Raw genomic sequence first — 144,179 nt, 5'->3', positions numbered from 1 at the left:
CCTACAACGATATGTACCTATTACTGATTTCCTGTTAGTCAGTGCAGGTGTCCTGCTTCCAGGCAAAGTGGACGACTAAGTTTCCTAAAAAATATAAACTTTGCATTCTGCTGTTAGGAATGGAAAAGGCGCTTTGTCCAGTGATTTTTTTTTTAGAGGTACATTGACTGACTATACTTATTGAGATGCCTCCTCACCTTAGCCAGGTTAGTTCTAGTGTTGTATTGTAGCAAAATATATTCATCAAGCCATCAGTAGCTAGGCCTTGTTTTGATAACCTATTACGCTGATAAACAAATTCACAGGCATGTGTTTTGATAGGTGATTGACCATTAACTCTTTCCAGAGCAAGTTAGCAACTATCACCACAGATTTTCAAATGTTATCCTTTGATGATAAAAACATTTTGAAACTTTACCAATAGTATGTTAATAGCACCTTGTTCTTTAAGAACAGAATCGTTGATCTGGATATTTTAACTGCCTCTTGTACATTATTTCATCATAACAAAATAGTTAGAACCTAATCCCTGTACTGTATTGTGATGACTTGCTATGGTCAGTCTAATACATGTATTGATTTGAACTGAGTAAAATCTTCATTCCGATGTGGGAAGAGATAACTTGGCTTGTTGTTGGATTTTCTTCTAAGTGTAAGGAGTATAAACGTTTGGCTAAGTTTGGATTTTCAAATTGTTTAATGTATAGATGCTGTTGACAGTGAAAAGTGAGGAGCAGAATTTACCTTTTCACCAGTAGATTACTGAACATTGGGAAGTTCAACATCTCCACTGAGTACAATATGGAGGAGGATACGGGATATTTGCATATGGTAGTTGTGTAGAAACCTGTGACTAATGATGCTGCATTTTAATTAACAATGACAATGGATACAGTTTGTTTTGTATCATAATTTAAGTTATATGTGACAAAATTTTAAGATCTTTATATTTTGTCTTGTAGTATACTTATTTATTATGGTGGGTTTTATCATCCTAATTATTTTTTGGTAGTTCTTTATCTTTACATTTTTATAGCCTTGGTTTTATTCAGCATAATATAGCCAGTATTGTGATGATGTACTGTTAAATCTTTTAAATAAAAAAGATGATGTACTGTTAAATCTTTTAAAAAAAATAGTGATTTACACATGTGACTAAAAGATGTACCTGAATTTATATTTTATTGTATATCAATAATCATTTTCTTCAGATGGACCCCAACCTAAGTCCAGTGAAGATTCCCATACATCATCCCCAGAGGCCACTCCAATATGGGTTGTGGCTTTGGTAATAGGAATTGTCCTCCTTTTGATAGTTGTGATTGTTATCACTGCTATCTTCAAGAGACGTCCTTTGCAACGTATGTGTCAGCGTCTACAAGCCAGACTGTCTCTTCAGGATGTAAGAGGTAGTCTTTTTTTAGCACACCTGGCTATAAGGCCAAATGAGCTTATTGGCTCTCCATCCTTCATGCATTGTACATTCAGTAATCAAGAACTGTTTGTTATCGCTATGGAACTTATATTTGTTTACTTTAGGCTTTAAATTATGTAACAGAAAGAAGTGAAACCAACAAGCCTAGTCAAATCAACAACTTGTTTTATTTCTCTGAGTTACAAGGTGAAAATTTATGAAATGCACTATGGTGAACTAAATCCCAAATAATGTCCTGTCACAAGTCCAGTAGTAAAGAATGTTTCAGATGAATTCCAGTAGTCTTAAATGACCTGATGTGCCATTATGATGTAATCCAGAATGTCTTTAATGAGTGCACAATAATTCCAAACATGATATGTTATACCAGAGTCAATGAGCACTTCGTAACTCCAATGAATAATGTAAATAAATAATTCTTTTCAAAAATTATCTCTGAACACAACTACAAACTCTGATCATAGAGTCCCAAAACTGATACAAAATAGAAATGAATGTCTTTACCAAGCCTCCTTTATATGCATCCACACTTGACCTACATCACAATAGAATGTTCTGTAAAACTTAATCATTTCCGTGGAAAATTTGAGTAAAATATTCTGGTCAGCATCTTGTTTACCACTTAAAATTCAGGTATACAGAAACTTGATTGATAACCTTCAGTCACAATCATGACAAAAGTCAGGTACACAGTATAAATTAAATTGAATAATATTTATTTTCTGATTTCACTAGAACTTGGAATATGGTTTTGTATCCTCAAGATCTTGGGTAAGTTTGATAATAAGCTAGATTCATGCATATTAATGAGGTACTCTTACATCTGATTGGCTAACTTCGTTACTATTTTGGAGGATATATTTCTGTTGCTAAATTTGAACAAGCTGTGAATATTTGTTTATGTCATTCATATCCCTTTCAAGTTTGATAATGAATCAGGTCTGTGCGTACCAGCAAGGTGATCTTCCCTCTTATTTGCTGATTTTGTTGCCATTCTGAAGGCTCTATTTTAAACCAAATTTTGATCAAACTTGGAATATATGCATAGAACATTAACATCTCAGATGAGTTTGATAATGAGTAAAATCATTGAGGTGATTTTTGCATCTGATTGGCTGACCTTGTTTTCATTCTGGAGGTTGTACGTTAAATCAAATTTTGATCAAACTTGGAATAAATGCTTACATTATTAATATCTCAGATGAGTTTGATAATTAGTAAAATCCACACATTGAGGTGGTCTTGCATCTGATTGGCTAAGCTACCTCTCTGGAAGCCATATTTCTGACCTGATTTTTGTCAAACTTGCAATATGGGTTAGTGTCATCAAGTTGTTAGATGGATTTGACAATAATGAGATAGATGCATACATTAGTTAACCTAAATTGCATCTGTCTTGCTGAGTTTTTTTTACCTCTACAGATCCTGTATTTCTAATCTGATTTTGATCAAGCTTGAAATATGTGTTTATATTAAAATAGCAGATGAGTTCAGTAATGAGTGAGTTCTTGCATGCTAATGAGGTGTTCTTGCAGATTGGCTGAGCTTGTGTTATTTCTTTTTCCTGTTTGCAATAGTAGGATAGGATAGATCAAGCTCAATATATAAGATGTTTAGTGCAATTTTTATGTTGTAAAGTAACAAGCTAGGTGTCACAAAGCTGTCAGTGTTGTGGGGGAAAAATGCTGAATTTCTTCTCTTTTTTTAAAAAAACCAAAAGGAGATGAAGAAGGTGGGGGTGAGGATATGGACGATGAAGAAAGTATTGAGGGAAATGGCCATTTGCCTGCAACTACTATGTTGATTGAGAGTCCACAGCATGATCCGCAGAACGTGCTTGACTACCAACAGCAGATAAAAGTTGACCTGAAGCTAGCTCGGTCAAGTCAGAAGAATGTGCAGACAAGGAATTTTGATGTACACCAGAGTTGGCAGATCACCTCATTGGTGCATGCAGAGCTACAGGACACCATGAAGATGGGACCTGCTGGTATTGATGTCCAGGAAACATTGCTAAAGACTTAGGAATTAGGACTCTCTGACACTATATATTGATAGCTTCATAATAATAGATCAATATTTTCAAAGCCAATCATTATTTTGACACATAATATTAAAAAGGTGGAACCCTGCATATTTGTTAGCATTTAGAATAAAAATAGAGGATAATTATTTGCAAAATTTATTTTAGAATTGTTAAACTTTTGCAACAAACAAATCTGAATCATTTTTGGTTACATGTATATTGATATGTAGGTCATTTTACTGCAGTTGTATTAAACAATGCACCTTCTGTTTACAAAATATACAAAAGAATTGCATGCAGATCTTTCTTCCATGTAATTTTGTTTAAGACTCTAAAAGTTGATTGTCCAAGATGCAAGGTCATAAGTTTTGGCTTCCAAACTATTTCTCTTGAAATATAGTCAGTTTTGATTTTGGTGTTATTACAGAGATTGTATCACTTTTTCAGACATTTTCCTAATTTAAAATAGTTAAGTCTTTTTGTTTTGATGGTCATTGGAACCTATTTAATCAGATTTTACTTATGTAAAAATATTATCATATTCTGTATATTTTCTCCATGTTGTCAAGTTATAATTCATTGTATCATTATATAGAAGGTATCACATGAGTTTATGATACAGCTGTTGTTGGATGCATTACATTTTTTAGTCATGAAATATCACATGTTTATGATCAATAATTCCATACTTTATGCAATTTATGAGATTTTTACTTTGGTAAATGTGATAAATAATAAGTATAATTAAAAAGAAGTAAAGAGTATAATTAAAAAGAAGTAAAGAAACTATATCAAAAGAATAACATACAGTAATTAGATGTCTTGCACTCTGTTAAAGATACTTTGTGATAGTAATCTTCAAAGTTATCATCATTTTTGTGTGTACCAATCCAGTCTGAGCATTAAAATTTGCTGAATCTGTGCATTTTGAAATTTTCATAGAGAGAAGGGAAAGAGTTTGTCCAGAAGTCATTGTTTAAACTAAAAACTACACACTGCATTCAAAATTGCTTTACCAGTTAATTTATGCAGACTTTATATAATGTAATTACATGTACTATGTTAGTATTGACTGATACAAATTTAACAAGCAGACAGTGCCCAACGGTCATTATTTGTTTTGAATGCAAGTATGTGTTGGTGAAGTTTTTATGACATGATAGTCCTGCTATATAGCATAGTCTGGGACTGGTAGCATATCTGATTTACAGATTACATATAGGATCATATAAAAAATAACACCATGCCACTGCCTCACTATCACATGACCCAATCCGGATATAGCTCAGTCAGTGACTTGTAGTATAATCTTATTTATATGCAATATGATACACATTAGAAATACTTGGCACCACTGCATCACTTTCACGTTATTTCAATGTTGAGAATGTCCTTAAATTGCGCTTTCCAAATTCCTACTTGTGTAAGAATAGCATTATATTAAATGTTCAAGAGATGGGCAACAACCATATAGGCCTTGTAAAAAGGAAGCATGGTCAGCAACATGAATATAATTTTTGTAAGGAAAAAAAAACAGTAGCTGCAAGCAACAATATTAATGACATTTGGGCACTGACTATAGTACTTTACAAACAGCAGCAGGATAGATGGCTAATGATGAATCTTAATTAATGATACACTTTGCCACCACTTATACTTTTGTGTATAGGTCCCAAACTTTTGCTTGACTTGATTTCTCCAACAAGTACATAGCTGCCACAATCTATCCATGGAATAGTCACTCATCTCACATAATTGTTATTTCGACAAAGGGGGTGGATACTATAGCATGATCAGTTGTGTTATGATTGCAATGGAATCGATTGCACAACAATTATGGGCAGTACCAACTTTTTTTCAGACAAACATTTTTGTAGCATTGTGAAAAGTCTGATACTATTTCATGTCACTAACCATTCAATTAATTATCATCTTTACCATTACTATTCTGTAAAATGTATTTCAAGGAAATGCAGTTATATATTGCATATTGGCAATTGCCTATTTAAGCTGACCAAACAATTTTCAAATTAATTTTTATATTCTTATTGCTGAGAGGTCATTTAACAGGATTATGCATCTCAAAACAGTTCGACACAAATTTTGTGAGAGTCTTTCTTTTGCCAAATAATGTAGATAATGACTAATTCAGACTTCTTGCCCTAAAGCATGCCAAAAATTGTGTAGTCATTGGATCAGTTTAATGTTCAAGCTAAATCTTACCTAATCTTGCTTGTGTGGATCAGTAATGTGGTCTGGAAGGAGCCTGGTGGGTAACCTTTGAGTCAGTCAAGTGGTCTGTAAGGAATCATGTGTTACCTATGTGGGTTGGTCAAGTGGTCTGTCAGGAGCCAGATGGGTTGCCTAAGGGTTTTTGTCAAGCAGTCTTGTCATGAGTCATGCGATGTGGGTTGATCAAGCGGTCTCTTAGGAACCAGGTGGATAACTAAAGTGTCAGTCAAGTGGTCTGTAAGGAGCCAAGTGGCAATCTATTTGTAACCTTTATAATTTCAACATGTCCAAACTTTTCATGATACTTAAATGTCCATCAACCCCAATGACTTATTTTAAGGAGATAAAGAAATAGATACTTTAATTAATGAGCAGGTTTCCCAATTAGATTTGTCTATGTTATAGCCAACAGTGTTAGCCCATCTGTTGAAGGGATAGAAAGAAGATTGCAATATAGGATAGAAACCTTGTCCATTCATCATCTCTTCCTGTGTCATGATGTAGAAATAGTATTGTACAAAGTAACCAGCAAGAATATTGATAGCATTTAATCTTGCATACTATTACATGTGATCCAAAACTACCATAGTGTTTTTGCAATATCTCTGATTATATATTTAATAGCTTATTTTGATATTGACATGAATTTATATTTTGTAAGAAAACATGATATCTTATGTTTGCATGGATGTATTTCAAACCTGTTTGATGCATAGTTAATGCATCACATCAGTGCTCAACACTTTCGAAGAGTTCATACATTTATTGTACTGTATCTGTTATACAGAACAAAATACACATACAAATTTGTACTGGTTACAAAGTTTTTTCTTATAGCTTTTAAGCTTGATATATATATTATTTTTATCATATTTATAATGAGTTTGGAATAAAATCTTCAAAGGAACTTCATTTGCCTTGCTAATGTTTGAAAATATTACAGTACATGTATGACTGGCTAGATGTACACAAGTATGCATGGCATAGAGTGCAAAAGTATGCATTATCACACAGAAAGAAAGACATGATACAAAAATAATGATATAGTACATATAAAGATACAGAATCCTACCTTATCTATCTTTTCTATGTCACTGTTTACATTGTAAGCATGTGGCAAAGTTGCTAGAATTAATTGAATATATAATTACCATTTTGCAGATTATGCAGATGTTTTTGTTGATAACCATATTATGCCCTTTATAATTATCAGACTATGAAAACCCCAAAATATTTCCAGATGGGAACGTTAAATGCAGCTGTGGGTTTCCATTTAAGATTTTGTCTGCCATTTTGGTATTTTAGTATAAATTCATTATTGGAGCAATTTTTTTTTGTATTGACATTAAATCTGCAAACTCTCATTTATACAAAATAGAAATGTTCAACATGTGATTCATTTACCATTTTACATTTTGACCTAAACCAAGATATTGTCTGGTCAAGAGAATTTTCTTTTCATTTGAAGCAATAGTCTGATGAATTCACTTTCTTTTCTTAACTTTAATACATATATAATATAAACATCACCTTCAGTGGTGTAAAGCACTCACCTTTACTGATCACTGACGGGTTATTTATCCAGCCATTATACTTTCCACATCATGCACCAAGAAATAGCAATAAACCCAAAACAACATCAGCTTCAAGTGCTACTACATCTATGTAATGTCACGTTCACAATGTAGTATGTAATGGGATATTCCAAAATACAGATATTAATTTAGTATGTAATGGGATATTCCAAAGTACAGATATTAATGCAGTTTGTAATGGGATATTCCAAAGTACAGATATTAATGCAGTATGTAATGGGATATCCAAAGTACAGATATTAATGAAGTATGTAATGGGATATTCCAAAGTACAGATATTAATGTAGTATGTAATGGGATATTCCAAAGTACAGATATTAATGTAGTATGTAATGGGATATTCCAAAGTACAGATATTAATGTAGTATGTAATGGGATATTCCAAAGTACAGATATTAATGCAGTATATAATGGGATATCCAAAGTACAGATATTAATGAAGTATGTAATGGGATATTCCAAAGTACAGATATTAATGCAGTATGTAATGGGATATTCCTAAGTTCAGATATTAATGCAGTATGTAATGGGATATTCCAAAGTACAGATATTAATGCAGTATGTAATGGGATATTCCTAAGTTCAGATATTAATGCAGTATGTAATGGGATATTCCAAAGTACAGATATTAATGTAGTATGTAATGGGATATTCCAAAGTACAGATATTAATGCAGTATGTAATGGGATATTCCAAAGTACAGATATTAATGTAGTATGTAATGGGATATTCCAAAGTACAGATATTAATGCAGTATGTAATGGGATATCCAAAGTACAGATATTAATGAAGTATGTAATGGGATATTCCAAAGTACAGATATTAATGCAGTATGTAATGGGATATTCCAAAGTACAGATATTAATGCAGCATGTAATGGGATATTCCAAAGTACAGATATTAATGCAGTATGTAATGGGATATTCCAAAGTACAGATATTAATGCAGTATATCATAGAAAATTATAGAAATGTTAGGTATTGATGAATTGCTACACCTCTATTACAGCCATTATTGTGCAGACACATACCATTAAACCCTATAAAACAGACATGCACCATTAAACCCTGTAAAATGTAAAGATGTGTACCATTAAACCCTATAAAACACAGACACATACCATTAAACCCTATAAAAAACAGACACATACCATTAAACCCTATAAAACACAGACACATACCATTAAACCCTATAAAACACAGACACATACCATTAAACCCTATAAAACACAGACACATACCATTAAACCCTATAAAACACAGACACGTACCATTAAACCCTATAAAACAGACATGTACCATTAAACCCTGTAAAATGTAAAGATGTGTACCATTAAACCCTATAAAACACAGACACATACCATTAAACCCTATAAAACACAGACACATACCATTAAACCCTATAAAACACAGACACATACCATTAAACCCTATAAAACAGACATGTACCATTAAACCCTGTAAAATGTAAAGATGTGTACCATTAAACCCTATAAAACACAGACACATACCATTAAACCCTATAAAACAGACATGTACCATTAAACCCTGTAAAATGTAAAGATGTGTACCATTAAACCCTATAAAACACAGACACATACCATTAAACCCTATAAAACATACACAGACACATACCATTAAACCCTATAAAACACACAGACACATACCATTAAACCCTATAAAACATACACAGACACGTACCATTAAATCCTTAAAACATGCACACAATAAAAGAGGTTTTATGTAATCAGTCATGTTCGTGAGCCAAATAAATTGAACTTCTTTGTTCATTTGTTATGCAATCACAGAACTGGAATGATGATGGATTCTGGAATTATGGTTCTGTAGCACTAGACTACATGTAGCAACTAGTTTCATTTGTTCTTTGAGTGTTTATAAAAATAGACTTCACTAAAAGTTCACCCAACTCTTTTCAATTTCATTTTGATATTTAAATATAGTAACTATTTCATTGTGAGCTACATTTTAACTGGGTAATCTTGTAATTTTCCAAGATCAAACTAACAAAATGAAAACTTATAATGTGGTATTCAAGAAGTTGTTTTGAAGCTGTGAGGTGCCTTTGCAAAAACTGATCTTGCCAAAATCACCTTAAATCGTGGGAATCAAAGATGTAGATGTGTTGGTCACGTTTATCAAGACCACATCAACACGAATACGGTAAATTAAAAAGTCAGACGATGAAATAAATATGGACCTTTATTATAAATGGAAATCAAATTCATCTGGTTCAAGAACCTGTTGATGATGGTGATGCTGAAAAGAATATGTGGATGTAAAGAGGAGCACGATGCATAGCAAGTTCATGGGGTCTAATTGAAGGAATAACATAGCAATTTCATGGGGTCTAATTCAAGGAATAACATAGCAGCTTCATGAGGTCTAATTCAAGGAATAACTGCAGCTTCATGGGGTCTAATTCAAGGAATAACATAGCAGCTTCATGGGGTCTAATTCAAGGAATAACATAGCAGCTTCATGGGGTCTAATTCAAGGAATAACATAGCAGCTTATGGGATCTAATTCAAGGAATACATAGCAGCTTCATGGGATCTAATTCAAGGAATAACATAGCAGCTTCATGATGTCTAATTCAAGGAATAACATAGCAGCTTCTTGGGGTCTAATTCAAGGAATAACAGCAGCTTCATGGGATCTAATTCAAGGAATGCATAGCAGCTTCATGGGATCTAATTCAAGGAATAACATAGCAGCTTCATGGGGTCTAATTCAAGGAATAACATAGCAGCTTCATGGGGTTTAATTCAAGGAATACTAACCAAGGAAGGAGAGGAGAGGAAAACACTAATGTATTAAACTTCGCAATTGGTCGACTTGAAAACCTCACATGTAAAGGTATGAGAGTCCAGATCATACTTGTTTATCTTAACTGGAATTAAAGGTCAGTGGGGTAGAATGACAATACTGACAAATATTTGGGGGCATCATGGTTGGATGTGACCGATCTCCATATTTACAGACTGGATATTGCTGTTGCGGAACTTTTTACATGTGCAGTACCAGTGTCATTAGTCGCTGGAGATAACATTCAGTTTAAGGCATCAACATTCTCACGGGTGCTTAACAGTCTTTGGCGTTTAAGATTGAATTTACCATTACATGTACTTGATGGGTTCCAATCGCCGTGATGCGTTTGTGGAATTTGCTGATGGAGTGATAGATTGACTGAGCAATGATGCCAATATCGATAGTAATTTTGTTCCAAATATAATTTTGTAAGTGCCAAATAGTAATAAACAATTGGAACTACCAGTAGCAACTCGAAGCAAATTGTTGACTGCACAGCCAGTTATAAAAGCATTTACGGAGTGGAGTGGAGTTCACAGACAAATCCAACCCAGTAGCATTCCATGTCGAGTATGTTGCACTAACACTGACTCAAACAAAAATCTCACCTTTTGTTAAGCAAATACACACTTGCCTGAGTAACATGGGTTTTTTTTTTTTGGCGAAGACAAGTATGATAGCTTAAGAAACTATTCATTGGTGTAATTAGTATGGTTTTAAATGAACTTAATGCAAGGCCACAGGAATGCACAATCACCGGAGATTTAAAAATTCCCACAAAAGATAATTTCTATGATTGTATGATAGCTATACCCATAAATTATCAGTCTGTGCAAGATTAGTTCCATAAATTCATTAGTCAGAATCTTTACCTATGGAATCTTATAGAAATACGTTATTTGTTTTGATTAATTTTAATTTTTTATTAATACTGATACTTATTAAGAAATGCCATTTTAATAAACCTGCATGAGGAAAGGCTGGTGGTTACTAGAAACACCAAAATATACCGAAAAAATGAATATACGCTGAAATACACATGTATTTATATGTAATCTGAGAACATGTAAATACATGTGTATTTCGGTTTTTCAGTTTATTTCGGTGTTTGTAGTAACCTGAAGGCAGGTATACGATTTGAATGCAATGACAGGGAGTGAGACAGACGTTCACAGAGACAGGCAAGAGAGAGCGAATGTGAAAGTGAAAAGATAATGATGACTTTAAAAGAAAGCCATGAACTATGAACATGATTATGATGAAAGTTTATTTTCAGGAATGTTGGGCACTAACCCAGACTTAAGCAATATACAATTTACAGTTGCTTTATATACATATACATATAACAATGTTCAGTCAACCAGAAATTTCCTTTACACATGGCATATAAAATAAATCTACAAGCTTCTTATGATTCTATGGTCATTAAGTAGATCGCTCCGGTGGCGTACGTGGTTAGAGCGTCCCATCAGATGTGGGAGGTCGTGGGTTCAAGCCCTGACTGATTCATAAAAACTGGCACTAGCAGCTGCCTCGTTTGGCACTCAGCATTAAGATGTTAGGGTTAGGACTGCTCGGCCTGGTGTTGGGATAATGTGACTGGGTGACAAATGATGCTACATGTCTCTGGCATGACAATACCCGATGCTAGACATCACCATCGACCGCTACAATGCAAACATTGAAGTGATACTGTTACGAGTCTATGCTCTTTAAATAAGTAACAGAAGAGAGTGAAGACAACAAGCTTTGTTGTTGTTGTTGTTGTGGGGTTTAACGCCATTTTTCAGCACGATGGGCTATACATGGCGGCCAGTATTAATGGTGGAGGAAGAACCCGGAAAACCCCGGAAAGAACCACCGACCCACGAGAAGCTACTGGCAAGCTTTCTCACATGCCCACATTGGCTGAATCTTAGACTCGAACCGCCGCAGACAGAGGTGAGATGGCAGTGATCCGTAACGAAGAGCGCTTTAGACCACTCGGCCACTCGGGGCCCCAACAAGCTTTGTAAAATTTAACAAATAATTTATTTCCCAAGGATATAAGTGAAAAATGAGAAAAAAAAGAACTTACTGTATTGCAAACTAAATCCTAATTGTAATCCAAGAATTAAAAACACAAGTCCTAGTAAATAATTCAAGATGGAAGGCGATGACGTCTGTAATAACCTACAAAGAGCAGATGTGTCAACAGTCTCTTGTTGTTGAATCACAGAAAATATTACTCCAGTTTTTAATTCAGCATAAATTCCAGTAAACGTCTTTGTCCAAGAATTATCAGAGCGCTTTGTATTTAAAGGGAAAACAATCACTTGAATTCAATAATTTGAAGACAAATAAAATTCAGCCCAAACTGGTCACAACATAATACAACTTAACGTGTCAGATATTAAAGCATGACTGATAGAACTCTTATCGGACCATCAGTTACACACCTAAGACGCAAAACAGATTCCTAGATGGGGGTCAAAAGTTCATCCTTCTGGAAAAAATAGACTTTTGTTTACCAAATGACACATCCTTAATGCCACTTAGTCCAGGTATGACCTTGTCTCAACTTACTGATTGTTACTCAGAGAAAGATAATAAAAATAATTTTTAAAAATCTTTTACCGAAACTGTCACTAATTTTGAAGTCAGCAACTAGTTACAATGTTTCAATTCTGGACAATTCAAATCCAGTAAAGAATATTACATTACAATAGCTTGTAATTGAATAAAAAATTATAAATCTAACAAACAAACAATTAAATTAAATACACATAACAATATGACTGATTTTTTTAAAAAGCTAAGTAACATAAAGAAACGAAACCAGCAAGTTTTGTAAAAATATTACAAGTAATTTAATTGTTAAGTTATAAACTGCAAATGTAAGAGGAACTTCCAGTATTAGTAATTAAATCCAAAATAATCCTAAAAAGTTCTACTGAGCTCCAAATGAATCGATTGTTTTGAATGAATTTCATATCATCGATTGTATTGATCTGCCAACATTACTGATATATCCAAGTGACATAGTCCAGAACTCCTTTGAATAAATTCACACTAATCCTAGAATAATTTTTTAGTCCAGTGATCACTCTGTAATTCCAGCAATTAATTTAAACAAATGTTTCCTCTCACATATTATCTAAACACAACGTTAAATATATATGCAGAATGATCAAGAACATAGGAAATAAGAAGGAAAAATTGTCTAACCCTAGTTACTTACGTATTGCATCGAGTCCAAAAACGCAATTTTCTCCTACTCACTCTGTGACATTTTGCAAAGACCCCACATTGGAAAAGAATCCGCCTGAGCGACACATCGAATGGTAAATAATACAATTCTTCTATATAAAACCACCTGACCGACCTATCCAATGGAAAATAACCCCAAACTTGCAAACAGGTTTTATTATTAGAAGCTTGACAACACCTATTTATAGATGTTATCTAGTCTACATGCTTCCTCAATATCTTAAAATAGAATCTATAGCCATGTAAAAAAAATGTATCTATGTAATATCTTCTTCATATAATTACTACAACTTACAGTCATGAACAAAAATTACAACAATAGAGTTATGCACAACAAGCTGTTTCTCGACAGCTACTTAACAAAATAATTTTATAGATATGATATTATATCCCTCCCCGCCCCGAAAAAGAAAACAACAAAAACAATGAACATTGTTGGTGCGGCAATAACCCTTGCTATCAGCGTCAATATGGCTGCTTTTGTATTTTTAAATATTTTCAAACATTTCTATATAATGGTGAAACTACTCTTGTGCTATGGTTCAGAAGTCTGGGGCTACAAATATTAAAGTAATAGAAGAAGCAGAATACAAATTTTGTAAACGGTACCTTAATCACTCGCCGTCCATGAATATTGCTTATACAATTGGAGAATGTGCCTGATACTCACCATGTGTTACCTATTATACACACTGTATTAAATTTTGACTGTTTAACTCACTGTGTTACCTATTATACTGACACTACTGTTTCATTCACATGGATCAAAAGAGGTATTGCCTTAATTGTTATCTGATGTTAAAGCATCTTGATGAAAATAATTTTCGTACATGGGCATACGTCTAGAGCAAAATCTATGTAACATGACAAGGTAAAACTCAACAACCGTTCAAATTTCTAAAATATAAATTTATATACCTAACAAATAAAATAAAATAAAAAAATTAAGAATAACTTATAGTGTATGAATTACTAGAATATCATATATTATACTATCAACTTTTTCACAAATCCGGAAACTATTCAATGACGGTTCTAATGTGTTTATGTGCTAAAGTGCTACCACCACTAAAGAATCACAGTTCTAAATCTAAAAGTTTCTATTTCATGGTAATCTCGCGAAAGTAGAATATCAATGAAGTCCTTGAAAATTTTACATAATCCAACATAATTTATTTAAATTTTCAAGTCCTTGAATAATTGCACATAATCGGATAGGCACTTGCAGTTTAAATTAAATGTTTTCCACTCTGTTATTCCAAAGAACAGTTATAATTAATAAATCACGGATCCCGTCCTCTCTCTCTCTTACAAAGCTGGCATCAACTTTAGAATAATAGCACGTTGCTTATATGAGATTACATAGTCTCCATATGCTCAACAAATCAAGAAACTCTGAATCACTAAAAGATTCTCTAACAATTTAAGTCATTATACTATAACTTAACAGTCATTATCTGACTTTCTCATTTAATTGAGCCAATCAACAATTAGGGCGTGCATGATATCTCTGTAGAACCAATGCACTCATAGTTTCACGTGATATTTTCCTGACCTCCATTCGAATTAAATGCGTGGCTTACCTGACCAAAATGGTTGTTGACTTGATCTAGCCAGTCAGTCTTATTTAATGAATGAAACTTTACACGTACTGTACATGTACTTTTACAATAATAAAAGCCAGCCGCCGAAATAAAAGAATTTTAAAAATAAATGTCAAACATCCAACTGACTTAAATAAAACTAGATTTCAAATTTAATAGATGATACAGGTATCCGTAACAATGGGCAACGCATGTTAAAAAGTTATTATATTCATGTGTTTGTTTTCTTGATGATTGAGCAGAGTTTAATATATTAATTTGTTCACGAAGATATTTAAATGAAGAGTTAAAGACTGCACGATAAAAACTGGCACTGTGAATGCATGGTTTACATATCTTTTATCTTTATTAAATCCTGCAGTTTTATCTATTGGATTTCCATTAGATTCAGAAATGCAATTCTTAGATTTCTAAGTCATAACTTAGCAAAAGAGATATGTCGACTTCAATGTTTGTATATATCTGATAGAATCTATCCATGGTATAAAATAAATGGTTTATGAACGAAACAGAAACGTATTTGCATAAGATATGGCATGATAACAGATCCATCAAAAATTGTATTATGTCCACTCTTAACCATAGTGCCATGACTAGATATTATTATGTACTATGCCTCGACTGTCTAGACACTATTATGTACTATGCCTTGACTGTCTAGACACTATTATGTACTATGCCTCGAATGTCTAGACATTATGTACGATGCCTCGACTGTCTAGACACTATTGTGTATCATGCCTTGACTGTCTAAACACTATTATGTAGTATGCCTTGACCATCTAGACACTATTATGTACTATGCCTTGACTGTCTAGACACTATTATGTACTATGCCTTGACTGTCTAGACACTATTATATAGTATGCCTTGAACGTCTACACACTCATATGTATTATACCTTGACTGTCTACACACTATTATGTACTATGTCTTGCTGTATATTGTTTACTATTATGTAGTATGCCTTGACCATCTAGACACTATTATGTACTATGCCTCAACTGTCTAGACACTATTATGTACGACGCCTCGACTGTCTAGACACTATTGTGTATCATGCCTTGATCGTCTAGACACTATTATGTACTATGCCTTGACTGTCTAGACACTATTATATAGTATGCCTTGAACGTCTAGACACTATTATGTATTATGCCTTGACTGTCTACACACTCATATGTATTATGCCTTGACTGTCTACACACTATTATGTACTATGTCTTGCTGTATATTGTTTACAGTGATGTGTAGCACTTTGACATCATGCAGCAGATATGCAGGATCATGTCACACCCAATCATATTATTCTGGCACCAGACCGACCAGTCCTAACACTAACAACTAACCTCTTAATACTTTGTCTTTGTTATGACTCAGCCCAGGGCTGGAACCTGTGACCTCCCGCATCCAAAGCGGACGCTCTAACCACGCAGGCCACTGGAGCGGTCCCAACAAATTTAGTAACATTGAGCACATAATTTATTTCCGAAGAATATAAAAACAAGTCCAAAATTAGCATGTTCATATGAATTCCAGTATTGTGCTGATGAGCCAATAGCCTTGACTGAGCTGATATGCCAACAGTTTTGATTTATGACAATAATATAATCTAGAACGTCTTCAAATGAATTCACAATAATTCCAAAATAGCGAAAAGTCCAATTTGTCAATGAGAACTTTGTAATTCTAATGAATATTCTTTTAAATAAATGACTCCTCTCAAATTCTATCTGAACAAGACAATGATTTTAGAGTCTAATTAATATTAGGAGTGAAATAATTGTGTTTGCTTCAAACTAATATAGAGATGGTAACCTGACTCATGACATAATACAATGCCTTGAAAATTTCCATCAAATTCGTAATCAAGGTCATGTCTTTTTTCTTAACTTTAGCAACCAAACTGATAAAGGTCAGGCAGACCTCTGTATATCAAAGGTAAAACCCAACATACTTAAGTCAAATATCAGAAAACAACCTACTTATAACTTACAAACTAGACACAAAGCGGGTACGCATCAAAACTCTATCACCAATCATGGACAAAGGTCAAGTACACACATTACATATACTTAACACCTTCCCTCATAATGAAAGAGAAAGACGTAATCAGTAAAACTTTATTTTACATATTACTCAAGTACACAATATGAAACTATTCTAATCAAATTACATAGGAAGATGTTTTCCGAATGTCACAAAATATATATACAAATAATGCATTATATTACTTCTATACCTGTGAAAGTGAACTTTTCCTTGGATGTACACAATGCTGTATTCGTGCAACATCAAACTCAATCACAACAACCTCCGATTTTAATTTTTAAATTTGTTAATGAAAGTAAGTGGGTTGTGATCGCTGAATACTATAATCTGAGTAGGTGCTGAAATAATATACCAAACATAGCATTGCCGAGTCAGTATTAAAGCCAAATATTCATTATCCTTTATGGAATAATTTATTTAGTCCTTGTTTAATTTGATTTGGAAAACTACCACACTGGATGATCCACGCCAGTTTTATCTTCCTAAACCAATACTCCACCAATACTTACCTCAGATGCATCAACATACATTTTAAACGATTGACTGAAATCTGGAGTTGAAAGAACTGATGCACCTCTAAGTTTGGTCTTTAATTTTTCAAAAGGATCCTGGCTTTTGTCAAACCATTGAAACTTGGGTTTCTTACTGAACAAATTGGTCAGAGGTTCAGCAATTATGGAAACATTGGAGTAACATTTCCGATGATATCCGACTATACCCAATATCCACATTTTTACCGGTAGAGCTGCAAACTCTGAGAAAGACTTGAACTTAACTTCTAAGTTCTTAATTTGACCGTGTACCACAATATATCTTAACAATGTAACACAAGTACAGCAAAACTCATTTTTAACTAAAGTAATATTCATATTTGCACCACTGAGTCAATCAAATAATTTCCGAATAGTTTCATGGTCATCTTTCCAGGTTTCGATGTAAGCACCACAGGTATTTAGACCAGATCTTATGTTAATTAAACACTAGAATGTTGATGGTAACTTTTTCATTCCAAACGTCATCATTTTATATTCATAAAGTCCCTCTGAAATTGCAAATGATGAAATTTCCTTGGCTCTTTCCTTGAGAGAAGTTTGCTAGAACCATTTCAAAAGGTCAAACTTGGTGATATAGTTTGAATTTCCAATTTTGTCAATGCAGTCTATTCTTGGCAATGGAAATGAATCATGAAGATTTTATTTGTTCGTGTTGGAACAGCAGGAAACAATTACTCATATTCGCATGTTAGCTGTTTTTGTTCTCATTGTTCTTGTGGCTGTAGAAATATGAACGTTTCTGGTACTGAATTTATGAATTCTGAATACTGGTTAAACCAAAGTGGCTACTTTCTAACTGCGTGCCCTGGTTTAAATACTCGTTGTGTGGAACTGATACAATTAAAATGATTCAATTATTACCAGACATATCTTGATCAACATACTTCTTTCACATATTTATATGCAAAGTTCTTTATGTTTCCTTTTCCCAGGAGTGTAAATGATTTAATTTTAAGTTGCTTACTTTATTTTCTATTCTATAAGGACAAAAATACTTAACCTGAGGAGGATTTTCAGGTTTGGGCTAGAGAGCCAGAACTCTATTACCAGGTTGAAAACTATTTTTTCTTTGTAGTTTTGTAATATCTTATTTGCAGGTATGGGCTAGATAATGATAATTGTGCATGATGATCTGACATACATGTGTAAGTCCGTACGGAATAGCATTGATGATACGAGAGTAGATGATGCTATGTTAGTCCACATCTTGTGACGGAAACGGCTGAAGGAAATGAATGGAGTTATTGATAGTGGAAGAGAGGATCGAAACGGATTGAAATTAATCACTAATCCAAACACGCGCTACAAATCCGAGGAGAGTTGTATGTGACATCATATTCCCTATAATAGATGTACTAGCATATGTGCGCAGTGAATCCATGTGACAGAGCTTTCAAACACTACGGAACATAAGAAGACGCTGAATTCGGGTGCACCCGCCGTGGAGACGAGAAGCTATGGAATATCAGTGGCTACCAAAGTCAGCACAGGTTTATTTCAAAAAGAGGTTGATTTTAATTGAAATTTAGTCGATTTTCTTTCTTCGCAAGAATTTGTTCCGGTACCAGTACCTTCGCCACCTTCTCCTTCTTTACCACACGTCGAGGATTTTAAACAGAGACAGAAAGAAGAATTTTTTACAACAGCAGAAAGAAGTAGAACAAGCTGTTCTCCTTCAACAGCAACAGCGAGAAAAAGAAGAGGCAAGAAGGAAAGGACAGGAAAAAGAAGCAGAGAAGAAACAAGGTCTAGGAGAGAAAGAGAATAGTGAAAGCCAAACGGTAATGGTGCTCTTAGACATTTTAGCAGAGTTAAGGGGTCTAAAACTAATGTATCAGATTTCTTTATTACAACCCAAGAGAAAAAGACCTTCTCGAGCTAAACAACCCCGCCCTGTTACTACGCCTGCTATACCAACCCTAGTGATTTCTACTAGATCATCATTGACAGGAGCCAGTCTAAAAGTAGGCCTTGGCCGTGGCAAAGGCAGTTAAAGATGATTACGTCCCGTTCCTGAATTTGTTTTCTTTAAACAAACAAATATGCAGCAGTCCTTTTCAAGGCCACCCACTCCCCTCAAAAAAGATATTATTTCAATTGCCTAAATCAATTAAAACTCAAAATCCATTTTATACCCATGATGTACGTGTGCAAGTGAGTGAGTGCGTGAGTGTAGGTCCAAATTCTAAAAAATTAAAACCAATCGACACTTAAGTTTTATGCCTGGTCTATTCTGGTACAAATTTTACAATCCAATTCACAACACAAAAGTTCATAGACATCTGTGTCTTTGTTGTTGTTGTTGTTGTAGGGTTTAACGCCATTTTTCAGCACAAGATAGGCTATACATGGCGGCCAGTATTAATGGTGGAGGAAGAACCCGGTAAAAACCCCGGAAAGAACCACCGACCCACGAGAAGCTACTGGCAAGCTTTCTCACATAACCACATTAGCCGAATCCGAGACTCGAACCGACGCAGACAGAGGTGAGATGGCAGTGATCCGTAACGGTGAGCGCTTTAGACCACTCGGCCACTCGGGGCCCCTCTGTGTCTTTGTTCACTCTCTCTGTTTTTGAATTTCTTTACTTTCACAGTTTTTTCCTCCTCTTCTTCCTCACTTTCTCCTCTTCTTCTTTTCTTCTCCTTTTTCTCTTTCTGCACGTGTTTGCGTTCTTCCTTTGGGGAAGGTATCTATTCTTCTTCCTGTTTGGAACCCTGCTCTTCCTATTGTTCTTGTTGTTTCTTAAGTCATTCTGAAGATCAATGTCCTTTTTCTTGACAATGATAACAGGGATCTTGACACCTGTTTTGCTTTTTTAACGGTCTGGACACTCTGAAGACTAATGTCCTTTCGTCATACAGATATAGCAAGTATCGTGACTTTTATCTCGTCTGAAGAAAATTTTCTTATGACACCTCGCAAAACTCTGATCAGAAGTTCGATCTGTGTGGCATCTGACAAAATACTGCTTGGTTTGAGAGTATATATATATATATATATATATATATATATATATATATATATATATATATATATACACACACGCTGGTCAGACATGGATATAAAGTGACCCGTGGCTTTAAAATGTAGTTATTTAACTTTGCACAGTCAAGATGAAACGATCTCATCATTTCGTGGTGAAAGGCGAAGAAAGTAAGAGGCAGAAACGTGATTTATCGCCTCGTAAAGTAGCTGAAGTATTGGCACAAATTCATGCAAGTGATTTTCAAGATGACATGAGTGAGCCAGACTCCAGACCCAGAGTGCCTACACCCAGCCAAAGTTCATCACCATTAGTAAACCCTGAAAAGTACTACCACATTCGAGAGATGGAAAAGCGCTCCATTAGATAATTTAGAATGACGGCTTACACTTACACGGTGAAGTTTAAAGATTTCAAGTCCAACGTACCGCTGGAGAAAGCAGAGGGCTTCATAACCGAGGTGTAAGATTCTTTGTTACACACTAAAATGACAATGCGAAGCCAAAGAAGACAATCGTGTGAGACTTTCCATTCATCATGAAAGTCTAAAGTCCCCCGTTTGGATCGAGTTTAACAGCCTAGCAGAATTTACACCTTGCAAAGTCATCGACAAGATTCAACACATGCAATAATCCAACGATAAGTTTCACATCACTGATGGAAAAGCTACACTGTTCATGACCCACGTGTCTCTCCCCAAGTGAACCGGACAATGCAGAAAAGTGTTTATGGAGGACGACCTTCGTAGCATCAAGCGTGGTCTCGTCCAAATTAACAACCATCAAGACCAGGTGTGTTTAGCCTTTAGTTTTGACTTCTCTCTATCACTAACCCTCAAATCAAACTATCTGAGGTTTCCGACTCTAAACAGTGTATGGATGTTTTCTATCGCGTCCGCGTTTGAACAATATAAAGCAGAGTAGTCTCCGGTCTAACCATCCATTGTTGACTCATCCTCCTACGAAGATGTGCTCAAGACTAGCCAAACTGAACGAAGCTTGCGTAAATTTACATCATGTCAGGCAAAACCTGATACCGAAGCTTGCAGAGATAGAGAATGTCAGAATGTTGAAAGTGACTGAAGACTTGATAAAAAGCTCTTCAGAGAGGAAATCAAGAAAGAAAGGGAAGAATGGATGGAGAGGAACAGACTTCAGAAGGTGAGAGAGCAGCAGCAGCAGGAACACCAGCAGCAGGAGCCAGACAGGTTTTGTCGACTGCTGTGTAGACACTAAAGAGTTCTCCTTCTCTTTCCGAAGAAGCAGACCCTATCCTGTGGGAAAGCCTGCCGCCAGACAATAAAAGATTGCCATGGCTCCTCGTCCACATAAAACAGCCCTTTTCAGAGCTACCTAATACTCTAGAAAAAAGATACTAATTCAATAGCCAATGGTATGTTAGTAAGTTAGAAAAAAATAGAAGTGTGTCTATAAGCACTTCGTTTTCCGTAGCTTGTCAAATAATCGGTGAGTTTGTGATTGTAATTAGTGTTTGTAAGTAAAAAGTGAGTGAGTGTTTCTTTTAAGTCCGCGCGATCCATGTTTCTTGGGGTAATGATATGTGCAAAATACGTTTTGATGACAGGGGATATTTTCTTTCACGTTCGTGCTTGATCCATAAAAAGGGAGCGCTAGTCAGTCTGGCTACCTCCATACCATTCTTGGGCATCTTACTTCCATCCCTACCTCAAGCTTAGTTATTCAGCACCTGTTGGAAGTTATTTCACACATCCCGGGCAACAATCCCTTAACACCCAACACAGGAACCACAATAACGGAAAACAGACCCATGGAATGGGACGGAAAGAGTGTACGGTCCCAAATGCCCTCGCCCATCACATGCACCCCAATATTGACCTATCGGGCAGCACTAACAAAAGTAACATCACCAACAACTCTGCCTGCCCTGACCGGCCTGGAAGTGCTAAATCTCTCTCCAAGCAAGAAAAATCCAATTAAGACTGGATTTGATTACAATATTGTGGCAACCGTGACAGAATCACCAAACAAAATAGGAGAGGATTTGTTGGGGCTGCCGGACTGTCTGATTTGTTGCTGGACTTCCCCATAATACACCTGACCCCAGAATGCCCCTCTCACGCAGTTGAACCTCCAACATTTACTTCTTATTCAACAACCAATCCACAACTGCCAGAATTACCACAGCTATCATCACCTACCATCCCATCTAAAATCAATTATCTACCTAAGTGTTTGTCTCCATTACCACCTTCGCCAACCCAACGCCATTCACCCAACCACAAATGTCAACAGGACAACCTAATGACAGATGCTCCAAAACAAACCACCACCAGAAACAAGATTAAGATCATCAAACCGGGTAAAATGGCTCAAACCCCACTACTACCTCAAGGTAAAAACAAAAAGGGACTGACCAATCCAAAGAGAGCAAAGAACCCAAACCACAAAAAGGCAAAAGAGGTCTTACACTTCAGCTAAACCCAAGGCCCTGCAAAAACATAAAAAGATGCGACACCTGCTGCGGAAATCACAGCAGAAAATGTACATACCAAGGACACAAATGTGCCAACTGCAACAGCCCCCATCATCCTGTCTCCAAAGACTGTCAGTACACCAGAAAAGAGGAAATCATGCAAGTAATGAAAGAACAAAAGCTTGCCTATGCAATTGCCAAATCAACTCACCTATCAAAACGCCACATTCAGGAAAAGGAACAAAAATTACAAATACCTGCTATAACCGTGCCAAATCGCCAACAGAACCCCAAACCTGCCCCTATCCAAGCTCATCCTAATCCGAAAAATCAGCTGACAACAGGAACCACCCTCTTGCCCTCTTGCACCAATAAAAAAACAGGTGGATCCTAAAACCTAACAAATAATTAAGGATATTAATATTATCACCAAACCAACCAAATCAGACATATCGACCTTCGTGCAGGAAGTTCGAAACCAAGAAAGCATCAAAACAAGAAAAAAATGAAATTGCAGACCCAACACCACCAAGCAATGCAAGTAGCAAGGGTGAAAGCAATGCAGGTAACACAAGTGCGCCCCCACATATGGAATTCCCACATGACACAATTATCCACTATTTAAAGACCTCATGGTGGGGATCACTAACACCTCTCAAAATTACCATATACCATGTATCCAATTCTTCAGATTATCTGACATACTGGAAAAACACCTCCAAACCAAACAATGATTTCACTCTATTGATGTACCTGTTGTGGCATGTGTTGTAGTGGTGTGCCAACAGTTTTGTGTTGAATCACAATAATACAATCCAAGAATATATCCTATTTACATCTCACTATAAATCCAAGTCTCTATTTCCAAAATGTTATTTTGAGTACTTTGTATTTCTAGAGAAGTATCCCTTGAATTAAATAATTTGAATACATAAATTTCAGCACAAATTATATACTGGACACAACACTAATACAAATGATTCTGCTCAGATCTTACAGCACGACTAAAAAAAATTCCAGTAAATTTTTTTTATACTACTCTACCTGACCCAGCTCACAATTAGCATTTTCTAAAAATAATTACCTAATGGAAAAGTTCATTCTAGAAGGTTCCAACGTTTGCAAACTAAAATCTTTGTTATAATTAGAAGGTTTGTTACTAAAATTAAAATAAAGAACAACGAAAACAGTGTCCTTGACTCAGAACAACATAAATACGATGTCTACTTCTATTAATAATGATCCTAATATTAAACCCATGCCCACAAAGAAAATATTAGCTCTGTATTAATTGTTAACAGGATTAAGAAAAATCAATGACGTTTGGAGAGATACACAATGAGCTTGATTCTGGACAAGGTCTGCTACACACAAAAAACTATAATTTTTTTTTACATAACCCAAAGCAATAAATGAAATAAAAATAAAATAAAAAGACTTTACAAACAAATAAAAATTAAATTTCCATGTATAAGAAAGAGGAAAGAAAAGCATATTTATCTTTTTTTATGCATAACATTAGTTTTAATATAACATTTTGTTCTTAGCATCATACGGGATGATATGAAAAAAATAATTACATAAAGTTTTTCCTATTTATTTTAAAGTGATAATTTTGTTTTGTAATTTTGCATACGGTTAGATTTTGAAAGAAAAAATTTCCCAGGCTTTCTATACTAGTTACATGGATCTCCATACATACAGGCCGAGGCGGGCGGCACTTGTCCCAATTTCGGTATTTCACCTCTAAACGTGTTCTGACCTACATCGGTAAAACAACAATTTAGTGTTACGTCTTACTATCCAATTAATGGCCTTGTATAGCGTGTTCCGAGTAGATTAACATCGGAACGAGTAGTCAAAGTTTCAGGAATATCTCACACACTTGGCAGTCTGTATCGATATTCTTCCACAAACTGATATGTAATTAATGTACTTACTTTGCTGTTTTATCCTGGTGAAATCAAAATCTGATACTAGCAAATGGACGCATTTTAATGTTCCGTTGACTTACATTTTAATTTATTGAAATGCGACGGTAGTCGAGGTATACCGAAGTATCAGCGTCGAGGTTTTACGTGTAGGACTACATGTACCCCTCCCATTAAATACATTTTGCGTGCGTCCATGTCTGGTTATATTGCCTATTTAAAAAAGAAAGAGCTTATTTATATCGGGCATTGTCATTAAAAAAAACTGTTAATTATTTATCTTTTTTTTCGTATATGCTTCATTTTGTGTTCAAGAGTATAACAACTTGATCTTCCTTCAGATGTGCATCTATCAAACGTGGCTAGCTCCGCTTCGTCATTTTCTCTTCCTGGACTTACAGGTAAATTGTAAATATTTATGATAATAATAAACAGCCTATCCATTCTTTTTGTAATTGATATATTTGGTAGTTCAATGAACTTTTCGAATCTGGAATTATCTAGTTAATGCAAAAGTCATTGTCCATATTTTAATAACTGCTTTAAATAGTGTAATTATAGACTTAGGCTGATTTTCCCAGCATATGAGAGCAGTCATTTTGGTTGACTGGGTGCTGAAAGAAGTGGACAATTTTCTACAAGTACAATATCCAAAGAAATTTCAGCAGAGTTAATGAAAGTAACATACAAATATGCCAACATTTTCTCCATTGTGTGTGTTGCAAATGCAAACAACCACACCTTACACCTGTCACTCGTTCATAATGTCTGATGAGCGCCCCTATCTTTTGGCAGTAGTCAATGATATTCCGATTAGATTCAAACGTGTAGGGTGATTTAGACTGGTTCCGTGACATTATTTATTGAAGATACGTATATCCAATTATTCCTAAATCGCAATACCTATAGATCTTTTATTTTTCTTTTTCCACTAACAAAAATCTGATTGACACGTTCTATTTTGAATGGTCCCATTATCATGAACTCGTTTTGCCATTTTATCAGATCTGCAATTGTGAGACAATTTTCTAAAATTAAGAAATAAATTAAGATCTTCTTCCACTAATGTGTTGAGTTCCTCTGGAACACACTCGCACATGATGTGATCTATATGCATGTGGTGGTGGTGGTTGTTCAAGTGCAGCAAAAAACAGTTTTGAAACATCTCTGGTTATGAGCTAAGCTACTCTCATGCCAAACCCTGACCTAAAAGCATCGATGGATTTGGCGTTGACTATGTTTTGGATGGTAGGGAGTTCCACAGACGGATTCATGATGGGAAGAAGGAATCCTATATGCGTTTACTCTGGTAAAAAGGACGAGAAATCGGCATGAAAGCCTCTAGTGTCATTGGAGGTCTGGTGATAACTGGGATGTTAACTAGCTGGTGTACAATCCGGTACACCATAACATCTTTTGCTTCTTGTCGTCGGACATGAAGCGCGTCCCATCCCAAAAGTAGGAAAATGTTCTTTTCCTAATATCCATTCAAAGCATAAGATGTATACCAACCTATAATGGTATAATCACCGTGTTTAAATTTATAATAATTGCAAATAATGTATATATTATTAAAATCAACAATAAAACATATTCTTTTATAGTTAGCAATTATTATTCCGTATTATTTGCTTGAAGATGTTTGAAATATATAACACTATTATTTAAAAGCTTTAATGTTACTGAATTATGTAAACTTCTTATATTTTATATAATACGCATTTCATTTCTTTATTAACATTCATCTTTGGATGACACTGTTTCCAATATAATAAAATAATAAAACAACACTTGTAATTGGCGGAAACTTGCTCGGTCCACTGTTGGTGAGTGTTTTAGGTACTGAGGGGCCGTCAACCAGACTGCGAGTGACGGTTAACAATCGTAGGTGTAGTACATATTTGTTCACAGGCAAGGAAGTACGAAGACTGAGCTCGAAATATTAGAGGCAAGGGTAAATATTTGAGGTAATCCAGCATGAATTGTTAAAATCAGAAAACATACAGAAATCAGCAGACATAAATCCTGACTCAATGCAGAGATGTTAAATTTGCTACTTTTATTGGCCAATAAATGTTAGATAATACGGCATGCCTTCCGCAATTTTAAGCGTTCATTTTGAGTTTTGGGTCAGTATTTTATTGTAGAGTAGTTCTAAGTGAAATTTGACTCTTGTGGTTTTCAGTTAACATTGGTAGCAAAGTAGGTATATACACCATTAAATATAACATTATTGATGTACTGTAAATCTTTAGTACCACCCACGCCATTTCCACAGAACCAGTACAGACTGGAATATGGATAATGATTAAGCTTTGTCAATATTGGATGATTACCAGAGCAACCAAGGCATGCTGCCACCGTTCTCCATTGTTTATGTATGCATTTGGTTGAATATGCCCAGGCCATCAATTCCGCTTTATACACATTTGGGTTTTATTTTGTATGAAAGGGCTCATAAATTACTGTAGAGGTGTTGTATTTTTTCTTCTTCTGATTTTAAGTGTACACTTAGCAGGTTTCTGATTGAGTTGCACAAAACAAATATACTCAAATGGATTGAAATGTACCTTTCATGTGTCACATACATAAAGTATTTGCATGTCCCCCCTTTTGTTTGTACCCCATACCAGTTTTAGAAACGAAAAGTATGAAAGAGACGAAAAATGCACAAAAACTAGTCATTTCATTCATTGATTTATCATTTCTAACTTGTTGAGCGGTTTCCTAACTGGACCTATTCTTGTTTCAAAGCTCTTGAGTGCAAACAGACAGACTATTTACAGACCTTTTCCAGTTTCTAGAACAGCCCCATCAGTAAAAACTGTCATCAGTGTCCAATATTTTAAGTTTTACTTTTTCTCAGATTGAATAAATAAAAAGGAGAAACTCTTGTATATAAGGAAATAAACAGTATATGATTTACGAAAAAAGACTACAATAAACTGGTACTTCCGAGACATAGCGATGTCCACCATTCCGTCCTCATTACTGGTTCACTTATAGTTCCAAATTAATTTTATCATGAAATAGTGTACAAGAAGCAGTTAAAATATCCAGATCACGAATTATGATCTTAAAACACAAATTCCTGTTTACAGAGTATTGTTCGAGTTTCTTGTTTTTACCATCAAAGAATAACATACAGAAATCGGGCAGTGATAGTTGCTAACTTACTTGGGAAAGGGTTAATAGTCAGTCAACTGTCAAAACATTTAATACTAACACATCTTGTGTGTGGTATTGATTATCATCAGCATAATCAGCAGCAGCAGTAGCAGCATTACTGATGAACCATCTGTTCCCATTGCTACATTCTTTTTCATCCATTCATTTCCAGATAATTCTGACATAAGGTCCACTATAACACGACTGAAGGTTTCACTGTCTGCCTTGGGTACAGTTTCTATACCAATAATAAAGTGAGCTTAAACCTGAGAAGAAATACTAAATTATTGAATTAACAATATTAAATAAACTAGAATGGATCTAAGTTAAATTGGTGGTTTAAAAGTTTATATTATAAATGGAATGGATCTAAATTTAGATTTCTGGTTTAATAGTGTAAATTCTGTAGTATAAAATGAAAGCTAAGAGCATTTACCTTGCACTAAAAAGAACGCATACAATTTCTGCATCTTTGTTGGATGTATCAGTGGAGCCATCACTAATGACTGACAAAAACTGACTGGAGGAAATGATTGTTGATATAGTCCTGTTCTGACCATACACGTATCGACAACAGCCCTGATAAATTTGACAATATTTGTCTGTCTGGTAGGTACTGCCTATTTCCAACTCACATTATTTCACATAGTATATGGGAATCCATGTTTCATACGCATATTTCGAGTTTCTTTTGGGGGGGGGGAGAGGGAGGCGGCGGAGAAATCAAGAAATCTCTACATTTTCAAACACACAAACCCACGTAAGGAAAAGTCAATCGCCTGAGCACTTGATGCTCTTATATGATTAACAAAGTAAGTGCCCAAATGATAAGGATAATTTTAATTAAATGGCAGACACATGATCTTTGTTTTGTTTTAACTTTGTTTCACTTTCAATTTTTGCCATGTTTGACATCTTTATAGTTAAAAGAAAGATTTATACAATCCTTAACATGGGATAAATATATTGTTATTATCCACAATTTAAAATAGCAGGCCCAATGGACCACATAGCTTTAAAAAAGTGGTGGTCCTTCTGAAAATCTGGTGGCCTCTGGCCAGTGGACCTGTGTAAGTGTCAAACCCTGGGAGACATGCTGATTTTTGTACTGTTCATTAAATAATACAGGTGATTTGCAGATGATTTTATTAAGAGTAATCAAACAGCATGGGAGACTGAATATTTCAATGCTGAATTGTTGTCAGGTTTAATACTTGTCACCAAACAAAATAGTGAGACATGCTGATGACTTTAATAATGGTGATTTAAATAACTGGAAGACTTTCTGCTGGTTTTATACAGGCACCTGTACATGTAATCAAACAGAATATTGGAGACTTGCTGATTTTATTGTTGGTAATCAAGCAGAATACACAAGACATGCAGATGATTTTTGTATTTGTTGGTGGGCAGAATATGGCAAGTGAAGTCTCATATTTTTGTTAATATTGGTTAAAATTATACAGTCATTGCAGAAGACATGGCAGGCATTGGTGCAAATAAATTTACCAGAAAGCATATGAAAACAAGGAACGTAATCAGTGATATGGTCTAGTGTGAATGTGGGTGCAATATAAACACAAGAGTCACCGAAATGGTTTTGGGATTATGCTGAGTTCTCCTTGTTGCAGCAAAAAAAACCCTAAAAAATTGTAGCATAATTTTAAAATTAAAGATTCATATATTTCAGTAAAACAAATTATTGAAAAATGCAAAATAATAACGCCTCAAGATCAGATTGGATTATCTCTCAATGGTATAGTATTATGCTTATCTAAATAACTTGTTTCCTTGAAATGTATGACTGCTACATTTTAAAAATGGAAAAATGGGTAATTTAACCTTTTACCTCATGCAAGCACCTTTGGACACCTCTACGCCATTCGCATGGAAGCGTCTTTTGACATCTGCTGTAAACATCAGCCATTTTAAGCCAGTTTTCGTAGCATCACCTTCAGGGAAAACCCCCCTGTTTAATACTGCATTCATTTCTGCGAATGATAATTACGTTAGATCATGTGGTCACTGTTTATGCTCTGGTCGATGTCTGCTATTTAAAGTAACTGGTAACTGGAGGTCGCGGATTTCAATCAGTACTTAAGAGTTTTCACGATTAGAATCACAACTATGAAAGATTCAATAACTTAGGTAAAGGCTTTGATATTGATGTAGGCAGCAATTAGTTTTTATAAATTATCAAATTCAGATGACTTAGTGATGTAGACGAGGACAAAAAACTTGTAAATTTCGAGTATGAGAAATGCAGCTACGGTTGGTCACACAGTCTCACTGACGACAGTAAATGAGTTCTCTCAAGATTTTAAAGCACATGAAAAATTCTTCCATGAAAAATAATTACACAGCTATAACAATTGGGCTTTACTCTTAAATTTTTCCACACATAATAGATGTGTACCTAAAATGTAAAATGGTTAAAATTGCTGTTAAATGTAACATACACTACATTGCTTAAAGGTCACTGGCCATAATCCAACATTTTCCTATTTATATCAGATTTGCATTACATGATTAAAAATAGTTATACTCGCACACAAAAAAAACAAAAAAAAATATCAAAGTGTAAAGAAGAAATAATAATTTCATTACTTGAAATAGAAGTATACAATGCTGTTACTTCCCCTGAGTTAGATTTCCCACCTATAGAGGATGCAACCAGAAATGATGTCCATTTATCCCTACAAGACGAAGTACGTTTCTTGTTGTGAAAAAATAAAACACTATAAACTATGGATAGGGAATATTTTAGATGAAAGTAATGAAAACTAATTTACTGTTCAGCCTTATATCGGTATGCGTGCATGACGCACTAGATTGTGTCGCTTTCAAAACTGTTCAATTGTTTCAATTTATTTTGAAAATTCCCGTTAATACAGGTAAAAAAAATCAATGCTGGCTTCCCTTTGTCGGCAGACTTTATAAAAAAAAAGATGAAAGAAATCGGCAAACTTAAAGAATCCAAGGAAACCAAATTTGACTTCCTTTTGTTGGCCGACTTCAGAAGAAAAAATCGGCACACTAAAAAGATACCAAAGTTAAGTTTCCTGGGATGGCTTGCATTGTAATAAAATAACCTATGTATTTGATATCTTGTCGGTAAGTTTAAACAATGAGTTTATTTTGCTCGATGCCAGTTGTGTTTATCACCCGGGCTTCTATTTGTTTGCCATATGTAATCATAATTGATGTTTGCAGGGCAAATATTATACACAATAATAACCTGCTTTAATAATACTTTTGTAACCCATGCTAGCAAAAGGATTATCATTTGCACTCACATTGAATGTATTTTAAAATAATGATCTTTTATTTATTTGCGAGATATCGACTTATAGTTAACCTAGATACTATACAATCTGGGTCAGTTAGCAATAAGTAACTTATCAAGTATAAATGGCAGGTGCCTTCAAGCAATTGGGTGATACTTTCGTCTCATTGGTGATTTTGTTATTTGACATAAGCGATACACACTACACTAAGGATGCATACGCATGCCAGCATCCACTACATATATGGAGTTCATGGATATGTTTTTTTTTTATTTAAATAATTTTTGCATGATGAAAAAAGAAGGAATATATGATAACAGTGCAAGGTTAATTTCTTTCATTTTATTTTCAAACAAGCGTATGTTTATCAATTTATTTTGTACCGTGAGTGTGTGTGTGTGTGGTGGGGAACAAATTAAGCACAAAATTATTTCCTTTCTAATTTGTTCGGAATAGTGGAGCAAATATGATTGACAATATTGACCACTAATGACAAGCTTTCAATTTATACACGCAAACACTAAGACAACTTGAAATATATAAACAAACAATAAAATTAACTGGTAAGAGCTTCATATTGCAGTAACTAAATACTGACAAAATGCTCAACATTATTCTTTCTGTCTGTCTCGTGTGTAATCTAGTATCTATTGTATGCAGCTGTGTTACAGTGTGAAGCCTAAAATTAAGTATATTTGTTATAATATCTCATGTATACTACCCCCCTTAGCAAAATGTATATGTATTATGTAGAATATTATCTGTTATGTACTTTTTGTTTTATCAATGATTATTTATAATTTGACCGGAAGACTTAAATTGAGAATGTCGTTGTGCAGATGCATATATTTAATTTATTAGCATAAAAAATGTATATAAATATTTTAATTAGAACAAGCAAGATATATCAGTTTGTGTTTTCTGTCATAAATATGTACGTTATGAAGTATGATTATTTTCTTTCAAAGAATATCAAAATAGTTTGTTGTTTTTTTTTCTTCACAAAACCTATCTTACATATCATCTACTTTTTTGTTGAAGAAATGGAACGTACTATTGTTAAGTTTGGCTGAATTGTATTTCGAGTTGGGCCAAATTCACTATAATCCAGCATAAATGATACAACTTTCCCATCCCTCCCCATTTCGATCCCACAGATTAAATCTACTTTTTTCTGGTAAACATGGTTTTTCGGAAAAAGAAAACGCTTTTTCCCATCATCACTCTTTTGGTTACATATGTATGCAACACAGTGTACCATATTTGATGTACAAAAGCACGATCGTACTCTATATCACATAGACATTTACATGGGGAAATTAAACACTTGAATGGCTAGGTTGAATAGAAAGGATAAATGTACATCATATCCGGTTTAGTTTTAAATCTAATTAAACATTTTTATGGGGTGCATACTAACCAATGCGTTTTGTTTATAACGATAATAATATCACATGTTTGTACAATATAGGTGGCCGGTGACCTTTAACAGTTAACAGGCAGGCCTATGCATATGGAGTCGATTAGGTAACAGGTGTTCTATTTATAGTGCGCTGCACTGGGTAACTATGCTCTATGAGGTAAAGGGTTAAAGCTGAAAAAAGAAATATAACTGTTTGAATTCAGAGGCAGAAAGACCCAGAGATGTACGTGTGATCATTTATAAAAGTACATCAAATAAACAACTTTAGCTTTCATTATTGTATTCATTTCCGAATGTAGTGGAATAAGCAGTGCACGTGACCTCAGAATCAAGACATGTTGAGACTTTGACAAAATGCCATTTGTAAGTGGGTGACAAGTCGCCTAAAAATGTAAACTTCGCCCTCTTCTGTTAGGAGAGCAAAAACGACTTTGCCCTCTGTTTAATTAAGAGGTACGTTGACTGACCATACCATATCTTTTATAAATGCCCCTCGCCTTACCCGGTTAGTTCTAGTGTTGTAGCAAAATGTATTCATCAAGGCATGCGTAGCTAGGCCTAGTTTTTATATCAATTACGTTGACAAACAAACTCTTGCCCATTCACAAGCATTATGTTTTGATAGCCAATTGACCCTTAACCCCTTTCTGAGTAAGGTAGCAACTATCACTTTCCTCATGCTATCTTTTGATGATAAAACATACAAACTTGTGTTTTAAGATCAGAATTGGTGATCTGGATATGTATTAACTGCCTCTTATACACTATTTCATCATAAAATTAGTTTGAAACTGTAAGTGAACCAGTAGGCCTAATGGGAAATAATGGCATAAGTATGGGATGTACCAGTTTATTAGATTGTCTGTTTTCTTAAACCATCAGGCAGATATATTCAGAAAAAATATACAAATCATTGAAACCAAAGCCTATGTATTATTTTTTTAAAATTTAACTTTAAAATGCAAATTATATAGGTCAGAAACGTATGGGACAATGCTATGTTGTGGAATTCGTGAGATGCACTTTAAGGTCTAAGCTGTTTTCTGACTTGACACGTATTTGCAAAAATATGGGGGAAAACAGCAAATCAGATACTATTTATTTGCCTAAAATTACTACAAATACGTATAAAAATAAATAAACCATAAATTTGCGATCCTGTCAATGGACCGTTGTAATGAAGCTTTATTATAGTGAGTGATTACATTATGAAAACCTCTCCATCTAAAAATAGATGCACTCAGTCTGTGTTGATTCTGTAGGAAAGAAGGGACTGCAACTTATGATGGTGAGACTCCTATTTTTACCAAAATGGGAGTCCTGGTCTCCTGTGTGAGACCTCTGTAACAGATAACACTAAGATTCATTTTAGTCATGTACAGGATTATGTTAATACAATGTTATGTAGTATTTCAGATTTAAATGTAATGCTTCCATAATTGTGAAGCACCACAAATGAGGTCAGTTATATAACACCCAGTAAATTTTAGCAGACAGTAGAAATTTCAGAGTACATCAAATATGATACACCATTCAATGTTAGAAGATTTATTTCAGATTTCAGTAAAGTGTTATTGTGATGCCGAAGCACCACCCACATGGCTACCACAAGCGGAGTAGCAGCTCCAGCTCTTCCTCCAGCTCTGATGATGAGTTCAAGCACCTGCCCAAACACGAGCGTAAAAGGTTGAAGAAGCTAAAGAAACAGATGAAAAAGGTTAGCAAATAGATTGAAATTGTTCTCTGCATGATTGTGCACAGTTGACATTGACTTTTCACTGTGCATAGTTTACATTTATATTAAATTTTTACTCTGAAAATCATTATGCCTTTGATCTAAATAACTCAAACATCAATCACACAAATTTATATATCAGGAAAAATCCAAACATCAATCATACAAATTAATATATCAGGAAAAACCCAAACATCAATCACACAAATTAATATATCAGGAAAAAGACTTGTTTTGTCTTGGAATAAAGACCTCTCTTGTCTAGTGGTTTCAAAGTCTTGAACAACCATAAATGAGAGAAAAAAATTTCAGCTTCAGCTCTTTGAATCTCTCATGTAATTTGGGGCCCCGAGTGGTCTAAAGTGCTCTCCGTTACGGATCACTGCCATCTCACCTCTGTCTGCGTGGGTTCGAGTCTCTGGCTCGGCCGATGTGGATATGTGAGAAAGCTTGCCGTTTAGCTTCTCGTTGGTCGGTGGTTCTTTCGGGGTTTTTCCTGAGTTCTTCCTCCACCATTAATACTGGCCACCATGTATAGTCTATCTTGTGCTGAAAAATGGAGTTAAACCCTATAACAACAACAATAACACCAAGAATAAGTAATTTGTTACATCGTGTTTTTACCTGTCAGGATTAACACACCGTCCCATTTGGCTTCTTTTGTGCATATTTCAATAGAATAACACTTTGGTTTTAAATATTTACTGTCAAAACAAAGTAAACTTCAGTTTCTCTTTCTTTGAGGATTGTATGGTGATTTATGGGCACACAGACACAAACACGCACATATTCATGTGTTCTTAGTGATGACTTTCATGCATTTTGTGATTCATCATCATATAGTATGTAATGGGGAGGTACATACTTATGGAGCAATCTCAACAGCATCTTGTAGGATGAAATTTAAAATATTTACAATTTGTAAATTAAATTATCCTTTCATTATATTTGATAATTTATGCCATAGTTCTAACTTTGGTCATCCCCCTTCTGGGTTTCATCTGTAGAATAAACCTGGTGTGCCCTCCTGCATGTTACGAGTCTGCTAACAAAGGCAGCCAGTTTGTTGCGGAGATGTGGATCCTGGTTGTTGGGTAGATGGATGTTTGGGTTGTTAAAACTTTCAATGCAACTGCAACCAACAGATTCCTTTGGCTGTAGCTTCGGGCTACATGTGTCACCAACAAGGTACAGTCTGAGCAGTTTTGCTTGTCACAAGTTTCAAGGGCTATTTCCGTAATACTTTTAATTTCCAGATATTTCAGAGAACATGACCTTTATGGGCCTTGACAAAAGTCAGTCAAGTGAGGATTCTACTTTGAAGAATATATCACACTATGTAGCCCTGACACAAGAATGCAGTGACTCTGCATTACTCTGTCCTCATCTTTGGGTCTGAGGCAGGAGGAAGCACAGGGGATGAAATAATTGTCTTCCATTATTGGAAAAGATGGACAAATGGCAACCAGTAGTGGGAGAATGCTGTCAAAAGGGTAGGAAAAAATTAAACATAATTCTGAAGTGGAGCTGTTACAAATGACAGAAATTGGCAAAATTTCTCATTAATGGGGTGACTGCTGAGGGTCAAAAGTAAACGAAGGCATCATCTTTTGTGAAAACAATTCAGGGTCTGACTAAGGTGCTAAAGAGTGTTAAAAGCATTTGGCGTGGACCAGTTGTTTGTAGAAAGCTAACTCGGGTAACATGCTTTACTCAAAAGTGATTAGTGGAGATGTTGACAGCTCATGTATCATGAGATCTGGGATTAAGATGGCTGCAGTGAGTCAGATGCTTGAAAATGTCTGCCAAGTGAAACCAGTCAGCAGCCATTGTAATGGAAAGTTCACTGATTGACTAGTACTTTCTGATATTCATTTGTGCTACTTTGAATGCATCAATTAAAGCTGGATTCCTGAATCCCCATCAGTCCCTAATTATTAATTGATGCGAGCTGGGCATTGTACAAAAGGAAGCAAACACAGTACCCTCAGGTCATGGCGTTTATTTTCCATCAGCGTATGAGATAAAAGAAAACCAAACAAAAAAGACCTATACAAAATGAATAAGATGTTGTTTGTCAAGGGCTGATACAACAAGTGCCTAGGGTTATTATTAGGTGACAGGTGCTCCACGTTATAGTACCCTTCATATGCCTCATGCACTGATCAATCATTCACTTACTCGTGTGCTCACTCATGACACCTGTGTCACATCTGTTCTTTTGCTTTAACTGCTAGAAATATGGTCACCAACAAGATGACTGCAAGAGGAAACCAGTCTGCCCTTGTAGTGAACAAGAGGGCAACTATGGATGACTATTTAAGGAGAAAATCTCCTGTGTGAATTGCCACAGCGGCCATTGGATCACAATTATGGAGAAGATCTCCTGTGTGAAGTGCCACTTTTCCTGCCCCCAGACTTTTCTAGGTGAAAGAATTCGAAGGCAATACAAAAAATGTGCAGCATATGCATGCTCTTCCCTGAAGCCAGCAAATCTATGGAAGTCACAAATACCCTTGACATTGCCAGAAAATCCAACGTCAATGGGGTTAAGTTAGAGAAGAAATCTTCCAGAGATTGTTTATGTATCCAGATAAATATTACCTGTCCAAAGGACAAGACCGGGTTTGCAGCATTCTGGTTGTATTTTCCTTTTACTTTCATACTCCAGAGTTTGTTCTTTCTCATATCAGCTTTTCTCAACTTTGGTGTTGGCAAATCTGAAGAAGATGGAGCTTATTTCCCAATCTACTCATCAGTTCTCCCAATAGATTTCTCTTACATTTAATTAAGGGTTTTGGAATATCCAAAACTATTAAGTCATTGTTCGCCTGACATGGGCATCATAAATGCGTTTTTGGGTTTACTTTTGAATCAATCTAAACACATCAGTATTTGAGGGATTTTCGCTTAGCTAGATGTTTAAATTTATAAAAGATTTGTTTTTGATTGGCTATTTTTTTTTACTCTTGTGAGGTTCTTGTGTTTGCTTTGCTCCTGCAATTTCATGGTCTGGCCCCTTATTGAAATCTCAAACTTATCTTACTGTTTGCAAGGATTCAGCTGCCTACATGCAGTTTTGACTGGTCTGCTTTAGATCAAAGGACCAAAATTACTAAACTCCAGTTCAGATACCAGTAATTTTCAGCCTTAAAAAATCAGATCTCAATAATTATGTTCTTCCCACTGCACATTTAATGCAAGGATTTCCATGAAAGTTTATATATTGAGTCATCCCTTGATCCAGTTGGTTGTAAATGAAAATGGTGCCACACTACATTCAGTATGGTCACAACAGTAGCCATCTTGAAAATCTTTTTATCCCTACTCCTCCAAAATGGATGGTTACATCAACATGCTGTTTTTGCTAAAAGACTTCTCATAATGTCTTGTTGGCCCTAAATGAAAATGGGGCTTATCTGGTGACTAATATGGCCACCATTGTAGCCTTCTTTAAAATCTTACTATAGTTATTCCTAATTGGTATGTCATTGACATTTACTTTTCGCCAGAAGACTTCATAACGACGAACGTATCTAGTTGGTCCTAAAGAATGGTGTTGCCTTGAATTTCACTATGGCCATCATGAAAACCTTGCTATTGCTAATCCTCATGAAAGGATGTTAATATAAACAAGGCTTTTCACTATAAGGGTTCTCCTGCTGTTGAGTTGGTCATAAATGAAAATGGTGCGGTCCTACTTCTAATATTACTGCCACAAACTCTTATATCTACTTCTTCTAGATGGCTCGTCATATCAGTATTGTCCTTTAATCAGAAGACTTCTTATGATGTCTAATTGGTACTAAATAGAAATGGTCCCAGTCTAATATCGGATTTGGCCAACATGGCATCCAGCATGAAAATCTTATTATTGTTGCTCCATAGAAATGGAGAGTTATATCAACTTGGGGTTTCCAACAGAAGATTTTTTTTCATTATGCTTTGTCAGACATAAAAGAAATATGGTGACAAGTTGACATCCAATATGCCCATGAGCTAATTTGAAATCTTATTATCTCTGAAGAACATTGAAGATGGTTTTAACACTCAAAGTCAAAAGGAAGAAGTACTCTTGAATTCCTGGAAACTCTTTTCAACCAGTAGAGCATCAGTCCTTTCAAGGGACTCTTGTTATCATTTCATATTACCTGGTTTTTTAATCCTTGTTTCCAGTATTCAGAATTAAGTAATAACATTAAGGGCCTATCACAAGGGAGAAAATATGCAGACAGAATGAACTGCATCCTCTCCGTGTCAGGAGCAGCAATCTCACCTTTCCGACAGCAGGCTACACCTTCCCTTGAAGGAGTATGAGCACCTTATCCAAGTCCACAGAATGAGAGTGACTTGCTCCCTTTATGGGGTAGCAGTAGCGCCATCTCAGAACCTCTAAACACGGACAGAATAAGCTACAGAATAGTAAGTATTACATTATTAAAATTAGTTTTACTCCCCACCTCCCTCAGGATTTCTATATATTGCTGCTAATGGAAAGCCGTATCAACATGGGATTTCACCAGAAAATTTATTATGATATATGGTTGGTCTTAAATGGAAATGGTGCTGATTAGACCTCATCATTAGGACACGTCATGTTGCCATTGATTACAATATTCTGAATTAAGCAGACCAGTAAGAATTACATTATAATGTATCGTAAATTTTATATACACTGAAGAAGCTAAAACTAACACTCCTGTATTAAAGAATAGATACTCTTTAAAGACCACACATTCTTCAGTTCCTTTGTATATTGAGCCCATATATAAAAGAAACTTATCAACAAAACATTAGAATTCCTTGAATTTCTTTCATATGTATTGTTTTTTAAAAACAGTATTTCCATCTGATTATTTTTGTGGAAATTTAATTTGTATGGCATCAAGGAAATACTGGTAGAATATCTGAATTGGTGTACTTAATTATAAAATTGTGAATGGCTGCAAATAATCAGCATTTTAGCAGCAAGCAAGACAAGGAACAGAGGGGTAAATCAGTGCATGATATGCATCCATTGACTATTTGTTTCATATTACAAGTTATATAACATTGTCTAATTTTTGTTTTACAGGGCCTTATTCCACCAGGTTCTGTACCAGTAAGTATTGTTTTTCATATACAATATAGTGTCAGGGAATTAGCACGATTTTAGATGTATCTGAAAACAGTGAAACTAATCTAAACCTGACACTTTTGAGACCCAAAACATAAGCCCATTTTAGCTCTATTGGTGGCAGACTCAGAGCTTATGACATAGTCTTTTGTCCATAGTCTATCATCTGTTGCTCATCCATCCATTAGTGCAAATTTGTTTTCCTTGTTCCTCTTAAAGACTTCTTATTTTGGTCCTGAATGAAGATGTTGCCAGTCTGGTATCCAGGATGGCCATCAAAGCAGTCATCTTGAAAATATTGCAGTTGTTACTCCTCAAAGTCAAAAGTAATTGCAGCATGGGGTTTTTCACCAGAAGACTTTTAAAAGATGTCTTGTTAGGTCTAAATTAAAATGGTATGAATCTGATGCCCACTACTCTTAAATAGATAATAATTTTGACATAGGTTTTTATCAGAAGAGTTTGAAGTTATCTTGTTTGTCTTAAAATGATGCTAACTTACCATCTTATTTACTTATCTTAAATATGATTATATCTGCATAGCTGCCAGCCCTCACGATTTTTGCGCGAGTTTCATGACTTTTCCAGCAATTCACGAATTCATGCTGCATGCAAAAAATTATGAATTCCCCAATTCTCAATTATTTTAAATCTTTAATAAAATAACCAATTTCCCATCAAGCGCTAGTCATGATAACAGCAGTTGCTGAAATGGTCTGGTACTGCTGGTCGTGATATTAGCGGAACTATGGCTGATTGGTACAGTTGGCCTGTGACAGGCATTTTAGCGTATTTTAATCTATATGTATAGGAGTAGTTTTACAAATGCATCGCAGCTTGAAAATGTCTTCACCAACAAGGAAAAAGAAATGTATTGCACAAAAAGTGAAGCTTAGTTTGGAATATACCAAAAATTGGCAGTGCATTCAGCCATCAAACACCTATATACATAATGCTTTTTGCACGCAATGTGCCACACATTTTAGCATTGGGCATGTTGGTAGAGATGATGTGAGGAAGCACATTGGTAGCAAAAAGCACATAAAGGTTGGGGAAAATTAAGAACTCACAGCAGATTTCTGCTCTGGAATATTGTAAGCCATTGACAGAAGACCTGCAAGCTACCAATGCTGAAGCATTGTTTGTGAGTTTTCTTGTTGAAGACAATTTAACTTTATCAGCTGGAGAACATCGTAAACATTTTTTCAGACAAATATTCCTGGACTCGAAGATCGCTTCATGAATTCATGTCAGAATTCACTAATTTTTTATCCCTATTTTCACTAATTGTGAGCCTGGAGGGTTGGCAGCTATGTATCTGTTCCTCCCAAATGGATGGCCATCAGCATGGGGTTTTCACCAATAGGCTTCTTAATATTAATATGGTGCTGATCATGTGGCCATCAGCATGGGGTTTTCACCAATAGGCTTCTTAATATTAATATGGTGCTGATCATGTGGCCATCAGCATGGGGTTTTCACCAATAGGCTTCTTAATATGGTGCTGTTCATGAAAAGTGTAGTGACACACATCATTCATTTGCACCATCTGAAAAATTCAAATAAAGTGGGACAGTAATGGACTCAAATTCTCCAGCATGTATCTCCATCTCAGATTGAAGTTAAATTCAGAGTACCAGTGAGTCAAAGTAAACATAAGTAGGGTGAAAGAGAGGGACCATTAAGTGAAAGAGAAGGATCATCAAATGATAATATAGGACCATCAAGTGGTAAAAACAGACTGTCACTTTCAGCCAAGGGGCCCTGAGTGGTCCAAAGCGGTCTCCGTTACGGATCACTGCCATCTCATCTCTGTCTGCATGGGTTCAAGTTTCGGATTCAGTCATTGTGGGTACGTGAGAAAGCTTGCCAGTAGCTTCTTGTGGGTAGATGGTTCTTTCCATGGTTTTCTCGGGTTCTTCCTCCACTGGCTGCAATGTATAGCCTATCTTGTGCTGCAAAATGGCGTTAAACCTTATAACAACAACTTTCAACCAACACATTACCAGCAGAAGATGTCTTGCATGTTCAAGTAATGCAGGCAGTAAATGTGTATCATTCAACATTAATTTCAGAGTCAGTGATGGTATGGCATTGACTTTCAAACACGGTTTAAATGCTTGATAGCAGAGGATTACAGTACTATTGGATGGCCTCAGGTCTGCTTTTTGGGCTACTTTGGTGTCTTGTGTCAGAAATTCAGATAACAATTTCTCGTTACAGTATGATAAGACAGCCTAGGGACAGTTGAAAAGGAAATTGATCTAATAATCAGATATTGTTACCCAGCACATTAGAAGGCCTTGCTCTTTATCCATGGAGATAGGAAGTCAGATGCCAGAGCTGTTGTTGAATCTGTTCATGATATTTCCTTCCTGTGTTGCATGTTTAATTGGATTAGGAAGTGATGGACCAAAAGTGAATGAAACAATTTTCAGAGAACTATGGAGGTTTTTGAAATTTTCCAGCATAGAATGGAAGGCTGATATGCACAATAGCATACATCAACACAGACATGAACTAGCTGTAGTTTTGAATGTATTGTTCTTGTTCAAGATTTCATTAGGTTCGAGGAAGGATTACAAGGGTATGTAACTGGACTTTTGGAAGGAGTCTTTGTCAGCCAATCACAAATTCACTAACGAGCATTGGACCAGCACACCAGCATATTGGTAAGCAGTGGACAGACATCCAAGAGCATGTGACTAGGTTGGATAAGGGTTAAAGACAATGCAAAGGAGTATCAGCTAAAGAGGATAAGAGTTGCAGAGAGATGACCTGACATCAGAATCAAACTGTTGTTTCTGCTGTCATTTCTACTGATGTTTGAGAATTTCATCTGTTAATTTCATTGTACTAGTGGTACAATTCTGTACAGAAAATGACAACATTGATGTACACCATCTGAGACAATTCATCCATTCATATATTGCAATTGCATTGCATCCGAAGATCTTAACTGCCTTGAAATCAGCATTAAAGAAAATATGTGTGATGGAGAAAAAAATTTGGTGGCAGGCTTGGAAGCAGGGTTCCATTTGAAAACAAATTGAATAAGGCACTAGCCTGTTTATCTCCACTTAAAAGATTTGAAACATGTTCCATGGCTGATGTAATGGTTTTACATACACCTGGAAGAGAATGTTCTTGACAGTATTATTCATGATTGGAAGATACTTCAGGCAGAGGATGAGAAACAAAAACATACTGAGAAGATTGCAAAAATTGAAGTGGTGATTTTAGATTCAAAGTAAAATTTGAACTAAGATTTACCACTCGTGTATGTACAGATAATCCAAACACCATATGCATTCACTGTGATCATAATAACCTTAGTTACCAGAGATCTCGGAAATGCTTAATTACGCATATTTGGAAGCCAGTTATTGATCTGGGATGCAGAAAATCCCTGAGGCGGGAGTCCTCCTTTACGCATGTTGTAGGTGTGTGGCAAATTTCAAAGACTTGCCAGTCCTGCTTCAGCCACCTGCTTGTGGGAAAATGTGTTGATCAGTTATCTGTGCTGATATTTACAATGACAGAATTCAGTGACTGAAAGACCCCTTAATGTACATACATGTTGCCATTATAAGAGTACATAGAAAAGAACATGATGCAATAGCTAGGCGGCAAGATCAAAGGCTTTGACTGGCGACCGGATGCGAAAATGTACTGATATTTACAGTGATTGAATTCAGAGTCAGAAAGACCCAGAGATATTCATGTGGTCATTTATAAAATTACATCAAATAAACAACTTTAGCTTTCATTACTGTGTTCATTTCCGAATGTATCGGAATAAGTAGTGCATGAAAATCAAGACATGTTGAGGACAGTAGCTAAGTGTAAGAAAGTGTGTGATGCCTAGTGTAGTGTTTGGAATAAGTCTTGACTTGGATTGACAAAATTCAGTATCACTCAGATGGATGAACAAGAGTTATTTAAGAGGTACATTGACTGACCATACTTTTTTAAAAATGCAACTCGCCTTAGCCCGGTTAGTTTTAGTGTTGTAGCAAAATGTATTCATCAATACATCGGTAGCTAGGCCTAGTTTTTATATCAGTTACATTGACAAACAAATTCTTGCCCATTCACAAGCATATGTTTTGATAGCTGACTGACCATTAACCCTTTAACAAGTAAGGTAGCAACTATCAATTCCCTGCATGATACCATTTAATGATAAAACATAAAAACGTGTTTTAAGATCAGAATCGGTGATTATTAACTGCTTCTTGTACGCTGTTTCATCATAAAATTAGTTTGAAACTCTAAGTGAACCAGTAGGTCTAACAGGAAATAATGACGGACTTCGCTAAGTCGGGGATGTACCAGTTTATTAGATTGTCTGTTTTCGTAAACCATCGGGCAGATATTTTCATAAAAATATACAGATCATTGAAAGCAAAGCCAGGGTATTATTTTATTAAAGATTTAACATTAAAATGCAAATTATGTAGGTCAGGAACATATGGGACAGTGCTATGTTGTGGAATTCGCGAGATGCGCTTTAAGGTCTGATCTGTTTTCCAACCTGACATATTTGCGAAATTACGGGAAAAAAGAGCAAATAAGATACTATTTAACAATTGCATAAAATTACTACAAGGACATAGACAAATAAATAAACCATAAATTTGCAATCCTGTCAATGGACTGTTGTAATGAAGCTATATTAAAGTGAGTGATTACATTACGAAAACCTCTCCATCTAAAAATAGATGCACTCACGTCTGTGTTGATTCTATAGGAAATAAGGGACTTCAACTTTTGATGGTGGGACTCCTATTTTTACCAAAATGGGAGTCCTGGACTCCTAGTTTTAAAATCCTAGCAAGACCTCTGGTTACTATTGTAAGTAATTTATAATCAGGTTGGTTTGCTTATTGTCATAAAAGTTTTGCCATTGGAAGCATTTTGTGAAGAAGAGTTTTGAATGTTGAGTTTAAAATACTAAATAAAAGGATAGAGCTGGTGAGTGGTAGAGGAGGATAAATTTACCCTATTTCAGTTCTCATCTGTTGTTCCTGTTGTTCCCATGTTTTGAAAATAAAATTCCATATTTTCAACACCAATTTCATATTTTGTCCTGCAGAGAAGCTTGGTGTGTTTTAGTAGTATACCTGTGCCATTGATTTCAATGTTCCAGCTTCTAGTGTACTTTTTTGATTGTATAAACATAGTTTACCAAATAATATCCATGATACCACTTAAGTAACTTTGTTTTTTTATATCTTGATATTGTCTGAGACAAGTTGACTGATTTTCTGTCTATGACAAAGTCTCTGATGACCAATTTTATACAGGTATTGACATGTTAATTTACACATGTAAGAACGTATTTTTATTTCCAAGTTGGTATGTTGCAGTTTCTCAGTAAATTAAAAATGGTTTCAATACCCTGCAGATAAAAGGCATAAAAGAACTGTATAATTGGTCATGTCTTAGATTCCTGGAAATTATTTCAGTTAGCATAGTATCTGTTCCTGTAGGGATTCTTGTTTAGTAATAAGAACGGAATGTATATGTAATCAGTGTCAAGAGTTGAATGTTTATTGTAAATCCAATTTGGATATAACATTTTCCAGCCTCCAATTATATGATCAAATTTTTCCAAATTTTTTTTTTATTACAAGAATTTCAAAATATAGGTTTAACTTTTGAATCAATACATTTGGCTTTTCTGTTTTGTTTTTTATGGGACATTTATTTGACAGTCTGTTTAATTCCTGTTCAGCACATTTTCAAGATGTAATGGACTAGTGTGTGTAGTGCAAGTATAAAAAACTGCAAAGGAATTTCTTGAGCTGAAATGAAATTTTTTGCTCAGATAATTTTATTGTACATGACATATGCAAAATATAAATATTTAAAATGACTTTCTATACAACATTTTTGTATGGAAAAAAAGAATACAGTTTTGCAGTATGTAAAACATCATGCTATATTATGATCAGTGAAATAGATTTCCTAATATCTAGTCTTATTTCTTTATAGGGTCTCTATCCCAGTGGGCATGGTCAACACTACCCTGGACCACATGGAAATTACCCTACAGGAAGTTACCCAGCAGGAGGATACCCAACAGGTGTTGCACCCCCTCCCCAGCCAGGATACCCAGCTCCTGCAGCAGGCTATCATCCCCCACCACCAGGAGGAATGTACCCTGGACAGCCAATGGGACAGTACCCACAGCCACCCCAGCCATCATACCCTGCTGGAGGATATCCAGGGGGTAAGAAGTGTTTCAATTCATTTTCCTTGAATGAAAATGGATGTTGATGAAAAAATTATAGGAAAGTTGTACATTTGCATGGACAGAAGTTAAAATTGTATGTGTTGAAATTTTTATTTTTTATTTTGAAGATGTATGAATAAATATTAAATATCAAAAGTAATTGTACCAGCATTTGTATCAAAATGTTTGGCAGCAGGTATTTTGGCAGAGCACTATTATTCCTTTTCCATGACAAGTTTAGAATGATACATGTAGTTATAGAAAATACATTTTTACACTTCCAGCTTAACCACTCTTTTGTTCCTATTTTACCTATATAGCTTTATAAAATATCTCATCAAATATTTTGTTTGACCAGGCATGCCTCCACCAGCTGGTGGTTACCCCGGGCAACCAGGCGCTCCACCAGGCTACCCTGGCAGTAAGTAATGATTTTGTTACTTACAGAAATGGTAATCAGTGATTTCTGTTTAGTGCTATTTCGCATGCATTAGATCATTATAAGTACTGATTTGGATGTTGTGTCTTTATTAGCTAATATGTGTTGGTTTGAAATAAGATCTTTTTGAAGGGCATGTTTTTTTTAATGCCAATCATGAACATAGTTGAGGCATATAATGCCACCCTTGTCCAACCATCCAGTTCATTTTGTGTTCAGATTAGTTCTTAACCAGTTTTGGGGCTTTCTTTTTCCATGAACATGTCTTGATTCTAATTTTTCTCATGACAGACTGATATATGAATACCAGCAAGTAAATATTGTATCATATGAGATTGGGATAGTTTTATAATCTTTTCCATAGGGACCGCTCCAGTGGCCTAATGGTTAGAGCGTCTGCCTCAGATGTGGTTGGTCATGGGTTGATCCCCGGCCAAGTCATACCAAAGACTTACAGAAATGGCACTAACAGCTGCCTTGCTTTGGTGCTCAGCATTAAGAGGTTAGTGTTAGGACTGGTCGGCCTACTGTCATGATAATGTGACTGAGTGGGACATGATGCTACATGTCCGGCATGATGTCTCATTGCTAGGCATCACTATAAACTTTCACACTGCAGACATTGTAGTGTAAAGCTACGTTAAAAATCCAGATCACACACACACATATTTTTCCATAGGAGATTGGGACAGTTTTATAATCTTTATTCCAGAGGAGATTGGGACAGTTTTTTAAATCTTTATTCCAATGGGAAATTGGGGCAAATTTATGATCTTTTTTTGACAGGAGATTGAAAGTTTTATAATCTTTATCCATAGTAGATTGGGATAAATTTATAATCTTTATTCCATAGTAGATTGGGATAAATTTATAATCTTTATTCCATAGTAGATTGGGATAAATTTATAATCTTTATTCCATAGGAGATTGGGATAGATTTATAATCTTTATTCCATAGGAGATTTGGTCAGTTTTATAATCCACAATATATGTGCATCGTATAAAATAAGAATATGCAAGGGCATTCTGCATGCATTATTAAATGATGACCACACTGAGTAAGTTTAAGTTTGGAATGGATTGTGATGGGACTTCCTTTGAGTCAGAAATGCACAATTTAATATGGCTTGAATATTGTTATAATCAGCTATTTAAATATGTATGCATTTGGTATGACACTGCAAAGTGATGTTTTTATCAGACATGTTGTTACAAGAAATAGTGTCATAAATACATCTTTCTGTAATCATTTCCATATTCATGGACACATTAATACCATATTGCCTTTAGTATTGATGAATTTTGCCTAGCTCGCCTTGGTGGAAGCTTGACACGCCATATAATACCTTATTGTTTGAATAATCATTTTATAAATTGTTTGCTTGCATGTTTAGCAAATTTATGCATGCTTTATATGCTTACTGCTCATGACTGTTCATTGCTAGTATAAACTTTATTCACGCTTCTTTCATATTCAACTGTGATCAGAGCATGGTCGTATATTCTAAAGCATATTTCATATTCAACTGTGATTAGAGTATGGTCATATATTCTAAAGCATATTTCATATTCAACTGTGATTAGAGTATGGTCATATATTCTAAAGCATGTTTCATATTCACCTGAAATTAAAGCATGGTCTTAAGTTCAGTGTGTGTCAGAAAGTTCTCATTCATTATGTTTATATATGGGAATCCCCTCATTTCATGTCCCCATTTTAATAGCAGAAGAGGGTACATTGCTTGGCTGCAGCCTGTCTGTATTTCCATTACAAATCAGTTTAATGGAGTACATTGCTTGGCTGCAGCCTGTCTGTATTTCCATTACAAATCAGTTTAATGCAGTACATTGCTTGGCTGCAGCCTGTCTGTATTTCCCTTACAAATCAGTTTAATGCAGTACATTGCTTGGCTGCAGCCTGTCTGTATTTCCATCACAAATCAGTTTAATGCAGTATCAGACTTAAAGTCATAACATTGTAGAAACTTTATCCACTTCATGAACAGATGACATGAGTAGTTCAGAATTTTGAATACACATTTTTAGTTTTAAAAGACTTTTGCCAGACATCTTGTTTGTGCAGTTAAGCAAACATCACTAGAGACAGACAATTTGAAAAGCATACAAGTATTCCTATATAGATGACCTGAATAGACTTCCAGTCTGTTAGTCCCTTTATGAACCTGTCATTATTAAGAATTGTGGTTAGAGTGTCTGCCTCAGGATAACGTGACTGGGTGGGACATCATGCTACATACATGTCTGCGGCATGATGCCCAAGTGCTAGACATCGCTATTAACTGACATTTTGATGAAAGCTTTCAATTTTACAAAAATGATAATCATGTGCCATCAAATGTGGATGTTATGACTAAAAATGGAAAATTCTTTAAATGATTTTTCAGAAACTTTTAAGTTCATGCAAATGATGTCAATCTGTTATGGCTACTGGTACTAAGATCTTAACAGACGGTCAGTTTTGACAGAACGTGACCAAGCTCAAATGGCATGCACATCATACAAATGAGACAGAATGACATGTACATTATACAAACGAGACAGAATGCCATGTACATTATACAAATGAGACAGAGTGGCATGCACATTATACAAATGAGCCAGAATGCCATGTACATTATACAAATGATGCTGTATATAGCCCAAATGCCATGCACATTATACAAATGAGACAGAATGCCATGGACATTATGCAAATGATGCTGTATATAGCCAGAATGCCATGTACATTATACAAATGATACTGTATATAGCCAGAATGCCATGTACATTATACAGATGATACTGTATATAGCCAGAATGCCATGGACATTATGCAAATGATGCTGTATATAGCCAGAATGCCATGTACATTATACAAATGATACTGTATATAGCCAGAATGCCATGTACATTATACAAATGAGACATAATGCCATGTACATTATACAGATGAGACAGAATGCCATGGACATTATACAAATGATGCTGTATATAGCCAGAATGCCATGTAAATTATACAGATGATGCTGTATATAGCCAGAATGCCATGTACATTATACAAATGAGACAGAATGCCATGTACATTATACAGATGAGACAGAATGCCATGGACATTATGCAAATGATGCTGTATATAGCCAGAATGCCATGTACATTATACAGGTGATACTGTATATAGCCAGAATGCCATGTACATTATACAGATGATACTGTATATAGCCAGAATGCCATGTACATTATACAAATGAGACAGAATGCCATGTACATTATACAGATGAGACAGAATGCCATGTACATTATACAGATGAGACAGAATGCCATGCACATTATACAAATGATGCTGTATATAGCCAGAATGCCATTCACATTATACAAATGAGTCAGAATGCCATGTACATTATACAGATGATGCTGTATATAGCCAGAATGCCATGTACATTATACAAATGAGACTGAATGCCATGTACATTATACAAATGATTGGATTTGTAGTTCATACTTGGTCTTCATGCCCTTCAAGAAAGGCATTAGGCTTTCATAATGACCAGTGAAACACCATAGATCCACATATCTCATTCAAGTATTTTTATTCATTAACATGGTATATTATATTTTGTATAATTGAATGAACTATGATCTATTTTGCCCATTGCAATTTTTAGGCTTCTCAGTATAAAAATCTAACATCTTGATTATCTAATTTTGCCAATGAATGAAAATGAAAAATGATATTTTGTAGGTTTATTGTATAGCTGCAGAAGCTCAATATATATTTATTGGATTATTTTGTAGTTTCACTAACTGAATATATTTTTATTGGATTATTCAGTAGTTGCATTAACTGAATATATTTTGATTGGATTATTCAGTAGTTGCATTAACTGAATGTATTTTTATTGGATTATTCAATAGGTTGAATATATTTTTATTGGATTATTCAGTAGTTGCATTAAATGAATATATATTTATTGGATTATTCAGTAGTTGCATTTATTGAATGTATTTTTATTGGATTATTTAGTAGTTGCATTAACTGAATATATTTTTATTGGATTATTCAGTAGTTGCGTTAACTGAATGTATTTTTATTGGATTATTCAATAGGTTGAATATATTTTTATTGGATTATTCAGTAGTTGCATTGAATGTATTTTTATTGGATTATTCAATAGGTTGAATAGATTTTGTCAGTTGTATAGTTGCACTAGCTGAAACTTTATCAATTTAAAGACATCAACTGCATTATTTGACCACCTGATTTAAGCTGCATTTTCCTTAAGTTACTGATTGTCAGACTAACTTTGTACATATTTGTGGTAATTTTAGAAGTAAATGATAGCTAGCTCAGTAGGTAAACAGACAGTATGCATATATGTTGATCTTATTTATTGCACAGTCAGCATTCTTGAAGAATAGTTGAATCTCTATTTCCTTGAGATGATCTGTTAAGAATTCAATGACAAGAATATAATTTTCTATAATAGCAAATAATGTATCACATTTTCAGACACATTTTTTTAATTTTGCAAATCTAGAAAGATATTACTAAAATATTGCTTTAATATATTTTGGACTCTGAGGTTTATTTAATTTTCACATTGGAGATAACTTTAGTGCATGTGATGTAACATACATGAGTTATTAGCAGCACATACTATGGCAGTGATCAAAACATAGAACATTTTAGAATGATAGGGCATCCATGGTCATTTAGTTATTGCAACACCTCAAGCATTCAAGAAGGTGATAGTATCCCTCCATATAGTCAAGGTGATAGTACTCCTCCATATCATCAAGGTCATAGTATTCCTCCATATAGACAAGGTGATAGTACTCCTCCATATCATCATGGTGGTGGTACTCCTCCATATAGTCAAGGTGATAGTACTCCTTCATATCATCAAGGTCGTGGTACTCCTCCAATGGTCAAGGTGATAGTACTCCTCCATATGGTCAAGGTGATAGTATTCCTCCATATGGTCAAGGTGATAGTACTCCTCCATATCATCAAGGTGGTGGTACTCCTCCATATGGTCAAGGTGATAGTATTCACCCATATGGTCAAGGTGATAGTATTCCACCATATAGTCAAGATGATAGTATTCCTCCATATAGTCAAGATGATAGTATTCCTCCATATAGTCAAGGTGGTAGTATTCTGCCATGTAGTCAAGGTGTTATATTCCTCCATATAGTCAAGGTGATAGTACTCCTCAATATGGTCAAGATGATAGTACTCTATATAGTCAGGGTGTACTTCTCCATATGGTCAGGGGGATAGTATCAAGGTGATAGTAGTCTTTCTTATGGTCAAGATATGGTCAGGGGGATAGTATCAAGGTGATAGTAGTCTTTCTTATGGTCAAGATATGGTCAGGGGGATAGTATCAAGGTGATAGTAGTCTTTCTTATGGTCAAGATATGGTCAGGGGGATAGTATCAAGGTGATAGTAGTCTTTCTTATGGTCAAGATATGGTCAGGGGGATAGTATCAAGGTGATAGTAGTCTTTCTTATGGTCAAGATGATAACATTCCTCCGTATGGTCAAGGTGATAGTCATGAAGTCAATAATGTTATTTATGTATCATTTCAAGGTTCACAGAACATGTTTATTCTTTTTAGAAAGTTTATTTTTAATGTCATATACAATATTATACAAGAAAAAGTTCTTGATTATTAATGACACAGAACAGCATTTATCTGACAGTAGAACATTTTTAAATGGTGTTGCCTTTTTGATCATTAAGCTTTTAATGTAGTGAATTTTTTAGAAGTATCCAGATGTACCCATAATGACTTATGCAGTATCTCAGACATCTAAGACATTGACGGTACCCCTCCACAGAATGTTATTATGTATCAAAAAGAGACTTGGAAAGTGTTTGTCCTTTTCGTACTTGTATGTTTTCATTGAATGTGGTACCCAGTATATACCTCCATGTTCAATCCTCATTCTGGCTTCCATATTCATATATTGGATATTTTTGAATCTTGGAAACATTTTCTTGGCTGCAGTGTACAAGTGTTAAGAAAACAATTTAGGGGTAGTTCTGATTGTTGATCTCCTTACTTAAAAACAACAAGCACTTGTTTTAAGAATTTAAATTTGTATAAAACTCTACATTCAAAACTGTCCTCGGAATTTGATCTGTAAATACTGATTGGTAAAACTAAAATCAGGCACTATGGTCTGTTGGTTTCCATCTTGCACTCAGGAAGTCCTTGCCCCAATTTTTTCTATACAAGTCTTTCAGTTGAATCCAGACTTAAGAACATAGATTACTCAGCTTTTTGTTAGTCCTAAAAATTTCTGTCAGATCATATGATTTCATACGAATATCTAGGCTTATGGGGTTTTTTTGTGATACCCAGCCAGGGTGGTTTAAAGTGACATGGGCTTCTATATCAGTGTGTGCTAGTATCTGGCTTTGGGAGGCAGGGCAGGCAGTGATAGGCTTACATCTTACATGGAAACCACATGTACCAATGTTTGGCTTAGAACAGGGCAAGCTGTGATAGGCTTATATCTCACATGGAAACCACATGTACCAGTGTTTGGCTTAGAACAGGGCAGGCTGTGATAGGCTGACATCTTAAATGGAAACCACATGTATCAGTGTCTGGTTTAGAGCACAGCATTCTGTGATGAACTGACATCTTAACATGGAATCCAGGATGTCAGTCAAGAATTGAAGACATTTTGAATGTTTGAAAATATGATTGAGGCACATTTTAGAACTACCTTATCGAGATGTTTTTATTCGGCATTTTTTAGTGCACTTCTGCTGTCAGACTAATGTGTAGTTCTGTGCTATCTATTTGCAGACTATCCTCGGCCATATTGAGGGGTGGGTGTGTACTACACTAAACATTTGCAGTATCATGGTCAGCAATGTTGGAGACTCGAGGGCGTCTGCCAATACCTCTATTACTTGTAATATCCATGTCATTGTGTAATATGACTGGTTTATAAGCTTACATTTTAATGTATTTAATAAACACTTTATTAAATAAAAAGGCACCTCAAAAAATATTTTCTAAGACATGTGCAAATTGAATAGATTTGTGATGTTACTAGACTATTTTTCTGTTCGAAGACTTTTCTTACTTCCCAGCAAAGTATAGTAAGAAATAATTTTGATTTATTATTGTTTTTAAATAATCTTGCTTGCTCATTTGTCTTGTACATTTATTATAATTCAGAACTGATATAGCTATGTACATGTAACACAGATGTTTTCATTTCTGACATAGAATGTAAAATTTCTTCAATTTACGTTTATTTCCTGCCTTTAAAATTGTATTATCATTGGTAATTTGGGTGGTGAAAATGCATCTTATGTCATTCTCTTTTTGACCATAAAATGCAAGTGAATTGTCAACATTTTGTATTGTGGTCATGATAATCACAATAATAGTTGGGTTTTTTCCTCACCAACAAGTAACACTGTTTAGTTGTTTGTGAATTAAATATCTCCATTATCTTTACATATGTTATTATGCTATTTTAATGCTTTAACTATGTTTAACACTTGTTGGATTGTCATTATGAGGTGTTGCATTAAGACTGCTTACACAATGATCTCCTACAGCTTTCACAGGAGGACAACATTTTGAGTGCATACTTGAGATATAAAAGGTTTACATAATTTTTATCAAAATTATTGTGAGAAAATTCAGTGCCTTTTAAGAAATTTTACATTGATTGATAGAGAATCTGCTTCTGTACATCTTCAAAGTACTCTTGTTTATCTGGGACATTTTCAACCTCCCAGTACCTTAATATGGTGGAACTAATATGTCATCTTTGCTTAATTGCTTATATTGATACAAGAGAAGTCTAACAGATGTATAAAATTAATGCTTGTTACATGTACTTTTATGTGATGTGAAATGAATGGCTCATCCGGTATTCTTTATATCAGTATTTGCAAGCTTAATTTGTAAAATATACTTGAATCCAACAACAAAACATCAAAAGTCCTTAATATGCAAAACTTCACTCTTTACGAAATTCTTTTTTCAGACATGTAGAAAACATGTTGAATGTCTGTTTTCAGAATACTTAAAATATCTATAAAAAAAATAACTCAGAATTGATGTCAATTAAGCCACACTGTTGTAAATTAAGATATTTGATATGAGTATTTAAATATTTTGAGTGCATATGTCCTTGGTTGTTATTTTTTCTTAATATTTAGCTCACCTGACCAAAACCCAAGTGAGCTTATGCTATAGGCCTGCTTCCATCATCTGTCATTTCTTGTTTTTAATCAAAGGGAAAACCCAAGTGGATTTATGCTATAGGCCTGCTTCCATCATCAGTCATTTCTTGTTTTTAATCAAACCAAGCAACCCAATATGCTTTCCTTGTGAAACACTTCCAAATTGAACATTTCCAAATTGAAAACTTCTGAAATGAACATAATCAAATTTAAAACTTCCAAATTGAACATTACCAAATTGAACACTTCCAAATTGAACATTACCAAGAGCAAAGAAACCCATAACCTTAAAGAACAAAAACAATCCTTTGACATTTGGTAGTTGATTCAGACTGACTAAATGGTGGGAATCAAACTTATGACCTTCTAGACCCGATTCCAGTTCATACACTGCACACACTAACTTCACTTTTAATGATAATTACATGTATTCATTTTATGGGTGGGGTTACGAACAGTTTCAAAGTTACAAATTGTGGCCTAGTCTCCAGGGAACAAGGCACAATCCAAGGGACAATAATGATTGCATCAATTACATTTTTTTATAAAGAGAATGTGATTCTGTCTCTCTCTCTCTCTCTCTCTCTCTCTCTCTATATATATATATATATATATATATATATATATATATATATATATATATATATATATAAAGAATACAAATCATATGGCAAATAACAATCATTTCAAGTGCACAGGGTCCAGCAAGGGATCACGTGTGTCAGGGATTGATTAAGATACATGCAATAAACTGACAACGACCCTTTAACACTTTAAAAAGTCTTTTTCAAAGGCAAATGCAAAACATAGACAAGACAAACAAATAAAACAGAAAATTTGTTATGTTTGTGAAACTTTACCGGCTGTTTCCACAGGAATTCAACCTTTTAACTCTGTTATGTGTCAGCTAGTTTATTTCAGCTTGTTGCTAATACTGGAACATATTTGTATTGACCTAGAAATTGATGAGCCATAACGACATCTATTATTTTATGTCAGTGTATGTAAATCGCAGATTATATCCCGGATATTTCATTGTTATAGCAGTTATAGACTGTTAAGCAAATTAAGAGAATTATTTAAAAGAAAATGCAAAAGATAATTTTTATGTTTTATATTTGCTTTTGAAAAAGACTCTTTAAAGGGTTGAAAGTGCCCAGGCTAGCTAGATACTAGTTTTGCACTGTTCATTGTGAGTTTATTGCATGCATATATATATGGACATATTAGTGTATGTCCTAGAAAAGAAGATAAAAAAACCAACATTAGTTTTAATATATGTGAAGTTTCATTCACAATCTGACAAATAACTAGGTGAGTAATATCAAACCCACTTGGGCCTTATGTTTTTTATATTAATTTTTGTTATTGGCTGTGTGACAGAATTTTATTTCATCATTTGATTATGGGATATCAATATATTCATATCTGTTTTTATACACAACTGATATGCTACTGTCTATTGATAAGCATGTCTGTCTGTCTTGAACTTTAGTAAGTAGAACAATAGCACAAAAAGTATTGGACTTGGGGCCATTAAATGTTATATATGCATGATGTTTATGAGATAAGGCCATAACAGTAAAAAAAATTACATTTTTTGGGGGGTTTTCTCATGCACATTTTTTAACTGTTTGGATTTTTATTATCACAGTTAAGCAGAAACTACCTGAGTTAGACAAATTAAATTTGGTATTCATGTATAGATGATCTGAGAGTTTGAGATAATTAGTTTTTGAAATTTTGGCAAATTTGTGAACTTTTAAAGAACTCTCGTTTGACAAAAAACTTGTCGACACAATTAAGCAAAGATCACTTGAGGTTGATAATTGGAATTTGATAGTCATATTTGTATTCAGGTGAACAGAACTGATTTGCATACAGCAATTGTGTTATTTAAATGAAAGTTGGTAGATACAAGTAGCTGGTCTGATTGGATTTTATGCAAAAATAGCAAGACTAATTTTTTTAATACATTTTTGAAATTTTATGGGACTTTGACCTTTTGGGTTTACAATTGACAATGGTTGGGATATGTTTTACAAAGACAAATATTTTTGTGTGTTTGCTAAGTTTTAAATTTATTTGTGAATGTACTTGGCTGGATATGATAACTTTGAGTTACATTTGTGTGTATATCTAAGGTTTATTCTTGCATCATTGTTGTTCAGCCATATTTACAAAATCATCATGGCTATTTGTGTCCAAGAGAGAGAAAAATTTTTTGTCCATTGAGCTTGGAAATTTTCCTTATCCAGTGAACTATATTTTGAAGTATATATTGTACAAGTTTAGTTCGTGACAAAACTCTGATGCACTTAATATGTAGAAAGTGGGTGCATAATTAATGTCACATATAATTGACAAAGTTGTTTGTCTGGACTATTAAGACTTTACTTCTTAATATTTCAACCCAGAAATAGAAGACACTGTTTTTATTTGTATAAATGAAGCAAATTGAAAATGCAGCTTTTATCAGTGTCTTGTTCATTCTACAGGTGTGTATATTAAACTCTAGCTAATATTGAAATAATGTCTTTGTCTGACATGGTTTTTTAATGCACTATATCTTACACTTTATAGTGAATAAAATTAATTGGTGCAATAATTGTTTTCTGCTGTTTCTGCTGTTCAGTTGATTTATTAATATAACTCATCAACACTTATCAACTCAGACCATCTTTTAAGAAGCTGTGTGATTTAAATGCAGTATAAAGATCATATTCTCTGATTTTTTAAAAATCATTCAAACATGAAAAGAAAAGTGGATACCAATAAACAAATTTAAGGGGAGAACTCAGTCTGACCGTGAGTTAAGGAAACAACAGTGATGTTTTTCATACAGCCATCTGATTCTCTGTGGTCATATTGATATTTTTGTAGATTTTCCTGAAACCATCACTCGCCCTCTTCCTCATGTACACAGTGGAGCATCATTTATATAAACCCCATTAATTCAGATGAGGTTATCCAGAATTTACCTAATGTATGCATCCAAGCTATACAGGTTTGGTATAATCCAAAGTTGTTAATGCAATTTCCCATTTATCCAGATATTTATATATCCCCAGGGATGTTATGATAAAAGTGTCTCTTATCCCATATTTGCCCATCTCTGTCTCTCCATTTTCCTTGAATGTCCAGTAGAACCTCATTTATCCTAACTCCATTAGTTCAGGTCACCAGTTTATCAAAGTCTAGACTCCATTAGTTCATGTCATCAGTTTATCCAAGTCCAGACTCCATTAGTTCAGGCCATCAGTTTGTCCAAGACCAAACTCCATTATTTCAGGTCATCAGTTTATCCAAGTCCAAACTCCATTAGTTCAGGTCATCCGTTTGTCCATGTCCAAACTCCATTAGTTCAGGTCATCGGTTTATACAAGTCCAAACTCCATTAGTTCAGGTCATCAGTTTGTCCAAGACCAAACTCCATTAGTTCAGGTCATCGGTTTATACAAGTCCAAACTCCATTAGTTCATGTCATCAGTTTGTCCAAGTCCAAACTCCATTAGTTCATGTCATCAGTTTATCCAAGTCCAAACTCCATTAGTTCAGGTCATCAGTTTGTCCAAGTCCAAACTCCATTATTTCAGGTCATCAGTTTATCCAAGTTCAAACTCCATTAGTTCAGGTCATCCATTTGTCCAAGTTCAAACTCCATTAGTTGATGTCATCAGTTTGTCCAAGTCCAAACTCCATTAGTTTAGGTCATCAGTTTATCCAAGTCCAAACTCCATTAGTTTAGGTCATCAGTTTGTCCAAGACCAAACTCCATTAGCTCAGGTCATCAGTTTATCCAAGTCCAAACTCCATTAGTTCAGGTCATCAGTTTGTCCAAGTCCAAACTCCATTAGTTTAGGTCATCAGTTTGTCCAAGTCCAAACTCCATTAATTCAGGTCATCAGTTTGTCCAAGTCCAGACACCATTAGCTCAGGTCATCAGTTTGTTCAAGTCCAAACTCCATTAGTCCAGGTCATCAGTTTGTCCAAGTCCAGACTCCATTAGTTAGATCATCAGTTTATCCAAGTTGATGTGTGTCACCCAATTGTACAGCTTTGGTATAATTCATAGTAGTTCATTCAGAAGTCACATTAATATGGAGGTGATGCTTGATTTATGCCATATATGCATTCCTGAGGTTATGGCATAAATAAAAATTGGCTTAAATTGAAAGTGCTCTCTGTGAGTGATGAGATGCATGTATGAGAGTCACAGCATGTGGTGTCAAATCAAGCACAGTGGCACAAATTGAATGTTATTTGTTCATTATAAATGGCTTTAAAATGAAAGCATTTTAATGAAATTGGCATTTATTGAGTGTTAGCTGTAGATATTTTTGTGTCCCGTAAAACATCATGTAAAGAAATTACTGTGTGGGGCCCCAAGTGGCCGAGTGGTCTAAAGCGCTCTCCGTTACGGATCACTGCCATCTCACCTCTGTCTGTGTGGGTTCGAGTCCAAGGCTCGGCTAGCGTGGGTACGTGTGAAAGCCTGCCAGTAGCTTCTTGTGGGTCGGTGGTTCTTCCCTGGGTTTTTCAGGGTTCTTCCTCCACCATTAATACTGGCCGCCATGTATAGCCTATCGTGTGCTGAAAAATGGCGTTAAACACTACAACAACAACAACAACAACAAAATTACTACTGTACTGCTGCTACTGTTTATCTCTGATTTCCCTGCCTTGGTCTCTCAATCTCTGGCCATACATTTGTCCATCTCTCTCTCTCTCTCTCTTGTTCAAACTGTATTTTTGCATGCATACATAAGTGACCAGAGCTTGTATTCACAAAACCTCTCTGCTTGAATGTACACTCATATTTGCCTGTATCATAAGGCTTGAGCTGTGATGTGACATAATAAAGCATACACATTGAACATACACCAGTATAAAAAATATAATGCTACTTGGTCATCTCTTGCATTTAAATTATCAAAACTTGAGTTTTTATATATGGTGTGGTAAGCAATGATACCAAGTTGGTAGGATGCGTACTGGGTAAGTACTTACTCAAAGTGTATGCAAGTTTTATTAGATGAGACATTGGGATAACTTGTCTGATATTATTGTCATTGTTGTTATTATCACTTATCACAGTTTTCTCTGACAACCAGTACATGCAGTCCTGGCAAGCTGTATGTATGGTCATAAAACTTGGTGACTGTTCATCATAATTTTTAGTTCTGTTGGTTTTACTGGCACTTATAACTTGCTGGCTGTGTGAGAGGAAATGGAAGCTCAGACCCTTTCCCAAGGACACACTGAAGCAGCTAGCCTGTATTTACCTTGGCTGGTACTGCACATTGCTGCGATCTTCTTTCCATGCTTTGTGATATTATGTTTTTACATTTAGCTCAGCTTCTTAGACACTGTTGCATATACAGGCATTAAACTTGATGCTTTTGTGTACTATTCACCATTCGCATAAGTGGGTCACAGTGATCCACTTTTCATACTACAGTGCCAACATATCATTTCATGGATTAACACCACTTTGAACCATCAACATCCATATTGTTGTTATTTTATATGATTTGTATGCAGAGGCAAGTTCCCAAAAATAGTAAGCAACTTAATTACAAAGTGGACTTATTTACAACATGACCTCCCACTGACCACATTGTTTCTAGTTTCATTCCTGGTTTCCATTTGACACACTTAATTGTAAATTCATCAAAGGTGTATAATTATTCATGATTTGGATACAGTGTGCTCCAATAAAGGTTCCCAGCTGAGTCATACCAAAGACTTATACAAATGATTTTTACAGCTGCCTTGCTAGGTAGGTGCTCAGCATTAAGAGGTTATTGTTAGGGCTGGTCAGTCTAGTGTCAGGATAATGTGACTGGGTGGGATGTTATGCTTTATGTCTGCGGCATGATGCTCCAGTGCTAGACAATGTTATAAACTGCCACACTGCAGACATTGTAGCGATATGACTGAAAAATTGTTAAAATTACATTAAAAATCCAAATCACACACACCAATGAAAGTTCTCAAACCACAGACTTTATATCACCCTGAGTATAGTTATATTAGTACAGTATTATAGGTATAACAGTTTTAAGTCCTGGTTCATTTTTTTTCCAAAAACATCTTCAGCCAAATAGTATTCCTCCATGGATATGGAAGTTGCGTATAATATGCCAGTCCATCCATACCATTTGTGGTGCATAATTACATTAAAAGGGTAACATCTGCATGCAACTATGAAAATTGTTGCTAAGGCAAACTTCACTTTGCAAGATTCTTATTGTGCAAACAAGTTGGCAAGAACTCGGTAAGTTTACATAAATAATCTCGTGAGATTCAAACAAGCTGGCAAGAACTCGGTAAGTTTACATAGATAATCTCGTTAGATTCAAACAAGCTGGCAAGAACTCAGTAAGTTTACATAAATAATCTCATTAGATTCAAACAAGGTGGCAAGAACTCGGTAAGTTTACATAAATGATCTCATGAGATTCAAACAAGCTGGCAAGAACTCGGTAAGTTTACATAAATAATCTCATTAGATTCAAACAAGCTGGCAAGAACTTGGTAAGTTTACATAAATAATCTCATGAGATTCAAACAAGTTGGCAAGAACTCGGTAAGTTTACATGAATAATCTCATTAGAATCAAACAGGCTGGCAAGAACTCAGTACGTTTACATAAATAATCTCATGAGATTCAAACAAGCTGGCAAGAACTCAGTAAGTTTACATAAATAATCTCATGAGATTCAAACAAGGTGGCAAGAACTCGGTAAGTTTACATAAATGATCTCATGAGATTCAAACAAGCTGGCAAGAACTCAGTAAGTTTACATAAATAATCTCATTAGATTCAAACAAGCTGGCAAGAACTCAGTACGTTTACATAAATAATCTCATGAGATTCAAACAAGGTGGCAAGAACTCGGTAAGTTTACATAAATGATCTCATGAGATTCAAATAAGCTGGCAAGAACTCAGTACGTTTACATAAATAATCTCATGAGATTCAAACAAGCTGGCAAGAACTCGGTAAGTTTACATAAATAATCTCATTAGATTCAAACAAGCTGGCAAGAACTTGGTAAGTTTACATGAATAATCTCATTAGATTCAAACAAACTGGCAAGAACTCAGTAAGTTTACATAATAATCTCATTAGAATCAAACAGGCTGGCAAGAACTCAGTACGTTTACATAAATAATCTCATGAGATTCAAACAAGCTGGCAAGAACTCAGTATGTTTACATAAATGATCTCATTAGATTTAAACAAGCTGGCAAGAACTCGGTAAGTTTACATAAATGATCTCATTAGATTCAAGCAAGCTGGATAAAAGCTCAGTAAGTTTACATAAAAAATTTCATTGAGTTCAAAAAAGCTGGCAAGAACTTGGTAAATTTGAATAAAAAATCTTGTTAGATTCCAACAAGCTGGCAGGAACTCAGTAATGTTACATAAATATCATTAGATTCAAACAAGCTGGCAAGAACTCAGTACGTTTACATAAATAATCTCATGAGAGTCAAACAAACTGGTAAGAACTCAGTATGTTTAAATAAATAATCTCATTAGATTTCAATATCCTGGCAAGAACTCTGTAAATTTACATAAATCTGATTAGGTTCAATTTAGAAGGATCTCTTGCCTCTTTCAGGTAGCAGTACAGTTTCGTATCCAGGACAACAGCCATCAGCACCTGCAGGTTCATTTCCAGGACAACAGCAATCAGCACCAGCAGGTTCATATCCAGGACAACAGCCATCAGCACCAGTAGGGTTGTATCCAGGGCAGCAAGTACCACCACCAGCAGGTTCAAGTCCAGGGCAGCAAGCACCACCAATGGGAAATCTTCAGCCAGGTACAGATGCAAAGACTTGAACAATTGTAACATCCACATATATTGGTTTTTAATTATTGTGTTGTTTTATAGTTTCAGGAACAAGTTTTGAGTCTGTTATTTTGGGATGGATTTATACCAAGCCTAGCCACCTGGACCCAGCCAGGCTTTGCACTGATCAGAAAATTACCCAGACCTGTCAAAATTTCCCTACTTATCCATCACTACTGTTATTATGGAGCTTGGCAAAATCCTTCAGATAATATATTTTCCACATCAAAATAATTGCCCCTTAAAGTGCTAGTTGCATCATAAGTCACTCTACTGGTAGCGGTATCATACTGCTTGTTGTATTTCAGGTATGCAACTGTTTACACATTTCACTACTTCAGCTTGACATGAATGGTTGGCAAACAAAACTTGATTGGTACATTGGGCCCTGTAACAAGCATTTTTCATAGTTTTAACCTTGTATTCAACAAAGAAGTTTTAGAAGTGCATGTGTATGGATTGGCACTGCCTAGTAAATTCAAAATGACTGACTCTGTACATGGTTCTTCTCAAGATGATGATTTGATTCACTGGTTGATGATAGCAATGATACTGGTTGATGATAGCAGTGATAATGGTTGATGATAGCAGAGATAATGGTTGATTATAGCAATGATAATGGTTGATGATAGCAGTGATAATGGTTGATGATAGCAGTGATAATGGTGATTTTGAAAGTTTTGAAGTATGAAATAATTAGAGCTGTAAGAGCTCTACTGGAAGTGCCATTGAGTGATTTTGAGCCCCCGAAATTATGTCCAAATCAAGTCCAGTGTACATGCTGGATGGACAACAACTAATTGCATGTTGGTCAGACCCATGTTGAGTATATACCAGTAAGGCTATTTTTTTGGGGGGGTGGGTGTGGATTAGGATTTCTTGCATCTGATCATAGATCAAATGAACCTTAATGCACAGCAGAGATAAATAGGGCAGACTTGACTGACAACAGCCTGTTAAACATGAATTGTAACATTTCTTCTTTTGTTATTGGCTATGCCCGTGGGTTTGATCCATATATCTGATTTCAGTCTTTACTAAGCTGCTGAGTATGTGGTATCAACCCCATACTTAAGCCACAATGCAAAAAGAGGTGGGAAATATTTCTTAATATTCTAAGCAAGTAACACCTGAACAGGTAATGAAAGGTAAATCTCATTTTAAGTTCACAAGTGAACATGACGTGACAGACATGTACTGGAAGAAATATGAACAAAACTTAAAAGTTTTGTGAACATTTATTACAGACTTTAGGGTGTGCAAACATGTTTGTGGTGTTCCTTCCTTGACTTGATACCTATCAACTGTCTCCTACTTTACACCTGTAATTTTCACAACTTTGATAAGTTCAGCCATGAAAGAAAGGAGCATTGTTTTAAGACATGAACTTTTTCGTTAAAAAATATGCGAAATAAACCCAGATGAAACACAAAATCAACTTGTATATTTACCTGTATTTGCACCTTTAAGTAAAAATATGAGAAGTGACTTGATGTTTATAATAAAGTTCAGACATCAGTAATTATAAGGGGTTTGTGTATCTGTTTTGTACAGTAATTAAAATACTGGTAGTTTAAAAGCAGAGTGCAAGTTTTGTTTGTTTTCTCTAAGAATTCGGCACTGAGGACTCTTGTGCTGCAAAACTATACAGCATTTTAAGGGTTAATCTTTACTTGAGCACCAGATTCAGTACAGCCTCAATCTATTTTCAGATCCCAGTCATTACTGGTTTATAATCCAAGCATAGTCCCTCAGACAATGTCTCTTTGTAACATATTGCCATGTAGATGAACTCACAGTTAACTGATCCATTTTCATTTTTAACATGCAGCATTGTTAATTTATTCATTTTTAATCTTTTTTGTTGTATCTTGTCATTTTAGAGAATCCTGTCAATGAAATGTAATAAATGCAATATGTTAAGGCACTCATGGTTCATGCCTCGTGTGGGCAAAATATACTTGGTCTGTTCCATGCAGTGTGTGCACCATATTGTTCAAAGAGTGTATGGATTACTGTTTTGCAAAAGTCGAAAAGGCTAAGAAAGAGGGTGAAATTTTGTATTCCTACAAGTAATTAGGATTCAGTAGGGGAATGTGTCCCCATTTTTAGGCAGTCCAGGTGGCATAAGTTCCTTCGTTTATCTGAGCATGTCCTTTGGGTCTGTAAGTACGGGTACATGGGTTTTTTAAAGGATTCAATAGATCTATCCTATCCTACTGTATAGCACTAGTTTGAAGCTATCCACGCTCATCCAACCAGTTGAGCCAGCTATCCAGCCATTTTGGTCAAGGGATCTTACTGAATATGATCCATCCATCTTGCCATGCCTCCTTATCTTTCTACAATGGTCTATGGCTTAATCTGTCCTAACATGCCAACAGCTATATACAGTTACAATTAGTGATAGACCTGTCCTGGGTGTAAGGCTACACAAACACATTACAACAGTGTTTTTTGTAATAGATCCATCATGTCTATGGCATAGCCAGTACCAACACCAATCAGACTGCCTATGGCATGGCCAGTACCAACACCAATCTAACTGCCTTCCACACAGCCAACAAACCAGCCATCTGTACCAACAGCTGGCTTGGCTATATTCTTCCACAGTGTATTGGCCATGAATTATAGAGATGCTGGCATTTAATCATTGCCACACTGTATTGGCCATGAGTTATAGAGATGATGGCATTTAATCATTGCCACAGTTTGTTGGCCATGAATTATAGAGATGATGGCATTTAATCATTACCACAGTTTATTGGCCATGAATTATACAGATGATGGCATTTAATCATTGCCACAGTGTATTGGCCATGAATTATGGAGATGATGGCATTTAATCATTGCCACAGTGTATTGGCCATGAATTATAGAGATGCTGGCATTTAATCATTGCCACAGTGTATTGGCCATGAATTATGGAGATGCTGGCATTTAATCATTGCCACAGTGTATTGGCCATGAATTATGGAGATGATGGCATTTAATCATTGTCACAGTGTATTGGCCATGAATTATAGAGATGCTGGCATTTAATCATTGCCACAGGGAATGGTTTATCCTGAAATGGATGCAGGCCATCAACAGGAGACTTAAGATACTCTTGAGCAAAAGACATATATGGATGCAGGCCATCAACAGGAGACTTAAGATACTCTTGAGCAAAAACCCTATATATGGATGCAGGCCATCAACAGGAGACTTAAGATACTCTTGAGCAAAAGCCCTATATATGGATGCAGGCCATCAACAAGAGACTTAAGATACTCTTGAGCAAAAGACTTATATATGGATGCTGGCCATCAACAGGAGACTTAAGAGACTCTTGAGCAAAAGCCCTATATATGGATGCAGGCCATCAACAGGAGACTTAAGAGACTCTTGAGCAAAAGCCCTATATATGGATGCAGGCCATCAACAGGAGACTTAAGATACTCTTGAGCAAAAGCTCTATATATGGATGCAGGCCATCAACAGGAGACTTAAGATACTCTTGAACAAAAGACTTGTATATGGATGCAGGCCATCAACAGGAGACTTAAGATACTCTTGAACTAAAGACTTGTATATGGATGCAGGCCATCAACAGGAGACTTAAGATACTCTTGAGCAAAAGCCCTATATATGGATGCAGGCCATCAACAGGAGACTTAAGATACTCTTGAGCAAAAGCTCTATATGTGGATGCAGGCCATCAACAGGAGACTTAAGAGACTCTTGAGCAAAAGCCCTATATATGGATGCAGGCCATCAACAGGAGATGTAAGAGACTCTTGAGCAAAAGCCCTATATATGGATGCAGGCCATCAACAGGAGACTTAAGATACTCTTGAGCAAAAGCTCTATATATGGATGCAGGCCATCAGTAGGAGACTTAAGAGACTCTTGAGCAAAAGCCCTATATATGGATGCAGGCCATCAACAGGAGACTTAAGAGACTCTTGAGCAAAAGCCCTATATATGGATGCAGGCCATCAACAGGAGACTTAAGAGACTCTTGAGCAAAAGCCCTATATATGGATGCAGGCCATCAACAGGAGACTTAAGAGACTCTTGAGCAAAAGCCCTATATATGGATGCAGGCCATCAACAGGAGACGTAAGAGACTCTTGAGCAAAAGCCCTATATATGGATGCAGGCCATCAACAGGAGACTTAAGATACTCTTGAGCAAAAGACCTATATATGGATGCAGGCCATCAACAAGAGACTTAAGATACTCTTGAGCAAAAGACTTATATATGGATGCAGGCCATCAACAAGAGACTTAAGATACTCTTGAGAAAAGCCCTATATATGGATGCAGGCCATCAACAGGAGACTTAAGATACTCTTGAGAAAAAGCTGTATATATGGATGCAGGCCATCAACAGGAGACTTAAGAGACTCTTGAGCTAAAGCTGTATATATGGATGCATGCCATCAACAGGAGACTTAAGATACTCTTGAGCAAAAGCCCTATATATGGATGCAGGCCATCAACAGGAGACTTAAGAGACTCTTGAGCAAAAGCTGTATATATGGATGCAGGCCATCAACAGGAGACTTAAGAGACTCTTGAGCAAAAGCCCTATATATGGATGCAGGCCATCAACAGGAGATGTAAGAGACTCTTGAGCAAAAGCCCTATATATGGATGCAGGCCATCAACAGGAGACTTAAGATACTCTTGAGCAAAAGCTCTATATATGGATGCAGGCCATCAACAGGAGACTTAAGATACTCTTGAGCAAAAGCTCTATATATGGATGCAGGCCATCAACAGGAGACTTAAGATACTCTTGAGCAAAGACATATATGGATGCAGGCCATCAACAGGAGACTTAAGATACTCTTGAGCACAAAACTCTATATATGGATGCAGGCCATCAACAGGAGACTTAAGAGACTCTTGAGCAAAAGCCCTATATATGGATGCAGGCCATCAATAGGAGACTTAAGATACTCTTAAGCAAAAGCCCTATATATGGATGCAGGCCATCAACAGGAGACTTAAGATACTCTTGAGCAAAAGCCCTATATATGGATGCAGGCCATCAACAGGAGACTTAAGATACTCTTGAGCAAAAGCTCTATATATGGATGCAGGCCATCAACAGGAGACTTAAGAGACTCTTGAGCAAAAGCCCTATATATGGATGGAGGCCATCAACAGGAGACTTAAGAGACTCTTGAGCAAAAGCCCTATATATGGATGCAGGCTGTCAACAGGAGACTTAAGATACTCTTGAGCAAAAGCCCTATATATGGATGCAGGCCATCAACAGGAGACTTAAGATACTCTTGAGCAAAAGCTCTATATATGGATGCAGGCCATCAACAGGAGACTTAAGAGACTCTTGAGCAAAAGCCCTATATATGGATGGAGGCCATCAACAGGAGACTTAAGAGACTCTTGAGCAAAAGCCCTATATATGGATGCAGGCTGTCAACAGGAGACTTAAGATACTCTTGAGCAAAAGCCCTATATATGGATGCAGGCCATCAACAGGAGACTTAAGATACTCTTGAGAAAAGCCCTATATATGGATGCAGGCCATCAGCAGGAGACTTAAGAGACTCTTGAGCAAAAGCTGTATATATGGATGCATGCCATCAACAGGAGACTTAAGATACTCTTGAGCAAAAGCCCTATATATGGATGCAGGCCATCAACAGGAGACTTAAGATACTCTTGAGCAAAAGCCCTATATATGGATGCAGGCCATCAACAGGAGACTTTAGATACTCTTGAGAAAAGCCCTATATATGGATGCAGGCCATCAGCAGGAGACTTAAGAGACTCTTGAGCAAAAGCTGTATATATGGATGCATGCCATCAACAGGAGACTTAAGATACTCTTGAGCAAAAGCCCTATATATGGATGCAGGCCATCAACAGGAGACTTAAGAGACTCTTGAGCAAAAGCCCTATATATGGATGCAGGCCATCAACAGGAGATGTAAGAGACTCTTGAGCAAAAGCACTATATATGGATGCAGGCCATCAACAGGAGACTTAAGATACTCTTGAGCAAAAGCTCTATATATGGATGCAGGCCATCAACAGGAGACTTAAGATACTCTTCTTAAGATACTCTTGAGCAAAAGCTCTATATATGGATGCAGGCCATCAACAGGAGACTTAAGATACTCTTGAGCAAAGACATATATGGATGCAGGCCATCAACAGGAGACTTAAGATACTCTTGAGCAAAAGCTCTATATATGGATGCAGGCCATCAGTAGGAGACTTAAGAGACTCTTGAGCAAAAGCCCTATATATGGATGCAGGCCATCAACAGGAGACTTAAGATACTCTTGAGCAAAAGCCCTATATATGGATGCAGGCCATCAACAGGAGACTTAAGATACTCTTGAGCAAAAGCCCTATATATGGATGCAGGCCATCAACAGGAGACTTAAGATACTCTTGAGCAAAAGCTCTATATATGGATGCAGGCCATCAACAGGAGACTTAAGAGACTCTTGAGCAAAAGCCCTATATATGGATGCAGGCCATCAACAGGAGACTTAAGAGACTCTTGAGCAAAGCCCTATATATGGATGCAGGCCATCAACAGGAGACTTAAGAGACTCTTGAGCAAAAGCCCTATATATGGATGCAGGCTGTGAACAGGAGACTTAAGATACTCTTGAGCAAAAGCCCTATATATGGATGCAGGCCATCAACAAGAGACTTAAGATACTCTTTAGCAAAAGACTTATATATGGATGCAGGCCATCAACAGGAGACTTAAGATACTCTTGAGCAAAAGCTCTATATATGGATGCAGGCCATCAACAGGAGACGTAAGAGACTCTTGAGCAAAATACCTATATATGGATGCAGGCCATCAACAGGAGACTTAAGATATCCTTGAGCAAAAGCTCTATATATGGATGCAGGCCATCAACAGGAGACTTAAGATACTCTTGAGCAAAAGCTCTATATATGGATGCAGGCCATCAGCAGGAGACTTAAGATACTCTTGAGCAAAGACACATATTGATGCAGGCCATCAACAGGAGACTTAAGATACTCTTGAGCAAAGACATATATGGATGCAGGCCATCAACAGGAGACTTAAGATACTCTTGAGCAAAAGACTTATATTGCACCAACGATGTAGAGGAAATAGTTTAATTTTAAGGCTGCTGTCGAAGAGATGCATCAGGTGTTGTTAGCTTTGGAATGCCCTCCACCACCTACCGCCATGCATGATTATGAAGTCAGAACAATGGTCGACATAAATGATGATGAAGTCTTCAGCCTTCTGGCTGTTTCCACGGTCAACAAAAAGGAAGGAGATTAATTATGGATGTATCGGTGACCCAGGGAATATTAAGGCTTTCTTTTCTGAGAGCCAAGTACCATTTGGTAAAATACATATTCCACCATCATCCTGAACTCCAGCATTAGATACAAATTTAGCAGCACTATACATGTTGGATTCAGCCTACTTGGTGTTTTTTCAACGGGCATCCCATTCAATGCATTGACTGCCTCTGCTGGTCTTAACTTGATACATTATGACACATATTTGCACACCACATTGCTAAAGCCTCATCATTCTCTAGCTTTAAGGACTCCATTTGGTTATCCATTGGTGTTTGGGGGCAAAATTTAAGAAGTTTGGAGGCATGCAGCTCCAGAATTACCTCTCCAACTTGCCACATCAACCGTATCCTCATTTTTAAACCAGCCATCCCTGCCACAATGGAGAGATGATAGGCAAGTCGAACAAAAGGGATCATTTACAACTCAATTGCCATTCAGGTATCAACCTTATGCCAACAGAAAGCAGCTGAACCAGACTGAGAGGCAATCCTATAAGGGAGGTGGCAAACCATGTTTATCCACCCCCATGCCTCCCTGCTCCAACTGCTGACTTAACAAACCGCTGCCTGCAGACAGTCTACTGGAGGTACCAGACTCCTTCAGTTTTAATAATTTTGGATCAGCCTATTTCTTTAGAAAGAATGGATGATCCAAGTTATTTTGGAGTTGTTGTTTCGGATTTTGTTTATCCAGCCCTGTCCTCTTTCTTCCTCTCCCCTTGTAACAGATGTACCATCAGATTGGGAGAAGGGCAGTATTCTACATCAGTCACTCATCAACAGATGGACAGTGGAGACTATATGTATACGACAGGGTTCTATTCATACCTGTTCCCTAATGAAAAGGACTGCAGCAAGTTGAGGCCAGTCATAGACTCAAGTTGTCTCAACAAATTTTGTCTTCTGCCAAGGTTAAAGATAGAGATGGTGGGATCAATATGACTCTTCATCTGAAGGGATGAGTATACCATCAGTCTCTCACAAATGCTTACTTTCATGTGGGCCCATTACCAGTGAACTTGTTTACATAATAGCTTTCCATCCTATTATTTATTCTCTTAATGTTGTGATTGTGGAATATTTCAAAGGAGAAAGAAACTTTTTCTAATCAAATGTTTCCATGAGAATATTTACCTGATCACATTACTTAAGGACTCTTCCATCCACCCTCTGTTTGAGCATCCTCGTTGGTAGTTTACTCAAATTAAAAATGGGTGACACCTAATAACGGCAAGGGGAGGTAATGGGCAAGAGTCATTTCCCTTTGTCTATTTGATATACTTTACACAGAAAGGATGAATTTTAATTGAACTGGATTATAGAGGTAGCAGGCTTGCATCCCTAAAGTTAATGTGCTCAGAGAAACATACTTTACTGGAAAAATTTGCTTTCCATATTTAGACCTATTTTATTTTCTTCTACTGCTTCTATTCCTCTTTCCCCCTCAACATAACAATGTACAGATTTTAAATGTGTCAACCGTAGACCCACTAGTGTACATTTGTGCAGTCAGTGAGGAGCAATCAAGAAATGCCACACAAAAAAATCCAAATAGCAAAACTAGACTTCAGTTATTAACTTTCTTATAATTCGTTCTCAGAATGAATTATAGAAACTGTCAGTGATTGAACTACATGACCTGTTGCTGTGTGTTACCTATATGGTATTGTATACCTGTAATACTCAAAAACAGATGGTATATATATATATATATATATATATATATATATATATATATATATATAAGAAAATCCATCTTTTTTAAATAGATATATGAAAGTATTTCACTTGTCAAATTGAAACAATTAGTGCTATTCACTAATGAAATATTTGCATATATCTACTAAAGAAACTTAGGTATCTTCCAATTTTCTATCTTTCCAAAAACCCATCAATTACTGTGTATTGATATAAATTCATATAAGATTGCTGTGTATATGATGTCCATATGAGAGAGGAGAGTTACTTTTCTCTCCTCCCATGTGTCTTTCAGGAGTTCTAGTTACTCAAATCTGGATACAATGATGTTTTCATATTATATTTTGTGCCAGAACTTTATATATATGCCTTTGTTACAGATGGTCACACAAAGTTACCCACAAGTCAAGGTTAGGAGATGGGGTGAAGTAGGTAGTGGGTCGACTGTAGTATTGTTTCAAGATTAGAGCTGTATGTGAAAAGTATGAGGATTTATGATAATGAACTATCAGCATCAGAATTGCCCAATTTTACTTCCTTTCTGAATCCCATTTATTGTCTCTGTATTTGCAGTTTTTCGTATATTTAGTAATTATTTTTTGGTTTGCAAATATTGATTGGTAAACAGTTTGAAATATCATTTTCTCAGCAGATACCTAAAATTTAGTACCATTTTTATAATTCTTTGGTATGGTTTTTGTAGAATGGTGATGTACTAAAAATCAATGGGTGTGAAAAATGACTGATAATTCAGTGTTTCTTTTTATTAGGGCTAGCAGGTGGTTTTGTTGCCCCAACCCCAGGAGGAAATGTCGGTACAGCAGGGGGTTTTGTGGCCCCACCCCCAGGAGGAGTTCCAGGACACAGCCCAGCTCATGGTGGTTACCCAGACCCCAACCTCCAGCCATTACCAATCCCTCACAGTCAGCCATCACCAGTACCTCCTCCACAGGGAGCAGGATATGGTCCCCCACCAGGAATGCATGGTCAACCAGGGGTGAGTATTTCTTTTTTAGGGATCTTAAAAAGGAAGTGAATGATGATAACCTTGGGATTATGGCTACACATTTTGAATGTCCTGCAAACACTAAGAAACATTTGTGATTCAAAGAAATCAATTCTGATAGACTAATCCTTCTGTCAGTGACAAGTGGTTTCTAAAGAAAGGCAATGTTATTTTAAGTCATCGCTTAATGTAACCTACGTGGGTTTGAGTCTCAGGCTTGGCAAACGTTGGCATGTGAGAAAGCTTGCCAGTAGCTTCTTGTGGGTTGGTGGTTCTTCCCAGGGTTTTCCTGAGTTCTTCCTCCACCAGTTATACTGGCACTCATCTTGTGCTGAAAAATGGCTTTAAACCCTCCAACAACAACAACAACTTAATGTAACACAGTTTGTTAGCACATGTTAAATGTGGTCTTTTATGACAGGTGGTCTTATTTTATGACAGGTACTCATAAACAGTGATCTTTTGTGACTGGGCTTCCAAAACAGTGGTCTTTCAAAACAGATGCCTTTCAAAGTAGTGGACATTCATAACAGATGCCAACAGTGGATTTTCATGACATTATTTTCCAAAACAGTGGTCTTTCATGTCAGATGCTCTTCCAAAATAGTAGGCATTAATGACAAATGTTCTTTCAATTCTTCTGTCTTTAATAACAGATGGTCTTCAAAAGCAGTGGTCTTTAGCTGCATCTTTTTTTCATGAACAGTGGTCCTTCATGACTGGTGTTTTTCTAAAACATTTTTCATTTCAGGTGGTCTTTAAAAACTGGTCTTTCCTGACTGATGATCATCAAAACCAGTGGTCAGCTTTCAAGTTTGGTTATATTGTACTGGTATTAAGTGATCATTCGTTTTCTCATGTTTTCTATATTTAAAAAAAATTTGTGAATAAAAATTTCCAAATATGTACCAGTAAATTAATGGTGAACATATTGTAGCAAACTGAAGGATCTCTCTGATGGCTGTCTTACTAAATTAGATCTCTCTCATTTTCAAGTTTATTGTTAAAAAAATTAACCATGTTTTTAGAAAATTAATATGCTGTGTTCCTATCTGTAAATGAACTTTTCCTATTCTGCATCATAACTTCAGTTCTATTTCGCATAAGGCCACTATACTTTGTGGATGACATCCATTTTGGTTGGGGGATAAGGACAATTTATGTAGATGATAGAGTTGAAATACCGAGGTCAGAGTTGCAGCAACTGATAGTTGTTGTTGTTGTTGTAGGGTTTAACGCCATTTTTCAGCACACGATAGGCTATACATGGCGCCAGTATTAATGGTGGAGGAAGAACCCGGGAAAACCCTGGGAAGAACCACCGACCCACGAGAAGCTACTGGCAAGCTTTCTCACATACCCACATTTGCTGAATCCGAGACTCGAACCCACACAGACAGAGGTGAGATGACAGTGAACCATAACGGAGAGCATTTTATACCACTGTTCCACTTGGGGCCCCTAGCAACTGAAAGAGGAAAGCTGGTTTCTGAACAGTCTGTCTTCACCAAGTACAGTTATCAAACTGTATGATGGGCTTATACTTGGGGTAAGAAATAAGGTACATTTTGATCTTAAAAATCAAAGGTCATGGTCACTGTAACCGTGACTGAAAGAAGAAAAATGGTTTCAGCTCAATTCTACACCATTTGCATCCAAACTCTGTGGATGGCTTGCACTTGAGATATAAAAGGAATGCTATCAGTTGTGTGACTGAAGATCAAGGTCTGTGTGACTGAAGATCAAGATCTCTGTGACTGAATAACAAGATCTCAGTGACTGAATAACAAAAACAATTTTGGCACAAAAGCATGAGGACTACATCGCTGACCTGGGATTAATTTTGTGGATGGCTTACACTTGAAGTAAGGAAAAGCCTATTGAATTGGGGTCAAATAATTGAAGGTCATGCTCACTAAGTGAAAGAAAGATGATGAATTTTGCATAATACCCCATTAATTTTAAACAAAGTTGGGTTGGTTAGCACTTATAAAAGAAGTCTTTTTGATTTGGGGATCAGAATGTCTTAGATCAGAGTTATTGTGGCTCGAACATAAATGGGTTTTGCAGATTAACTTATTCTAGATTAAGTTTCTTGATCAAACTTTGTTGTTCGTTTGCGCTTCATAAAGCAACCTATAAATACACAGGGGTCTAGAGGTCAGAAGTCTTGGTATGTCTAACAAGAAAATAATGGTTGATTTTCAAGTTGCATACTTTGACCAGCGGTTGGGATCATTGAGACCATTGGTCGATAATCTCTAAGAGTTTGTTAAGAATTGAAAGCACTGAACAACAGGTTAATGTTATGCATACATAATTTAGTATCTGTCTCTCCATCTCCTTGTCAGGCTCCTGGAATGATGGGTGCTACTGAGCAGCTGAGAAAGATGAACCTTCAGGGTCCTGGTGAAGTCATGCGGCCCACAGTCCGTCCTGCTCAGCCGTTCTCTGCTGAGGAGGATGCCAAGACCCTCCGTACAGCCATGAAGGGAATTGGTAAGGATCATTGAACTGCTATAAGGTTTAGAGAGGTTGGGCTAATTGGAAAGTGGGTATTGAACTGCTGTGAGGTTGGGCTATTGGAAAGGGAGTAGAGGATCATTGAAGTACTATCAGGTTTAGATAAGTTGGGCAAATTGGAAGGTGGGTAGATGATCATTGAACTGCTGTCAGGTTTTAGGGAAGTTGGACAGTGAGTAAAGATTGTAGAAGAGAGGGTGGTGTGGGAACCTTTATGAATTATTTATGAAAATTAGAAGCATAAACTTTCATTGTGTTGTCAGAGGATGTTTTTTGGTATACTGGGCGTTCACTAGGATATTTTTTCCAGAGGTTCACTTTATCTTTCAGTATTTTGTTCAGAGGGTATAAGAGAGGAAGCAGGAAGTCAAATAGAGATAATAGTAGATCAGTTAGTATGGATTAAAAGTCAATAAAAGAAACCAGTTTGATTTTAAATATTTCCTTGTATAATAATGGGGAAAGAAGGGAATGTAGGATTTTGTCTGATATATTAAACTATATTTGGTACATCAGATGAAAAATAATTTGTTTCAGGATCTTGATCTTACATAACTGTATACACTTCATTTACTGTTTTATTTAACAATTTATCCAATCTGTTTTCAAATTCTGTATTATTTGTTCATATTGCCAACTTATACATTGTTGGATGGTGCTTTCGTCTGAATACAATACAATTTTGAAAAACATTATTTTGGCAATGGTGGAATGTTGGAATCTACTGACAACATGAGAAGATGCATAATGTCAAATTTGAATCTGTTGACAACAGGAAAATATGCCGAATTTTCATCTGTCAAATTTGAATCTGTTGACAACAGGAAAATATGCCGAATTTTCATCTGTCAAATTTGAATCTGTTGACAACAGGAAAATATGCCGAATTTTCATCTGTCAAAGTTGAATCTGTTGACAACAGGAAAATATGCCGAATTTTCATCTGTCATATTTGAATGAATATGCCAAATTTTCATCTGTCAAATTTGAATCTGTTGACAACAGGAAAATATGCCGAATTTTCATCTGTCATATTTGAATCAATATGCCAAATTTTCATCTGTCAAATTTGAATCTATTGACAACAGAAAAATATGCCAAATTTTCAGCTGCCAAATTTATTAGTCTAAAACAGATTTGTATTTGTCTTTTAATGAGCATTAGCATAAGGAGGGGCTTAGACTTGTCTCTGAAAATGACTAAAATAATCATCTGTACAATTCAATACAGAGTACTTAACTGTATTTCTCCATCCATAGGTAGGTACATTTTTAATTAGTTTGTCATTAAATACTTTGCAACACCTCATAACACCTTCTTTTCCAGTTGATTTTCATGATTGTTTAGTTGTTTATGTTAACCGAATATTGTCTGGGATTGGAAGTAGTGTCCATTTGGTTCAGTGCTGAACATGTTTATTCCTTGACAAATAACAGTGGGTCTTGGAAGTAGTGTCAGTTTGGTTTAGTGCTGAACATGTTTATTCCTTGACAAATAACAGTGGGTCTTGGAAGTAGTGTCAGTTTGGTTCAGTGCTGAATATGCTTATTCCTAAACAAATAACAGTGGTTCTTGGAAGTAGTGTCAGTTTGGTTCAGTACTGAACATGCTTATTCCTAGACAAATAATAGTGGGTCTTGGAATGTCAGCCTGAGAATCTACTATTTGTTAATTACACTTAATTAGGGTATGATTCATGGGCAGATGTGGCATCTAAGAGAAGATAACTTCATTTGACCCAAGAAAATTATTAAAAATGCAGATTTCAGTAAAGACTCAGAGTAGAATAGCCTGTGATATTGATGCAGATATATTTTATGTGTTTTCATTGGTCTGAAAATTGATATTTATGGCATAAGTATTTCATAAATAGAAGTCCTCTATATACTTTTAAGTATTTATAGACGATTCTTTTTTCACATGACATGAGTGTGACACTATAAACCATCTTATACTTTCCATGTTGGACTACTCCAGTGGTCTAGTGGTTAGAGCATCTGCCTTGATGCAAGCAATCGCAGGTTCAAACCCTGGCTGAGTCATGCCAAAGACTTATAGAAATGCTGGGCGCTCAGGATTAAGAGGTTAATGATAGGACTGATTGTCCTGGTGTCAAGATAATATGACTGGGTGGGACATCATGCTACATGTCTTCTGCATGATGCCTCAGTGCTAGACATCACTATACAACTCTCACACTGCAGACATTGTTGCAGTATGACTGAAAAATTGTTAAAACTGTGTTAAAACTCAAATAACATGTACACAGTTTCTATATTAGACATGTAATATCAGGTAATGATAACACATGACACTTCTTAAACAGTCTTAAATTTTCTATATTAGACATGTAATATCAGGTAATGATAATACATGACACTTCTTAAACGGTCTTAAATTTTCTATATTAGACATGTAATATCAGGTAATGATAACACATGACACTTCTTAAACGGTCTTAAATTTTCTATATTAGACATGTAATATCAGGTAATGATAACACATGACACTTCTTAAACGGTCTTAAATTTTCTATATTAGACATGTAATATCAGGTAATGATAACACATGACACTTCTTAAACGGTCTTAAATTTTCTATATTAGACATGTAATATCAGGTAATGATAACACATGATACTTCTTAAACGGTCTTAAATTTTCTATATTAGACATGTAATATCAGGTAATGATAACACATGACACTTAAACAGTCTTAAATTTTCTATATTCGACATGTAATATCAGGATATTAAAAAACATGTGACACATCATAAACCATTTATATTATTTAGCTCAGAATAACACATATTTAGACATGTAATATTAGTTCATGATAACACATGTGACACATCATAAACCATCTTGTGTTTTCTGTGTTGGACAAAGTAATATAAGGTCATCACAACACATGTGACACATAATAATCCATGTTATATTTTCTATATTAGGCATGTCACATCAGGTCATTACAACACATGTGACACATAATAATCCGTGTTATATTTTCTATATTAGGCATGTAATATCAGGTCATGACAACTTTTGTGACACATCATAAACCATCTGAAATCCTCCAAAGCAGAATGTTGTAATGTTCATGGCAATGGAATGTACATCAAATTTTGTTTTGGCTAACCAAAACTTGCAACAAAAAAAACATAACCAGTCTTCTAATCCTCTACTTTTCTGACTGATTATCCGGATGAAGTCTGTGACTTCTGATGGATCCAGATAATTGATGTTTTACTATATTCTAATTTGGCAAAATAGATTTATTTAACTCATTTTTGCATATTACGTATTAAAGAAAAATTTGCCTCAATGCATCAAGCAGTCAATAACATGGTGATATTTAATAAGCTTTGAAAAATTTCTTTAGTTTGATAATGACAGTATTGGATCTTAGGCTTTACATGTTGTGTCCTTGAGTTCATGTTTTAGCATAAACGTGTCTGATACTACAAGATTATATCATTTTTTACAGGGACAGATGAGTAAGCCATCCAAGCCATCAGAGGCCTAATCAACAAATGCTCCGATATTCATGTCTGATACTACAAGATTATATATTTGTTTACAGGGATGGATGAGCAGACCATCATAAACCTAATCAGCAAATGCTCCAATATACATGTCTGATACTTCAAGATTATATATTTGTTTACAGGGACGGATGAGCAGACCTAATCAGCAAACGCTCCAATATACATGTCTGATACTACAAGATTATATATTTGTTTACAGGACAGATGAGCAAGCCATCATAAACCTAATCAACAAACGCTCCGATATACATGTCTGATACTGCAAGATTATATATTTGTTTACAGGGACGGATGAGCAGACCATCATAAACCTAATCAGCAAACGCTCCGATATACATGTCTGATACTGCAAGATTATATATTTGTTTACAGGGACGGATGAGCAGACCATCATAAACCTAATCAGCAAACGCTCCAACCAGCAGAGGCAGCAGATCAAGACTATGTTCAAGACTTTATATGGGAAGGTAAGATAAAACAGTGGACCTTTACTGATTAACAATTTCATTGTATAGGAAGGTAAGATAAAACAGTGGACCTTTACTGATTAACAATTTCATTGTATAGGAAGGTAAGATAAAACAGTGGACCTTTACTGATTAACAATTTCATTGTATAGGAAGGTAAGATAAAACAGTGGACCTTTACTGATTAACAATTTCATTGTATGGGAAGGTAAGATAAAACAGTGGACCTTTACTGATTAACAATTTCATTGTATGGGAAGGTAAGATAAAACAGTGGACCTTTACTGATTAACAATTTCATTGTATAGGAAGGTAAGATAAAACAGTGGACCTTTACTGATTAACAATTTCATTGTATAGGAAGGTAAGATAAAACAGTGGACCTTTACTGATTAACAATTTCATTGTATAGGAAGGTAAGATAAAACAGTGGACCTTTACTGATTAACAATTTCATTGTATAGGAAGGTAAGATAAAACAGTGGACCTTTACTGATTAACAATTTCATTGTATAGGAAGGTAAGATAAAACAGTGGACCTTTACTGATTAACAATTTCATTGTATAGGAAGGTAAGATAAAACAGTGGACCTTTACTGATTAAAAATTTCATTGTATAGGAAGGTAAGATAAAACAGTGGACCATTACTAATTAACAATTTCATTGTATGGGAAGGTAAGATAAAACAGTGGACCTTTACTAATTAACAATTTCATTGTATAGGAAGTTAAGATAAAACAGTGGACCTTTACTAATTAACCATTTCATTGTATAGGAAGGTAAGATAAAACAGTGGACCTTTACTAATTAACAATTTCATTGTATGGGAAGGTAAGATAAAACAGTGGACCTTTACTAATTAACAATTTCATTGTATAGGAAGGTAAGATAAAACAGTGGACCTTTACTAATTAACAATTTCATTGTATAGGAAGGTAAGATAAAACAGTGGACCTTTACTAATTAACAATTTCATTGTATGGGAAGGTAAGATAAAACAGTGGACCTTTACTAATTAACAATTTCATTGTATAGGAAGGTAAGATAAAACAGTGGACCTTTACTAATTAACAATTTCATTGTATAGGAAGGTAAGATAAAACAGTGGACCTTTACTAATTGACCATTTCATTGTATAGGAAGGTAAGATAAAACAGTGGACTTTTACTGATTAACAATTTCATTGTATGGGAAGGTAAGATAAAACAGTGGACCTTTGCTAATTAATTAACAATTTCATTGTATAGGAAGGTAAGATGTAGCAGTGGACCATTACTAATTAACCATTTCATTGTATGGGAAGGTAAGATAAAAATAAGTGGACCTTTACTAATAAAGCAGTGGACCATTACTAATTAACCATTTCATTGTCTAATTCTGTAATCCTCATGTTCCAAGGGATAATTCCATTGAAAATGACTTACCAAGGTCAGAAGGCAAAGTTTCATTTAGATCAGCCGTGGTCAGATTATGGCCTGTGACCTGGTTTTAACCATTAATTTACATCGTAGGGTGTGGCTTTAAAAATCACTTTTGCTTGGCCTGTACACTAGAGGAAGTTGTCATTGCTTGATTTCGGAAGCACTATCAATCAATGCAGTTTTTCCTTGATGTCAGTCACATAAAGGAATATTTTTTCTGTACAAGTACATCAGCCTAGACATAATTTTGACTTGTCATCTTGTACATCTTTTTAAATGCAATAGTCTTAATTCAGACTGCATAGCACAGTATGACATACACTAGATGCTCTAGGCTCCTTGCCAGTTTCAAAATACAGTGTTGTACTCTGTCAGAAAGTGCTATTTCAACTGTACAATCACACTGATTATCAGGGTAGCCATTCCTGCAGTTTCAGCAACATGATTATGTTGTTTTTAATGTTTCTTTGTAGTTGAAATGCCAATTTGTGGATCTCTGAGAAATCAGGCTACCTTTAATACAAATTATATTCTGCAATTGAAGGTGCAAAAGTTAGCTGGTAGTTAATTTTGTTAATTTGGATAGTTCACACACACACACACACACACACACTGCTGTCTCACCCCGGTCCGCTTGGATTCGAGTCTTGGGCTCTCCCAATGTGGGCATGTGAGAATGATTGTGAGCAGCTTCCTGTGAGTCTGTGGTTCTTACCAGGTTTTTCCCAGGTTCTTCCTCCCTTCAGTAATACTGGCAGTCATATATAGCGTTTCTTGTGTTGAGAAATTGTGTTAAACCTAACACAACACAACACAACATTATTATGTGAATTGAAAAGAAATCTTTTCAGCTGATTCAAAATCCACAAAGGTTATTTGGTTCAGCTTACAATTTACCACATCTGGCATTAACAAATACAACAAAGTTTCCATGATTATATTAACAATAATGATTCAACACATACTGGCATTAACAAATACAAGAAAGTTACTATAATTATGTTAACAATATCTGTTGTTTTGGGACATAATAGAAAATATGGGGGGGGGGCTCCAGCCCCATATATATTGTTATGTATATTTGATATAATTTAATTGTTTGTCTGATGTTTGAATTTTTTTATTTTATTCCATTACATGCAATTTTAATTTAATATTGTTTATTGGACTAATAATAGACCTAATAATAGAAACACTATCTAGTTTCTGACCTTGATTCAGAATCAGTGAGTTTTAGTAGAAGGTTGAACCTCATCTGGGAATCTGTTTTGCATCTTAGACTTATTACTGATGTATTGAGAAAGAAATGTCAGTCGTGCCTTAACAAATCAAGGTGTTTTATGTTGTGTCCAGTTTTGGGCTAATTATTTTATTTTCTTGAAATTGTTTTGAATTCAAGTGATTATTTTCCCTGGAAATACTAGTGCTCTAATTAATTCTTGGACAAGGATATTTATCGAAATTTATACAGAATTCAAAAACTGGAATAATATTTTCTGTGATTCAACAAGAGACTGTTGATACTGCAGCACTTCACAGGTTGCAATAGACATCATTGTCTTCCATTTTGGATTTCATCTCGATTCAAACTCAGTTTCATTCAGGACTTTTTATTACTAGGACTTCTCTTTTTTAATTCTTGGATTATTTTTAGTTTTGATTCTTAAAACCTTAAGTTCTTTTTTCCCCATTTTTCACTTGATATTCTAGGTAAATAAATTATTTGTTAAATTATACGAAGCTTGTTGTCTTCACTCTTTGCTGTTACTTTTTGTAAGAGCCTAGACTCGTAACAATATATATATATATATATATATATATATATATATATATATATATATATATATATAGACAATGATCAGAGGCTGCCACTCAAGATTCATGCATGGCTAGTGTGCAATACAGAGCAGCTTAGCACATGCTTTCCAATTCCATAGCTGCATTTGTCAGTGACCCAGCACACACTGCCTTTCATTTCCAAAATGGGACCAGAGAAATGGGAAAAACTCTCCTCCAAGCCTTACTTTTCAACAAGGTCTTGTTTTCCCAGGGAATGAGAAAACACAGCACAGAAAGAGAAGAACTGAGTTCATCCTTCTACTTACAGAAAATGTCAGTCTGCCTGCTGTTTGATTCCTTCAGTAGCAGCTCATGCAATTCAGTCTTTTGGAAATGAAAGCCATAGTGACAGGAGGCACTATCTGGAAAGGGTGTTGTGATTCTTTTTGTCATCAGTTACAACCAAATGCAGGGAAGAACCAAATTCCCAGATCTCTGCCTTCTTGTTTGGCATTTTCTTAGGTGGTGTCATTATCAACAAATCCACACTGCAATGCCCCACAACCCCTGCATGCTTACTGTTCTAGCACCCACCATTCAGATGGAATCAACCATTTAGGGTCCATTCACCCCATGGTCTTTAGTTGAACCTGGGCCATTTGGGGTTGATTCCTAGTTGACCTCTTTGCGATGAGGTTGGAATGTCAAGCTCCTAATTTTTATATCCACAGATCCAAAAGCCTTTGCAGACTGAATTGTACAAAGTTCATTCAGAAGGGGAGGCAAGTGAAGTGGAGACAAATCCTCATTACTGCCTTCAAGTAGATCTACTGAATCTGATGGTGGAGATACTGAAGAAAATCCTATCATCTCCTTGCCTGATGAAACAACAATACATGCAGATTTTCCAATCCAAAACAGAAATGCTGAACCTGCATGCTTGTTTTATTTAAAACAAACTGTCAGAAAGGAACATTTCTGTGAACAAGTGGTGGAGAGAATCATTTGGACAACAAGGCTCACTCCTTTTAACTATGAGAGTAAATGGAAAGTCTTTTTCCACTGGTACAGTATCATCCTTTGGTGTGAGCAGAGAAGCATGACTCCTTTTAAAGCCTTTGTATTACAGATAACTTACTTCCTCCTTTGGCTTTATTAGGAGTTAGTCCAGACCTCTATCAAAGGATGTTATTTCATGATTTACATGTTTTCTCTTTTGAAACTGAGGAAAAAGGACCTCTCATACCTACAGAATGTTTTTGGACTTGTCTTCCCTGAAAACTTTGGTTCTTTGTCCAAAATGGAACATGTGTTGTTTTTTGATGTTGTTAAAAAAGCCACCCTTCAAACCACCATCCCCAAAACCTTGCTGAATCACCATTTGTGCAAGTCCCGCTTCCTAGTTACCCAAGCCTTTGCAGCAGAATCATTGAAATTCATGTCTTATTGGTTGACCTGAATGTATTTCAGTTCTACCACAATGGTTTGAGTTCTCTCATGATGGTCCCTTCTTTCACAACCAAGAATAGGGTCCCATTCATGGGAAATCAGTCTTTTATTTTAAAACTTTTGCATTCAGTGGAACCTTCTTTACAAGGGCATTTTAGGTCCCTTTCAGGCATTGGAGTGGTACCTAAAATGTACTGAGCCTATTAAAAGAGTGAGATCCTTATTTGTTCGTATCACTCAAACAAGGAATGGATATGCTCTTTTTATCCAAGATTCATTGAGTTACCTGCTTAGCTTACAAAGAAGGAATGGATATGCATTTTTATCCAGGATTCATTGAGTTACCTGCTTAGCATACAAAGAAGGAATGGATATGCTCTTTTTATCCAGGATTCATTGAGTTACCTGCTTAGCATACAAAGAAGGAATGGATATGCTTTTTTATCCAGGATTCATTGAGTTACCTGCTTAGCATACAAAGAATTAACTCAAGATGAATATCTTGTGCTTATTAGCTTAATCTCAAGTTTAAATGAATCTTGGACTGACATTATCCAATCATGAAATTGAGGTCTGTTACAACATTCCCCACCTTCTGAGAGACCTTTCATTTCAAAAGGTTCAGTTGTGCTTGGCAGGACCTATATCAGCATGAGAGACCTTTCATTTCAAAAGGTTCAGTTCTGCTTGGCAGGACCTATATCAACATGAGAGACCTTTCATTTCAAAAGGTTTAGTTCTGCTTGGCAGGACCTGTATCAACATGAGAGACCTTTCATTTCAAAAGGTTCATTTCTGCTTGACAGGACCTATATCAACATGAGAGACCTTTCATTTCAAAAGGTTCAGTTCTGCTTGACAGGACCTATATCAGCATGAGAGACCTTTCATTTCAAAGGTTCAATTCTACTAGACAAGACCTATATCAACATGAGAGGCCTTTCATTTCAAAAGGTTTAGTTCTGCTTGACAGGACCTATATCAACATGAGAGATCTTTCATTTCAAAAGGTTCAGTTCTGCTTGGCAGGACCTATATCAACATGAGAGACCTTTCATTTCAAAAGGTTTAGTTCTGCTTGGCAGGACCTATATCAACATGAGAGACCTTTCATTTCAAAAGGTTTAGTTCTGCTTGGCAGGACCTATATCAACATGAGAGACCTTTCATTTCAAAAGGTTTAGTTCTGCTTGGCAGGACCTATATCAGCATGAGAGACCTTTCATTTCAAAAGGCTTAGTTCTGCTTGGCAGGACCTATATCAACATGAGAGACCTTTCATTTCAAAAGGTTTAGTTCTGCTTGGCAGGACCTGTATCAACATGAGAGATCTTTCATTTCAAAAGGTTTAGTTCTGCTTGGCAGGACCTATATCAACATGAGATACCTTTCATTTCAAAAGGTTTAGTTCTGCTTGGCAGGACCTATATCAGCATGAGAGACCTTTCATTTCAAAAGGTTTAGTTCTGCTTGGCAGGACCTATATCAACATGAGAGACCTTTCATTTCAAAAGGTTTAGTTCTGCTTGGCAGGACCTGTATCAACATGAGAGACCTTTCATTTCAAAAGGTTTAGTTCTGCTTGGCAGGACCTATATCAACATGAGAGACCTTTCATTTCAAAAGGTTTAGTTCTGCTTGGCAGGACCTATATCAACATGAGAGACCTTTCATTTCAAAAGGTTTAGTTCTGCTTGGCAGGACCTTTATCAACAGCTCAGTAGGCCACCTTACCTTTCCAGGCTTCACAGCATCCTTGTAATAAGATGGGTTTCTATACTCTGCTGGATATGAATGAGCACAAATAGTTTCCCTTTGCAACCTCATTTCTTCACTTTATTTGTATAGCATTCAGGGCATGAAGATTCAGTTCATACATTGAGAGACTGAACCCAGGGCAATTCTGAGATTAGGGAATATAACTCCCTCAACCATTTCTATAATGTATTATGAACAGAAAATGTATTTGAAAAAAAATCCAAGTTTTGACTTAGTTGCTTCTTCTATAATTATTGGCATTTCATCCCAAGCCCTTCCTATAATTACATACTTGGAATAGTGTGTGGCTCTATATCCTCCCAAGCCCTTCCTATAATTACTTACTTGGAGTAGTGTGTGGTTCAATATCCTCCCAAGCCCTTCCTATAATTACTTACTTGGAGTAGTGTGTGGTTCAATATCCTCCCTAGCCCTTCCTATAATTACTTACTTGGAGTATTGTGTGGTTCAATATCCTCCCAAGCCCTTCCTATAATTACTTACTTGGAGTAGTGTGTGGTTCAATATCCTCCCAAGCCCTTCCTATAATTACTTACTTGGAGTTGTGTGTGATTCAATATACTCCCAAGCCTTTCCTATAATTACTTACTTGGAGTAGTGAGTGGTTCAATATCTTCCCAAGCCCATCCTATAATTACTTACTTGGAGTAGTGTGTGGTTCAATATACTCCCAAGCCCTTCCTATAATTACAGTTGAACCCGGTTATGTCGCGGGCCTAGGGGTTTGCCAAAAAGCGTCGAGATAACCGATGATCGAGATAAACAAAAACCAATATGGCGGCAATATAGTAACATGTGCTTGAAATTTCTTTATGTACATGATGTGCGTTAATAAATGAGAATGTACATGCACGTGTTTTTGGAGGTTTTTTTACACAACAGCGTTGCCGCGATTTGTTTGATGAAGCGATCGGCATGCTCAAAAGACTGTGTTTTTGCAAAATAGGATCTCCATTCCCACGAAAGAAACTTACACGAGTCAACACCTGGCAATATTGGACCGTATATATTACTGTAGCATAAGTTAACACCCAATATAGGGATTCTTTCACTCCTGTATTTTGAGAAATAAATAATTATTTTTAATTATGCAAAACTTGTTTATTTGTTGTTTGCTATTTCTTCTTGCGGAGTTTAAGTCTCTGTAACCGTAACACGGGATTGATGGCAAAAGGAAAAGATCAATGAGTAAAATGCACAAATATTATTTACGCCGCCTGGATTTATGTTTGGTGACATACTCCTTCTTCACAATATCACAGCCAGTTGTAAATTAATTGACAAACTTTGCCTTGATACATACATCATAGAACATCTGTTTTAACTTTTCATCATATCATGTTGTGGCTTCCTTTCGTTCTCCCTTTTAATTTATCCAGTCCAAATCCATGATTGTTTGTACAAATTAAATAACCAAAAAGTCTGTCGCCAAAAAAATCGCCAGATGGGACATTTTTGTCGCCAATAAGGGAAAAACATCACAATTTGCGACATTGGCGAAGCCCAGGACGATCCCAGGCCATGCATTGGATTGGTACACGTGGTAATTACTGAACACTTACCCAATTGTTTTTACAACTAGGAATGAAAATCGTGAAACGTGAATATCGACCGCAATAATCGTCCTTCAATATCACACACTGTACCGTTCGTTCGTGTTAAAAAATACTTAGATAAGACGCCCACTAATATAAGACATACCCTGGGTGAGGGGTACGTAAAACTTTGTATAAGACACGTCTTATATACACGAAAATACGGTAGTGAGATGGTGAAGTGGCATCGATAACTAACATTTTCAAAAGCCGGCGATTGGTCATGGGGATCGAGATAACCGACGTTAAGTGGCAAATTTGGCCTTCTTTTGTGCTCGAGATATTAGGGTTCGGCGACATAAAAGAATCGACATAACCGATGAGAAAATGCTAAGACAAAGAGAGAATTTGGCGGTTCCACTTCAAAAACGTCGACTTAATAGGGTTGGCGAGTTAACCGAGGACGAGATAAGTGGGTTCGACTGTACTTGCAGTAGTGTGTGGTTCAATATACTTTCAAGCCCTTCCTATAATTACTTACTTGGATTAGTGTGTGGTTCAACTCCTAGTATATGAAGAATAACAAGATCTATCACCAAACCTGCTGTCCAAGCAAAAACCACTCTTATCTGAAAACTGTCAGAGTAATCAGATGACTTTATTACCTTTATTGCTAAAACAAGCCAAAAGATATTTTTGTCTTTTTCACTTTGGATGGCTAGATTTTGTGAGGTAGTAGAATGACTGTTAACAAGGTTTGATTACATCAGTATAAATTTATTGAGGTAACATATTGCTTTATCTCAATTTATCATTTTTATGTGAGGGAATGCAACTTGGAGTAGTCTTAGGAGTGCTGAATTACCTTTTCACTGTTCCAGTCATTTCTAATTACCAAGTTTTAATGGTAGTAGTACTTCATTAAATATTGCTTCTTAGGCATAAAAATGGAATGTTACTGGAAAGGAGACTGTATAACATAAGAATTAATCTATGACTGAGATCTCAAGGCTCTCACTCTTTGGACTTGTAGAATATGTACTTGACTTTGGGGATGAGTCCATGATTTTTTAATTTTCAGGACCTGATAAAGGACATGGAGTCTGAGTTGAGTGGGGACTTCAAGGAAAGTATCATGGCATTGTTCCAGCCCACAACTTACTATGACGCCTGGTCACTGCAAAATGCAATGTCGGTGAGTACCAAAGTTTTACTCAAGTATGTGACTTGTATTTAGTCAGAAAACTCCAGACCAATGTGTCAATGTGACAGTTTTTTCCAAGTGGTATAATTGCTTCATTTGAGATGAAAAACTCCACATGCTATTTTGATGCATGATGCATTACAGCACAGAAATTGTGTATCTTTACAAATTTATAACATTTGATAATTGATCTTAGAATTTAAAGACATGGTTTTACTATTGCACACATCCGTTTAATAATGTTATGATATTTGAATTATTACACACACACATTATAACCATTAAGTTTACAATGGAAGCTATCAGTTACTGGTCCTACACATTGTTCATGGTGTCCTTGACAGTGTTTCAGGGAGGATGCGTCCTTGCAAGATTCACAGAAAATAGGCACCATGTCCTGCAAGATTGAAATTCAATGCACCAGAAATGGTGCAAATAAATGGACAGGCACATTTTTATCTTATAATTTCATTCGGTTGCACCAATCAATGATTATATGGCCAAATTTTCTTTTGAAAACCAAATCCCATTTGTGATTTTCCAATTGCACCTATGCTCATCCTGGCTATTTTCCTGATTCATTTCCCATAATATTTCCAGCTTAGAATTAGACCAGTATCCAGTCTGTTTATTAGGTATACCAGTATATTTTCCTTGAGACAGAGAACCACTCTAGACATAGAACTGTAATAGTTTCAGTGAAACTATTATTAATTTTTTTAAAGTAACATATTGAGGTAAGTTCACCTCTGTTTAATTAGCAATCATTATCAAGGAAACTCTGTAGTCCTGCAGTTTTTGTTAGTCACAAACTAACAGCCACATGATGCAACCTTGAAACAGTGGCCGCATTTGTCTGGGCGACCAAGTTTTACTTAGAGGCAGATTTCTTTTCCCCAGTATTATGCTTAGATCGTGACGGCAATCATAATGACCTTAGAGATGATGACTACACTGAACAAGACAAAGAAACCCACAAATGCCGAGATAAAAAACTAACCAAAAATGAAACTTCCAACAAATGTTTTGATCACAAAATGGCAGAACTGAAGAAGGAAAAACTCATGCAAGTGTTCTAAGAAGGCGGGGAACATGAGTAAAGCTGGCTAGAATATGATTTAGATAAAAATAAAATCTTATTCAGAAGTTCCAAGAAAAATAACTCCATCGTGATTGGATGTCAGAACTTTAGGACCTCGACTTTAATGCACCATATCAAGTGCATTGATAATCATCAAGAGATGATACTTTGCAGTCAGCTGACAGGGAGCGAGGTTTTAGATGCAAAAACAACATTCACATACTTTCAAGAAATCGCTTGAAAGTTAACACATTACAAAGACATGACCATAATGTTGGACACAAGACAAATTTAACTTTTTGGTGCTCTTAGTTATGGTCCAAGGCATAATTGATCAAAGAGAAGAATCTTATATTAAAGAACATAATGTATTTGGCTTTTCATTCAAATTATGGGTAATATAGACCATTTAAATGATCTCACATTATTAGGAGGTTGTCCCATTATGAGCATCTCATTGGCCCCCTTTTTTCAAATGAAGGGAGCCATTTGGCCCTATTTTTCTCAAACATGGCTGAAACACTGCCTTGCTATTATGTACTGGGACAAGTAAAACTGGTCAATTGTGTCGTTCTTATACATGAACATATATTGTGCATACAAATCTTATTGCCACCACATTAACCTTTTTCATCTGTCAACAATTTGATTTCTGCAAGATAACTTGACTGGGTGGTATTGAATTTAAACTAAATTTGGTTTCTGTGAGATAACTTGACTGTGTGTTATTCAATTTAAACCAAATCTGGTCTCCACAAGGTAACTTGATGGGGTGGTATTGAATTAAAACCAAATTTGGTTTTCACATGGCAACTTGACTGGGTGGTATTGAATTTAAACCAAATTTGGTTTCCACAAGGTAACTTGACTGGGTGGTATTGAATTTAAACCAAATTTAGTTTCCACAAGGTAACTTAACTGGGTGGTATTGAATTTAAACCAAATTTTTTGGTTTCTGCAAGGTAACTTGTCTGGGTGGTTTTAAATTGAAACCAGATTTGGTTTCCACAAGGTAACTTGACTGGGCAGTATTGAATTGAAACCAGATTTGGTTTCCACAAGATAACTTGTCTAGGTGGTTTTAAATTGAAACCAGATTTGGTTTCCACAAGATAACTTGACTGGGTGGTATTGAATTTAAACCAGATTTGGTTTCCACAAGATAATTTGACTGGGTGTTATTGAATTTAAACCAGATTTGGTTTCCACAAGATAACTTGACTGGGTGGTATTGAATTTAAACCAGATTTGGTTTCCACAAGATAATTTGACTGGGTGGTATTGAATTTAAACCAGATTTGGTTTCCACAAGATAATTTGACTGGGTGGTATTGAATTTAAACCAGATTTGGTTTCCACAAGATAATTTGACTGGGTGGTATTGAATTTAAACCAGATTTGGTTTCCACAAGATAATTTGACTGGGTGGTATTGAATTTAAACCAGATTTGGTTTCCACAAGATAATTTGACTGGGTGTTATTGAATTTAAACCAGATTTGGTTTCCACAAGATAACTTGACTGGGTGTTATTGAATTTAAACCAGATTTGGTTTCCACAAGATAATTTGACTGGGTGTTATTGAATTTAAACCAGATTTGGTTTCCACAAGATAACTTGACTGGGTGGTATTGAATTTAAACCAGATTTGGTTTCCACAAGATAATTTGACTGGGTGTTATTGAATTTAAACCAATTTTGGTTTGCAGCTTTATATTGAAGAGACCTTGAAAGAGTTAAATTTTCAGCTTTCTTTATTGTTACTTAGAGGAAATATGGCCCCTGATTTCCAGTCCTCAGAATGTTTCCAGAGTTTAACTTGAAAAAGGATTTTTGGATGTCATCTTTATTGATGAGTCCCTGCATAAGGTTGAAGTCCAGAATTCTATGATAATATCATTGACATGAGTTATTGCCACCAGAATTCTATGATAATATCATTGACATGAGTTATTGCCACCAGAATTCTATGATAATATCATTGGCACGAGTTATTTCCACCAGAATTCTATGATAATATCATTGACATGAGTTATTGCCACCAGAATTCTATGATAATATCATTGACACAAGTTATTGCCACCAGAATTCTATGAAAATATCATTGACACGAGTTATTGCCACCAGAATTCTATGATGATATCATTGACATGAGTTATTGCCACCAGAAGTCTATGATAATATCATTGACATGAGTTATTGCCACCAGAATTCTATGATATCATTGACATGAGTTATTGCCACCAGAATTCTATGATAATATCATTGACACGAGTTATTGCCACCAGAATTCTATACATGAGTTATTGCCACCAGAATTCTATGATAATATCATTGACATAAGTTATTGCCACCAGAATTCTATGATAATATCATTGACATGAGTTATTTCCACCAGAATTCTATGATAATATCATTGACACGAGTTATTGCCACCAGAATTCTATGATAATGTCATTGACACGAGTTATTGCCACCAGAATTCTATGATAATGTCATTGACACGAGTTATTGCCACCAGAATTCTTTGATAATATTGACACGAGTTATTTCCACCAGAATTCTATAATATCATTGACATGAGTTATTGCCACCAGAATTCTATGATAATATCATTGACACGAGTTATTGCCACCAGAATTCTGTGAAAATATAATTGACACGAGTTATTGCCACCAGAATTCTATGAAAATATCATTGACATGAGTTATTGCCAATTCTCATGACATTCACTTAAAAAATCTACCTTTACCAGTGATTGTTTGTTTTCAACCAAATTTGGCAAGCAGATTTAGTTGGGTTTATTTTACAATGGACATAAGCAAAATTGATTTTAATTAAAGTGTTACTAAGAACACAACTTGTGACTTAAAATAATTGACTAAATTCTTAGCAGGGTAATAATTCATTTTTTGGACAAAGCTGCTCTTTGAAACCTAGGCAAAAGCAGTTAGTACCAAGGGATATTCCAGTAACACATACATGAGATATATTAAAGGCACTTTTAATGTTGAATAGTCACCCACATTGGCATATATTTTTTTGAAAAAATGGACTTTACAGTCAATCAGTGATAGTTAAATGTTTAGACTAGTTTATGTGAGTGTTGTATATATCTAGTCAGTATGGTTTGTGTTTGCATTCTCCTACTAATCGACATAGATTATGCACATTTTTCATGCAGTTTATTGTATTTATAACATGTAACAGGTAGATTACACTTTTATGCTCACATTATGCTTTTTTTTGCAATTTATATTGGGAATAGTTATGCTCATAATTCTCCAGTGCTTTGCTAATAGTTTACATCAGTAATTTACCTATAATAATTATATTTGATGAGTTTGGTACCTCCTCTACCGTTGAAGCTGACTTCATTGTTTATTCTACATTTCCAGTCATAAATATATTTGGTTCAAACACTTTTACAAATTATACCTGACATGGAAAGTTCTGAAATATTACATATGTCTACCAATTATTTTCATATGCTATCAGACATTAGCATAAACACCTACAGATATTGACAGCTTCTGACAAAGAAAAAAATTATACGCTTATGGTGTCATGACTAGTGTGCATTTACTAGACTCAAGCACTGGGCACAATTTTCAGCAGTCGGAATGAAAACTTTTGATTCAAATGTGAGTTTAATTCATGGTATCAACAGCCTCTTCATTTTAGTGTAATATTTCTCATCATGCAACAGGTCATACTGCAATTAGCAACAAATTCACCTTTTATGTTTTGCTTTAAAAAATTCTTTTCAAATTTGCTGCATATTCCTGTACCCTTTACACAACACTATAGTCTGACTATACATCCTTGTTTGTTTGTACCCCCCTGTCAATTTCAATAACGAAAACATGTAATGTGATAAAAAGTGCAGAGAACTAAGTCAACTGAATCATTGATTTATAATTTCTAACCTGACTGTGACCAGAATGGCACAAATACTGGCATCCCCTGCACCTTTCATGCTTAACGAACTTTCCATAACAACATGGCATCATATTGCATACACTATGGGATCATTTATTTCCATCAGATGACATGATGATGTAGTTCGTCCTGTTCAGCAGCTGCTGGATAATTGCGTAAATTACATAACATTAAGATTTTATAATTATATCCCTTTCCACACATGAACATAGAAATTAAGCTGCTTGTTAAATCCATGTGAAAGGCAAATTTGTTGTTGTCATTCTTTTACTTTGCTTGATTCAACATTGTAAATGTTGGAAGCAGACGACTTATGTATGTACATCTGTAATTGTTCACACACCCCTTTGCTGAAAATGGACATGTCCAGGAACTGGAAATGGATCTCGAGCGTGTCTGTCTGTTATTTTTAAAACTTCTGTTAAGCATGAAACACCCAGAAAATGATGGCGTTAGGGCCACTCTATTCACAGCCACGTTAGAAATTATAAATCAGTGAATTAATTGACTAAGTTCCTTGCACTTTTTATCACATTAAAGGTTTCCATTGTCGAAATCGTTATGGGGGGTACAAACGGGTTTGTTTAGTCAGACTGTAAACAAGCACACACATACCCTGCCTTATGTGACAAAAAAATCTTACTTAAAAGAGCTTAATCATTTTGTTAAAAAAAATGAAATTGAAAGCTTTTTTTGATAATGTTTTGAATCAGTTTGTCTGAAAAAGATGATAATGTGATTGGGATTGAAAATGAAAGCTTTTTTTTGATAATATTTTGAATCAGTTTGTCTGAAAAAGATGGTAATGTGATTGGGAGATGGTAATGTGATTGGGATTGAAAATGAAAGCTTTTTTTGATAATGTTTTGAATCAGTTTGTCTGAAAAAGATGGTAATGTGATTGGGATTGAAAATGAAAGCTTTTTTTGATAATGTTTTGAATCAGTTTGTCTGAAAAAGATGATAATGTGATTGGGATTGAAAATGAAAGCTTGTTTTGATAATATTTTGAATCAGTTTGTCTGAAAAAGATGATAATATGATACATTCTGGGATTGGTCTGTTTATAGTAAAAGTTACTGATTAGTAATCAGTGCTACTTACAATACAACAAAAGGACAAGTTGAGAGCTTAAACCATGCACCATAGATATCTGTAATAACTTTCACAAAATAAAGACAATTATAAGCATGGACCATTGTAAGTTGGAAAGGTAAGCGAAGATAAGCACAAAAACGTGGGTGTTCCACTGAGGCACAAAAACATGTGGGTGTATCCACTGAGGCACAAAAGCATGTGGATGTATCCACTGAGGCACAAAAGCATGTGGGTGTATCCACTGAGGCACAAAAACGTGCGGGTGTATCCACTGAGGCACAAAAACGTGGGTGTATCCACTGAGGTACAAAAGCATGTGGGTGTATCCACTGAGGCACAAAAACATGTGGGTCTATCCACTGAGGCACAAAAACATGTGGGTCTCCCCACTGAGGCACAAAAACATGTAGGTCTATCCACTGAGGCACAAAAAGAGTGTAATTATGATCATTTGAATATGTCAGCTTGTAACCATATTAAAAGTTCAGGTTAAGTGATCAGTTTTCACAAAGCTGAAATGTACCTAAAAATAGAGACATTCTGATGTTTTTTAATTAAATTAATGATATATTACAAGATATATTTTAGTAGCAATGTTGTGAAATGCAATTGTAGTCATTCACATATTGTTTTTTTAGTACATATCTTGGTAGGTCTTGCTATAAGGCCACCTAAAACAGTTTATGTCAAATTTTCAGATAAATAATTATTTACAATTATTCTCATGGTGTTAATTAACATCAAAACCATTAGAAGCTTTAACTAAAAGATTGCTTTACTTACGTTACAAGTGAATGTTGTACAGGCCATATAATCTAGTGTTTTTTTTTAAAAAGGGTAGGATCTGTAGGGACACTTTTTAGCCCAAAATTCACATATTTTGAAAAACATTTATCAGATAATATCATGGCAAGAAATGTATCAACATTTAAGAGACTTAAACTTGCAATTGATTTTAAAAATTATTTGAAATGACATCACTGGAACATGTTCGTGATGTCAAACTTGGCTATAAAATAGCCATTTTGTCCATAAATTGTAGCATTTTTTTTTTTTAATTGAAGTGGTGAACCTACGTATCTATAATCCACAAATTTAGGTTCCACAATGGAGAAGAAAACCATAGTCAATTTAATTGTCATTTTCCTTATTAAAAGCTGTCCTGGATAAAAATCAAATGCATATTTAAGTAAGAGAGAGTGGCATGTTTGGTCTAAATACATTTGCATCTGGATCTGAGTATGGACTGAAAATGACACTTGTAGTGCTTCCACTTTTGTTCTCACAAAAAAAAAACTTTTCCAAACAAAAAATTGGGAGTATCAGCCTTGTATTGCTTGTTAAAGCACAAATAAAATACAAAAGATAGCACAAAGTAAAATGTTTTCCTACATTCCTCTGCAGTTGGTTGCCATAATAGGGTTAAGGTCACAAGGAAATGTTTACATGTTTGAACTGCGGGTGGGGGTATCTCCTTTTATTTCCATTGTCTCACTTGCAAATTAAAATTTTGATACACAAGGGCTTCTGATGATATTGTAGAGCAAAATAATATTGTTGGCATTTCATGATATTTAAGGTTTTAGGTGATATTGTGGCATAATGTTCATAATTAAGGTTTTAGGTGATATTGTTGGCATAATGTTCATGATATTCAGGATTTTAGGTGATATTGTTGGCATAATGTTCATGATATTTAAGGTTTTAGGTGATATTTCTTTCAGGCAGGTGCATAAATTTATAGATTTATAAAGTTATATATGTAACGGTATAGATTCAAAGCCTCTTTTGATTTGCAGGGACTTGGCACAAAGGAAGCTGTTTTGTTTGAAATACTTTGCACCAGAACAAATGCAGAGATCAGAGAAATTGTCTCCTGTTACAAAACACGTGAGTATTTCATTAGATAATAATATTGGTAAATAATAAAATTATCTTAACTTTTAGGTTATTTTATTTTGTTAAAGTGAGGTATATCTAAAGTGCATGAATGACCCGTGTCCATGGATATGATAAAATGTTTGTGGATATGACATCTCTTTTCTTTCTATATCCATTTTTTTCCTCAGTATTATGAATGGCATAGACATTGATTACAATATATATATATATATATATATATATATATATATATATATATATATATATATATATATATATATATATTTCTTTATATTTCTTGGGAAGATGAATCTATCATTACCTTAAATTATGCCCTGCTATCATGTATGAATTTGTGAATATGACCAGGCATTATGTGTATAAGACTAATTATGTCCAGTTGTTAATTACAATGTAAAATTATTAGCTTTTTCTATTAAACATGCTGCATGAATAATTTCAGAGATAGGGAAACAAAATATTAAATTGCACAGCAATTGTAATACATACCAAATTGAGGTTGCAGATATGGATACTGGACAGATATTACTTTTACTGTGGTTGCATTTGTTCTGCATCACACAAAAAAGGTCATTGATTTGATAATGATGCTCATCATTCGATGTGTTTATTCTTTATTTAGTCAAGTTCATTGTTTAGTTTATAATTTAATGTAGATTTTAATGAGATGGGTCCTATTCAAAAAGTAATGTCATATCTGCAGATACACCTCATATTCTTACTATAGCAGTTAAAGAGCACTATAACACTTCACATTTAAATCAGTAAACATAAATAGCATCTGTTGTAATTATTCCACAGTTTTGCAATAATGAATATCCTTAGTTAAAACAGTTTAATAGATGCAGTTCCCTCTACTCTTTAGACAGCTTGATGCTACCAGTGTTTAATACAGTATGTAAAGTAAAATCACAGAAACATTGTTACATGAAGTCCATTAAATTTACTGAAAGAGCTTAGTCATCCAAAATATATTTGCATTCTAATTACACCATCATCGAACCTTGGACAAATGCATTAATTCCAAATTGGAGGTTGAAAAACGAGTTTGTTTGCTAAGCACAAGTTACGATAGCAAATGTATTATATCTTTTTTTTTTAATTTCAGCATAAATTATAATTGCAAATGTATTAAATCATAGTTTTGAAAATTACAATATAAATTATGATTGCGAATGTATTGTTATATAGCTTTGAAATTTCAGTTAAGCAGCTCAAGGCAAACATCATTGGATATCTGTCTTTAGGTATAAGTAATTTTTAAATCTGTTCACTTTTAAATTTTAAATCATTTTGTAAAAGATATTAAATTTCATATCCATATATATATTGGTGAAAGGGGTCAAGGTTCTCATAATATCAGTCTTATATTGCAGACTTTGGGCGTGACTTGGAGAGGGACATAACCAGTGATACTAGCGGTCATTTCAAGCGACTGCTGGTGTCCTGTTGTCAGGTTAGTGGATCAATATCAGTTGAACATTTTGAAGCTTCTTCTATGACTGTTTGCATTCAAGTATTAACTGGCATATACCTTTGTAGCCAATAGTCCACTTTGACACATCATGCTTGGATGATATAGTCCCAAAGATGTACATTATTTTGTCAAAAGTAAATTGATTCATATAATGTTAAATTGGAATCAATCAGTTTGATAGATAACTTAGCATTATAGATTGCAAATAAATATTTAAAACAAAACATTACAAATGTATTTGGATCTCTTATGGAAGTGTTAATTTATGTTTATTTTCTGAGTTTAAAAAATTAAGAATCTTTTCTTTTGTCAGTAATATTTACAAGATTGTTTGAAACAGTACATAGTTGGTTTATCCTTCACTTAAACAAGCATGGCAAATGAAATATAATTCTCTTGTTATAAGAGCTAATTGAATCGCAGGAATACCTTACCCATCACTATTGTAAAGCTTATACTTTTTCATGCCACAGATCATCATCTGTTTGATGTGATAGTGTGGAGAGTTGTTAGTATGAAACAATCCACTCATGCACCTAGCCTGAGACATAGATAGAAAGGTCATGTTTTTCGAAGACACCATGCTGTAAGGACATTATGCCTAGATTGTCAGCAGAGAATCTTTGCTTGTAGCATTAGTGGTCTATCCATTCAATGACATAAATTTTATGCAAGTAACATTTTTTCTTTCTTTTGGAATTCAGTTCTTTAAGGGTTACCTCTTGTATTGCACACTTTTAGAGCAGTGAGAGGCTCGTGTATTCCTCTCTTCATCAAAGAAAAATGATTAACATAAGATTGGTGGAATCTTTTTGTTATTGCCATTGTTTACTTTAACAGGTTACAGTGACAAACAAAAAAAGACAGGTAAAATGAATCCTTGTTTTGTTTACCTCATGCATACACAGTAGTGTACTTAGTATGCATACACAGTAGTGTACTTAGTATGCATACACAGTAGTGTACTTAGTATGGATACACAATAGTGTACTTAGTATGCATACACAGTGGTGTATATACTGCTTCTCATGCTCTAAGTTCACATGAAAAAATTCATGGTGCACTTTGCAAATTATGTACTTCTGAACCCTGGAATCTAACTGATTCCAGCCAGACCTATGAGCAATGGAAGAAACTTCTCTCCCTCTTATAATCAGAATTTTTGGGTTTCTCTTTCACAAAGCCCTCATATGGCTCTGTGAGAGGCTTAGCTCTTCAGCTTTGAATATCACTTCAGGGTCCCAGGAGATTATGGAACCAATGTCTTTGGTGATATGTGAAGCCCCTCCAGAAAAAAGGGTGACTTAATGTTTGTTGAGTCGATTTTCTCCCCTCAAAATGAAGGATGTGTCAGACATTCTTAACTTTTAGGGCAGTGAGGGAGAGGGAGGTGGTACACCATTTTCATTGTGCCCTGAAAGCATGTTGCTACATTAATTCCTCCTTTTAGGGAGGTGGAGCAAGGAGAAAGGAAGTGATGCACCGCACACTTTATGCCCACAACAGCATATTGCTCCCTCCTGTTAGGTAGATAGTGCACCGCACCTCTCATGTCCATGGAAAGGTGTTGCTCCCTCCGGCATGGGAGGTGGTGCACAGCTCCCAAAATTTTAAGGGTTGTGTGTTGTGCCCCTCAGAGGAAAAGGATCAGCACCACATCTTTCTGAGTGATGAATCAGTTGAGGATGAAGTATTCTATGATTATCGCTCAGTGGTCTCGCGGTATGGGGATAGGGTACAGACTGAGTACCTCCATCTACCATCCCATCCTATGCAGGATTGGGAGTCTGCCCATTGCATGCAAACTAGGGAAGAGGATTGGTATCTCCCCTTCCCTATCATCCCAACTAATCCTTACAAGATGTGGAGCCCTCCACCTCAGAGTAGAGGTGGTATGTCCCACCATCATTTCTCCCCAGGAAAGACAAGTAGTTTTGTCTTTGTTCTGAAACCTCTATAACATATAGAGCCCCTACTTACCATGATGAACAAGTACAAGAAATGGCACAGCGTATTGTTAGGTTACTTCCCCAGAAGAACATAGTGATGCTTAACCAATCTTCTTCTCAGAATGTTCTAGATGATGATACATTATCTATCCACTTCAACTTCAACAAGCTAGAGCTAGGAACAGCTCAACTGATGGTTCTTAGCGGGCCCACCAACTCCTCACAGTTGGATGAAGTGGATGAGGTATGGTTTTTTGATGAGGCAGTAGATGAAGTCATCTGATGCCATAAACTATCTAGCACACAGCCCATGAAGATCCTTTCCTTATTGGAAAAGATCTCTGGGACTAATTTCATGGCCAGATCTCATGCTTCATCCACATTCCTCATTGATTGAGGAAATATCAGAGAGGTTCTCCACAGGCCTAGACTTTGCTCAGTGGCATAGAGGGTGATCTGTTCCTCCCTCTACCATGAACCCTATGGTCTCTGCCTCTAGTTACCAGGTAAGACATCCTAACACTCACTTTCTTTTGCAATGGCCTTATAAGCAGAACTTTTACACGTCTGCCATGACATTGCGCTGGACCCCTTGAAGGTTTTATTTAACCATAATAAAGTTGTTTAAAGGGCTGCTACGTTGGAACCTAAGAACATCTTCAGAGGATTCACCCCCACCATGGCTTCACAAGATTTGAAGGATCATCAACATAGGTACTCACACTAGCTCCTGGCCCATTGCAGTTGGCCAGAAAGCATACTATTGTGAATCACCCCCAGAGGCCACCTGCTAAATTCTTCAAACTGAATCAGCCCCAGTCCAATGCACAACCTCAAATAAGAGGAGACCTCTTCCTTGTTAGTCAGGTCTTTAGCATGGAAGTCCCAGAAGACCCTCTTGGAAGAAGTTCTCCAACCTGCCTTCCTTTCCCAAGGAAGGATAAGAAGGGATGGCATTAGGGACTCACGCCCTTTCCTGCCATGCATAAATGCTTATCTTGGCCCATTGGTCAAGCATCACAAATGTGGTATATCTTCAGTGACTGGGAACCCTGATTCTCCAGTATTTTGATGACTTGATGATCCACAATGTTCTGGCTTAGTCCCGCCATCTGGATCTGTTTCAATGTTGGTCCACAGTCACTTGGTTCAGCCTTTTACCCAACCTCAAGAAGTCAGAACTTGTTCAGTCTTGTTTAATTAAGGATGAGTTATTTACTAACCATAATTTTTCCTGGGTTCCACTTGATCATAAAGATCAGATCCTGGCACTTCTAGAGGTACTATGAGCAAAAAAATCTTTTTCTGCTCTTTACCTATCCCTTTACTGATATGGTGGCCAAGTGGTTAGAGTGTTTGCTTTAGATGCAGATGGTCGTGGTTTTGAACCCTGGTTGAGTCATACAAAGGACTTATAAAATGGTTCTTGGCACTGACTCACTAGTTGCTCACCATTAATAAATTAGTGTTATGACTAGTCGGCCTGGTGCCAAGATAATGTGACTTGGTGGGACATAATGCTACATGTCAGCAGCATGATGCCCCAATGCTAGACTTCACTATCAACTGCCACACTGCAGACATTGTAGCGATTGACTGAATATTTTTAAATACTATGTTAAAAATCCAAATCATACACATTACCTATCCCTATTGGGAACCTTGAAAGCCACTGCAGGTCTAGTTCCAATAGGATGTCATCATATGCTCCCTCTAAAGTTTCTCCTTCTTGCATGATGGAAACTTCACAGATTCTCAGTAGGTTCTGAATCCTCTAAGACCATACTTATATCACTATTTGTGCTTTTGGATGAATCAGGATAGATTTTCCTGACTGGGGTCCTCATGCATACACCTGATGCATACATGCCAACCATTACCCTTTTGCGTAATCATTACACTTTTTTTCACTAAATTACACCTTACACATAAATGTACTCGGATATTGGTATATCACCCTCCCCAAAAATGTTTTTTTTTCATTTCATTAACATCCCATTAATCTTTCAGGCTGTATTCTAGAAAAGTTTACTTCTTCACAACTACGACATAAGAATACGCTTGTCCGTAGACATGCATGCACTTTTCTAACAGTATTATATTCTATTTATAGCAGTTGCCCTATTTCCAAGAAACATGCTGGTTTCTACTTAAACTTTGACCTTGGTTTCTGTTTATACACCTGTATGGCTTAGTTAGGAGAGAACAGACTGGGTTTCTAATTTTTAGTCTTTTCTCGCAGATTCTTTGTTCTAATTCATATCTGGTACAGAACCAGTCTGTAGGTATTTGGCGCTAAAAGTCGTCAGATTTATTCTAGTCAATGCGTGTGTTAGAGCAAAAATGTTTTTCAAATAATTTCACCGATGGATTAGAAAAAGATAAAAAATCGATTCAATGATGAATACATGAATTACACAGTACAGTGTTCCATTCTAGGGCAGCTTCACACCCATTGCAGGCAGTATGTAGAGGATTTTAATATCATTCATGGTAAATTTGATGTGGAACAACACTAGCTATGTGCAAGGTATTTTGAAAAATATGGTCATCGTGGTAAAACAATGAAACATTGAGTTAGCTCCAATACTAAGGTAACTTCTTTTGTGCAGCAGAACTAAATTGTGGACAAAATTTTTATAAATTCTGAGGCATTATTTACCAGGTTCTTAATAGAACACGGACTACCCCTAGCAGTAGAAGACTACGTTGGTCCTTTGTTCAGACATGTTTCCTGATTCCAAAATTCTGATTGCAGAAAATATGCATGTACAAGAATAAAATCATCAGATATTGTTAGGTGTTTAGCAGAAGATAATTCACTTAAAATTGCAGAAGCCATGAAAATTGGGTCGTTTAGTATTGCAACAGACAGGAGTAGTGATTATGACAAAAAGTTGTACCCGGTCGGTGTTGAAGACTTTGGCTACGAAAAGGGTAAAGTCATAATGCTCTTCTTTCATTACCAGAATTAACAGTAGATTCCACTGGAGAAAACCTTTTTTTATTTGCTTAATAATGCTTTGAATAAACATAAGTTGGCAGAACTGCATGGGGTTTTCAGCTGATAAAGCATCAGTGATTACTGGAATTCATAAAGGAGTTGCATTCTATATTTTGAAAAATATCTTCATCAGTGTACATATTAGGTTGTCCCAGTCATATGATGCACCATGCTGCAGTAAAGGCTGCCAATAAATTAGAAAAACTCCTGAAGTGTCATGTTGGCATTCTACTTGATGATGTGCAATGGCACCTTATTTCCCAGCTAAAAGACCCAATCACTGGAAGATATAAATTTCCTCTTCTTTGTCAGGTTATGAAAGGAATATTGGTTCCTTACCATTCTAATGCTGACTGTGAGAGATTGTTCAGTATTGTTAACAAAAATAAAACTGAATTCAGATCCAGGTTCTGTAACCCAGCACTAAGTGCTCTGCTGGTGTGCAAAACATCATAGTCTCAGCGGGTACAAAGTGTTTTGTAATGCAGTATGAGAGTCTGTTGCTTTTGAAAGCTCAAAGTGCTATATATAAAAACCTGAAGCAAACAAGTGATATTAAAAGACCAGAGGGGTAAATAAATAATTTTTTACATATGCTCATTGAATTTTATTATGTTGTATGTGGATTACTTTTTTTCTGCTTGGATTACTCCTTTTGTGTACTTGGATTACATTTTTTCCTTGCCAGGGGTTGGCATGTATACTGATGCCCACTCTTATCCATTTGCCAATGCATCAGATTCTGGTTGGGGTGCTAATTTATAGCAGGAGGGCACAGTTCTTCAGGTCTTTGTACTTGGGATGATTCAACACTCCACGTCAGAAATGTAGAAATGAAAGCCATATTTCTAGTATTGCAAGATTGCATTGACAAAGTAAGGGGTCTCATCATATGACACATCTGTCATAGCATCATGGACACCAGGGATGCGCACATGCCCTTTCTCTTTGTTTGGAGGTCTGGAACCTCCTCTGCTGGGTTACCTCAGAGAAAATCACCCTCCAAATTTTCCACATTGCAGAGAAGAAGAACATTTTAACGAACAGTCTGTCCATGTCAGGCAAAATAGTAGTGACAAGATGGACCCTTCATGGCTCCATAACAGAGTCCCTTAACTTGCTGCGGGATAATCCCCTGGTGGATTTGTTGCTACTGACTTCCCTTTATTGGTTGTCCAGTCCAGTGAGGTCATCTGTTTGTGTGCACCTTTCCACCTTCCTACTGCTACCTGAAGTTCTACAACAAGTCAGAACTTCCACTGTTCATATAATTTTCATAGTCCCACTCAGTGATCATGGTTCAGCAATCTAATGGACCTTTTGATAGCTCAACCCACAGGAGAACCTTCCAGCAGAACAACCCACCTTCAATCTTTGCTCATCTTAGGCAATCTATCTGCCAGAAATTTTCAGGTTGGGTTGCCAGCTGTATTGTTCAATCCAAGAAATCCATGGTCTATGATGCCAGGTGGAAAATCTTCTGTGATTCATGCAGTAGGAAACACATTGATCCCAGCTATCCCTCTAACTTCTATTGCTGATTTCCTTTTGTTCCTTTTTAAGAACAAAAGATGTTTAGTATCAGCTATCAATGGTTAGAGCTGCCATTTCCAATGCACTTAAATTCTCTCAGAGCTCAGCAATTGGTATGGAGTCACATGTTGCTAGCCACATTGAGGATTCTGAGCTGCAGAGACCTGTCTCCTACTCTCATACACCCATTGACACAGGCTGTCTCCAGCTTAATGGAGATTATGAGTCTGTTTCTCTCCTTTGTTACTGGTAACCTGAATTTTTAGAGCCCATTCAAACTGACGATGCCTCATGGGCCTACCTTAATCACTCCTCAGAGGACTTTGTGAAGGCAGCATTTTGTTGTTTTATACTACCTTCTCCTCCTTTACCTCCACTCTTACAGGGAGATGTCAGATACTCTTTATGTTCAAGGCAGCATGTTGCTTCCTTCCAAGAGGGAGGTGGTGCACTGCTCACCTCAAGCCCCAATTAGTGTGTTGCTACCTCCATTAGGGAAGTGGTGCACTGCACACAAGTGCAGGAATTTTTTCACAGTGACTTCTTGTGGCAACAACATATGACCCTGAGAGATACCAATATTCTATAACATGGACCTCTCTCTCTCTCAATCGCGAGTGTATTTAATTTTCTCTGTTGTCCATAATTTACAATGAGAGCATCATCCTACCCATCTGAATAATTCAGCTGCACAATAACAATGGGTAAGGTGTTGCTGCTGTTAAAATGTAGTTAAACTAATTTTACTTATGAAATACTTACCCATAGATATTGTCGAATGCCCTCCTCCCACCCCCGCTCTGATGTCTTGGTGGTATCATCTTTGCTGAAAAAGATGACCTTTCTACACATGCCCCAAGCCGGGAGTGGATTGTATCATAGTGATGACAATTCTCCACTCTTTGGGAGAATTATTCACATTGAACAGACTGGTTTTTCAGCACAAAAAGTACAAGCTGCATAATGATGACAGGTAAGTATTACATAATTAAAATGTTTTACCCTCCCCAAAAATACATTTTAATACAGTACTTATACTACAACTACTACTATTAAAAGTACTTTTAATTAAGAATGGTACAATTCATTTACCTATGTAATAGCTTGTTTTTACAGCCTTGGATTCTGCCGACAATTCCAGTCTCTTTATGCTTATGATGCACTGATATACACTGTATTGAGTGTCATTTTTGTGCTTTCTGAATTTTAATTTTCCATCAAGCTATTAGTAACATAGTTATATGTTTGTCCACCAATATTTTGTATAGAAATATTTGTATGCTTATCAGAATTGTCTTAATATGTATACTTAATAAAATAATATTTTATAATTTGTCTTATTATAGCTGCCTTAAAAAAATAAATAGTACTAAAAAGTTACAATTAATATTGTGTATTTTAATAGCATGTCATACACAGATAACGTTAATTGTTGCAGGGAAATCATAAAGAACTGATGCCAGAGCAATTGAATAGCAAGTCAGACTCAGTTGATATGTTTTATTAAAGGGAAATTGTCTTGAACTGATGACATGATGACAGAGCAATCATAGCAATTTGCACACTTATGTTTTGCAGGGAAATCATGCCAGATCTATCTAACAGTAAGTCACACACAACTGATGGTAATTGTTACAGATAAATTGTACAGAACTGATGCCACAGCAGTACTAATTTGTGACATGGAGTGGAGTGTATGATTAACAGTAAACAATATTTACTGTACTAGCAAGTCACACACTGTTGATGTTATTTGTTACAGGGAAATCGTACAGAACTGACGCCAGAACAGCTTCAGCGCATGATGTATGAGGGAGTGGAATGTGTGATTGACAGGAATTTGGCCAGGCAGGAAGCCCAGGCACTTTTTGAGGCTGGAGAGAAAAAACTTGGCACTGATGAGTCTGTCTTTCTTCAGATCATGGCTGTACGACACCACTTTCAGCTACGAGCCACATTTGAGGAGTATGTTAAGGTAAGATGTTTCCTCTGATGCAGACGTCTTTTATTACAGATTATAAGGCCCTCTTAGTTTATACAATGGACTTGTGCCCTCATATGTCCATTCTGAATCAATATTCTTGTCATTACAGTGTACTTATGCCCTCGTATATCCATTCTGAATCAATATTCTTGTCATTACAGTGTACTTATGCCCTCATATGTCCATTCTGAATCAATATTCTTGCCATTGCAGTGTACTTATGCCCTCGTATATCCATTCTGAATCAATATTCTTGCCATTACGGTGTACTTATGCCCTCGTATATCCATTCTGAATCAATATTCTTGCCATTACAGTGTACTTATGCCCTCATATATCCATTATGAATCAACATGCTTGCCATTACATTGGACTTAATGCCCTCATATATCCAGTCAGTAGTCTTGCCATCTAAGTGAACTTTGTTTTATTAGCTCTCATTCTTTTGTTCAAAAATGTGTATCAAATACAAAATATTATATCTCATAATTTCTGTATCCAGATGCTCACAAGGTAAATAAGTTCACTTTTTTCATGGGCTACCAGTTTTCATGGGCTGTCAGTTTTTATAGATTGCATGATTTCTGCAAACTATGAATTTAAAGATTTTTTTATGAAAGATAATCTGCATGTAATCCTTGAATTTAAAGTCTCACTCAACAATAATCTTCATGTGATACATGAATTTAAAGTCTCACTTAACAATAATCTTTTTCATGTGATACATGAATTTAAAGAATCAACAATAATCTTCATGTGATCCATGAATTTTTAAAGACTCAATCAACAATAATCTGCATGTGATCCATGAATTTAAAGTCTCAATCAACAATAATCTTAATGTGATCTGTGAATTTAAAGTCTCAATCAACAATAATCTTTATGCGATATGTGAATTTAAAGTCTTAATCAACAATAATCTTCATGTGATCTATGACTGTAAAGTCTCACTCAACAATAATCTTCATGTGATCCATGAATTTAAAGACTCTATCAACAATAATCTTCATGTGGTCCGTGAATTTAAAGTCTCGATCAACAATAATCTTCATGTGATCCATAAATTTAAAGACTCACTCAACAATAATCTTCATGTGATCCATGAATTTAAAGTCAAAATCAACAATAATCTTCATGTGATCCATGACTTTAACGTCTCAATCAAAAATAATCTGCTTGTGATCCATGAATTTAAACACTCAGTGATTTTAATCTTCACGTGATCCATGAATTTAAAGTCTCAATCAACAATAATCTTCATGTGATCCATGAATTTAACAACAACATCAACAATAATCTTCATGTGATCTATGAATTTAAAGACTCAACAATAATCTTCATGTCATCCATGAATTTAAATACTCACTCATCAATAATGTTCATGTGATCCATGAATTTAAAGTCTCAATCAACAATAATCTTTATGTGATCCATGAATTTAAAGACTCACTCAACAATAATCTTCATATGATCCATGAATTTAAAGACTCTCAACAATAATCTTCATGTGATCCGTGAATTTAAAGTCTCAATCCACAATAATCTTCATGTGATCCATAAATTTGAAGACTCACTCAGCAATAATCTTCATGTGATCCATGACTTTAACGTCTCAATCAACAATAATCTTCATGTGATCCATGAATTTAAAGTCTCAATCAAAAATAATCTGCTTGTGATCCATGAAGTTAAACATTGATTTTAATCTTCACGTGATCCATGAATTTAAAGTCTCAATCAACAATAATTGTCATTTAATCCATGACTTTAATGTCTCAATCAACAATAATCTTCATGTGATCCATGAATTTAAAGACTTAACAATAATCTTCATGTGATCCATGAATTTAAAGACTCACTCATCAATAATGTTCATGTGATCCATGAATTAAAAGTCTCACTCAACAATAATCTTCATGCGATCTGTGAATTTAAAGTCTCAATCAATAATAATCTTCATGTGATCCATGAATTTAAAGACTCACTCAACAATAATCTTCATATAATCCATGAATTTAAAGACTCTATCAACAATAATCTTCATGTGATCCGTGAATTTAAAGTCTCAATCCACAATAATCTTCATGTGATCCATACATTTGAAGACTCACTCAACAATAATCTTCATGTGATTCACGAATTTAAAGTCTCAATCAACAATAATCTTCATGTGATCCGTGACTTTAATGTCTCAATCAACAATAATCTTCATGTGATCCGTGAATTAAAGTCTCAATCAAAAATAGTCTGCATTTGATCCATGAATTTAAACACTCAGTGATTTTAATCTTCATGTGATCCATGAATTTAAAGTCTCAATCAACAATAATCTTCATGTGATCCATAAATTTAAAGACTCACTCAACAATAATCTTCATGTGATCCATGAATTTAAAGTCTCAGTCAACAAAAATCTTCACGTGATCCATGACTTTAACGTCTCAATCAACAATAATCTTCATGTGATCCATGAATTTAAAGTCTCAATCAAAAATAATCTGTTTGTGATCCATGAATTTAAACACTCAGTGATTTTAATCTTCATGTGATCCATGAATTTAAAGTCTCAATCAACAGTAATCTGCTTGTGATCCATGAATTTAAAGTCTCAACAATAATCCTCATGTGATCCATGAATTTAAAGTCTCAACCAACAGTAATCTGCTTGTGATCCATGAATTTAAACACCCAGTGATTTTAATCATGTGATCCATGAATTTAAAGATGCGTTGAATAATAATCTGCATGTTGTCCATGAATTTAGCTATCGATTAAATTATTGTATTTGCAGAACTACAAAAGTTGATACCTATACATAGTATATCCCTGTATTTTTTTCCCACTATGTTCTTGTGTCTTCTTTTATACAATGTGACTCTTAAATATTTGTTCCTACTGTAAGACGAGTTATTCCTGCAGTGAGACAAATGCTCGTTGAAATAATTTTGCTCAAGGTACTTTTCTCAGAACCATTTTCCTTTCTACAAAGTTATGTGTAAGCTAAGTCACTTTTACTATCATGATCAGTACTTTTTTTAACCTTGGTAAATTCACACACATTTAATCAGTTTGGCCAAAGCATGTTCTTTGTTCTGTGCATGCAGATGTCTGTTTTGATTTCCCTACCACTTCCTGACTGCTGGCATCAGATCAAAGCCTTTGATATAACACCCTCACGATTTATTCTCTTACATTCATTAAGAGTGTCAACACAGCCTGCATGGCAGCTTTTGTTTTGATCAAATCCTGACACAAAAATCCACGCTGGAAGTACTTGCATCAAATTAATCATATTTGGGTAATGTCCTTTCATGGAAACTAGTTTTGTCAGTAATTCAGCTCTTGACAGTCCTCTGTAATAATTGTTCTTGAGAATTCCTCACTCCTTCACTTCATCAGCACTAATATCTGACAAATGTCAATCATGGCTGTAAGAACTGTCACTCAGGCTGTAAGTAACTCATTGCAGATGGATGCAAAATTTGGTGTAAGTCAGCAGTGATGCCAAAAATCTGTCAATATGTTGGTTCAAAATAATATGTGGTAGATCTTTCTATGCAGACAGTTGCTAAGGTTGTTTATATAAAGAACATGAATTTGTAAGATGTCATATTATGTTCCAGTGAATTTGCTCTGTTGTCTCTGTTTGTCTGGTCACTCAACAACATGCCAATGATAGACACAACTGATTGTCGAACACTGTGTGAGGCAACCCCAACAGGCAGTTAATGTACTGGGTGAACCTTTTGAGGGAATTAACATAGGGTCCTCACTGATTGTATGCCATAGTCACAGTGCAGAAAAATGAGTTGGGGACCTCTTGTAATAGGCAAGAAGAAAGTTAAGAATTCTCTCCTTGTAGCCAGTCTCTGATACCGTCATATTAGCCAGTACACATGTTAGTATCAGTCTATGGGCCACACAGTACATTTCAGTTAACTAGGGGCAAGTCCCTTTAAGAAAATGTGACATACTTACCTTTTTCCCAAGCATCACATCCACACCATGTTGTAGATCTTTGTTGCATCAAATGCATTAGATTTCAAGCATGCCAGGAGTCTAAATCTGATGGTAAGTGAATTGACGGCTGGTAATTTAACATTTTTTTGTATACACAAATATTCAATTTCCCTTCCATCACATACGAAAGTTATAAATTCATGTACTTCTCTGTTGTGAGATACTTGATATGTCAAAAATTATTTCCAAAGCAGGGCTTCTCACCAAGTTGAGAGTATATTCCTCCAGTGTTGCAAACTTGATGCTCATGAATTTAGAACATGCATAATCTTTCTATTGCATCTTTGAGGTGATAATTGTGCTATTTAACTAGAAAAGCTCATTGACTGATTTGAATTTGTCGATCAGCATGTTTGCCTGAGTAAGATACACATTGTTTTATAAGCTTTCTCTGGCACTTATCTAATTATAGATCTAACCAGCTTGTTGCCCTTAACTGTATTTTGACAGTCACTGATCTTACATGGTCATTGCTTGCTCCACTAGTTGTAGGTAGATCCAGTAAATGAGTTGTTTTTATGTCATTCATTTGGTTTGGTAGTGTTCACAAACATGGCACTGAGGCAGCTTTCATACCATATCCAAAGGAATAGCTCTGTCCACCTTCTTTTAAAAGTTTTAGCTTTCTTAGTCCATTTGCGGTTTTCATCATTATTTATACTTATGTTTCAACATAGTGAGTAGTGGTCTGTCCAACAGCAAAACTAAACTGATACTTAATATTGTCACATCTAGGCAGTTAGAAAATAAAACCTTTAGAATAACAAACATTGTTACTGAGAAGCCAGTCATTGCAATTTACTTTATTGTTGTTCATTAAAGAATTAAGTTGTCTTTCTCTATCCCCATTTAACCAGTTAACTCTGAGTTCTATAGGTCTGATGCAGCTAACTGTAACAAGCTTAGTTGGCAACTATATGTATAAATAACATTTTTCTGCATTAATGCCAGATATATTTCATCTTGAAGAACAAAATAACATATATTTATCCAGAACACTTTAGTGAGAGGATGTTGAGATTGCTACCATCTGCCCATCCATGCCCATCCATATATCCATCTTCCATTCTGTCTGTAACCACAGCTAATAACCTGCTGGGAGTGAATTCACCAAACTTCATACACAATTTTCTCATGTGATGATGATCTCTGAGTGTAATATGTTTTTTTCTTCCTCTTAATGGTATCCCAGGGAGAGGGTTAAAGGTCAGATATTCAAAATTTACTGTTACATGTATAATATTTAAAAAACGATTTTGAACAAACTTGTACATGCATTCATAAGAGGAAGAAGCATTATATATATATTTTAGGTTGCATCACGGTGTGTCACGTTCTAAAGGAGGGAAGCAGCGGTGAGAGTGGGCATGTAGACAAAAGCATTGGCATTTGCCTTGGCGAGCCATAAAAGTAACTCCAGTTTAATTTGTTGCTTTGCAGATGATTAAAAGATTATGTACCACATTACGAGATATATCTGGTATTAATCCAGAATGTCTTGTATAAAATGTGTTTCTGTGATTCCAGATTGCAGGCCGAGATATGCTGAGTACAATAGATAGGGAGATGTCTGGAGACTTGCGGGATGGATTCAGAGCTTTGGGTAAGTAGGGTTTTGACTTTGTCATCTCTACAAGATAATTTGTTTTTTATGATTTATTTTGTTTGTTTTTCTAGCTCTCCTTTACTTATTGCACTACCTCCCCTGGTACTGGCATCTACATATATAAAAGCATCTACATATATAAAAGCATCTACATATATAAAAGTATCTACATATGTACAACCTTGCTACATGTCAAGCATTTTTTCTTCATAGGTTCTAGGCAACAGTTTGGAATGGGTTTCATGGAACTTATCCCCAGGGAATTGGACTAAGGGAGATAACTTTGTACTTGCATGTACACAGGGTTCCCACATGTTTTGAAACAAACATTTCCAGATCTTTGCCGATGTTTTTCCTAATGAAATTATTTTTTTTCAAGGGTCACTTATGACCCTCAGTGACAAGATTCATGAACAAATTGACTTAGAAAATGTGCATGTTTAAAATCAGTCTGGAAACTCTGAACTGTCTGAATTACATATAACCATTTATTAAACTCTAGAATGTACATTTATAACAAGAAAGTATCAGACTTGAAAATTTAAATTTAGAGAATGAAAATATTAGCTTCATTGCATTGTTGTTTTGATAAAGTATGTTAGAAAAGAGTTTAAATTTTGAGAAAAATTCCTAAATAATGATAAACCCTTTTTTTTAATAAAAATTCTTTTATATATAGTTGGTGCCCTAACATCTACTTTTTGTGTAATCTGACTATGGACTATATATTTAAAGCTGTCATTTTCAAAGAAATTCCAGACTGTGATATTCTGAATTGTATATTGCCTTAGGTTTTGATGCATGTAGCAAGGTCTGATAGTCAAATTCCCTGCAAGGCGAGTTCATGGTGGAAGTGGGGAAGGTTACTAATCAAGTGTCTATTGACGATAATACCTAATACTGTGTTCCTAATGTCAGCTACCAAATAATAAGCAAAGATTTATCAACTTTACATATTAAAGGGAAAGTGGGGGAAAATAAACATTATTATCTTTCTCATTAGTGTACTGCAGACAAGATCTAGGCACAATATGATGTTAGACTGGTCTTCATACTGTCTACTTCAGAAAATATATCAATATGGAATTCATTAAAGTGTAACCATTCTGTTTGTGAAATACAGTCAACTGAGAGCTTGGATTGACTGGTTCCTTTCCAAGCAGTTGGAAAACCTATTTTTAACTTCTAGAACATCTGAGCAAGTTTTGTTCAAATCAGATAAGAGTGTTTCTTACAGCACGCTTTATCAAAATTATGCTTATTGTGGCTTCCCTAGTAGTTACTTTCTTACCAGCCATAAGGAAACCTATTTTCAACTTTTTCAGAATGACGGAGCCAATTTAAATCAAAATTGATAGAAATGTTCATTTGGACATGCTTTAAAAAAACTGTCTAGGTTTTCTCCAATAGCACTTGTGTAGCTTAGTAAATATAAGGAAAACCTATTTTCAGCTGCTTCAGAATAGATGAGCCACTTTTGATCAACTTGTTTGTTTGACAAATTTTTAAATAGCGGCTTCACTAGCAAACATTGTGGTATGCACATCAAACATGCAAAAACTTATTTTCATCTTTTTTCCAGAATTGCTGATTTAGTTTTGATCAGGCTTAGTAGCATTGCTTCTTAGGACATTTCTGTCAAAATTGTGTTTGGGGTGGCTCTCCTAGCAACCACAGCAAATATATGGAAAGCCTGTTTTCAGCTTTTCTAGAACAGTTGAGCCAGTTTTGATCAAACCTGGTAGGCATGTTTCTTTGGTTTCTTTGGACATGTTTATCAAAACTGTCCAACATGACTCTCCAAACAATTATATCTATTCCATAGCAAACATATAAAAAAACTATTTTCATCTTCTTCCCCAGAATGGTAAAGCCAAGTTTGGATCAGACTTGGTGTATTTATTAGGACATGTTATTTCAGAGTTGTTTTCAGGGATGGCTTCTTTAGAAATGGTGTGACTTCCATAGAAAATGACTGAAACATCTACAGTTGACACTTGGATCCCATAATTAATGATGGTTACTAATATATGTAAAAAAAATTCACTGAATGACATAGGGGTGTCATTTAATTTAAGGCACCTGTCTTATTACATTTGCTTTTTGTACTGACATGCGACAGGTGAAAGATACAAGGCCTTATTACTACTAATAGTAATAAAAAGGTGTTAAGAGTTAGTCACATACTTTCTGTGTATTTCCAGTGATGAGTGCCCAGAACAGACCTGAGTATTTTGCTGATGTTCTATATGAATCTATGAAGGGGGCAGGAACCAAGGATTCCACACTGATCCGAGTCATTGTCTCCAGATCTGAGGTAAATAGTATGTGGTATAGACTTCACTTAGGGTTGATACCTGATATTATTGACTAGAATCTTTTGCTGATTTTGTTTTATATGATGCCAAGAAGTGGGATGGGGTTGGCAGGCTGCTCTAGTTAGAAGGCAATAGCTTCCAAGTACTGATTGACAAGCTGACTATTTACAGAGTCTGCAGAAGCTCATCAACTAAGCAGTACCATGATCACAGCTCTTATTATTAAATGTCTATGACAACTTGGCAAATGTTAATTTGTTGATTGGAAAATTACCGATACAACATCTTGCAGAAAGACTGAGTCAGACACATCTCTCCAAAAGACAAATTCAATGATATGACACCTTGCATAACCATAGACTTGCTTACTAAACTCACTGAAAGCCAATGAGTCTTGTCAAATAGCAATTTATTGAAACTGCAAACAAAGGGTTTCATGGAATAAGGAGTCTTACCTACAATCCTGTGTTATATATGCCTCTTGTATCTGATTAGCAAATCCTTAAGCAAAGGCTTTAGTTAAGGCCATCCCGCATGTAATATTGGCAATAAAATTGCTAAAACAGTACACAAAATTTCAATATATACTGTTAACAATTTGCTGCCACATCCATCACTGCAGAAAAAGTAAAACCTATGTCTTGTTGATTGGAATGAAGTCACATATGCAAAGTTGGTGAGTTGTTGCATTGGTAACTTGTCCATTAGTTCAGTCCATTCCATGTATAATATTGGCAGTAAATTGTTGAAACAAGACACAAAACATCAATGTATAAATTTAACAATGAGCTGCCACTTCCATCACTGCTGAAAGAGTAATACATGTGTCTTGTTGATCGGCATGAAGTCACGTATGCAAAATTGGTGGGTTGTTGCATTGGTGACTTGTTCATTTGACGTGTTGGTGAGTTGTTGCATTGGTAACTTGTTCATTTGACATGTTTGCATGCATCAGATTGTCAGACAGCCGGGTGTGATTACTCTGGATTAAGCCAGTTTCATCTGATAAAGGTATTTCATGGTTGGTATGGCGGTGTGTTTTATTTTACCACAGCACAGCAACACTTTTGCAAGTTAATACCTGCATAAGCAAGTAGAGTTAAGTGCCTTGCCAAAGAACTTATATAGTATTCAATCCAATCTTATCAAAGCACGATATTTAGTATCTCATGGTAATTAGTACCCGATAAAATTGGAGGAAACTGACCATATCACAATTAATTTATATTTTTTTGCGCTACCACAGCAGTAGCAGTTTTGTGTCTTTGGATTGTACAGTTTACATGTCTATAGCATCTTCCCACAAATATGTGCATGAAAAGCAGGAGAAAGCACAGAAACAAAAATTAGCTATACTCCTACTAAAAATTAGCTATATTCCTGCACAAAAAGCTTTACACAAAAGTAACTTTACTCCTTAAACAAAATTGCTATATTCTTTCATGAAAAAATTGCTATACTCCTACTCAAAAATAGCTATACTCCTACACAAAATAGCTATACTCCTACACAAAAGTAACTTTACTCCTACACAAAATTGCTGTATTCTTTCTTGAAAAAATAGCTATACTCCTACACAAAAATATCTATGCTTCTATACAAAAATGACTAAACTCTTGCAACAGAAGTAACTCCTTCACCAAATAGCTATATTCTTTCATAAAAAATAGCTATATTCCTACACAAAAATAAATATACTCCAACACAAAAGTAACTATACTCCTACTCAAAAATAGCTATATTCTTTCATAAAAAATAGCTATATTCCTACTCAAAAATAAATATACTCCTAACCAAAGTAACTATACTCCTTCACAAAAATAGCAATATTCTTTCATGAAAAAATAGCTATGCTCATACACAAAAATAACTATACTTTTACACAAAAATAACTATACTTTTACACAAAAGTAACTATACTCCAACACAAAAGTAACTATACTCCAACACAAAAGTAACTATACTCCAACACAAAAGTAACTATACTCCAACACAAAAGTAACTATACTCCTACTCAAAGATAGATATACTTCTACACAAAAGTAACTAAACTCCTGCACAAAAATAGCTATATTCTTTTATAAAAAAATTATCTACGCTCGCACACAAAAATAACTATTACACAAAACTACTATATTCCTACACACAAATAATTTTATACGAAAATCACATTTTAATTATGACTGTACAAATCCATCAAGAATGGAAAGAATTATAATCAACTTCATGAATGATAATTTTTTCCATAATATTGTAGCTTCACACATGAGCATCAAATGCTATTGTTGTTGTTGTTGGCTTGACTTCGCTTGTCTATTACACGCGCGCTGGTGGCTGATGAGCCCTATACATGACAGGCACATCCGTCCACAGAGGCTGCAGGGGAATGTCTGGGTTGTGGTGGGTGCTGCTGATGGTTCCTGGTTTTTTCTTTGCCATTGTTTTTTCTCCAAGATGGCCTGTCTGTTTTGTTCAAAAGTGCCAGCGTCCTGGTGAACTGTACGTCGCCAGCTTTCACGGTCAGCAGCTTGTGATGCCCATTTGCGATGATCGATGCCACAAGTGGTGAGGGTGTTTATCAAGGTGTCTTTATATCTCTATCATGGTGGCCAGTTGACAACTCACCACACAGTGTGATCTTTGGCAGGCAATGATCCTACATCCTGGACATGTTCCCTGCCCAGCATAGCTGTATCTTCATGAGCATGGCCTCAATGCTGGTGATCCCTGCTTGTTTGAGGACTTAACTGTTGGTGACAAAGTCACTCCAGTGGATGTTGAGGATGGTGCGGAGGCAGTGCTGATGGAAGCATTCAAGGAGGTGGAGGTGGCAGCTGTAGGTGATTCGGCGCCATATAGGAGGGTGGTCAGTATGACAGCTCTGTAGACACTGATCTTTGTATCTCTCTTGAGACTGGCGTTGTGCCAGACTCATTTATAGAGTCTGCCAAAGGCGCTGTTTGCCTTGGCCAGTCTGTTGTCTATATCTTTGTCAATCTTGGCATCAGAGGATATCACACATCCCAAGTAGGTGAACTGGTGGACTACATTCAGCTCTGTCTGGTCAATGAAGATGCTTGGTGGTTGGTACTCTTCCTTGGGAGCAGGCTGGTGAAGTACCTCAGTTTTCTTTATGTTGACCTCAAGACCAAAGAGCTGGCAAGCTTCTGCAAAGCAGGATGTTACGTGCTGTAAGGCAGCTTCCATGTTAGCAGCAAGGGCGGCGGCATCTGCAAAGAGAAGTTCTCTAATCAGTTTTTCCAAAGTCTTGGTGTGGGCATGAAGTTGCCTTAAGCTGAAGAGGTTGCCATCAGTCCGAAATCCAATATAGATGCCATCTTTGTCATCAAGGTCTTCTGTTGCTTTTTGGAGCATCATGCTGAAGAAGATTGAGAACAGTGTGGGGGCTAAAATGCAGCCCTGTTTCATGCCATTTGCAATGGGGAAGGTCTGTGACAGGTCATTATTGTTTCTGACCTGACCAAGCTGGTCTTCATGTAGTTGGATGACCATGGTAAGGAATTTAGGAGGACAGCTGAGCTTTTCAAGGATTTTCCACAGTCCAGTTCTTTTCACCATATCAAATGCTTTTGTCAGGTCCACAAATGTGATGTACAGTCCTTTGTTTTGTTCTCGGCATTTTTCCTGGATCTGTCTCAGGACGAACACCATGTCAGTTGTGCCCCTATTGGCACTGAAGCCACATTGACTCTCTGGAGCATGTTCTTCTGCAATGGTGGGCACCAGTCTGATTAGCAACACGCTAGCAAGGATTTTGCCTGCATTGGAGAGCAGAGTTATCCCACAGTAGTTTGAGCAGTCAGACTTTTCCCCCTTGTTTTTGTACAAGGAGATGATGACTGCATCTCAGAGGTCTTGTGGAAGTTTCCCTCACTCCCAGCAGCAAACAAAGAACTCGTTGAGTTTGGTGTGCAATGCTAGGCCTCTTCTCTTTCATATCTCTGGCGGGATACCATCTTTTCCTGCAGCCTTTCCTCTCTTCAGCTGTTCTTTGGTTTGTACAGTCTCTTGCAGTGTGGGTGCCTCATCGAGTTTTATCTTTGGTGGCTGTTGTGGGATGTGATCAGTAGCTGCCTCCTGGACTGTACGGCTAGTGCTGAAGAGGGTGTGGAAGTGCTCTTACCAGCAGTTCAGGATAGATTCCCTGTCAGTGAGTAGCTCTTGGCCATCTGCACTCCATAGGGGGCTCTGTATTTGGAAGGAAGGACCATGCACTGATTTCAGCGCTTCATAGAACCCCTTGTAGTCACCAGTGTCAGCATACAGCTGGGTTCATTCTGCAGTCTTTGTCCACCATTCATTTTGTATGTCTCTGAGGCTGCACTGGAGGGAGCTACAGATAAGGCAGAAGCTGCTTTCTTCTGTGGACAGGATGGTTGTGCGAGATGGGCTTGGTATGCTGATCTCTTTTTGGCAAGCAGTTCTTGGATTTCTTGGTTGTTTTCATTAAACCAGTCTTTGTTTTATTTAGTGGTGAATCCAAGGATTTTTTCTGAGATTTGCAGAATGGCAGCCTTGATGTGATTCCACATCTCTTCCGGAGGTAGATCTGGTGGAATATTAAGTTCTTCAAGTCTAGGCTGCAGGCTCTCTTGAAAATCTGTCTTGACATCTTCAGACAACATGTTTTTGATCTGGAGCTTCCTTTTCGAGGTACCTCCTTGTTGACTGGGCCTGGGTTTGAAGTGGAAGTCGAGCTTTCATCGGATAAGATGATGGTCTGTGTGGCACTCTGCACTAGGCATCACTCTGGTATGAAGGACATCTTTTAAGTCCCGCTGGCGTACTATGATGTAATCGATTAGGTGACACTGTTTTGATCTAGGATGTATCCATGTCGTTTTCAGGCTGTCTTTCTGCTGAAATACGGTGTTTGTGATAGTGAGCTTTAATTCTGCACAAAATTCAAGAAGCAGGTGCCCATTGTCATTGCAGCCACCCATGCCATGTTTCCCAAGGATGGCTTTCCAGGTTTCTGAGTCTCTGCCCACTCTGGCATTGAAATCTCCGAGGATGATTATTTTGTCGCTTTCTGGGATGCTCTTGATAAGTCTGTGCAGGTTGTGATAGCATCCCCTCACATTGCTATAACCATATTAGTCTTGTGGGTGATATAAAAAATTCATTTAATATTGCTGTATAATTTCCGCTGAGTAAAGATACATAGAGTTCAGCTTCTATATTATCTTGTCTTTGCATCTAATTCATAATTGTATACATGATGCTTCAATGATTTTGCCTGTATAGAATGTCATTGGACCCTTTCCTCTAGGGAACATTATCCCATAATGGATATTGTAGCATCTACATCGTAAGTATCAATATGATACTCCAGTTCCTGTTTTGTTTGCAGTTTTTTGTGTGTAATATAAAAAACTAATTTTATATTACTGTATAGCTTCCACCAAGGTTGGACAAGTACAAGTAAGTTTTCTATACATGGTTTACTATGTAGCATCCAGCTCATACATGATGTTCCCATAAGCAACACTTCAGTGATTTTACCAGTATAAGCAGTCAAAAATTAACCTTTGTATGGGTAAGTTGTTACTAAAATTGATTATTTGCCTTAATATATGTAGTTACTTGTAAGCAATAATTCAGTGATTTTACCTGGATAAGCAGTACAAAATTGTTCTTTCTCCAAGTAAATTGTCACTAGATTTGATTATTTGCCGTCCACTTCATACGTGCAGTTACTGTAAGTGACACTTAAGTAATTTTATTTGTATAGGCAGTTAAATTGACCTTCCTACAGGTTACTTGTTATTAGAATTGATTATTTAGTGTCCACTTTGTGTAAATATTAATAGTGATGCTCAAATTCTCTACATATTCCAGCCATTTACAGGTACAGTATTTATCCTAGTATCACTCTGCATGGGCACTCTTAAGTTCATAAAGTAGGACATTCACTGCACTTTGTGAATAAATGGTCTGCTCTGCTTTGTTGTGCAGATTTACACATGGACAAGACCAGTCTGACAACCACTCAACACGTGTAGTCTTCTCTTGTTGTCATTCCATGAACACATATGGGACTTGCATATTATGGAAAAAAGTCAATGGGTAATAAGGACAATACACATAATCATAGTTTGAAGGACTGAAGATAAGCTTGCACACAAGGTTACTTGGGAGTGAGGTGGAGAGCAACAAGAGCATCAGTTACAGTCTTCTGTATCAAAATTATGGACTGGCTACATGAATCAATATCCTGTACCCCATCTCAACCTCAAGAACTGGAACGCATCATACCAGTCAAGGTGGCCATGTTCCTTCATGACTGGACTCAGCCATACATCTCTGATCGCAATGGGCCATGACCACAATCAGGCAATCAGTATCAGCCATCAGAAAATGAACTTGTCCAGTTCCATGACTTGCATAGTGCTGCTAGGCACTTCTTGCATATGATGCCCAGTTTAGTGCCTTAATTTTCCAATTCATGAAACCACTTATATAGCAGATTAACCCACATAGTGCTGTTAAGCACTTGCTGCAGACAATGTCCAGTCTTTACAGGCACTCTCATGGATTAGTCAAACCTGCATAGTGCTGCCAGACACTTCCTGCAGATGATATCCAGTTTATACAGGCACCCGGATGGATCAATCTTATTCGCATAGCACCTCAAGACACTTCTGGCATACCATGTCCATCTTAGTGCCTCAGTTAAAAATTAAATGTCTCATTACTTGCCATCAAACCTCTGAAACCCAAAGAGAGCCTCTACTTAGCAACACTTTGGAAGTAACAGGATCAAACTCATAAGGTGCTGCAAATGTAGTGAGTAATGGCGACTCAGCATTCTTCTTCAGCTACTTCAGGTAGCGCAACAGATGTCAGCTTCACTGTCTTATCCCAGAAATGACAAAAACTGTCCCTAAAGTTCCCTCATCGTTATAAGATCTTACTGTGATGAGTGAAACTCCACCTTGCAGGCTTTGACTGAAGAAGTTATCTGCCCACTCCCATCAGAGTTCTGTCCTTCTTATCCCTCTACATCACCTGCCAGGTCTACAGTTCTGACATCAGGTGATCAGTGTCTTGAGAAGAATCTTCTTTCAATTGCTTCCACAATCTGACAGATTAATGGCATTTTGGGACTGCTTAAATTTTCAATTACAAGTTCCAAGCATCTGTGGACGTTTTTTGCAGATGCCTTCTGTTTTCCATTTGGATTTCCATGAGTTGATTTGTAATGTCTTGACTGGGGGATCAGTGTTGCATCTAATGTATATGGCGATCTTCAATGTTCATTCTTCCACCCTGATTCTCACTGGAAATATGTGGAGCATGTTTATAGAATGGTCCACTTCATAACACAGAGACCAAAAACGCTATGGGCATAGCTGTAACAGCAGCTGTGAACTAACAACAGGTGGAATTGGATACAATGCTCTCTACCGCCACCTTTCTTAAAGACCATCATAGGCCAAGCTATGCTCGCAACCATCATCATCTGATCTCTTAAATGATGAGAATGATGGAATTCAGAACAAGCCAGCACATTCCTTCCATCCCTCACCATCTCAGCTACAGCAGAGGGATTTGCAAGGCAACCAACAAACAGTCACAGGGATGTCCCTAAAGCACACGCAACTGGGAAACATTCCTACCAAATTTACAACTGCAAAAACTGCAGTTCTCCCAAACTAGGTGGAAGAGTCAAAGGGAGGTCAATCTCTTTTGCCAGTATTCCATGAGACCTTCCCTATCTCAATGACATACATTCATGCCCCTGACCCCCCGCCCCCTTGTGAATGATCCCAGTAGGGAGAAGGCTCCAATCTTGCATTTCTGAATGGGGAAGAATTGCCATGATGACATGTGGACTCAACAAATGGTATCCTGGGGATTTAGTATCACATTCAGTCCACCTCCTAAGCCTTTGCCTCCAGTGCTTTCAGCTACAGTTATGCAGTTATCACCTGGTAGTAATCCTAAGCGCCCTCAATCAGCTCTTTTATGCTCTTGGATTCATGATGGAATGCAACAGTGGGTTCTAATGCTGTCCATTGTGCAGAAGTCACATCAGTGTGGACTTGCAAAGAGACATGACTTCACATCCTACTCAGATGGTTTCCACAAGTTCTATGATTTGCCCACAGATGGCTACAAAGCAAGAGGCTAATTTTATTTTGGAGCATGACATGATTTCATGTGTTAACTTCTTTTTCATTCTCAATCTCCTTGTCAATAACAACATCTCTGACCTCATACCTTTCAAGATTTCCCTTGACTAGATCTGGAATCAGTATTTTGAAAAAATATGTTCCCCTAGGAATGAGAATTAAATTCATGCCATGGTATATTCCTTGGATGTACAGAACAATGCATCTGCTGGAGAATCTCTTTGCATGTTAAGTTTCGCTCAATGCGGAAGTGGAAAGTTTAGTCTTTGATCACTTTATTGGGCTCCAGCAACAATGGTTCTGTTGTCTAAATGGAGATTGAACCTTTGACCATTGTATCTTGAAGGCAGGGAAACCATTCTGGACTCGCATCGCAATACCTCAACAAGTACAACCTCTGGCAATTATGATTGGTATTAATACAAACAGATGACTGTGGAAGCAAGTTTCCTACCATTTTTGGGGATGCCATAGGAGTGTGACCCCTTCAGGATAATTATTTACATATCAACATCTTCAAGATGGAAACCATTTTGAAAGCTTTTCATTGGCAGCTGGAGAAACTTCAATGGAATGGAGTTCACATTCTGTCTGACAACTTCACTCTGATGACTTATCTGTAACAGCAAAGTCCAACCAAGCACTCATACCTCAGTATTCTTGTTTGTGATTTTCTAAAGTGATCTTCTCAATTACAAATCCATGTTTCAGTTCAACATATCCCAAGCTGGCTAATATATTGGTGGACTCATTGTCCAGCAGGAAGGAACTAATACAAATGGAATGGTCTCTTCATCCCTCTGGTTTCACTCAATAGGTGCTCAATGAGATCAACCTATGGTGGACCCATTGGCAACAAGGTGGAACGCCACAGTCAAAATCTTTGTCTCACCAGTCCTGGATCCAAATGGCCTGGATAATCAATCCTCTTCCTATAGATTGGAATGGTGAAATGTTTACACTTCTCCAACACCTCAGGTGATACAGGAATCAAAAGAATCTGAGTGTCTACTCATCCTGATTACGCCACTCAAATGGAAATGTTGGACCAACCTCAACACAATCGCTGGAATCAAGATATTCCCTCATCTGCACTAAGCAACCACCATGACACATATTTCATCCCAACCCAGACTTAATGAACCTGCACGTCTGGATCTTATTAAATATGCCTTTAGGAACAAACAGTTTTTTTTCATAACAAGTGCTGGAGAATCCCTCTAGTGAAATGACCATCCACCTTAGAAAAGTATGAAGGCAATGGAATATAAGCTCAGAGGAACACAGAAGAGCACTTCATACAAATATAGGCATCCATACCTCACTAGCTAACTTGTTATGACTATTCATTGAGAAACAGCACCAATCACAATTACACCCACCATTCCACAATCAATGGCAAAATGTGTTATGGAAGACAAATCACAGACCTATCCATTCTTCTGTTAAATTTGGATTTCACCTGGCCAGTGACAATGTATCCCTGCCCAAGTAGAATTTGTCATTGGTATTAGCCTGGCTGAACAAGACACCATTTGAAAGGGCTTAATTAGTTCACTTCTCATTTTAGTACTGCTGTCTCCTCACTGTTTTTGGCAATCTGCAGGCAGAATCTGTGAATAAATTTCCTTTTTGTGGACCCAACTACATGCATGTTCTGACAAGATGGATCAGTATCACTCATTAAGCCCCATGCTTCCATTGCCAAGAACAAGCTACTGTTCATGGGTAATCAGATATTGGTAATATTCCTCTTGATTCTGGACACTTCATCTCAAGGTCATCTACTGGACCCAGTACAAGCTCTGAAGTGGTATTCAGGAAGACTGAGTGCTTGCATCAAAGGAGATCATGTTACATTTTGCCTTAAAAAAGAGAAGGACAGTATATCCACACAGACAATTTTTTCCTCCTGAATAAAGTGGGACATCTGTTTCACATATCAGACTAAACCCACAACAAAGAATTTGCTTTGCATATTGGCTCATGAAGTTAAGACAGTTGCTACAAATGATGGGATGGAGATCCAAGTACACTTCTCCAGTTTTATCAAAGATCTTTTATCCTAAAGGGTAACTTTGATGTGGAGGAGTGTTTACCTGTGGTGCAAAAGATAATGACCTTTCTGGGCCATTCATCAGTTTCATAGAGATGTGACGTCACAACTTCTGCTAAATATGTGAGAAGGACAATTTTTCCCTTTTGAAGCCACACCCTGACATATGGAGCCTATTTTCCAGTTGGATTATTTAAAAGTTATCTCACATACTTTAGGAGGCCAAAGATGGTCTCTCACTGTAGTAAGGGGAGGTATCTCCCTCCACCTCTTACCTTGTCTCCCGAGGTATTGTAAAGTATTTGAAGAATAAACCAATTTTATCTAGTAAAATATGTTTCTTCGATAATATTTACCCAATCATAATATGCACACATACTCCCATCCTCCCTACACTTACATCCATATACAGAGTGTGCCTTCCTCTCCAGTAGTAACTAACAATTTTATGTGATTCAGTACCAATCCTGGTATTATGGTGAGATCACTCTAACTGCACCTAGGTGGGCAGATCACTTTTAGTTTTGTAGCTAAAAAGTTTTAATCTGGGAGGGCTGGATTTGTGAGGCAGCATTTGTTCCCCTAAGGTATTTTAACTGAGTAAGTATTATTGAAGAAACACATTTTGCTAGAGAAAAAAAACTGATTTCTAGTTGACAATCAGTATATGCATTTAATTACAAATATGCTGCCCAATAAAATATCAGTATATGCATTTAATTACAAATGTGCTGCCCAATAAAATATCAGTATACGCATTTAATTACAAATATGCTGCCCAATAAAATATCAGTATACACATTTAATTACAAATATGCTGCCCAATAAAATATCAGTATACTCATTTAATTACAAATATAAAATATCAGTATATGCATTTAGTTGCAAATATAAAATATCAGTATATATTACAAATATTCTGCCCAATAAAATATCAGTAAATGCATTATATTACAAATATGCTGCCCAATAAAATATCAGTATATGCATTTAATTGGAAATATAAAATATCAATATATGCATTTAATTGCAAATATAAAATATCAGTATATGCATTTAATTACATATATGCTGCCCAATAAAATATCAGTATATGCATTTAATTACTAATATGCTGCCCAATAAAATATCAGTATACACATTTAATTACAAATATGCTGCCCAATAAAATATCAGTATATGCATTAAATTGCAAATATAAAATATCAGTATATGCATTTAATTACAAATATGCTGCCCCAAACAAATATTAGTAAACACATTTAATTACAAATATGCTGCCCAATAAAATATCAGTATATGCATTTAATTACATATATGCTGCCCAATAAAATATCTGTATACACATTTAATTACAAATATGCTGCCCAATAAAATATCAGTATATGCATTTAATTACAAATATGCTGCCCAATAAAATATCAGTATATGCATTTAATTGCAAATATAAAATATCAGTATATGCATTTAATTGCAAATAAAAAATATCAGTATATGCATTTAATTACAAATATGCTGCCCAATAAAATATCTGTATATGCATTTGATTTCAAATATGCTGCCCAATAAAATATCAGTATTGCATTTAATTGCAAATATAAAATATCAGTATATGCATTTAATTACAAATATGCTGCCCAATAAAATATCAGTATATGCATTTAGTTGCAAATATAAAATATCAGTATATGCATTTAATTACAAATATGCTGACCACTAAAATATCAGTATATGCATTTAATTGTAAATATGCTGCCCAATAAACTATCAGTATATGCATTAAATTACAAATATGCTGCTCAATAAAATATGAAGTCTTGAGCTGTGCGACCAGTTTATTCAGGGCTTGCTTTGCATCTAAAGTAAACTGAACTATTGCCATTTGTCAATCATGCTAATCCATTAACCAATCAGCGAATGTAAATTAGACACACCTCCAGGCATTACTTTCATCCTCCAAGCTGCCTGTGACAATAATGAATTGATTATGATAAGTATTTACACATTTTGCAATGATTTCTCGATCGATAAGGGTGAAAAGAAGTAGTGAGAGCCTTGTAGTTCTTACAGTCAATATCCAGATCATCTAAATGGAGGTATTAGATATATTCCTTTTCCGAAACATAGACAAAACTTCGATGGATAAAGACTTTTTTTTGGTCACATGTACGATCAGCTGAATATGGGAATAATTGATGACAATAACGTGTTTGTTTGCATTAAGGTTTGTAGAAAAGCATGTCCTGTTGATGATTTGAAGAAAAAAAAGAAATTGAAATTGAAAATATATGCATATATAAATGTTTCTAGGATATGAGTGGGAAGCCCCTAAATTTTGGTCTTTGATGTATATTATTTTCTTGTATATGAAATACCAAACCCCAGACTGCATTATTTCAAAGTTTAAAACTTTTGACATTAATGTTGACATGACCTAAAAATAATGATTTATCGTCTCGATCTTTCAGACACAAGATTGACTCTTTACTTTCTCATTGGGCTGAAGGAGGGGTGGGGATACAAAAATGTAATAATAAAGAAATACAAAAACAATGGTTTCAGATATTTATCGTCCGATATATTTAAGCATGCATTCCATGTTTCTATCAAAAGACATCATTGATCAAAATTCCATCTGACGAACAATAGAACTTTAAAATTATTATGTACAACAGTATAATTCTAAACAGTAATTAATTAGGATTTTGTTATTAATTTTTAATTCATTTACTTCCTAGGAAGCATAAACTTAAGCCATATAAGATTCATAAGAAGATTATATAATAAATACATTAGTATCATTTGGAGCAAATTTCCTTTTACATGAATAATTTCTCCAGCAAATTTAAAATTTATTTTTATTACTTACTGAAATAAAACAGTTAGGTTATTAATATATGAACTTGAACTACAAAGATAAATATTGTCTACTGCAGTATAATTTATGCAACTTTTTAATTTTACATTTTTAGGAATAATGCAAATCGTTTTTAATAAATATATTACTTAAACTGAAACATATTTCCATGCAAATACTGCTTGTTTGTCGGAGGTTAACGTGATTTGGTGGGCAGAGCTATCTATCATCTCGCATAAGGTCAGTTGATTAAGTAAGCTTTCCTATTTGCATCTTAAGTCGATTGGACTAAGTTAGCTTTCCCATTTGCATCTAATGTAAATTGGACTAAGTAAGCTTTCCTATATGCATCTAAAGTAAATTGGACTAAGTAAGCTTTCCTATTTGCATCTAAAGTTGATTGGACTAAGTTAGCTTTCCCATTTGCATCTAAAGTCGATTGGACTAAGTAAGCTTTCCTATATGCATCTAATGTAAATTGGACTAAGTAAGCTTTCTTATTTGCATCTAATGTAAATTGGACTAAGTAAGCTTTCTTATTTGCATCTAATGAAAATTGGACTAAGTAAGCTTTCCTATTTGCATCTAATGTAAATTGGACTAAGTTAGCTTTCCCATTTGCATCTAAAGTCGATTGGACTAAGTAAGCTTTCCTATATGCATCTAATGTAAATTGGACTAAGTAAGCTTTCTTATTTGCATCTAATGTAAATTGGACTACGTAAGCTTTCCTATTTGCATCTAAAGTTGATTGGACTGAGTAAGCTTTCCTATATGCATCTAATGTAAATTGGACTAAGTAAGCTTTCTTATTTGCATCTAATGTAAATTGGACTACGTAAGCTTTCCTATTTGCATCTAATGTAAATTGGACTACGTAAGCTTTCCTATATGCATCTAATGTAAATTGGACTAAGTAAGCTTTCTTATTTGCATCTAATGTAAATTGGACTAAGTAAGCTTTGTTATTTGCATCTAATGTAAATTGGACTACGTAAACTTTCCTATTTGCATCTAATGTAAATTGGACTACGTAAGCTTTCCTATATGCATCTAATGTAAATTGGACTAAGTAAGCTTTCCTATTTGCATCTAATGTAAATTGGACTAAGTAAGCTTTCTTATTTGCATCTAATGTAAATTGGACTAAGTAAGCTTTCCTATATGCATCTAATGTAAATTGGACTACGTAAGCTTTCCTATATGCATCTAATGTAAATTGGACTACGTAAGCTTTCCTATATGCATCTAATGTAAATTGGACTAAGTAAGCTTTCCTATATGCATCTAATGTAAATTGGACTAAGTAAGCTTTCCTATTTGCATCTAATGTAAATTGGACTAAGTAAGCTTTCTTATTTGCATCTAATGTAAATTGGACTAAGTAAGCTTTCCTATATGCATCTAATGTAAATTGGACTACGTAAGCTTTCCTATATGCATCTAATGTAAATTGGACTACGTAAGCTTTCCTATATGCATCTAATGTAAATTGGACTAAGTAAGCTTTCCTATATGCATCTAATGTAAATTGGACTAAGTAAGCTTTCCTATTTGCATCTAATGTAAATTGGACTAAGTAAGCTTTCTTATTTGCATCTAATGTAAATTGGACTAAGTAAGCTTTCCTATATGCATCTAATGTAAATTGGACTACGTAAGCTTTCCTATATGCATCTAATGTAAATTGGACTACGTAAGCTTTCCTATATGCATCTAATGTAAATTGGACTAAGTAAGCTTTCCTCTTTGCATCTAATGTAAATTGGACTACGTAAGCTTTCCTATTTGCGTCTAACGTAAATTGGACTACGTAAGCTTTCCTATTTGCATCTAACGTAAATTAGACTAAGTAAGCTTTCCTATTTGCATCTAAAGTCAATTGGACTACATAAGCTTTCCTATTTGCATCTAATGTAAATTGGACTAAGTAAGCTTTCCTATTTGCATTTAAAGTCGATTGGACTAAGTAAGCTTTCCTATTTGCATCAAATGTAAATTGGACTAAGTAAGCTTTCCTGTTTGCATTTAAAGTCGATTGGGCTAAGTAAGCTTTCCTATTTACATCTAAATTGGACTGAATAAGCTTTCCTATTTGCATCTAAAGTAAATTGTCACACACATTTTAATTCAGTATGTCACACATTTTGATTAGCCCCTTCCTCATTTCAGATAGATCTGCAGGACATCAAGGAGGTGTTCTTGTTCAAGTACCACAAGACTCTGGCCACCATGATTTCTTCAGACACTAGCGGGGACTTCTGCAAACTGCTCCTAGCCCTGATTGGACAGTAGGAATGATAATTCTTGGGAAAGATGGGGTGGTGTACCATCTGTCTTTAGTCTCATAGACTCCACCCCAACCCACCCAGGACAGGGACAGGCAGAAAATGACTGTCACTTTATAAAAAGAGTTTTAACCTGTCCTTTTTTAGTACAATGTTTAATTTTTTTTACTAAACTCATGTGCATGTTTATAACTTTGTACCACTTGATTATTTTCTAATTAGAAACAGTTATATAAATGTATTATTAAGGGGAAATGCTTTGTACTTTTCCTTGTGTTATAATCCTAGTAAAAAATAGTTTTTCTTATATAAGGTGAATAGTGTTTACTACTTTTGTAATCTTTATAAAAAAGTTTTTCTTATATAAGGCAAATGATGTTTACATCTATTTAATGGTTGTTTCTCGAAAATTTACCTGATCTTTTTTGTTTTTACTTTGAATGATACATAACTCATATATTGAAAAAACAGTAACTGGTTTAACATATTTAATTAATATTTTGGATAAGACACTTAGGAACAGACTCACTGCTTATGAAAAGAAAATGTCTATACACTGACATAATTATTTGCTCATTACCAACCAGGTCTAACTTAGATCCCATTATGAAAAAAACCTTAAGAACAGAAATCAGTTTCTGCTCTGTCCTTTCGCATTTTTCTTGGATGATTCACTTTATTATTTTTTCATAAATTAAGTGTTAAAACTTTTATAAAATTTTTTACTTTGTTGTTACAAGGCATTATCTTTAGTGGTTGTAAATTGAATCTCATCACCAAAGTAAAAAAAAGAGTTGTAATATTATGTCCAACATCAGTCTCTTCACATATAACAATATATACAAATGTACACCTATGTATACCAACACTGCATCTCAACCAACTAATGTTATGTGCTTATTTTTTGTTGTTGTTGTTTCGGGTTTATTGTTTACTGGTAGTTTTAAACTTTGTTGGCTATATCATGCTGAGGAAGTGGGAGCTAAATGCCTTTCCCAAGGGCAAACAAAGGCAGCTGACCTAGGCTAATGTGGGTGGGTATAAATCCCATGCTCATATTGGATTATGAGTCTGCCACTTAGCTACTGTGGTTCTCCTTGTGCCTTACTTACCATCAGTGTTTTAATGTCATTACATATCTAAACCTCTCATTACAGAATAATTGCCTATGGTTGAAAATAAAACTTTATGATATGTATATATATTTGGGACATGCCTTTACATTATATTGTACTTTTAGATTTTACATTGGTAATTTGTAACCTTATGTTTCAACTACCTTATATAGAAACAATCCAATATTATTCCATACTTCATGTTGGATGTTACTTTACTTTGAAAGCTCATGTATAATTGGCAACACAGTGCTGTCAGATGAAATTCAGCTTAAATGAAATCATTGTTTGCTTTTATATTTCACAGAATAAAGATTTTGTCAAATCTTGTACACCTCTCCCTCGATAACTCGCGCACATCGGGGTCCAAAAACACAGACCACACTATAAGCAAGGGTGCGAGTTGCTGAGGGACCTCAAAAAAATCTGCTAGACATCCAGAGAACCATGGGGTTTGGAGGGGAAACTGGGTTGTTTAATTGAATCCTCGTTTTACAATCACATCGAGATTAATTGTTAATAAAGCACTATTTTTGATGAAGTTGTTTGTTATTCTGTATAAATTACATTTATTTTTAAAATGTCCAACATCTTAAAGATTGATAACATGATTCCAACTGGTGTCAACAACCAACATGGTGCACAAAATCATTCGTGTATTATGTCACGGCTTTTTGTTCTGTTTTATAGTCTGGTTCCAAGAGTGTTATGGATAGTATTTTCCAAAAAAAAGGATTTTCCAAGCAGGAAACCAGACTAACTGTTGATACACTACCAAACAAGATTCCTTTTAAACAAAAAAACGCAACATTTCGTGAGACCCTCGTCTACATCAAAACCCCGGTTTTTTAATTATCAGTAAGATATTGATGCCGTGATTTCATTGCAAGTAAGAGTGAAACTTCTTATCATCCTTGAGGATATCTCGACATGTGAATTCAGGAATTCTCTGAAACTCGTTTTTTCCTCAATTGTCTGTATATGCGAAACAAAGTTCTTTATTTTACGACGTACTCATTTCGCTTGGTTGCCTTGCTATCTTTAATCAGTTATAATTGAGTAGATTAAGGTAGTTGAGTTAGATTACATACACCATAACATTTATAACAGTGTTCGATTGATCAGCTGAAATGAGTTACCTGACATACAATCGGGGCCGCTGGTTCTTAAGCATTATGCCTTTTAACTTTTTTGTTAATTCCTCCTTGTTTGATTCAATATCAAAACACTGTCGGCACTTAATTAGGTTCTCAGAGAAACGCTCGCGGACGTAGCTGTTATAGTAGATTGACATTTTATGTTTAATTACAAGAGGACACATTGCACTTATAATGATTACACTTAAAAAGGAACTAAAAGATAGAATTAGAACACAAATTTCAGATAATAAAAAAATTATTTAATTTGTATTTATTTATTAAAGTACTGCCTCCACTTGGCGTAAGTGACATTTTCATTGATCAAAATTTCCTTAATATCATTAATTATGGTGTACTAAGAATGTCGTTTGAAACGAAAATGTAACAAATTTTATGACTTATTTTTAAAGTTGATATTTCATAATGTTGATTAAAATTTCCAGGTCCTATCTATTGTTTTTGATGATAAAACGAACAATCTGTCAAAGTTTCCGTTACCAATTTTGATCTCGATTTTCTTCAAGGCCAACAAATTGGGATCAGTTTTGGGGTATTTTCTGATTAAAAATGGGATGCATGCCTGACACTGCATTATATGCAGGTTTGCGAGTTATCAGGGCGCGAGTTATCGAGGTAGTGGTGTACATGGTAAACGATCTTTCAGTTCTGTGCCCAAGGAACATATTGAATGGCACATTTTTGTCATCATTTACTATCATGGAAATATCATGCAAACTAAATTGTGGTTATTTTATTTTAAAATATATAATTTGAATTTTTAATGAGACTTGTATGTGCTGACTACAGTTTAATTTTGAAATTTGTGAAATTATTTTGTATGGTCATTCTGGACATATAACCCAGGTATATTAATTGTATGTTGTTGATATTTTGAAATACTTTTTTTAAAAGATTAAGTTGTTGAAATTTTGAAATACTTTTTTTCAAAGATTATTGTTTCCTTGTTCAGGTAAATACCACAAAAGTTTCTCATTAGACTTTTTTATATTGAACATCAGTTTATGCATTTTTTTCACAAAAATCAGTTGCACTTCTGTCTATAAATTGTGCAAGTTTCTATTTGTGTTATTCAAAATATATTTGATAAATAAATATTCATATTGTTGAATCTGGAAAACTATGCAAACATGGTCATTTGTTTATAACTTCCCATTTTTCACTCAGGATAATTTAATCAATAAAGTTTTGTTGCATTTCTACATTGTCTACAAGGTCTAATGTAATAATTCTCTGTTTCTGGTCATGTGTTGTATTTTGGAACATAATATATTTTTAACAATTACTGTGCCTTCATGTTTAAAATACATTGTACAACTTGGATGTTCTTTAAAATCTTTCCAAACAGATGTAGTATTAAGACTTCAATCATATGTTTAATTCTGTGACATATCTACACATGCTAAAGGAGGTTGTCATATCTGGGATAGGAAATAAAATGAATTGATCGGGACAATGCATTTAGTGAATTAAAATATGTGCAATCACTTTTTTTAAATAGACTCTGTAATGCAAGCATACATACTATTGTATTCTGTGAACATTGACATGCAAGCATACAGATTGTTGAATTCTGTGAACATTGTCAGTCAACATCATTCTGATTTTCTTTTATTTTGCCCGACATGGTCATTCCATCAATTTGTGTCAAAGGGAGGTAGCTTTGTTTTTCTTTGACTATTCTTATACACAGATGGTCTCATTGTACCTTTTCTCAAGCTGTTTAAATGAATGAAGGCTTTTTTAAATATTCATACTAGATGTTATAGAAATATAAAAACCTTCATATTTTGTCTTTATACTTTTTATAATTTTATATATAATTATTTCTACACATGTTACAGGCTTGTTTTAGATATTGATTGCAAAACTAGCCTGTTGTGCTTATTTCTTTTTAACATTTTGTATAATCACAAGAAAATTATATTAAACAAATATATCAGAAACATTTCTTTATTGGCTTTATTCCTTTTCTGTTTTAAAAATGTTAAAATTTTGTGTGTGTATGTGAATAATTTGAATAGCAGCAGGGAGGGTGAACAGAGCAATTTTTACGGCCGTCAGTTTGCTAAACTTCGACCTACTGCAAAGCAAAAAAACCCACGAAAAATAACACAAAATTGGTTTCTCTAACTACCTGATAGTCACTCACCAAGTTAATTTTTTATTTGTTTCTTACTTCGGTTTTGCACAGTTGTTTTTTGTTTTTATTATGCACGCGTGTTTACTTTTTGTGACATTTCATTGTGCTCTCACCCTCTCCGCTGCTGTTAATCAAAAATTATATCGAGACCAATTCGATATCTTGACTGTGGATCATTAAATTTATCGTTATAAAACCATGCAGGGTTGACTGTGTCCATGAAAAGAATTTTTTTAAATGATTATAATCCATATCACCTTTACACCAAGTCTGATGAATATTTCTCAGCATATGCTTATCAACTCTGTTAAACACAGCAAGAATATTACAGTTGTCTCTGCTCACTTTAGGTATTTGTGTGTATCATTAAGTAACAAATCACATCTGTGTTTTTATGTCTTCCTCGAGAAAATATTTTAGCTGGATTTGACTGTTTATCCAGCATCACATCGTCGTATAGAACTAAATTATTAATAGCCCCATCAAGGTCATCCACAGATAGCGCCTCATCAATATCAGTAATAAATTCAATAACGTTTTCATTTAACAATCTTGCATTTTCATTAAAATCCTGAAGTACCTCATTACACCGCTGATCATCTACAGATGGTGCAACTAAATGCAACTTATCCCATTTTAACCACCTCATTATTAGATTAAGTAACAGTTGTGTTTTACCACTTCCAGATGGACCTATAATAATCATTCGGACAGAATTTATTAGTGCTGCATGATGCTTAACCAGTTCTTGCTTTTTCATTGCCGAAAAATCAATTACATACATGTTGTAGAAATATAATAAATAATATGGATTTATATTGTGTAAAATATAGAGCACATACTTCTACAAGTGGACTAACTATAACAACAAAAAACAAATAACAAGCACTTATGGGCAAATGTGAACGATGTGGTACAAAAAATTTAAATTTGTTTCTGACCCAAACAGTATTTTTTTTAAAAAAAGGAGATGATATTACCACTTAATTAACAAAGTTACCAGGAGCTCCACAGGGAAAATACCCAGGGGAAAACATATCCCAGGTTACAATTATTGTGGTACTGGCACTAGACTTGATATCCGACTCGATAAACAAGATTGGCCAAAACCCGGAGAGTATCCAGTAAATGAAATTGATAAATTGTGTTACTTTCACGACTTAGCTTATAAAAATCCAGATCTTCAACAGAGACATATTGCAGATGTGAAAGTAATTCATGCGCTAAATTCCATAAAATATAAATCTTTCAAAGAATCATTAGCTAATTGGTTAATAAGATCTGCAATGAAAGGTAAACTGGTATTAGGGGCTTGTAATTAATCAATAATTATAATGGAATTAATTTATTGAAGCCTAAGGGGATATTGGAAAGGTGGAGCAGCAATCAGTAAACTTGCCAGTGCGGCAAATGTTACCCGTGTTGTTACTGAAGCATGGTTAACCTGACAGGCAACATGGCAAATTTATTTATCAATTGAGTAAGCACATTTTGATGTCAGCATGCCAAATGAAGTTCATCAAGCAGATATATTATTTTTACCACACGATGCTATCAAAATATGTGGACGCCAGCGCACATACAAATACACGTTAACTGTTGTTGACGTTGCAAGTAAATACAAGGTAGCAGAACCGTTATTAACTAAAACAGCAACTGAAGTAGCTTCGGCATTTAAACGAATTTAGGAACAAGGACTTTTACCACTATGTGTTCTACGATGGCCACACTGCTACAAGTTGATCCTGGTAAAGAATTTCAGGGTGCAGTATCATCACTGATGAAGCAACATAACATTAAAATACGACGAGGGCATGCCCCAATTCATCGTGATCAGGCAACTGTTGAACGATTTAATTGAACAATTGCTGAGCGGTTATTTGGATATCAATACACGAAGGAGATAGTTCAAAAAGACACGAGATCTCGTGAATGGATTACAAGATTGCCAAGTGTAATAGCTGCATTAAACAACGAAATTGCTCGAACAATTAATTGCATTAAAACCCATTAACGCAATTACAAAAAAATATATACTTGTATAACGATATAAATTTTCAAAACAACCAATATTAGGCTATGTTACCCTAAGATATTTATATGAACCTGGTGAACTTGAACTTGAAGGCAGTAAAAAAATGAGCGAATGATCCTATTTGGAAAATTACCATGCATAAAATTTCCAGCATGGTTACGTCCACGGGTAGACCTGCAATCTACAGATTAGATTCAACTGCTCCTCAACGTGGATTTACACTTGAACAATTACAAGTAATTCCTGAAGACACACAATTACCACTACGATCACTTTTGTAAGTTTCCAGCATCCCTACGCTGATTACACTCAAGACAGGTTAACATGGTATTCTTACTTGTATGGCCAAGACTATTATCTTTTCTATCCACAGTAAATTTTCTTGGATGTTTGCGAGTACTGCCACAACATTACAGAGTTACAGTTAGTACAATGCTTATTTTGCTGTTGTTTCAATGTCATGATAAATTCAACATCGAGATCAAAGTCGCAATTGTTTTTTTTGTCACTTTGTTTATTACTAGCTAATTTTTTTCTTACTATATCGTCGCAAACAACCTCGTTGTTGTCGGTGGTTTCTGTAAAATTTACAATTCTTTGCAGCTGAGTTATTTTCCTGACTCATGACACTGCACGATAAACTAATTTTGACCACTCGATACGATCATTAACAATCCAAACTCGCGTATCAGTAATAGTTAATCCCTGAGATGAATGAATCGCCACTGCATACCCAACTTCCACGGAGATTAATCTTTCTTTTGTTGGGGGGGGGGGGGGGGCACCAGACAGATGCCTATTTGTCCCAAAAAATAAAAGGTGTGTTATGTGTAATTGTGTCCCCCTCAAATGTGTTGTTTGTCTACTTTATTCAATAGAATTTGGTCAAAAAGATTTTTAAGAATTTTGACGGGGTATTTTTGATTTCCCAAGTGTATTCTATAGGGTTGTTCATCCGAATAGGTTTCAATCACATAACTCGGGATTCCTTCCCTATTCTTTTTAGTTGACCTTGGCTAGAGGTCTCCTAATATCCCATGTGTGATATTTATGTATATGCTGTATTGTATGTGTGCTATACTTTGTTTTTGTGTCGAAATAGCCATCTATTTAAAAATTTTCTTAGTTGTTCTAAGATCCTTATTATTGGATCAAATTTTTAAAATTTTATTTATTTAGTCTGGTTAGATAATTTTGAATTTGGACGAAGTAACAGTGTACTAAGGTTTTACAGAAAGAAAAAAATTCCTAATGTATCATGAGTGCTATATGATGTGTTGATCTTCGCATTACTAGTTTTGAGAAATGAAGTCAGCTGTGTTCGGGTGGTGTCAGTACTCTCTTTATTTTTTATGTATATCTCCCAAGTCGAATTAGGCTGCCTCTTTTTATTTATTAGTTTATTGCCAAAGATTTTCTAAATGGTTTAGATTCCCATTTAAAGGGGGAAAATTCTGTACAGTAAGGGAGCTGTACAGTAGGAAGGTATTACTATAAGAGGAGAAAGATTTGGAACTTGGTTTTCGTGTATTGTTGTGTGAGTGCATTCCCTATGGGGACGTTTTTCCGGACTCTTTCATAGACCTGTTCACTTCGCGTGGCGCCATGTGACATAGCCCTATGATGTCATTATCTCGTGTTTTTCCCCATAGTGGTCCCTGTTCTCCGCCTAGATAGTAATTTGATTTTAGGATAGACCCATAAAGGCAGACAAAGTACTTGAAACAATTATAATTAATTAAATTTTTTGGAGAAAAAAAATTAAACTTTTATTTTACATTTTAGTTAATTGATTATCTTTGGTATTTGTCGCTTGTTTTTTAATTAACATAGTTATCGAAACAATTTTTTTTTTACGTTCATACCTTATATTTTAATTGTTATCACTTGACCACATGTTTTCATTGTTGTAATTATGTAATCTGTAACTTTTCTTAGTAATTTTTTATCAAAATTTCCATCTAAATATAATAATTGATTTCTTTTACACTTTTCTTTTTTGTATATTTCCATTATTAATTTAATCTTATCTTGTTTTCTGGTCTCACACTGTGCTATGGCATGATATTTGGTAAAATTGGCTACTTTGCACATAGGGCATTTCACATTAATTCGTATCATTCTCCTTCTGATCGCTACTTCACCAGTCAGCCATGAGTTATGGAGGCATTTGAAGAGCATGCTCTGTATTTTCAGTGAGTCGATGATGGCCCAGTGTTCCCAGACCCTTTCCCAATTTACCCCTATATTTTCTTCATCTACTTTATTTTTTATCCTATAGGTAAATTTTCTCTAATCCAATTATATGGTGTTTTTTTGTATCAATTTCCCATATTTCTTTATTTTCCCTATATTTGCATAATAGTTCTTTTATGCCTCTAAATGTTCTTGGCACCTCTAGTTTTTTCATTAATTTATTATTTTTATAAACATCCGTCCTATTTTTCATTGAAAAACCAAACCAATAAATATATAAAGTCTCCCAAGGAGTTGACGGTTGGCTTTTTAGATATTTGAATCTATTTAAAATATTGGTACATTTTATTAAGATGGGGCTTGGTAAGGCCAGTCCTCCCCAATTTTTTAGATCTATGCAAAGTAGATTTTTTTTACATAGTGTGTTTTAAAGTGCCATATATATTTTATAGTTCAATCATCTATTTTATCCAGTATTTTGTTCGCTATATCTAAAGAGTTTAGAAGATAATTTAGGTTTGAATATAAATAAGTTTTTTGCTACTTGCGCGCTCCATTAAGCAAATTGGCGTAAGTGTCCAGATTTTGATATTTTCATTTATTTGCTTTGTCACCTTTTTGCAGTTTTATTTCTCTTCGTATTTCCCGAAGAAAATTCATAATGCTTTTACTGTGTCCTTAATTAGGTGCTGGTTAGTCCAGGGTGATTTCCCCTCCAGTTTCTCATTTTTGGTATTTCGGTTTTTTCATGGTTAATTTTTTACCCTGATGCTTTTCCAAATGAATTATATTCCTTTTCTAAGTGTTTAAAGGAATTTGGATCCTTAATAAAATTGGTACAATCATCTGCGTGTTGGAGCATCTTAAATTCCGCTTTTAAATTCGGAATTTTGATACCTTCAGTTTCTTTGTTGGTTCTAATTTTTGTGCTTAGAATTTCAATTGCTATTACAGATAATAGCATCGACAGTGGGCATCCTTGCTTCACTGATCTTTGTATGTCAAATTTACCCGTTATGGCCCCATTTACCTGTACCCTTGCAGATATGTTGTTGCACAGGATTTTGGTCCGATTTAGAAAATTGTTTCCAAAACCAAATTTTTCTAATACTTTTTGTATGTAGTTATGCTCAATTCTATCGAAAGCTTTATCCTGGTCGAAAAGTACCATAGCACATTTCGCATCTGTTTCATTAATAAAATCAATATGGTTATTATGTTTAAAATGTTATTTTGTATGTTTCTTCCTTTTCCCCCACATGTTTGATTTACATTTATTATTTGGTTTATCCTTTTTTAATTCTATTTGCAAGTATCCTACTTAATATTTTATAGTCTGTATTTAGGAGGGAGATGGACCTCCAATTTTTATCTTCCCTATTGCCCTTCCCTTTATATATTATTGTAATTAGCCCTTCCCTCACTGAATCAGTCATTGTATCCATTTTAAGTAATATATTATTGTAAAAATTTTCAAGAATCGGCGCTACCTCACTTTGGAATTTTTTATCCATGCTTAACGCATCCTCAACAACACTAATATCAACTGCAACATCATTTAATACGAGATTCTGTTTTCTTTCTGATGATCCTGGTATATCAACGTCGATGTTTTACCGTCGTGTATCAGCTGATATAGGTTGGGTCGGCATGACGTCACAAGCTTAGTGACCTACTTTCCGCCATATTGCGGAGATGAAAACAATCCCTATGTAACAGTACGGTAGCGTTGGTTATGTTCGATTTTGCAAACCGTTTTAGTTTACCTATTTTGTTTATTATTTCTGTTTTCTGTTCAGAAGTGCTGCATACTCTTCTGTACAAGCAGGATATAAAACCACGAATGTGTGTCTGTCGAATATTGTTATAAAATAATAAAGTGAAATAGAGACAAACAGTCATGCATATAATTATATTGTTATAAAGGATATACAACATATCAATTTTAAAAAATTATACAATTTTATATAGTGCATTGGCACTAAGTCCATTAGGATACAAACTATCTAACTTATGAATCCAATCAGTTTCTTTTATGAGTCTATTCATGTCACCATGAATAATATCTATTGGCATGAAATAAAAATCGAGTAGAGAGCGTTGTTGTTGTTGTTCTAGGGTTTAACGCCATTTTTCAGCACAAGACAGGCTATACATGGCGGCCAGTATAACTGGTGGAGGAAGAACCCTGGAAAACCCAGGGAAGAACCACCGACCCACGAGAAGCTACTGGCAGGCTTTCCCACGTACCCACGCTAGCCGAGCCTTGGACTCGAACCCCGCAGACAGAGGTGAGATGGCTGTGATCCGCAACGGCGAGTGCTTTAGACCACTCGGCCACTCGGGGCCCCCCGTAGAGATTGATTATTGGTGTTAAAGTGTGTTGAAATATTAGAGGAAAACTCAAGAGCTCTATATTTTTTAAAATAAAAGTACTGAAGTGTTTGTCCAACATATTAAATGCTACATTTTATTTTTTACAGGTTATCAAATAAATCACATCAGTTGATATGCCCGGATGTGAAAAAGTGCCAGGATTCCCGACACAAACTATACAACACAATGGTACAGGCAATTCTAAAAAAAAATTATGTGTTTTTCAAATAATTGCCCGTGAAGTTCATCACGAACTATCTTCCTGCTTGATATTAAGTCGCCTGGTTTCCATTTATCCCAAAATGTATCCATGGAATTTTATTTTACTACCGTACCTAATGTCCTATACTGACTTTCATTTGTTTGTAATCTGATTAAACGTTTAAGCATTTTTAACATATCATCAAGCGATTTATGGTCGTTGTCGCTTTTCTCGTAATAATCTGCAAAATTCTTTAACCATTCGTGTGGAGACTTTCCAACAAGCGGCGGTGGTTGATCATGATCTCCGCACATGTTCACAGTTGTATTCTTTAACAGTAACCAATCGAGAAAACCTTTCAGCGTATCCAGCGACACCGTGCATATCTCATCCCAAATTATTACTTTGGGAATATATTTCTCGCCCATTCCTTCAGGAGTCCATGCGTCACCGTTGTATCTGAAAAAGCTGTGATAAGTACACGATTGCACTTTTCGTTCTTTCATTTCTCTTGCAAGTCTGTGTATAGGTGTCAAAACTATCATTTTACTTTCATAACATCGAAATAATTCAATAACTCGTCTTGTTTTACCACATCCTTCTGGTTCGTTTAAATAAAGTCTTATGTCTGGATACCGGATCATGCACAGATGGCGCCGTTGACATTTCCATCGCTGATACAGATAACCGATACTTATCCATGATTGTAACACTAGCGGATTCTACGTAACAGTGTAATTGTTCTTGTTTTAGTCTCCACAAACCCCAATCAATTGATTTATTAATCCCGGCAACCTTTAACAAGTTTGAATATTTTTGCTCAATGTAAAATGAATCCGTGTCAACTCTAACTGATGTGTCAGGAAATTTATTCACCATAGATGATAAATTTATCGAAACATACGCGAGCATTGAATATCTTAAACGAACAAACTGTGGAGACTCGCCATCGGTATAATTTACAATTGTACCAAGTTTACTTCCATCTAACAAAAAAGCTGTTTCTTTACTTATAAACGTATTTTTGTTTATCGTGGCAGCGATTATAAAATTTAATTCAGCATCGTCCATGATTAATCTTGCACAGTGTCGTCGTTGATCACTTACACCCTGAGTAAATTTACCAATTATTTTTCTACCAAGATCTTTCGCAATTTTTTCCTTGTTGTTATCTTTGATTTTAAGTGTTTTATTAAGAAATTCAGTAAATGAGTTTTCGTCGAGACAAGGACAATATTCTTTGATCTCACTGATGACTTTGTCGATATCGGGTTTATTGGGAACGGGTAACCAAACTTTGGTCTCCGCGTGATACAATATAATCGCTTCGCTGACAATCAACGACAACAGTATTTTACTATCAAGCATACATCGTAACAAAACTATTGATGCGTATATTTTTTCTAAAAAATGTCGACCAAACCAAATATAACTAATAGGATGAAGACCATCAGCAAACTCAAATGACTCGACAAGAGCAAATCCATTCAAGGTAAAATCCGGTAATGGTCCATTTATTGCCACGTTAGTCATCTCATGACTGGGATGTCCAAACCACATAAAATACTCATGACATTCACCCATTCCAAGAAAACTTCCCGGATAACACGCAACCATATCCACGGAAATAACGTCGTTGTGGTCATACTTGGTATTCCACAATCCACCGTGTCCGTATTCGACACAACTAAGTCTAACAAGCTCAATAAATTCACTGCGTCTTGGTTTCCACGAATTCTTTTCCTGAGCAAAATGAGCGGCGACTGACGGAACGGCAAAACAATTACTCAACAGAACATTACCGTTGACAGTATATTACCGCGCAAGATTTTCCATCTTTGTGTGAAGAGATTCTAAACGATCAATTTCTCCCTTGGGCCGTACAAACTGATCATATTCTCCATCATCGATTCAACTTCCGAAATAACCCTACTGATACAGGATCAGTCTTACTCGTATCAGCGATAAAATCAAACATGTTTCTGTGGTCAAATCTAACGGTTCGATCTCGGGGAAATATTGTTATCGCGGATGTCCAGGCGTGCGAGTTATGATCAATAATTTTAATCGAAACCCTCTTGATTTATTCTTTGATTCGTATAAAACCTCTTACGTTATCTTGTTACTTTTATTGGAAATATTAATTTTTTTCTAACTTGGCGACATCATTTATTGTAACTCCGGCATCTTTGACTGACTCAGCCCATTTGTATATTTTTTTACGTCGTAAACCCGTTAACCCATTTCCAGGTGTCGCGTTTGTAAAATGCTCAATTACCCGCTCAGCTACACAATTTATCATTGACAATTTCATCGGCGCTAAATCATCGACGCTGGGTTTATCATTTATCGTATAAATTCCGTAAATAACCTCGGTTATAGGATACGCTAGTTCGTGATACGGTTTGTCAATCCCGTTCAACATTTCTGGTTTGGAATTTTTATTTATCGTAACAATTTGTATTCCAGTTTGAACACGCACAGGATCAAATTTTTCACGGATCATCCAATCTCCGGTGTCCACAAATACAATAAATTTTACTCTAAAAATATCGTTGTTCGGCAAGATAATTATTAATTTCTGCTGGTCGTTTATTATTCATCATAGCATCGATGACTTTGCCAACATCGTTTATGATTCTAAATGTTGACCACGTATGTGCTGCGTCATCTTTATGAAATTCATTCTTGGATTCACGAATCCGATTTTCTAGAGTTCGATCTGAAATATTAACTCGCTTATATATTCTGTCAAGATAAAATCAAGATAAAATCCGAATCTCCGAATCGTGGACAATCTCGTAAATTCATCCATCGTGCATAATGTATGGAGTTGGAGTTAGAGGAGAAACACGCTTATTTTTACAATGTGGCGGTAAAAGATACAGAGAGCTAAAACGATATTATGATAAACACACTGAAGTTATAAAGACCGCAGAAGACTATTTGATAAGATTTCCAACTTAGATATATGGAACAGAATGAATTCACGAGACATCCAATCATCGAAAACTATGAAGCATCTCGTGCTGGTGTCGTCAGAAATTGTCAATTAAAAAAACCGATTGGCATGAGCAATAATTTTGGTTATCTTCAATTTTCCATCTGAATAAAACCGTAATTCTTGTCACAGGTTTGTATACGAATGTTTTCAAGCGCGGTCTTGTAATTGGTCATATTACTAGAGTTAAAACCGACAACAGATTAATAAATGCAAGAGCTGTCACGCAGAGTCAAAATTACAAATATGGAAAAACTGGTAAACATAAAAAAAAATTAGCAAACTGGTTGTTGCTGTTATTGGATGTGAGGAAAAGAAATTTCAATCAGTATGTGCAGCTGCTAAATATTTTAATGCCAATTATGCTTCAGTAAAATTTGCCGCCGATGGTGTAACTGAGCTGGTGTGGTCAAAAAATATCACCGACATGTCTCAGTTTATTACGCGTAAGTGTTTTCAGAGATAAATTTATTTTTGTTTCAGTTATGATTATAATT

The 144,179-nt window shown here is 35.6% G+C and overlaps 2 protein-coding genes across 3 annotated transcripts in view; both read left to right on the top strand.

Annotated features, from left to right (window-relative positions):
• LOC149806244 (uncharacterized) overlaps positions 1-6,600 on the top strand; it is a 10,410-nt gene extending 3,810 nt beyond the window's left edge. The window contains exons 2-3 of the mRNA XM_089951192.1: positions 1,212-1,409; positions 3,156-6,600. Of these exons, the coding sequence (XP_089807318.1) occupies positions 1,212-1,409; positions 3,156-3,460 (503 nt within the window). The 3' untranslated portion in view covers positions 3,461-6,600. The remainder of the gene's footprint in view (positions 1-1,211; positions 1,410-3,155) is intronic.
• A 20,182-nt stretch (positions 6,601-26,782) lies between these two features.
• LOC149806243 (annexin A11-like) lies at positions 26,783-133,677 on the top strand. 2 transcript variants are annotated; one of them, XM_089951190.1, is made up of 16 exons: positions 26,783-26,913; positions 34,382-34,541; positions 39,634-39,660; positions 45,676-45,913; positions 46,275-46,337; positions 62,216-62,419; positions 72,243-72,469; positions 74,830-74,977; positions 78,921-79,015; positions 88,061-88,174; positions 96,104-96,194; positions 97,583-97,662; positions 105,932-106,144; positions 111,701-111,776; positions 113,984-114,096; positions 129,342-133,677. In XM_089951190.1, exons 2-16 carry the CDS (start codon positions 34,404-34,406, stop codon positions 129,462-129,464), a joined length of 1,950 nt encoding a protein of 649 aa, XP_089807316.1. In that variant the 5' UTR covers positions 26,783-26,913; positions 34,382-34,403; the 3' UTR covers positions 129,465-133,677. The 2 variants fall into 2 exon arrangements, with proteins under 2 accessions (XP_089807316.1, XP_089807317.1); XM_089951191.1 differs by having other exon boundaries at positions 26,795-26,900.
• The last annotated feature ends 10,502 nt before the right edge of the window (positions 133,678-144,179 follow it).

This window comes from Sinohyriopsis cumingii, chromosome 2 (assembly GCF_028554795.1).
Source record: "Sinohyriopsis cumingii isolate HCF-2022 chromosome 2, ASM2855479v2, whole genome shotgun sequence".
In the NCBI taxonomy this organism is placed as follows: Eukaryota; Metazoa; Mollusca; class Bivalvia; order Unionida; family Unionidae; genus Sinohyriopsis; species Sinohyriopsis cumingii.
The sequence above is the reverse complement of the archived record's forward strand: the minus strand, read 5'-3'. Positions and strand labels throughout refer to the sequence as shown.

Coding starts and splice junctions, on each gene's coding strand:
- LOC149806243 (XM_089951190.1), top strand. CDS start 34,404: ATGCCGAAGCACCACCCACATGGCTACCACAAGCGGAGTAGCAGCTCC. Junction 45,914..46,274: donor TGCTGGAGGATATCCAGGGG/GTAAGAAGTGTT, acceptor TTGTTTGACCAG/GCATGCCTCCACCAGCTGGT. Junction 111,777..113,983: donor GGATGGATTCAGAGCTTTGG/GTAAGTAGGGTT, acceptor GTGTATTTCCAG/TGATGAGTGCCCAGAACAGA.